Source organism: Centruroides vittatus, unplaced genomic scaffold (assembly GCF_030686945.1).
Source record: "Centruroides vittatus isolate TY-2023 unplaced genomic scaffold, ASM3068694v2 contig_391, whole genome shotgun sequence".
In the NCBI taxonomy this organism is placed as follows: domain Eukaryota; kingdom Metazoa; phylum Arthropoda; class Arachnida; order Scorpiones; family Buthidae; genus Centruroides; species Centruroides vittatus.
Genome location: NW_027122207.1, coordinates 685517 through 792851, shown reverse-complemented (window position 1 = coordinate 792851; position 107335 = coordinate 685517). Strand labels below are relative to the sequence as shown.

The following is a 107335-nucleotide window of genomic DNA, read 5'->3' as shown; positions in this document are numbered from 1 at the left end:
AATTTCAATTGCTTTCAAGATTTATTGTTCTGACATACATCAAAAACAGTTTTTTTAATTACAGGGTGACTTAATTCACATAAAACTAAACTTTAATAATCTTTCAACTCGTTATATGAGATGAGAAGAAAATTCAAAAAGCATATTATACAAAATTTATTGCCATTTAATGAATTAGGTTTTCAAAATGACAACCTTTGCTTGCAATAGTTTTTAACAGATTTTTGAAACATTCAATAATGGTAATAAAGGTCTTTCTTGGAATCACCATTATTTCTTTTTTTTTAATCATGTCTATCAACTCTCCAATAGTTCTACGAACATTATGATATACTCTATCTTCAAGATAAACCCATGGGTTTATCTTGAAGATAGAAAATTATCATTATTATTATCAATCCATCTCAATTATATTATTATTATATATATAATAATACAGGATTAATGCATGGAATTATTTACAACAATTCCTTTATATAAGCAGCCAAAGTTTTAATTAATTAACCGCGTTAATAAAGGGATACATGTAATAATAATTGTTAACAAACAGCAAAATGTTTCTTATTAGTTATTAATTCTGTATTTTTTTATTAATTTTTCACTGTATTTAACTTTTATATTTGTTCTATTGATTTATATGTATTCTTTTTTGAATGTTCCATTTTTTCAAAATGGTTATTTGATTGCACAGCTGATGAAGGCCTATAAACTTTGTCAAAAACATTTTGTTTAATTAAAATTCTTCCTAGAGACTAATTTTGAGATATGATGTTTATTTTTATTAATAATTTATTTTTTTACATGAAAATCAATTTTCAGTTAATTTTATTGCCTGGGCAAAACCCAGGCTTCTGCAGTAACTTTTGCACTTTCATGTCTGATTTTTTAAGAAAAATTCACACGATAGATTTTGACGATTTTGGTGGCAAAATGCTTGGTAGAACCCTAAATTACTTTTTGGAAAATATAATTAACCCAGAAAAAAGATGTATTCAAAAAACGAATGTGTTGCCTTTTGTCTCTTTGACACTTAATAACAAAAAAGCATTTTGACATTTTTGGGTGAATTTTTGGAATATAAAGCCACACAGATGCTTCATATTTTTGTAGAGTTTCGTGAATTTTGGTTGAACTATGGAAAAGTTATCCAAGTTCAAAGAAAAAGGAACCAGATTTACATCCCTCATCCCCACTAGATGATGTCATGTTATGTAGCTCTTCAATTGCCTCTGCTGTAACTGCATTCCTGGGCCAGTACTGATTTAAATAAATTGTCATTTCCTTTCGTCAACATGTCAGTAGTTACGCTCAATTCCTTTCTCTCATCCCATTGGAAATTTTAACTTTTATGTAACTGTTTCAAATATATGTTTTTTTAGCTGTGTCAAGCCCACAGTTCAGACTGGAAAAAAAAAATCTCAAACGCGGATGGTTTTAACAAGCAACTCCAATTTATCCAAGACTTTTTCCACTTAAATGGGAACTGATTTTATTTTATTACTGTTTTATTTTTACTTTAGTTTAATTTAATTTCTTTATTACACTTTTCTTTTTTATCTGTACTTTTCATCATATTTTTTTTTCTTTTCTCAACAATAAATCACGTATAATCTTTCATTTGTGACATATTACATCTCAAACTGCTCACCCAGGCTAACTACATCAATACACATCATTTCGAGTTTCTCAACGTGACTTACTTTACTAGTTTATTTTACATTACTTTCATTACAATCACATGGAACGTAATATTAAATACTTTAATATGAAATAATTAAATAATCAATTATAAATTTTAGAGTAAATTAATAAAACTATTTATTGTTAGTCTATTTGAAGAAATAAATCTATTTTCATAATAAAAACTCATTTGTAAAAATATTCAATAAAAATCTGGTAACAGTAATAATTTTATTTAATTGTAACTGTTATAAAACTGCATACAATTATAATTACTTAAGAATTATTGTGGAAAAACATATAATGTATGCATGTGTAAATTAGACAATTCTTCTACAGATAAGTTATTTATTTCATGTTGCTTGTCTCTGTTCCTGTAGATTCCAATTTTCATTCCATGTAACCCAAATAAGGTTTTTACCTGAAAATATTTTCAACATTTTAAAATATGTTTGTTTGTTTAACAAAATTAATATTTAAACAAATTATATTATGCATTTAAGGTAAAATACTTAATATTTTTTAATTATAATAATGTATTTAATTGTTTTTTTGAATCACTTAAACACTTGTATGCTGTTATAATGTTTCAATTTTTAACTATAATAATAATAATAATAACTCTCTTGTGGTCACCACCTAGTCGTGGTGGGAGAGCCCAGTAATTTTACTGAATCATAGAGCAATGCAGGCTGGAGCACAAGCTCCTGGTAGGGATATTCATGCCAGTAAGGTCTATAGGGAGAAATGAAGCTAAGGGTGACCACACCCACATTCTGTGGAGATATTTATCGTGGTAGTAACCAGATCAAAGTGTGATACCGACTTGGATGTCACCCGGGTTAACAAGGTCTGCATTCGTGGGTTAGGCAGAGGGTCATGTTCGAAAAATAGGCCGCAGTCTCCCTTGGTTACCAGTGGCGAAAGCAGCACCGGCCCAAGCATGGCAACTGCAATGCCCTCAACAGGTGTGGTTGTGGTCACTCTTAGCTTCATTTTTCCCCATAGACCTAACTGGCATGAGTATCTCTACCAGGAGCTTGTGTTCCAGTCTGCATTGCTCTATGGTTCAGTAAAATTACTGGGCTCTCCCACCATGACCAGGTGGTGACCACAGGAGGGCCCATTATCCAACATGTTAAACAACACACAATATGGTTACAATATCAGACATGAAAAAACAACACAGTTTACACTGTCACATCTCATGTACATGGACGACATAAAACTTTATGCATCCACACAAAAACAACTTCATCAACGCCTACAAATCACACATTCATACACCAAGGACATACAAATGGAATTTGGCCTAGATAAATGCAAAACACTTCACATAGAAAAAGGAATCCTGAAGAAAAAAGATTTTGCACTTGGAAATGGAGACATTATTGAATCCATGGAAGAGGGCGAGTTCTACAAGTATTTAGGATTCCAACAGGCCAAACTAACAGAACATACACAAATAAAGCAAAGATTAATTAAAGAATATCAAAGTAGGTTAAATGCTATTCTCAGAACACAGTTAAAGCAATAAACACATATGTCATCCCAGTACTTTCATATTCTTTTGGAGTTATACATTAGACTCACACAGATCTTGAGCAACTCCAAACAAAAACAAGAACAACTTACTAAGCATAAACATCATCATCCTAAATCCACCACAGAAAGACTAACCTTCCACGTAAAGATGGCAGACGTGGCCTGATTGACATAGTTAACCTTCACTACAAACAAATACAGTCACTGTGAGAGGTTTTCTACAAAAAACAAGAAACATCATAGTTACATAAAGCAGTAACTCTAGCAGACTCAAATAACACACCATTAAACTTACACTCACATCATACGGACACAACACAACATATAAAAAGCATAGACACCATTAAGCAATCATAGGCTCAAGAGGTATTCCATGGCAGGCATCCTTACAACCTGGCCAAGGATTTTGTTGACAAAACTGAGTCAAACAGCTGGTTAGCTCGGGGATGCCTCTTTGGGGAGACGGAAGGATTCATGATTGCCATACAGGATCAGGTCATAAATACTAAAAACTGACAGAAAACACATACTCAACGATACAACACTCACAAATGACACATGCAGAAAATGTCATATCATGCCAGAAACTATACAACATATCACTTCCAGTTGCAAGCTCTTGGCACAGACAGATTATTTACACAGATATAATCAAGTAGCAAATATAATACACCAAGAGCGTGCAAAGAAACAGAAGTTAGTAGACATCCACAACATCCATCATACTACAAATACATTCCACGTATTGGAAAACAACACACACAAAATGTACTACGACAGAGCCAAAATCACACATAAAACAATTTAACACAACAGACCAGACATCACACTCATTGACAAACAATAAAATCACATACATTATAGACATATCCATTCCAAACACTCACAATGTACAAAACGCATGCACTGAAAAAATTAGCAAGTACACAGAACTCGCCCAGGAAATAAGGCATCTGTGGAGGATGGATAGGGTGCTTATTGTACCTGTCATTCTCTCCGCTACAGGTGTGATACCACACACACTACACAAAAGCCTGGGCACATTACAATTGAATAGAAACACATACATCACACTACAGAAGGCCACTATATTGAATACATGTCATATTGTGAGAAAATTCCTGAATACAGACACACACACTGATACACTTCTTTAATTTCTGTTTTGGTTACTATGCCTTGACTTTGGTCTGGCATAGTACATAGCCACTGGTGTTAACCGAGTATATCTCACTTAACCCAACACAATAATAATAATAATAATTTGTACTTGTTTTTGTAGTTCCTTTCCATTTAACATAAAATTTCCAATTGGATTTTCTAGCAGAATGGTTCCTCGATGATTTGTAGCACCCAACTGTGGCTTTAATTCACATAATTCTACATTAACAAACCTATAATAGAATAATAAAAATATGTCTATTGAAACCATCTACTTCTGAAAATAAGAATGTAGTAGTTCTGTACTTCTATGAATAGAAAACCAAACAACACTTTAACTCAGTTTAAAGTGGACTATTGGGTCAGTATTAAAGTATCAGAAAATGAGTGCTGGCCCAAAAGCCCCAATACTAATCTTAATTTTTAGTTCACTGAAATAAAAAAAACCTGTTATGAAATAATTTTAGTCAATAATATTAAGTAAAGAATAATAATTATTTATTATTTAACATTTTTAATATTTATTTATTAGTATGTTTTGAAAATAATTATATGATTTTCAAAACGTTAATGAACTTAATTTTTTACAACAGGGAACTTAGGAGATGTACCATAACAAGAAGGGAATTAAAAGAAAAGGAAAATACAGACTATGAAGAGAAGATCGAACGTCAGATACAAAGACATCTTGTTGATATAGATTATCTTAAGATACACATTAGAGAAAAAAGAACACTTAAAACTTTGTCCTTACCAAAATCAATTGAGAAAGTGATACCCAACAGGGAAATAAAAGCAATTAACCTTAAATATTAAAAGCTGCAATTAAATATAAATATATAAAAATTACAAAAATAGAAGAGAAATTAAGAAAATTAGGTATTATTTTATTTATTTATTTATTTATTACGCATACTGGATTTTTATTCCTTGATGCGGGGAGCAAAACCATCTCCCAAAACAAAACACTTAAATACAATAAACATAATCAAACAAAATTGTACAATGATAAATAACAATTTAGTTGTAAAATAAATTATATAAAATTTACAAAATCAAAGACAGTAATTAAATAAAGTTTAAAGTTCGGGAGCATCTGTCAATATAATACAAAATACCAAAAAATAGAAACCAAAATGGCAAATTGCTTACCTATAAATAGAAAAAAATTAGTATCGAAGACACAGCACTGACAGATGCTCCCAAACAGCACCAGCAACAAGGCTAGATTTATAGTAGAGGAATCATGCCCCCTAAAACAAAATTTTAACAGATTTTCTTAGAAAACAAAATACATTAAATTTATAACAAGGTTTCGATAAAATTTTAAGAAAAAAAGACCTGGTAAGAACTTCGCAACCAAAAATTTCTTTATGTAACACTTTAAGACGCCCACATTTAACCAGAATATGCCAGGCATCCACAATTTCTTTCTCAACACAAAAGTTACACAATTCTCTCGAGTAATTATTTAAAAAGTTTAACGAATTACACCTAGCCTGTATAAATAAACACAAAATATTAAGGGAAACATCTTGATTATATAAAGAATTATCAAAAAACGTAACATTCAAATTCTTATACCAACAATTATATACGCTTTTATTTATTTTTTCATTTATATTATATAAAAAATTATCAAAAATGTTTACAAGGAGAAGAGACCAGTCCATTAGATCCAAATCATCATTAATAAAATTAATACCATGATTATTGCATGAATCAATAAGATAACATGTCCAATCTATAGACTTTTTGTTAAGTATAAATTTCAGACAAACCTTACTCAGACGATAATTATTGAGCTTAGAAATTCTATTAATCCAATTTCTTATCCTACTAAATATTATAAGTTTTATAGGGGTCAAAGCACATTCCATCATAATTAAATAACCTGGTGTACAACGAGGTAAATAAAATAAGTTTTTAATAAATTCAGTCTGTATACCATCACATTAGTCAGATTAAAACCCCAAATCTCTGAAGCATATAACAAAGAGGGCAAAACCACAGTTTTCAATAAACGTAATTAGGTATTAAACAAGATATTAATCTAGAAGAATTAGAACAAGAATCATTAGATAATTATCAAAATAATAAAAATAAAAGACTAAGTAAAAGGTTTGAATATCCAGAATTTAAAGAAGTGAAGAAGTGGAAAGATAATTTAGTACTAAACAAAACTGATATAACAATTCCAAGAAATTTGATAAGAACACTACAAAATGGATTAGACTTTAATGGTCCAAATCAATGGAATACGCTAGACATTATATCACATCTGGATTATATATGTAGTAACATAAAATTACCAGAAAAAGATAACAACAACATAAAAATAGAAATTAGTAATAAATTAAAAAATTATATGAAAGATGATAAAGGAAAGAAAAAGGTTACTGAAAAATTGTATATTAAATATAGAGATAAAATTGAAAAATTAAAACCTTCTTTAAGGAAAACAATATAGAGATTATAAAAGCAGATAAATCAAAACAATTATTATAGTACAAAAAAAGTGGATTCAAACCAAAAAATTTGAAATAGTTAATAATGGAGATTTTGAAGAACTGCCAATAGATCCAAAAGAAGCCATTTATGTAGAACTCAAAAAGAAAGAAAGAAAAAAAAAAAAGGGTAAATAAGCAATATAAATTAAATAAAATAAAGAAAGAAGAAAAATAGTATGTTTTAGTTAATGAAAATAGTAGAACTCCAATATACAATTGAAAACACATAAGCCAGGAGAACAAATAAGACCCATCACTGACTTTAAAAATTCCATCTTATATAACTTAAAAAAGTATTTAAAATAAAAATTACAAAAATATGAAAATTTGGAATATACAAATTAAAAATGCAGATAAACTTATAAAAGAAATGAAGAATATAAAAATAAATAACAATTACAAATTAGCAAGCTTAGATATAATAAATATGTATCCTTCAATAACATGGGATAATAGAAAGCACACTAAAGGAAATTAAAATGCAAGAGGAGGGAATAGACTTAATAGAATTTGCTTACAGGAGCAATTATTTTGTTGTAAATGAGAAGTTTTATACACAGTGAACAGGTATCAGCATGAGGTCCATCAAGGTCCCAAATTAGCAGAACTTGTCAAGGTATATATAGATCAAGAAATTAATAATATTACAGGTATAAAATTTTTCAAAAGATATGTAGATGATATAATTATCTTATACGACCAAACAATAATAAACATAGAAGAAATAGAAGAAAAAATAAATAAATAAACTAAATAATGATATCAAATTTAAAGTCTAAAAAGAGGTAAATACAGAAATAAATTATCTTGACATAATGGTAAAAAGAAAAGAAAAGAAGCTGGAATTTGAACCATATAAAAAGCCATGTGAAATAAGGAAAGTTATAAATTACAATTCAAACACTCTGCAATATATAAAAGAAAATATATTTAGTATGGAGTATAAAAAAATTTTAAATAGACAATACATTGCAAGAAAATAAAAAATATATCAACAAATTAAAAACTAAATTTCTATTAAATAGGTATCCAAAAAGAATAATTAAAAAATCGGAAAGCAAAATTAACAGTAGAAGACAGAAAATAAACAAGACAGTAAGAATAAAGATATAAAAAAATATATAGCTTTCCCTTATATTCATGGCCTCGTTGAACAGATAAACAAGGACCTTAATAAAATAAATATAAAACTTGTTCCAACTTATGAAAAATTGAAAAAAAGAATACAGAAAACTAAGCCTGACATAAGTAACAAAACAGACAAATACAACACAATAAACGTAGTACATGCAATACTACACACGTGAATATCCACAAAAAATTATATAGGTGAAACAAAAAGGAAAGTCGAAACAAGATTGAAAGAACACATTGCCAACTTAAAATACAATAGAATTAATGTTCAGCTTTCTATGAACATTGTACAGTACAAATGCATAATTGTAACATAGATAGAAATGGTGTTAAACTCTTACATAGAGAAAGTAATTGGTATAAGAGGAAATTTAAAGAAAGCTATGAAATAATTAAAATCCAGAAAAATAATATTAACAAAAATGTAAGTACAAAAATTCATAATAATTGGTTAAAATTATTAAAATAATAAAATAAAAATGAATAATTCAAGGAAAGCTAATATGCAAATATAGTTAAGAGGTTCTCGTCCTTATGCAAATGAAATTAAACAGCACTTTGTCATACTGACGTTAGAATGTACTCTATGAGACGTTCAATGTAAGGATGAAAACTTTTAATTAAATAATTTTAATTGTAAATATAACTGTAAAAGTATTCTTATAATGTAATATTTCAACAGTGAATAAGTAATTGTTATGGAATATATACCAGTGACCATAACCTACAAGATAACCGAAAAAAGAATGGTATGTTATATTTGTTATAATGAACTTATTTCAGATAACTAGATTAATTTTTAAGAAATGTTTGGTGTAAGGATAGGGATTCGGGAAACCTTTAAATGTGTTAATTATAAATATATCCTAAAATGTATTTTACAACGAATAGGTAGTTTGTGAGGAGAAGTACAATACCTTTGAAATGTCTGGCGTATAGATACAATATGGTTTATTTACAAAAAAGTTTAAATGTAAGGATAGGTTTAATTGTAAAAATTCTTTTATAAGATATTTTTAAATGTAAAGGTGTTTTAATAATGAAATGTATTCAACAGTGAATATTAAAAGTATAATGTATTTTCAATTGTCATACTACAAGAGATGTAATGGTATGTTATAATTGCCATAATATAAAACTATGTGATATAAAGAACTTATATTTCTATTTTTATTATGTAGCCAACTGAGGAGGGGCTAAGATCCAAAACAAGTCTCAGCAAATATGAAATTCCCGAATAAAAGTTGATGATAAAATTGCCAAATGTCTACACAGGGTGCATAGGAAAGGCCCTTTAACTGGAAAATTCTTGCGAACGGAGAGAGCTACAGCTATGCAAGTGAGGTAACGGTATAGTAAAGCGACTACGCCCGACCTAATGCAAATGACAGCAGTGCCTCTAGTGGCGAAATTTGGAAGATAGGCAGTGCAAAACGAAAACAGATAGAGCAAACTTTCCAATTAGAAAGTTTTAGAGCATCAATTAATTAGTGTGAAATGACATATGGTTCACGCGGATAAGATAAATTGTCGCCTGTATACCCAAAAGTGTCCAAAAGAGATGCATGCCAATTGTCACACAGTGATAACAGGTTAATGTTGAGTATGTTCAAAAACTTGTTATCACTGTGTGACAGTTTGCCTTTCCATTGTTTTTTGTGTGATGTTATCAAACTGTATTGACATAAGTACATATTTTATGCAATAAATTGTGCATATTTCTTCATGCCTATGGCTATTCCTTTCAAATGTCACACAAAATGGCATGCATCACTTTCGGACACTTTTGGGTATACAGGCGACAATTTATCTTATCCATGTGAACCACATGCCATTTCTTTCTAATTAATTGATGCTCTAAAACTTTCTAATTGGGAAGTTTGCTCTATCTGTTTTCGTTTTCAATTTGCACTGCCTATCTTCCAAATTTTGCCACTAGGGGCACTGCTGTCATTTGCATTAGGTCGAGCGTAGTCGCTTTACTATACTGTTACCTCACTTGCATAGCTGTAGTTCTCTCCATTTGCAAAAATTTTCTGGTTAAAGGGACTTTCCTATGCACCCAGTAGTGATAATGAATTAATCAAAGAAAACAAGACATGGTTTTGAATTATACAAAAAGAACTTAATTTTATATACATAAACATCTCAGTCTGATGCTTATATTAAAGCCAAACAATTACCGGATTAAATCAGGCTACATTACTGCTACTGATAATTATTAAACCTTGAGTAATTTGGCACTAGAGGTTGGTGTTAGGCACCATTTCTTATTAAATTTAATAATTATAATTAAATAAATATTTATTAGATTATTTAGAAAATTCTAGGAGAAAAGAATTGGCCTGGAGTGGGACTCGAACTTGTAACTGCTTATCATGTGGATGCATTGCCAGTTACACGACCCGGACATTCGCCTGATGCTCCACGTCGAGTCATATTTAATTTATGTAACCATACTGGTTACTCAAGGCGCTAACTGGAAAATTATTTAATAAATATTAATTTAATTATAATTATTAAATTTAATAAGAAATAGTGCCTAACACCAACCTCTAGTGCCAAATTACTCAAGATTGAATAATTAATAGCAGTAATATACCTCAATTTAATCCAGTAATCACTTGAACTTAAAGTTTTAGGTAATTATGTACATTACAGAAATATGCAATTTTTTTTTCTTATTTTATTTTCAGTATGGATTCTTCCACGAGAAAGATAAGTTGTCCGGAAATACGTGGTGTAGTAACATGACTGAATAATGTTGAAATCAAGTTATGTGGCACAGTTTGTGTGCATCCATCGACCAACATGCAGCTCCAGGACAATGAAAGCTTAAGCAATGGAATCTTGAAGGGCACAGTAAGTAGTCCTACGATTTTTTGTATAGTACTTTATACGCAGGTTGCCTGGAAAAATTTTGTTTTATAAATATGCCTCCTTTTCAAAATAAAATAAGAAAAATAAATACACACATTCCCATAATATATACCTTTTTTCTTTTAAATTAGCAAGATCAAAAACTTTTAAATACAAATAGATGATACAGACCTACATACAGCTGGACCTTTTTCGATGTCATTTGGAGTATCTCCTATCACATTATTATACTCAGATCGTGGCACTTTTGCAGGAACACTAGAATCTACTTCTTCTCTTTTGATTATGACCATTTCCAAACTTGCCCCTTTTATCTAAAAAGCAGATGAAAATAAATTATTTGATTTTTATTAAATAATTTACTTAATATATTTGAATATTTTGAACTGCCAGCCTGATGGTGCCTCAATTGTTTCTAGAGACACATCTGAGACAAGCGTCTAGCCCCTGAACGAACATTAGTTCTAAATTATGCTGCTATAGCAAACAGCACCAGTGGCAGGAACTGGATTTTTGTCAGTTTCACATCATAGTTACAAATTATGAATGCTTTATTCATAATTTTTATTAGTTAAAAATGAACATAAGTTAAATTTTTAGATTACTTATAAATGAGTTTTTCATATGCAACATCAGCCTTTCTGTCTAATCCAAAGAGTAAAATAGAATGTTTACCATTTGTTTATCATACTGTCAATGTCATTGAACTTGTTATATGTTAAATAAATGGAATGTAGTGAGTTTCATTTAAAATATAGTCATAGACAAAGTTTAAACAGTAAGATTTGTGATATACCAGTACAATATTTGTGTTTTCTGTTCATTATTATAAATTATAAATGCTTTGTTCAAAATTATTAGTTAAAAATGAAAATAAAATAAATTTATGAATAGACACCTTGCTTAAAAATGAATTATTCTATAAAAAATTAATATTGTAAGATTATCAGATGAAATTACAAATAAAATAAAATATAGGGAAACTTAAAATTTGATATTCTCCCACTGAGAGAAGGGCTAATTGAACATTCTGTAATAAACATCAAGTGAAACTCGCTAACATAAGCAAATACACCAACAACTGCCGTAAACAATCGGGCTAAATATATCCAAAATTTAGCCCGATTATTTACAGCAGTTGTTGGTGTATTTGAACATTCTGTAATTATAAACATCAAAAATACAATGTGAAAATTATAAATCCAATATAAATTCTGAAAAAATTTTAATAGATAATTACCATAGTGGTTTCTTCTATTATCACAGATGCTGTAGTAGGCACAGGAAAAAATTTCAAAGGAGCTTTCAATGTATTTTCAATAAATGTTTTAAAGGAAGTAACAACTGTTTGAAGTGAATGTTCTGATGGTTGAATTTTAATAAATATTTCAATTGAATCAGAAGGAACAAGATGGCCCTGGAAAAAAAAATTAGTTTCAATTGATAAAACGATGCCTATAAATAATTAATTTGTAATTAAAATTATATTGCTATTAAATATGATTTGATTTATTTTATTGAAGTCTTTTATTGACCAACAATAGTTATTTATTAAAAATATCAGATTTTAAAATCTTAACTTCATTTAAACTTTTTTCCAAATTTATCTATCATAAATGAAAAATTGCTAAATACAGTAAGACCCCGCTTAACGCGGGGATGCGTTCCTAGACAACAAAGCGCTAAGTGAAACAGCGTTAAACGAGACCATTTTAACACAGAGTAAATAGGGATAGGAGAACATGCAACCAAAAAATAAGCAAATTTTATTATAATTTTAAGTTATTTTTATATAAATTTTTGCATAATAATATATGTTAAATAACACATAAACATATGCACACAGAAATGTAAAGTTAATTTTTTGTGACAAAGGTCCTGGCTCTTCTGAAATTCTTGTTTTTTTTGCGATGAAGTCATGTAGTTTCATTGGTCGTTTTCTTTTTCTTTCCTTAAGCAAATGTCAGTAGCAGAAGATCGCATCCAAAATGCCTGGTTTGCTTTGGCATCCTATCAAAATCTGGATCATTCAGTACAGCTTGATCAATGATTTCAGTTATCGTTATCAAACTTTTACTAAGAAAAACTGTAGAGAAATTTTTTGGGTTCTTCATTTTCAGAATCACTATTTTTCAGTTCTACATAAATTTCTTGTTCTGCCAGTTCTTGAAGGTTGTTGTTGGTAAGGCTCTCGCCAGAAACCTGCAGTAACTCCCCAATATCCTGCTCATCTACATCTCCTGTACTGATTAAGTTGATAATTTTGTCAACCTAACGATGCAGTGATAGGCTCTTTTTGATGAGAATTCTTGGATACCTCCAGCCATAACTTCTTCCACACTCCGTTCATGCATTTCTCAGTTAATTCTTGCCAAGCAAAGTCGATATTTCCTATGGCATCCATAACATTAGATTTTTTCCAAAACTGCGCAAAATAAACATAGATTTAAGGGAAGCACAGTGCTATGATGAATTGCCATCTTTTGCTGATTGGTTCGTGTTTGGGAATAATTGTATTATATATGAATCAATGAAATACCGCGTTAATTTGAATCAGTGTAAATTTTGAGCGTTTTTTAGGCATCAAGCAGACCGCATTATATTGAATCAGCATTAAACGAGGCAGCGTTAAGCGGGGTCTTACTGTATACAAATTAACCCCACTGTATCTTGAAAATAAAGTCATAAATCTCTATTTTTTTGTTACATTTTTGGATTTCTCATTGCAATTATTGGAAAATGAAAAGTTTTATCAAAATTCATCAATCAAATTTTGAGAACAAACACAATTCTGTAACTTACAGAATTGCTAATGCTCCACCTCAATTAAAAATATACCTGTACTATAATAATAAAAATATCTTATTACCAACTCAGCAACTGGGAAAATTTACCAATTCTACCAATTACTGCTAAGTATGCAAACGTAGAGAATTGACTTTACCTTTTTCCTTAATTTCTGTATCCTATTTATGACTTCTCTTGCTACTCCTTCATCAACCATAGACTGATCTTGATTAACATTTAATAAGACAAGTACCTATGTAAAGAATAAACAAATTTTTGAAGTATTTTATATCTAAAATTAATAAATCAAAAATAATTTTTAAACTTACACAAACTTAAACTTAAATTTTACAATATATTTTTAAATATTGAATAAATATACTTACATTCTCATCAGCATGAGCCTCATAGCTTTCAGTTAATTTATCAGCCAAATCTCCACTAAAACTATATGATACTCTAATATCACCCTTTTCTAATTTATGACCACAAACTTCTAATTCTTCTCCATTTAAATATTCCTGAAGTTTTTCTTCACTGAGTTCCTGAATTAATTTAGTTTTAAAATTCACTTTGTAGAATTATTAAATTTAATTGATTACATGAAAAGTTTTATTTTAAATACGAATTATTATAATCTTGTTTGAAAATTTAAAATAGAAGTAACAAATACATATTTTTATAAGTATTATTTTGTTAAATTTATCAGTATTTATCTATTTATTTAAAATAGATTTTTTGAAAATCCATTACTGATTCATTAATCTTGTGTAAAGTGATTAATATTTTTATTTTATTTTTAAATAAAAATAGTTCTGAATTTATATTCCTTTTGTATTCCTTAAGCAATTTTATTTTAAAGTGATAAAAATATGTTTAATTTTGTTTATCAAAATTCAATATTTTGATAAACAAAAATCAAACATTATATTTTTTTTTCTAAAAGTAATTTAAAATTTCCAATCATCATTGTTATTTTAAAAATATTTATTAAGAAGCTTCTCAGCTTATTTTATATCTATTAAATGTATTATTATTAATGTTGAATTTATTTAATTTGAGAACTAATCCAAATTAGATTAATTCTAGCTTCAATGCTAAAGTATTTATCAGAACTAACTGTCCATTAATTTACATATTTGCTAAAACAAACAAAATGACTGAACAAATTTTAATTAAAAGTAAATATAATGATTAAAAAAATTTTTAACAAGTTCAGTTAGAAATAAATGAAAAGAGAGCTGAAGTGTTTCTCAGAAAAATTAGCATATCTCTAAAATCTAGAACCAACTGCATAAGTTCTCCCACAACTAGCAAGGGACTCAGTATATGCCTCATTATCTTTATCTCTAGCTGTTGAAATTATTTGCTTCAAATTTAAAATATAAAAAAATAAAACTACTGGGTATCTATCCACTATTAAGCACTTCCATCTGACCTTCCTTTTTCTTATAAAAACTTTTGTTTAACATCATACATTACCTTCAGCCATTTATAGATTAACATTTTAAAAACATAACCAGCTTTGAAAATATTAATCCATGTTGAGAGCAGTGCCAAAACTAGGCAAGTGCAACAGGTACATAGACATAGAACCCAAAATAAAGGGAAGTCTCAAAATAAAAGTAATAAAAAAAAAATTATCAGATATACCATAATAATATGTTCATTTATAATATATCTGAATGATCTTGTATATTTATTGTGTACACAAAAATTACTTATAAACAGTTGTTATATCATATTTGTTTTATTCCACACACAAGGAAAATGAAAAGCTAGTTTTAACACTCATTGAGATCCTTCTTAAAGATTGTAAGTTAAAATTTCTGTTTCAATAAATAAAAATAAAAATTTCTTGGAATTTGTAGAACTTAACTACAATAAAAATAGTTCCTTTTATTAATTTATTTTATGTACTATCAATATTTTCAAATAATACAATTAAAAAAACCAGTTAAAAACAGTTCTCTCAGAATTTATCAGAAACCAACTCTGGTGAAAACTTAAGAAAACATTTACAACTACAGTATTTACATAGAAAATTATCATATAATAATTTAAAAGTTTAAATCTTTTACATTTTAATTCAGTAAACTTTACTCACTCGGATAGCTTGAACTACAACTTTTGACGCTGCTCTAAGTCTTATTCCAAGAGCCTTAATATCTGGTTCTGCTTTTACACGAACACCATATTTTTGTTTATCTGTAGTAACAGTTAACGTTCTAATATTCAGTTCCTAAAAGAAAAACATTCTATTTTACACTGACTTAATCATTTTGGTTAGAAAATATTGTCACATTATGTAATAAATTTTTATCCTTATAATTTGGGATTTGATTCTGTTGTTATAATTTTTGTGTTCTACATAAAATTATAACAAAAAAACTAAATGTTTTACTCTAACATTAATTAAATGATAGGAAGAAAATTTTAAAATACAGACTGTAAAGATAAATTATTTGTACTAAGTTTATTAAGTATTTAGGGCTAGAATCCCATTATAGGGGCAAAATATTTAATACATTAGCATTTTACAATCAAAACAATGTAATATAGTTAATTATATTTAGGATAAAAAAATAATTTAATACTATTAATTCTTGTTTACTCTTTGATCACAATTTGTACTAAATTTTAAAATTTTACCTCTAATATATATTTCTGCAAAGAAAGTACATCATCAAGATATTCTTGATTTTCATTAATTACTATCAGTTCAGGAAGAGGATACTAAAAAATGAAATAAAACAGAATAAAATCATTTATCTAATATTTTTTCATATTCTTACATTTATATTCTAAATATAATATGCAACAATACAAACTTGTTTGTTATTTGTATTTTCTTGATAAAATATATTTATAAGTTTGGTAAGCCTGAAAATCTTATAAAACTTTAAACTTGTTACTCATTTGTGAGTTTTAGGTTTAGAATATAATGTTATAAACATATTAATTATTATATTATTATAATTTTTTATTTTTAGTTCCAATAAAGTGCAATTTTTCAATTAAAAACAAATTACTCATAACCTATTTTCTACAAACCAACAATTTAATGTGTGCAATATGAGATTTACAGAATCAAAATCCCTGCATATTTTTCCTGGCTTTAATATTTACATGTATATTATTTGAGTATACATTTGGTAAGCTATTTCAAACAATAAAAAATTTCCAAAATTTTTTGTTATTAGTCAATCTTTACTTCAAGAACATTTCCAAATAAAACATACAATTTTCTTATTCCATCTTTCTAATATGTCTTAGTATATCAATTAACATTCTATATAATTATAACAGCTGCAACAAGTATAATTAAGGTCATAATACATGCATTAATAATAAGAAACAAACAGAACAACTTTGAATTAGTTACCATTTAATAAATCCAAATGGTAAATATCAAGAAAAATAATGGATATTATTTTGAATCTACTATTTTGTTACAATGTAAATACTAATAAAACTATTTCCATTTCTGCTGAAAACAAAAAGTAAATTTCTAACTAAAAAAATTCAAATTAAAAATTTTAATATTATAGCCTATAAAAATGACTTAATTTTATAACTTAACCGTACACAATACATACACATACAAACATACACATATATTGAAATTTATAAAATAAATCTTATAAAAAAACTAAGACAAGTTTCTTGATAAATATAGTTTATCAATCATAATTAAGAGTAAAAGAAAATAAATAATTGTATTTGTAAAGTAAATTAAATAATTTACATTAAAAAACAAATTGCCTTGCTATGTAGTTTAAGGAATCACTTTTAATTTTATACTCTTGATTAAATTTTTTTAGATAGTCTCGTCTCATCATCAGATCAAATAAGCCAATTCAAAACCAAATCCATCTTGGTTTTTGAATCTCCCTTATTTGATCTGATAATGGGATGAGAATATCTCAAAAAAAAAAAAAAAAATTTAATCAAAAGTATTCCTTAAAAAATAAAAAATGATTCCTTAGACTACATAGTGAAGTAAGTTGTTTTTTATTAATGGAGTGGACAGTTTCAAAAGAGTTAAATGATTGACTTTACATTATCTTTATATTGCTAAATAATTGTTTTTAGAATAGTAATAGAATCATAAATTTGTAATTTTTATTTAATGGCATTAAAAATAATCATATTTAAAACATGGCATATCATATTATATTAATAATAATAATAATAATAATAATAATAGATAATAGAAATCTTACTTTAATTGGTAAAGTTCTTCGATCTCGCAGCAGCCTGCCTAATTCAATAACTGCTTGCATCCTAGACACTTTCCTTTCAACTTCTATATTTATAAGACTCTCTCTGTAATTATATTATTAAATCATATTGTAATTCCAATTAATAAAATACTTTTTTTTATCTATTACTAATAAAAAAAAAAAGATAAAATAAATGATATAAATAAGGCCAAAACAATGACAGAGAATAAAATACAAGATATGAGATGAACTGTTACTACAGTTCATCGTATATCTTTTGAATGAATAATCCATTCTCTGCAAAATTTCCCATTAACATGCATACTTAAATCAAAGACTAATTTATATATTAGCACATGACACTAAATTCTGTATGGTATGTTTAATTTCTAAAAAATAGTAATTCTGACTATATGATTAGAAAAATATTTTCCAATGTTATTGAAACAAATTAATTTTGATTACATCTTTGATTTAGGCAATATTTAATTATTTCATTTAGTCACCCATTCATGTTATCTCATATATGATACAACAGAGCACAATGCATAAGTGAGGTTGCAATAAAACATGTAAACTGATGAGCACCAAAATTACAACTTTAAGACATACTTACTGAGATTCTGGAAAGTTGAGATAGTGAACACTCTCATTTGATTCTGACGTATTTTCAGTAATTAGATGCCTGAGATTTTGATACATTAATTCAGTTAAAAAAGGAGTGAATGGTGCCTAAAAATAATTTGTAAAATCCTTATAAGTAAATTCTAAACAGACATGTAAAATTTATTATTTTAAAAATTTTAAATTTCAGATTTATGATTAATAATGAAGTTATTATTAATTGATTTGTCAATATGACAACATATTAAATCTATACTGTCAGCTGAAGTTCCCCCATTATAAGTGGACTTAAATTATATTACAGTCACAAGCATGGATGCAGAATAGGGAACAATGCTCAAGCATAAGCTACCCGCAACAAATTTAGGGTCCAAATCAGACTCAAATTCAGATTTTTCAAAGCAATAGATTGACATCTTACCATGCTGCCATCTGATCAACACTAAGGATAGATCATAATTTCTGTATATTTAACAGGTACATTAATAAAGCAATATATAAAAATTTTCATAATAATTTAAAATTTTTATAAGGAAAGGATTTTTGTCTTTTGATAAAGAGAACTATTTGATTAAAAAAATTAAATTAAATAGAATTTAAAAAAGCACTGGAATATTGCATTTAATATAAAAACAATTTTTAATTATTATATTAATTTTTGAAGATATTTTTTTAAAAATCATATCAGCAAAAAAACAGGGTTCCCACTCAAATTTTTCTTTTAAATTCTATGACTTCCTCTAACCAACTTTGTACAAATTCCCTGACCTTCATATCCCTTACAGTATCGCACATTGACAAAATAAAACAGCATTTAACTTACTATGCACATAAGCTTGCTTCTCCAACTTTTTAGTTAGTTATTTTTTCTAATTAACAGTTATATATTTTTTTTATAATTGCCAAATTATTAAAACTAAAAATAAATTGTTTTATCAAATTAAAATGGTTTATCCTGTTATTAATCCACAACCATACATCTATGTGGCTTTAAAAAATGGAAAAAAAGCTGTTATTTATTTATTATTCATTCACAAATTCTGTATAATTCATGTACAAAAGTATATATTTGTTAAATTTAGCCCGTAATAAATTTACTGAACTTTATAAAATACTAATAAACAGAAAAATAAATCAAAAACTTTTGTTACACAATCAAAATTATTAAAATTAAAATGACACATAATAACATTCAAATTAAATTTATTTATCATTTTTTGTACTTTGTAAAATTTTGGGGAAATTTTGTGTATGCTTGAGAGAAATTTTGGGTCCTGAAAATATTCTGCATCCTTCTGCATAAGTTATATTGCATCACATTACTTCTTACTGTCTGCAGATGACTACACTTGGTCAAGGATATCGTCAACAAAAAAAAATTGACAAGGCAGTCAAGGAGACTAATTTTCTGATTTTTTGTGACTTTTTGACGAATTTCTTGACTTTCCATGACTATCTGAATACTAATGAAAATCCCTGATTTTTCCTGACTTTCCAGGTGAGTAGGAACCCTGAAAATAGCAATTCTAACATAATTAACACCAATATAATTTATTATTATTTTGCATTCTTAGTTTTTTGTATTTTATTTCATACTTTAACTATCAAATAACGTTTTTTTTTATCTATTCTGCTTTCCTAAACATAATTATAATAACATTTGTTTTTTTTTCTTTTAGAAATAATCTAATTAATTAGAAAACTACTTTAAAAGTTTTGTGACTTGTCAATTAATTGGCATTAAATTTAAAAATAACTTTATAAATTTTGTTAAAATATTAAGAGCAGTTTAATTTTTTTAGTCAACATTTTTAAATACAGGATGATCATAAACATAGTATCCCTATTCAGCACTGTCTTGGAATATGTAACAGTCCAAACACAATGTTGCAAAAACAAATTTTGTATGCTGACATTTCAGAACATGCAAGAGGTTTCTGCAGAAGAAAAATTTTGTTCCAAACTGATCACTACAAAACTTCACTAAAAGCATTGCAAGTGTCTAAAAACATCTATCAAATGCATAATGTATGTTACCAGTGTTTTCCAGTATAAAACTGTCCATAGTGAATGGAATTCCATTCATATTATGGCAGATCAGCTGCAATGGTAATGATACTGCCAGGACACTTTTCTTTGTAATGGTATTTTAAATGGTAACACTAGGAATGTGCTTTGAAATTTCCAAAACAAATTATGCAAAGAGTCTTTAACATCAGTCACTGAATTACATATCCTGTAGTGGTGAGTTTTGAAACTAAATTTTCCCCTCAAAAATCTTTTCTGCGTATCTTGAAATGTTAGAACACAAAATTTGTTAGTATTTGGATTGCACATCCCTTCAGACAGTGTTGAATAAGGATTCTTTAATATGACCATCCTGTATACTATTGTAAGATATCTTATAATTAACAATCAATTTGTTAATTTTTTTATATAATTTATTTTATTTGATTACAAACAATGTTATAATAAATAGTGGTTACAATCTACTTCTATATAAGAATAAAAAGAATTAATATACATACAGTCACAACTAAAGCATTATTCAAATTAAAATCTTAGCAAATAAATAACAATTTTTGTAACAAACTGTTGTTTTATTGACAAATTAATTACTGGAAATTGAAAATAGATATGACAATTCAGTAAAAGCAGCACTCATAACATTGAATATCATCTAGTATCAAATTTGTTATTCAGTAAAGATTCTTAAATTAATTACATTACTTAACAATTTAATATCAGAATCACACTAAATAACTGTCAGAGATATGCTTACCATCATACGTATCATTGTATATAAAACAACCAGTAAAGTATCTAATGCCATTCTGCAATCTTCTTTTCCTCCTTCACCCTATTTTAAAATAATTATACTAAAAACTTTTGAAATATTTTAATTATTATTAGAAAAAAATTAAAAATACTTGTTTAAATAAACTAACCTTAAGTCTCTTCCTATTCATTCGAACATACCAATTTGTCAAATGATCCACAAATTTTACTAATCGAGGTAAAACTGTATACAGCTTATAAGCTATAAATATTCATAATAAATTTTAAAAATTGTAAACAATTTACTAAATAAATTAAAAAAATAATTTAAATTTAATGAAGTGATACAAACCAAATAATTTAATTTTAATAATGTTTTAAATTATACATGTATTTTATGAATTATTAATTATATATACCAGTACATCAATGAGTACAGTGATCATAAATTTTAATGTACTTTCTTTAATTTCAAGAAATATAATACCACTTGCATTAAAAAATAAAGTTAAACTATTCTAATTCATTAATTACTCATATTCGTTTTTTCTAAGTAAAAATTTAAAATATCTAACCTTTTTTAAATATTTCACTAAAAGCACAGATTCACTACTGAAAATATTTTTTCAAATGAATAATTTATTAATTTTTTAAACTTCTATTGGGATATACAGTACATAAAAGACCTATTTTGATAACACAAGTATACAGATTTAGCCAATTTGTATAGGGATTCAACAAATGAATAATTTATTAAATGGCTAACATCAATACATAATACAGGGTGACAATAATTAACCCGAAAATAAAATAAAATATAAAATTTTTTCATAATTAACTTATCTTTCATTTAAATTACAAGCATCTATACTATTGAAAAATTAAAACTTAAGAAAACCAAATATTTATGTCAAATGATAACACTGGATTCATTATTGTGCTATAACCTATCTAGTTAAATATATAGATATTATATAATTTGGACTAAAGACAAAAGATTAAGTTGCCATCTTGTATTAAATTTAATAATTAAAAAATTAAAATTAAATTAATTGATTTAAAATATTTTGAAAAACATGATCAATCCAGAATAAGGTTCAAAGTCACAATTTCTGCTCACAATGCAGATGCACTGCTAATTAATTACCTGGACTTCCATATAATCTTTGCTTTCGGACCAATTAATTTGGAAGATATAACCATATAGGTCACTCTCTGTGCCAGTCAAAGGCAGAGAGAGTAACAAGATGAAAATGTAATCACCTATCTTTAGTCCAAATTACATATCTATATATTTTAACCAGATTACAGCCAGATATTTGAATTTGGCATTATAATTTGATTATTAGCAGTAAATAAACACTTACATATGAAGAATTTTAAATAATCATAGAAACCCATTTTCAATTATTAATTAAATGTTTTAGAAATAAATTAATGTAAAATTTGACAAACAACAACTTATTAAATTATAACTGAGATAAATAAACTTCTAAAGGTACCATATTAATTTTAATAAATAATGTAATTAATTTACAAGTCTAGAGAATAACAATGATATAAACTTTGCAAATAAAATTTATTTTAAATGACTAATTTTATTGAAAAAACAAAATTATTAATCATATCTACCTGCCATTTCCTTCTTCACAAATAAAACTAAGCTTTGCGTAAATGACAATATCCATTGATCCATAAAATTATTTGATTTTGTAGATGAAATTTCATCATATCTAAACTGTATATCCCATTCCTAAAATCAATAATAATAATATTCTGTTAGAAATTATGATTTAAATTATTATTTAATAAAGAGTTAATTTTCCAACATTATAATTAAAAAAATATCTATTTATTTAAAATAAAGTATAATTAATGTAAAATAAACTGCTTAGGATTAAAGAATGTGATTACTATTTTCGTTGTTCTGTGAACTTTTTTACTATTTCATAACTTTTTACAAAAATTAAAACAGACTTTTAATAAAATATAATTCTGTTTATAGATAGTTTCTTAACATTAAACATTAGATTATATAAAGAAAATAGATATCAACACTGAAAGTATTAATCTTTACTAAATGTTTCTATTTCAAACACTTCCAATTTACTTTTAGCTATAAATAGTTAATCAGTTATTATTAGTAAATGTATATTTCATTTTAAAAAACATAAATTTCACAACAAACCTTTTCAAACAATTCAACATTCTGCACTAAAAACCTATATGCATTATACCATGGTAAGAAAACATCTTTTAAAATATCTCTTACACCTTCTTCTCGAAATCGCAAATTCTCAGCTCTGACAACAGGAGAATTTATTAAATATAATCTGAAAAATATAAATACTGTTACTATTCTTTGAAGTTACTAAATAATTAAATAATTTGTTAATTATCAGCAAATTCTTAACAAGTATAGTTAAAATTTTGCATTATTATTTCATAAATTTGTAGGTTTATCTTTATATATTTAAATAAATTTATTTGCTCTAAATTATTAATGTCTTAAGCCTGGACTCCACATTACCTGAAAACAGAAACTCAAAAACAGAACTGAAACATAGAGTTTTCGTTTTAACTTGACTTCACTAGCACCAAAATGAACGTTACGTGGAAATGCGCCATCTGTTGATCAGTTCTATAACTGTCATAAAGAGTTAAACACGCTATGGATTTTGCCATGCTTTCTCTGCATTTTTAGCCATGAAATTGTTAATGTTTAAATTATTTACATTTTTTGTCATATAGACATCTGTATTTTCTAACTTCTTCGATGAATAATTCCAAATCTATTTGTTTCCTCGTCCTTTTCGCTACACTTTCTGCCATTACGACAATCAAACTACACGTGACTAATGCATGTGACTATATGTCACAAATCCTTGTGTTTTTATTGGTTGCAGTACGACAGAAGCGCGGAACAAAAACAGAAAAAGTTAAATAATTTTTAACTCTGCTTTCAGTCTTGTTTCTGTCCAACTGAACGTTTCAAAACTGAAAGTTTCGTTAGTTTGGCTTTCAGTTTTACGATTATGTCATGGATTCTGGTAATGTGGAGTCTAGGCTTTAAATATATTTTAGAATACAAATTGCTATATCATTTTTGTGTAGTAAATTGAAGTAACCTTTTGGTGTTAGTATTGAATGTTCTCCCAGTTTTAAAAGAATATATTATTACAACTTTCTTACTCTAAGTGATGTAATAAAAAAGTTTATAATTAGATATTAACGTAGGCTGGCAGATTGATAAAAGCAATCACTAATGACCATTAAATAAACAAACGAAAAAAATAATTTACACGAATCTTTCTGAAACTAAGAATTCTTGCCCAAGTAAAAAAGATATATAGAAACTGTTTGTTTTTTACCTTGATTTCAACATTGATGAAAACAATAGAAACAATTAGAACAGACTCAACACAATATGTAAAACACTTAAAAAAAACTGTGGGCTAACATTGATAACATAAATAAGATTTAAATGCTTTGAATTTGATTGAAAGTACCTCCCATAGTCAAAATCTTGTTAGTTTATCAAGTTGTTATTGCTATTGTACAAGTGGGAACAGCAAACCAAATGTATCTCAGCTTAAAAAGTCTATTGTGCACCCAAGAAATTACTTCAGATGTCTAATCTCTTTAAAAGACAGCAGTCCTCTGAAAAAAAACTGAGGGACATCAATAGAGCTCTAAAATGAGAGAACCCAGATGAACAAGTTTGCCTGAGAATATGAACACTCATAAGATGCAGGAATCTCCTCCATAGAACCACAGAGCAGTGAAAGGACTGAGGTGAAAATATCAGTCCAGCACAAATGTAACCATCTCATAATACTTAATAATAAAGTATGCTGAAACCTTTGCTTAATTGTTCAAGTTTTCCAAGAGTCCAGAAAGGTTGAAACAACTCTTATGGTTTTTCCAAGTCCAATAAAATATAATAAGAACACTATTTAGCTTTCAGAATTTCAAATAATAAAATGGACTAAAGCTAAATTTGAAATATCTTTCCCAAATCATAAAAACATTAAAATATTTTTCTTTTTTTTTTACTTTTCAAAAAGAACAAAAAAATTCTGAATTCTTCAAGAACCACAACAATTTGAAACTTTTAATATTTAGTTTATTTAATTTATCTTGTATTTAATACTTTATCATATTCATTAGGTATTATTATTTTATTTAGAAGTTTCATGATTTTGAAATATTATAAATTTTCTTAAGAAGGCAGAGCTAATCCTAAATCATAAAATCATAATTTTACAAATATTGATTGAAAATGAAACTAAGAATATTTTTAAAAATTGAAATAAAAATTGTTATCTAACAGTAACCTAGATATCAACAATTTCAATATTTTCTTTAACAAAACAAATATAGCTTTTCAAATGTTACCTTTCAATATGTTATCTTTGGAAACAAAAACCTTACAAATGAAAATAACTTTATAAAACTTATTTGAGGGAAAAAATAACTAAACAATTATTATTAATATAAAGAAATTCACTTTAAAAACCTTTGAAAAAACATTAAAAATTAATTATTTTTTAACTAATCTTCTTGTAAAGAAAACTTTTTACTTATTTATCAATTTTTAAGTATTATATTAGCAACAGATATAAATTTTGTATCTGAAAAATTATACATCTAATTTATACAAGCCATCTAATTTTTAATATAATAAATAAAATTCAAACCTTAATGCATCAGCACCATATTTATTGATAATTTCTACTGGATCTGGATAATTCTTCTTTCTTTTACTCATTTTTTGCCCATCACTATCAATAATATATCAAAAATTAATCACTTAAAAGTTTTTGAAATGTATATAATTACACAAAACATAAATTATAACAGAAATTAGAGACTACCATCATAATTATTGTTAATATGTTAATTGTATATTAAATACAGATTGGAAAAATTACCTTGCTAAGACTAATCCATTACTGATTAAATTTTTGAAAGGTGGTTTTCCAAAAAGTGCAGTAGACAATACAAGAAGAGTATAAAACCTATTTAAAAATAATTATTATATTTATTATTATCTGGACTATAAATAAAGTTTTCTTTGAAATAATTTGCTAGCAAATAAATGCATTATCTTTGGATGCAAAAATCTTACAAATTATTAAAAAAATAAGAAGGGAAAAAATATTAATATACGCAATCTCATATCTAAATAAAGTTTTTTTAAATTAATAAATTAATTTTATCTCAAATAGTATATAGCATAGCTAATGACATAATTACCTTAACTTTGCATTTGTATTTATATCATAGACAAGAAATCAATAAAAATTAACAAACTTGTTCTCGGCTGTAAAATAATTCTTTGTGAATACATACAATATATTTTTATTCATAAAAGTGCATTAATGCCATAACCGAAGGTTTGGATAGCCTTTTTTGAAATATGCCAGGTGACACTATATGAACTTCATAGCAGGCACATTGAAGAGTAATGCTCATACTTGGCTATTTTTATATATGTTTTACACATGTATCTTTATATTTTAATTTATTCATAACTTCAAAGGTCTGGCTATAAACATTTGAAATATTTATTCTACTATAGAATGTTTTAAAAATTTTTGTTCTATTTAAATGCAACTGACATTCGATTTGTATTTTTTCCCAAGGAAAATTGGGAAAAAATACAAATCTCAGACTTTTAGTAGTATATAGATTATCCCGGATTTATTAATTTTTTACATTTGTTTTATTTTTAAAGATGATGATAATAATACTTGTAATAATAATAATAAAACAGAATATTAACAAATCTAATTGTACCACTATTAATACTACAGAATATACTAGAAAATGGATATAGTTTTCTGTTCTGTATTATGAAAACACTTACAATACTTTTTGTAAATTAATTCATTATAGTTAAATCTGGAATTGGCATTGTAATTATATATATGTTACAGTCAAAACCCATTTTTAGTTAGAACACGTTTTAACTAGTTGAAACTAGTTTATACTGGATGTCTTTGTTAAAACCCGTTTTGTCTAGTTAAAATTAGTTTTAACTCAAATTCATTTTTGACTAGAGGTAAATCCTAGTTTTAACTGGACAAAACGGGTTTTAACAAAGACATCCAGTATAAACTAGTTTCAACTAGTTAAAATGCATCCTAACTAAAAACTGGTTTTGACTGCAACATATAGAGTGATTTGGGGTAAGATGGTAAGCGGGGAAAGATGCCTACTTTTTGATATTTTCAAATGGTGACGTCAGATATTGTCATGTGTTTGTATGATGAATCTTTGGGCCAATATTGAGTGCGGAAAGTTGTAGTTGGCTACCATTACGTCATTTTCTACATCTGAGAAGAATAAAAGCAATATAAGAACGAAGTTTTTGTTGTGAAATGTTTCTAGAATCATTTTAAAGCTAAAAGTTAAAATAGAATTTATTAAAAATTAACAGTTAATGTGTGATGTAGTTAAGGTTCTAAAGTTTCCATTGTGAGCTACCACCGATCCCGATTGGACATGCTGGAACACGTGACTCCACTAGGCATCTTACCCTGACAGATGGGAAAGATGCCAGATTTTTCTTGGGGTAACATGCCTATTTTTTGTTAATTGAATTCCAATATGCCTATTTTTAATAAATTTTTGTTTTCTCGTTTTATTGCAGGATATGCATAGAAATTATATAAGGACTTCTCAAAAAGGTTTTTGGACTGAAAAAAGCTTTCAGCTAGCTATAGAGCACGTTAGAATGGGCGGAAACTTAACAATACTTTTATACTGTGCTGTTATACTTACTATGAAGTACTTTGTACTACATATGCAATAAATTAAATTTGGTTAAGATATTCGAAAATTAATTTTATGCAATTATATTTGTTATCTTACCCTAATGGCATTTGGCATCTCACTCGGATACTTGGGGTGAGATGCCTAAAATGCCAGACAGTAAAAAAGTCATCATTGCAAACACAATATACAATTATATTTCATATACTCCAAAGTTTTATTTGAAAAACATGTTCAAGAATATGATATTTTTGTTAGAGGTCTCCAAAACCTAAATTATTGCTATAATTTTCTTCATAAGCAAAATGTTAGGCACCTTCCCCCAAATCACTATACATAACTTTATTTATTTCCCCCAAACATATTTATGTAGCTAAAATTAGTTTTAACTAATGTTAAAAGTTAAAACTAGTTTTATCTAAAATCAAAACATGTACAGCAGTAAATTAACTAGACAAAACCCGTTTTGTCTAGTTAAAACTAGAGTTTACTGCTAGTCAAAAATGAATTTGAGTTAAAACTAGTTTTAACTAGACAAAACTGGTTTTAACAAAGACATCCAATATAAACTAGTTTCAACTAGTTTAAATGCATTCTAACTAAAAACAGGTTTTGACTGTAACATATATAATTACAAACACAATCACTTCAATTTTAATAGAATTCCGTCTCTATTTTGTCAGACCTTTTTAAAGCATAACAATAAAAATAAAAACAAAACTGTTATAATCATTCCATAAATTTACTGAATTATTTTACATAACATGTAGAAAGAATAAATATACACATATTTGTTTTAAAGAAAATATTGGAATACAAATTTACTCCTAAAGCTTTCTCAAGCTTCCCAGAAAAATTTTAAGTATTAAATAAATCTTTTGTTGTCAACTTGGAATGTTTAATCATCTAACAAACATTTCTTATTTCAAAAGTGGAGTAAAGCAGTGATGTAAATACAACCATTTTAAACATCCATTTTTACAGGTTCCATATATTTTTGAATTTATTGAATAATAAATAATTTGCTTCATTTCATTTATCCAGAAACATTCCATATATTATTCTATACAATCTGTTTCATCTACAATCTACTAAATAACAATAACAAAGAGTAATTAAAAATTCTCAGTTTATGTTAATATCTTTATTAGTTTTCAGTAATATTTTTGTTCCTCAATCAATAATTTTAAATTACTGCACTCAAATTCTATACAAAACATGCTTCCAATTGTTAAAATTAAGATATAAAAGATATTAAAATTGTTCATTTTAATATCTTTTAATTTCATAAATTTAGAACCCGTGAATTATACTGTTTTAGAATCAAATAGATGATAATGATAATATATTATTATTTTTACTGTATAAGAATCTCAGATTGTGTCCAGTATCAATCTCACAGGTAGGTCCAAGAACCAAGCCTATTAGACCAGTATGAAACCTTAAACAGTTCGGAGGAATTTTCTGACAATATGACAAGTTGCAAGAATGGCAGCTTTTTTTATAAATTTGAGTGAATTATTATTATTATAGTAACAATAAAAGCAAAAGGTTTGAATATCTCTCTAAAATTGTGTTTACTTATGTAAATGTATTTTTAAAATAATTCAAGATAATAAAATAATTTACTAAAGTTGCAATTACCATCCTCTAGTTTGATCTACTCCTTCTGCTATAAAATCAGCTGGAAAATTTTCTTCAAATTCTTTTTTATTTTCAAAAGGATAATGCACTTGGGCATAAGGCATACTTCCACTTTCAAACCAACAGTCAAATACTTCTGATATGCGACGAAGTACTCCCTTATTCATTTTTGATGGAATTGTAAGTTTATCAACTCTATAAACATTAAATTTTGTTACATTATTGAAAGTAATATTTCATTAGTAATTACTTTAATAACTAAAGAAATAAAAAGTTTAAATTAAAAATAAAGAAACTTTATATAAAATAATAAAATTTACAAAAATCAACAAGAAAATATTTGTTGTTATTAAAAAAACTAATAATTTCTCACGTTTCTCTATGAAGATCATTTACTTTTTGACCACTTAACTTCTCAAGTTCACTTATAGAACCCACACAAACAATCTAAAAATTTAATAAATGTAAATTGTTAGTTACTTTTGCTGAACTCAATAAATAATTTCTATGATAAATATAGAGAATTTTTAATGTTAAGTATATTTGAATAATTGGATATAAAGAAGTATTCTTGATTTTTCAGACATTTTTCAATTCAATTCAATTCAAATTTATTAACGTAATTTGGAAAAATTCCAGTTACAAGGGGTGCGTTAGGTTACAAATATTAATAAATATATTATAACCTCCGACAATAAATAATTGTTATGTAAGTTACTTCTATTCCTAAAATTTAGTCAGACCATAACAATAATAAACAAAAAATTAGAACAACAACCAAAACTAAATATATGTATCATTTATTTAAGCTCTCCACCGTTTTAATATATTTAATAATGAACTGATAAATTCTAATAATCATAGTTGGACCCATCTGAAATATTTTTTTATAGAATTCTTGCATAGACTTGATAGCTGACAAAGACAAAATTCCCGACTGTTCCCTAAGTTTGGAACAACCTTTACATAAACTAATTATATGGTATACCGAAATTTGGTCTTTACATAACTTACATTGTTTATTCCTAATAGCCACAAAATTTCCTTCAACTGTAATATAAAAACTATTTAATCTGATCTGCATATAAAATCTTTTCATCCCGAATGGTATTTTATAATGAATATAATTACTTGCTGGCGTAAAATTTAGATTAACTATATACCATGGGTGAAATTTTGACTCCTGTAGATTTTTCATCTCACGAACAATTGACTCGTTGTACATATTCTCCACCAATAAAAAAATTCCATAATTCCAGTCCGTTTCTGAACCGTTAAATAATAAATGGGACAAACCATAATTTGCCAATTTGATCCTGAGTTTGTTATACCAATTATTTTGATAGTTCTTTTTGTTCTCAGCCAAGGTTTTTAAAACTTTTAATATCATAACAACTTAAATATTCTCACTAGTTAACAATCTCTTCAGAAATTTCATAATCCTAATTATCAAGTACGGCTCTAATAACATCCGATTTGTATCATGACGGATCGCATACCCCGGCACTGCTTTGTCTAATCCATAAATTTTTCTTATAAATTGTAATTGAATTTTTTCAAAGTAAGATAACCAGTCCAGACCCCATAATGGTAGAGCATAACAAATAGAATTGATAACCAGTGCTGAAAACAGACGAAACTGCATTTGAATAGAATTTGTTTTCATTTTAACAAATAAACCAATTAAACTATTAATTATTCTATATGCTTTAACCTTCATCCGCTGAAAGTGTTTTCCGAAAGACAACGTTGAAGTGATAAGAACCCCCCAGATATAATACTTCCTCAGTTACTTTCAATTTTTCACTCACCAAATAAAAGTCATGGTCTTTCCTCGCCAGCTTACCTCCCTTTCGAAACACAACAATATGGGACTTATTCGGGTTGATCTTCAATCCCATTTTCGAAAAGTATCTCTCAGTTAAATTTAATTTTCTTTGAAGACCTATTTTTGTTGGTAAAATCAATACCACATCATCGGCGTATTGAATTGAATGTACTATCATATTATCCTTAATAATAATACCATCCTCCTCCTTCATAAATTGATTATCTAAGTCATATATCATAAAATTGAATAAATAGGGTGATAACGGATCACCCTGTAGTAAACCGCCACTTATTTCGAACGAAGGATAAGTAATTAGACCGCTTTTAATTGTAATAGTGTACTGACCAAACAAAGACTTTATTACCCTTGTAAATGTTGAGTCTGCTCCATTATCTTTCAATTTCACACATAATTTATCCACTGAAATAGAGTCAAATGCTTTTTCTAGATCTAAAAAGGCCATATATACCTTACGTCTTTTTTTAACAAGGTGAATTTGTATAGTCGAAAGCAATAAAAATATTGCCACTTCCGTCCCACTCTTCTTTACAAAAGCAAATTGTGAATTTGAAATTAAACCATTAACCTTAGTCCATTTTTCAAACCTATTCACAAGAACTGATGTAAAAATTTTTCTTAGCGTTGATAATATGGCTATAGGTCGATAATTCTTTGGATCAGTTTCTTCGCCCTTTTTAAATATCATACAAAAATAAGCAGAATGCCACATTTTGGGCAAAAAACTTGATTATAAATATAATTAAAATTTGACGCTAAAGCGTCTATCAATTTTGTAGGTAAACGTTTTAAAAAACTAACTGGTATTAAATCCGGACCCACCGCTGTCGATTCTCTTAGTTTTGTAATAATCTTCACTAATTCACCTGCTACTATTGGCTGGTTCAACACCCTTTCTTTATCTTTTTCCGTAGGTAAATCTTTATCGTCAGTAACCATTAAAGCACTCGGCTCTCGCTTCTTAAAAACCTATACCAGTTTTCGAAACCAATAGGGTCCTGATATTCCACCTTCTTTCTCGGATGGTATTTTTTTATCACTGACCAAAAAAACTTATTATTGTTTTTATCTGATGATAATCTTCTGTTCAAATTATTGTAATAAATTCTTTTCTTGGCCTTTATGAAATTATTGTATGTTCTTTTTGCACTTATATAATCAGTTAATCGCTCTTTCAATCTAGTTTTGCGAAATAGAGTTAAATAATATTCTTTAAGTTTCTTGACTCTGTAGCAACACAAATCAAACCATTCCTGTTTGAGCTTATTTTTCATTTTAAGTGACTGTTGGATACTTTGTGGACTTTGTTCTATAATATATTCATTACAAATATTAATCAATGTGGAATAAATTTGATCGGGCCTCACTTCATGAATTAAGGCCATTCTGTCACCTATTTTGGCCTCAAATTTATTAATATTGTATTTATATTTCTTTGTTTGAGTCAAAATTTCCTTACTTATTTTATTTTTATAAGTTAACACATTTGTTTTTATCGATAGAGTGACAGGAAAATGATCCGATAAATCATCATCAAGAACTCTTAATTCAACACACTGATCTAATACAGATTCAGTACAAATTATATAATCGATGACTGATGTACCTGCTGCCGAAATGAATGTGTATCTACCAGGATAATCGTCTTTCATGCGTCCATTCAAAATAAATAAGTCGCTCTTTTTCACCCAATTTATCAATAGCTTTCCTTTTTTGTTAATTTCATTATCCATACTGTTTCTTAAACTATAAACAGCCGGATTAAACCCTGAATAATCAGAATCGATTTCATTGCCAATTCTGGCATTAAAGTCCCCGAGGATAATCCATGATGTTGTAAGATGCGACCAATCTGAATAAATCTTCTCAATTTCTTGAAATGGTAACTGCTGGGACTCATATGGCGGAGAATAGTAGACCATAATTGTAATATAGCAATTGGGATTCCAATTTATTTTAAATCCATCAACTTTGATTATAACAAATATTAAGTTAACACTAGAATGAAAATAAATCCACTCTCCCATATTTTTCTTCACCAATAACAACAATCCGCCCTTAGGTCTTCCAACTCCCAGTTTTTTTTGTAGCTGGGACCATTAAATAATTAAATGAAGACTGCAGGAATTCCATCTCTTTGGCAGTTAAGTCAATAATCCAGGTTTCTTCCAAAGCAATAATCTCGTATTGTTTCATTAATTTTTGAAAATAAGTAGAATATAATTTGTTCCTAAAACCTTGAGTATTCCAGTTTATAATCGTAATTTTTGGTTCTTTCACTAATGTTAAATTTGTTTTCATAAAGTTACTGTTGCTATTCTTATTAACTCTACTATTTATTTTAGCCATTATGTTGGTTAGTTGATTTTCACTTCTAAAAAAGAACCAGTATCCACCAAACAGTTCTCAGTTAAATTATAGGTAAATTTCTTATTTCTGTAAATCAAACAGTCATTACGTAATAAAATCGGACTACCCTTTTTCTTTACCTCTAAATAATATGGGATCAATTTAGCTCTTCTTTCCCTAGATTCTCGGGTAAGATCAGAAGTTATGTGTAATTTACTATATAATTCATTGGAGGATTCTTTTTTATACTTATAAAACAATGATATTATTTGGTTTTTCCTCTGGATTGAATTTAGAGTGATTTTTAAAATAGTCGGATCTACTTTCTTTATTACATAATAGTCTCTTATTTCCTCTATCTTAAATTCGGTAATCCTTAACTCTTCTTCTATAAATCTACCTAGACTTTCTCTAGTATTCATATTATCAGACAAAGGGTATCCGAATAATATTAAATTAGACTGATTTGATATATTTATAATTTCGTTTGTAAAATATTTTTGGGCTTCTAGTTTCCTATTTAGTTCCGGCAATGCTAATTCTAAATTATTAACCTTCTGTTTCATTAATCCAAGTCTAGTCTTAAATTCTTTATTATCCTCATGTAGCCGACCAATCTCTGTTTTAACTTCTAATATTAGTTCAGTTATAGCTCCATGTGAAGCTTGAATTAGTTTAGTCATTTGGCGTAAACTTGAGGTGATCGGACAGTCTTCACTCTCTATCGACTCTAAACATTCCACAAATGTAGATTCAAAATCAAAATCACTCACCTCCTCAGCTGTTATCTCATTTTTCTCCTTCTCCCTCAAAGCAGGCCTTGGTTTACATAGCATATTCTCCAGACTAGTCGGCTTAGACATCTTAACAGCATTATTACTTCTTGTTAATGGAGGTCGACCTCTTTTCGATGGTGAATGTGATAAAGGGCCCGGATTTTGCTCCACTCCGGCCAAGATAAGCAAATTCTGTATTATTAAAAGTAAATATACTTTGATCCATAGCAATTCCATCTTTTAAATTCCTAATAACTCTTCGGAACAAGCTCTCACTAAAATCACACCAACACCATTGAATGCTAGCAGCGCCTCCCATTTTTCAGACATTTTATCATATAGTTTTTGACACAAATTCTTGAAAATAGTACTCACTATAAAAGTTCTATAATTTAAAATAGATAATGACAAAAACAGTTTAACAATAATTTTAATTAAAACTTTTTAATCTGTATAAATCAAAAGTGAGAAACATGCAGCCTTTTATTTCAACATCTAAAGAAGCTCGGTTAGCCGAGCTTATTTAGATGTTGAAATACAGTACTGTTTGATGACTTTTCTATGTCTGCAATCTCTCGAGTTGTGTAATGAGGGTTTTCATCCAATAATGCTTTGATCTAGTCCTCTTCAATAACAGGTCTTCCTGAGTGAGGGGCATCTTCAAGGCTGAAATTACCCGTTTAAACTTTGCAAACCACTTTCGAACAGTTGATTCTGCTAGAGCACTCCTACCATAAACATCAGATATCTTTTTTGCTGTTTGTACAGCATTTTTGCCTTTACAAAAAAAGAAAAGAAACAAGTGTCAATAATGCACATTGTTCACATCCATTTTTGCAATGAGACAAATTAAACGCTATTTGAATACTATTAATGGTTTTTTGTAATAGATGTGTCTTGAGGTCAGTTATCGCAATATTCATTGGTTTGTGCAATTCTAATCATTTTCGCATCAATCAGTGTCTCAACTATCAGCTATCAAAAATCGCTACAAAGTTTCCGAACAACCCAATACTTATAGTTATCATACAACACATAAGGCATATGGAATTGGAAAGCTACATTCTCACATTTCTAAAAAAAATATGATAGATATAATTTTAAGAATGAAGTAGGTATACTGTTTGAAGAGAGTATATTGCCTTAAATTTTACCTTCTATAAAGAAAAATCTTAAATTAAAAAGTTCAAAAATTCTTTTTCACTTAAAATATATAACTTACTTGTTAGTATATGAAATATAATAAACTGGTAAAAAGTTTATTGTAGAAAATTCTCAAATATAAAAGATTTTATTCACAATAGTCATAATTCACTAATTATGATGATAAGTAGAATCATATTTGTTGTTTTCAATGCTAGAAAATTGAGCTGTATAAAAGTTATTCTTAAATCTAGTTTATTTAGTGTTTTAAAATAGAAGCAATGTTATCTGATTTAATAACTGAGTTTGGAAACTTAATTTCTTTCAAACTTTGCTTCAGAATTTAATACAATTCATAAGTAATACCTTTTGAGCTTGTTCAATATTGTCCACTAGCATTGTTTACAAATACACAAATGAATATAGAGCTATTAAGCCAAAGTTTAGACTTCAATCGTCACACTAAATGGTTTAATGGTCCACTCAAGGAATATTTAGCAAAAATTAAATGACTTGTATTTGTTTATGTTAGTGACTTGTTTGTAAATAGAATTAAACTCTGCTGCATGTATTTTGTAAACACTCAAAATGCCATGTCTTAAGTCCTATGGCAGAATTTTCCATGATATTCCTAAAGGATATGATCTGATCAAAATTCCAAATAGCTTATGATATTCACCAACCTGAACTTGACGTCTATACCAAATTTAGTTGAGATCAATCAAGTAGTTTTGGAGTTTTTTTTTTAAATCTAATGGCATCTGAGAGAAATTAGCTTCACTCACAGTCAGCTCAATAAATTTAAATTAAAATTTATGTAACCTAAACTAATTACCTTTTCTGTTTCAATTTATAGCTAATAATTCTACAATTCAAATTTAAATATTAATGAAAACTGATTATTTTTTATCAAAATATATTGATATTTATTGTTTCAATACATTCATTATAATTTTAAGTACTTTTTTTAACACAAAATCAACAACATTTTTCCATATAAAAAATAACTAGGACACACACATGATGTGGTTACTACAATATTTTTTATTAATAACAGTTTCAAATCAGTTAAGCTTTTAATTTATTTACATTTTTACAAACTTTTATAATTTGCAAGTATTAATTATAAAAATGTCTTAAGTTATTTTCCATTCTTTCTAGTTATTTTACTGTTCTGATTCACCAAATTTATCAGTTTATAGAGGTCATTTGTTATAGGTTTTTGTTTATTATGTGTTAATCTTTAAATAATAAAATAAAAACAGTTTACAAAATTAAAAGAGTAATGTATATTAGTACACTTACTTATTGTTAATAAGCTTTTACCTATTAGTAGTTTCATTAACTTGAGGTATATATATATATATAGTCGACTCCGCATAAGTCGACACCCCAAGGGGAACCTCAAAAAGTCATCCAAATGATTAAAAAAAAAAAAAGCCATTATTTGGATCACTCAAAAAGTAGTCCAATTCCCAATTTTTCACATTATCTAGAAGCTTGTGTATGTTAGGCCATATTATTAATGATAGGGAAAGATCAGTCATGTGCATTTGTTACAGCAATTATTTATAAAATTAAAAGAGTAATGTATATTAGTACACTTACTTATTGTTAATAAGCTTTTACCTATTAGTAGTTTCATTAACTTGAGGTATATATATATATATATATATAATATATATATATATATATATAGTCGACTCCGCATAAGTCGACACCCCAAGGGGAAGTGAAAATGTGTCGAGTTATCCAATGTGACGACTAAAGCGAAGTTGGAAAAGAAACCACAAAACTACAATTAATAAAATACAGTAGTGCGTTATACAGTAGTATAGGCTTACAATACAGTGTCCTCCATTTACAATTACTCTGTAGATGAAAAACTGAAAAATTCATTTAGTGTTGTTTATTTTGAGCACTTAACTCTGTAAACTTTCTTTTTCAACAATCATGAACGCCTTTAAAACATCATCTTCGCAATTGTCAGCAAGTAATGTCTAAGGATTCTTAATGCCTCTGGCATGAGAAAATGCAAAATTGGATTCTGGTGTGACGTTGATATAGATTGTATATTTTCTTTTTGTTTATCTGTTATTATTTTATACATAAAATGTTAAGGCATTTTTATTAATATGTATATATATATATATTAATATATTATTAAATATATTAATTATATATTAATAAATATATTGACTTCCCCTCCTGAAAAAAAAATGAGTTTGCACCACACGTGCAGAGTGAATTCATTTTTTCAGGACGGGGTGACTTATTGGAGTATGGGACAGCAAAAGTATGTCGACTTATCCAGTGATGACGAGTTAAATAATGTCGAGTAAACCGAAGTTTTTTAACATTAATGCCTATGTAAGTCGGCTGGGACCACAGAAAAGTGACTACTTAACCGATGGTGTCGAGTTATTTGGGTGTCGACTTATGCGGACTTGACTGTGTATATATATATTTATTTAAGGGAAGACTATCCACTTTTTGACGTGATAACTTAATCCTTTTTTATCTTATAGAATCATTGCAGAGAAATTTGCATATATTATCAAGGTGATCAGCTATTGGATGCTTTTCATGTGATAGCTAGGTGTATTGACTTAGAAAAAATTCGTGAAAGTATTTTCGGTATCCCTATTATTCCATTTGAGAATTTTTTGGACCTTATTGTGATCCTTTGTACAGAGTGTGGTGTACACTTTGTTTGGTTTTGCATATTGCAATATTCGATTTTGCCCAAAGGTGGCATTTGCTTTCTTCCTTTAAAAGTGTGTTCGTGACAAAGAATTTTTGGGAGACTATCCACTATTTGACATGATAACAATCCTTTTTTGTCTTATAGGTGGGTGTAATTAATTTCTTTATATAATGTTGTTTTTTTTTGTTCGGATAGTTCTCCCCACAATTTTGTTTTTCTTTTTTATATATGGATATTTTGTTTAAATACATTTTTTTGATATCGCTTTGTATAATTTGTTTGTTTTATTTATGTATATTTTATTTTTTCTCTGTAATAACTTATGAATTGTATTATTATATTAGTTTAGTTTGTAATGTATATGTAATGATTTTTGTATTCCCTGCATCATGGGTTCTTCCCAGTATGTCTAAATAAATAAATAAATATTTAAACTTACTTCTTCTTGATCCTCACTTATCCATAAAGGAATAGGAGTTCCCCAGTAACGATTTCTAGATATAGCCCAATCATGTGCATCCCTCAGCCAATTGGCAAATCTTTTTTCTTTTACAAAATCTGGAACCCTGAAATTATTTTAATTTTAAATTAATATTAAAACATTTGACTTTTATACAAAATTTATTCACCATAGTAAAAACTCATTTTACCATAACTGTATTAATCTGTTTAAAAATTATCATTCTAATTCTAATTAACATAACTACAGGTACTCCTCACTTTACAATTTATCTGCTTAATGACCACTTGCACTTACAACCAATCGAGTTTTGACCTGCAATTCGGAGAATCCCCTTTCTCAGCTTGAGTGTCAATCAGTGGCAAATGGTGACATGCACACTAAGCGTCCCATAATAGGCTTGCGCATACTATAATAAGCTAATAGCATACTATAATAGTCTTTTTATGAATAAATTTGAAGTTTGTTGCATAATTTGTATAATTTTACAACGATCCTATATTCCTGGCACAAGCTCCTCGCTTATCGACCAATTCGCTTAACAACGTAGTCGTCAGAACAGAACTCGGTCATAAAGTGAGGAGTACCTGTAATTTATATTTTTGAAATACAATAACTTTTTTCTCATTATAATAAATTTTATTACTATCAATATATGGAATGTTAACATTCATTAAAACTATGAGAATATATTGAAATATTATCTCATAAGCTTATTTATATAAATAGAACAGTTGAGTTTTCTATTATTTCTCATAGATGCACTATGGTGCTCAAAAATATTAGGGAATGTATTTTAACAGAAGAAAAAGAAAGTTTATATTTATAAAACTTTTCATATAATATATTTTATAACATGGTATGTACATAATGATATAAAAGTATAAAACTGTTGTTGACATTTGCATCAAATACAGTAAGACCCTGCTTAACGCAGGGAATGTGTTCCTAGATGACAAAGTGCTAAATGAAACAGCATTAAACAAGGTCATTTTAACACAGAGTAAATAGGGATAGGGGAACACGTAACCAAACATAAACAAATTTTACTTTAAGTTTAAGTTATTTTTATGTTAATTTGTATAATAATATATGTTAAATAACACATAAACATATGCACACAGAAATGTAAAGTTCATTTTTTGTGAAGAAGGTCCTGACTTTACTAAAATTCTTATTTTTTGCAATAAAGTCATAAAGTTTCATTTTTTACTTTTTTCTTTCCAAGCAAATGTTGGTAACAGAAGATCACATCCAAAATGACTCATTTTGCTTTTGCATGCCTTTCAAAATCTGGATCATTCACTACAGTTTGATTAACGATTTCGGTTATCATTACCAAACTTTTACTATGGAAATCTGTAGAGAAATTTTTTGGGTTTTTCATTTTCAGAATCTTTGTTTTCCAGTTCTACATGAATTCCTTGTTCTGCCAGTTCTTGAAGGTCATCATTGGAAAGGCTCTCACTAGTAATTTGCAGTAACTCCTCAATATCCTGTGGGTTCACCAGGAGGTCGGACGGAGTCGGACCTCCTTTTTCTCGGTCAACAGGTCGGTAAAACCTGCCCACGGTCAAGGATGGCTGTCCAGTCTGGAACTAATTGCTTGTCAGGTCAAGTGGAGGAGGAGAGTGAGCTCGTTGGTAAGACAGAAGCGATATTCGAATAAACGACACCAGTTAAATTAACAAACAGAATTTATTGCTAGACAAAAAGGACATTTACACAGGATAACATAGATAGAACTATTATGTGCTAACTTAGGAGTTTACGAACCCGAGAGAGAGTTTACAAATTAGTGGTTGTCATACCTCAACAAGGATCGGAGTCCGAGGACGGAGTCAATTCGAAATCCAATCGGCAGCGGCATAGAGGCTTCGAGTTTGAATAGAGGCGGGAGCCATGAACGACCCCTCTGTCCTCGCTCCCCTCCTTTTTATTTTGTCCCTTCGTTAATTTTCTCGCCAATTAGCGAATTTTGTCTTTAGTTCCGTTCTGACTCAGTTTCGAGATTTGAGGGGAGGGGAAATACAGTCATTCCCCTAAGACGGGTCGGCTTTTAGTTTGGAATTTGGTTGTTAATGTCGAAATAAAGACTAATAGAAATTTAAATTTTTATTTTGCCGGTAGATTCAGATTTTCACAATTCTGTTTGTCTACATTTCTTAGTCCTGCTGTATCGATCAAGTTAAGTTCGGTCATCCTAAAGACACAGCGATAGGCTATTCTCGTAGAGAATTCTTGGATACCTCCAGCCATAACTTCTTCCACACTCCATTCATGCATTTTTCAGTTAATTCTTGCCAAGCGAAGTTGATATTTCCTATGGCATCCATGACGTTATATTTTTTCTAAAATTGCGCCAAACAAACATAGATTTCAAGAAAGTACACCTTTTTGCCATCTTTTTCTGATTGGTTCGTGTTCGTAAATAATTGTATTATATACAAATCAATGAAATGCTGCAATAATTTAAATCAGTGTAAATTTTGAGCTTCTTTTAGGCTTCAAGCAGACCGCATATCAAATCAGCGTTAAGCGAGGCAGCGTTAAGCAGGGTCTTACTGTATTTTAATAACGAACTAAGTATATTATCAATGAATTAATTTAGTATTAAAAAAAATCACTTTTAGAACTCTACTTATAATTCTAACCTCTCTCAAATATTTTATAACTAAAACAAATTTGATATAACAACAAATAAACTTACCAATAAGTAGCCTGATTACACTGAAGCAAAAGATCAGTCATATGCTCAACACGAACAAACCAAGAAGGAACAGCACGATAAATCAATGGTGTGTCTGATCTCCAACAAAAAGGATAACTGTGTTTTGTTGTACTATGATGAACCAATCTTCCAATATTTTTCAAGTGCTTGATTATATTTTTATCTGCATCCTAAATATTTAGTAATTATGTAAGTTATATTATTTTACAATAATAATTTAAAACTAGAAAAATTATTATTAACAAGTTCTTTTCTTATATACATGCACATTGTTAATAGGGGTCTACAGACAAAGTTAATACATCACAAAGATGGATAAAATTGATGTTTATACTTGTTTAACAATATAAATACGATGTTTTTAAGGTTGAATTTTGTTTTTACTATATAAAATGCTGATTATTAATGCAATGAATGATGACTCAGGCCTAAGTCACAGAGTTGCAATATATACATAAAGTCAAATTTCTATATAACAAAATCACTAAATCCCAGGAAAAAATTGGTATAGGGAAATTTTGTTATATAGAAATTACACATTTTGATAAATAAAGTAAAATTTTAACATAATTTGTTCATTATTTTATGCAATTTAAATTAATATAAACATAGTTTTAATTTTAAGTAAGTTTACATTTATGTATTAAAATACTTACAACTTGCTTTAATTACATTTTTGTAAAAAGTTATGTTTTTGTTATATGGAACAATTAAAAAATGTTCTCTATTCATAATATGTTTTACACTTATTAAGAGCATTAAAACTGCTTTATCTACATCCATATAAATGCAGGTTCTAGCACATTTTCCTGTAGATCTTGCATCATTGGATAATTTCAAAACTGATTCACAGTTTGTTATTATGGTTGATAAACAACTCACAGGAATTCCAAACTTTGATACAATGTCTTTCTTTTTTTGAGCCTTTATCAATTTTCCACATTACATAAATTTTTTTAGTAATGCTTAAACACTATATTAACAGTTCAAATTCTAACTGGATGACTTATGAAATGAAATAAAATCTCACTAACCTCAAAAATTAGTCCAACAGTTGTCAAAATTATCATCTTTCTAACATTTTTGACATTCGTTAATTGTAAATTCTTTATCTGACAATGATGGCATTTGGACCTAATCTCGCATCCCTACTTTACAACCAGTAGCCAGGTGGGGGCAGATTACATAATGGTTTTAAAAGCTAACGACCAGTATTAACAAAGTGACCTTTAACAAAGAAATGAAACAAGAAAATGGCAATTGGAACCTAATAGCCATCTAACCAGAGCATGAAAAAATTTCAATTTTGTTGCACTGATGATTAGAAAATTCTGTTCCCATAAATATCAGACAACACTCACTGTACTGAATATTTTATTTCATATATAGAGGAAAGAAATAACGTAACTCATATTGAATTCTCATACATCAAGTACTCATACATTGGGATCATAGTGTAGATAAAATCTTTATCCTACAATTTAACTTATATGTTTTTGATGTAGTAATTTCAAAAGACTTGTTTGTGTGTATGTGCACACAATATTTCCTTATTATTAAAATTTAATAATGATAAAATAATGATCTGAGACAATAATGCATATAAATGAACTCAAAAATGTTTTTAATTATTAACATCTATATTATTAAGAACTCTGAAAAACAAATAAGTACAAAAGTAAGAGTAGATTTTCACACTTATATAAAAAATAGGTTATATATATATATATAATATATATATATATAATGAAAATGATAAAATTTTCAATTAACAAATAATTTTCCATTCCTACAGTAATAGCATTCTGATTCTTATTTTTATATAGACTACACTGACTCATAACAAAGTAATTTTTTTGCATAATTTTTATTGTAACAAAAGTAATTAAAATGATTTTACCATAAAAATAAACAAATATTCTCATTTTATCTCATTTATTTCAAATATTTTAAAGTTCTGCTTACTTTGACATACTGTCCAACAAAATCATTGACAGGTTCTGTAAATCTTCCATTTGCATCTATTGGACATACCATTTCTTGATCTTTGGAAATAATACCATTATTAAGGCAAACACGAAAGTCATCCTAAAAAAATTGCAATTTAAGTACAATTAGATATATCTATTCAGTTGTAATAAACTAATGATTAAAAAATTTATATTAAAAAATAACAGAAATAATATATAAGAATCAACTGATTTTTATAATACTTCTGAGAGTAAGATCAATTGTAACCTTAGCAAAATATTTAATTTTATTAATGGTATAAAATAAAAAAATAATAATAATTTTCAAAGTACACTTATTTTATTATTGATGATACTCCTGATTTACTACTGTATTTTTGTGAAATGACTGGCATGCCAGTCTATCCAGGGCAGACCATGAAATCAGATATTTCCTTATGATAAAAAAAGCTGGTATGCCTGTTTAAGTGGTTACACATCCTTCTCTAGAGAGCAAATTAAAAAAAAAAGTGTTTTTATTCTAAAACTGTGAAACTGTCAGTATCACATCAAAAACTACAATTATATTTGATATTGACCCAGGATATCTTCAATTTGAAGGTTAAGATTATTTACAAAAAAGAATTCAAATTCAAAACCTTCAAACTGAAGATATCCTGGGTCAATATCAAGTATATTTGTATGCAAATGAAGTTGTGAATTCCCAAAACTACCACTAGAGGGCCAAAACCAGTTATTTAAAAAAGGCTAAGAACATGATAGTATGGTGAGAAAATGTAACCTGTTTTTAATGTAAAAACGTAATGCCAATGTTTGATATCATTTTTAACTTTGCATGAATTTTAATTATTTATTATTTGTCAATTTAAATGGGTGATGATAATTCTTCATTTGTTTGATGCGAGGAAACCATTTGGAGGTCCATTTCTTAATGAAGTTTTTCCCCAAGCTGTTTAACTGTTACTTCTGTGGTTATGTAAAAGGATAAGAAAAGACTAGAAAAATGTTCTAATTTTTTGTAAATAGTCTTAATCTTCAAACAACAATTATATGTTTAATTTCTTCATTTTATCTTCTTTCTAACAATGTAAAATACTCATGGAATTCCAAAAATGCTTTTTTTGCATATAGTTTATTGTTATTTGATTCAAAAATGCAAAAAAAAACATGTTCAATTTAAAAAACTCCCTGTAAATTATCTCAGCTTACACCAATTAATATCAGTTTTATGTGAAATTTGAGAAAAAGGTGATATTTTTAAGGTCAGGGTAGATGGTTGGTGTAGCCCACACTAACTACAACTACAGTAGAGTGTCGTTAATCTGAACCCCGGTAATCCGAATCGCCTGTTATCCGAACGATTTTCAGTCGGACTGTGTCGTGCTGAATCGAACGTTTTTGATACTAGATTTACTTCTAAAGTATAATTTTCATGTTTTTATATTCTTCAATATATTTATTTTGTTTGTACAAAATAAAGAAATAATTTTTAACGATACGATAGCCTCGATTATTATTATAAAAATTTTCGTTAGGCTTAAAATCGACGAAAATTCAACACAAAGTGACACGCAACGGAGAAAAATTTGAACATCGGACAGGTTAATATATTTTTTCATACATAATCGGTTATCCGAACAAATCACTAATCCGAACAACCCCAGTCCCCAATTGATTAGGATTAACGACTCTCTACTGTACTACAACAACTACTGTCAATAAGTCATTAATTGTTTTATTGTCTTGTAAATGAAAACACTCTTCCTGATTTTAAGTCAGTCAAATTATGATGTTATTTTATTATACTGCAAAGAATGTTTTCTTTAATGTTTAATTAACAATTAGTTTTGTTAGATCTGATTAATTTCCATCTGTTATGATATTTTATTAAAAAAACTTTTTATATTTTTAATTATTATAAAATGGCAAAAAGCTTAATTTTGAGGGTAGAGATGAATTTTGAGTTGTAAGTGCTAATAATTAATAAAATCGTCATTAAGTCAAACTATACTGGAGATACACATGACCCTCAATCACCAAAATTTAATAGCAATAATCCCCTAGTACCACAGTGCGCAAACTAGGGGTCACGACCCCTGTGGGGGTCGCCAGAAGTTTTTTGGGGGTTGCCAAATTTTTATGAAATGCATTATGCCTGCATGCTGTATACCATACAGTGTACATATAAAGAGTGAAGCACCGTCACTCACTGTTTAATTGCAATTTCATGCTGTCCGTTCTTTCTTTGACCGTAATGCGTAATGTATGTAAAGTGTGAAGACGCAAGTTTTTCACTTCGGTAGATGGCGCCCTCTTTGCGGTAATTCGCCAGTTTTACTAAAAAGCGTCTATTTATCTGACGTATTGATGTTATACGTACTGTGTTGAATGGTGTGCACTGAGCATGTGCGCCGTACGAGATGGAGTGGTAATCAAGGGCTGTGGTAGTCATCTTGTAGACATGTGTACCAAGCCAAGGCCAACCAAGCCATAAAAGAAGAGATAAGATAAGTGAAGCATTACGCATACCAAGCCAAACAAAGGAACAAAGCCACAATCCTCAAAGGCCAACCAAACGACCAAAAATTATCGCTGAATGTTTTACTGCACGTTTCCATGTAAAGTTGTAGCATGTAGCAGTTGGCCTGCAATTGTTTGTTTCTCCTCGAGTTTTTTCATGTGACATTGTGTAATTATGATTTTGTATATTTTTATCGGGCTTTACTACTCTTTGTTATCAGGTATGTACTATCATTAGAGAAAGATCTCTGTTAATTTTATTGAATTTCTCGAAAAAAAATGATAAAAAAAAAATATATTATTTGTTTTAGTTAAAAAAATTTAACCCCTATCTTCATAATGGATAAATGGGTAATACGTACACCAGGTACATCTTCAGCTAACAAACGAACAAATACTGATGAGGAGTCGCAAAATACTGAACTAAATGCCCTATCTAAAAAAATAAGAAAATACAATGAGGATTTTATTAAGTATGGTTTTACATTTTGTGTTGTTGGTGATGAAGAACGCCTGATATGTGTCATTTGCAACGAAAAATTAGCAAATGAGAGCATGAAACCAGCTAAATTAAAAAGGCACCTGGAAACTAAAGATAAAGAACTTCAAAATAAACATGCCAATTTTTTTCAAAGACAAGCTGAAAATCTGAAAATTCAAAGTGCACATTTAAAGAAATTTACAACAATACCTCAGAAAGCATTACGAGCTTCTTTAGAAGTTTCTTATCTAATAGGAAAAACAATGAAACCCCATACAATTGGAGAATCCCTTATCCTTCCTGCAGCAACCAAGATGACATCAATTATGCATGGCGATAAATATGGAAATGAACTAAAAACAATACCATTATCAAGAGATACCGTGTCTCGGCGGATTTCCGAAATATCACAAAATATCAAGTCAGAAGTCATAAAACGCATACAAAATTCATCTGTATTTGCTTTACAACTGGACGAGACTACCGATATTACTAAAATGTCACAACTAATTATTTACGTTAGGTTTATTTTTAATGAAGATATAACAGAAACGTTTTTATGTTGCAAAAGTTTGGAAGGAAAAACAACTGGAGAAAAAATATTCGAAGTAATAAATGAATATTTTGAAGCAAAGTCCCTTACCTGGGCAAACTGTGTTGCGGTTTGTACTGATGGTGCTGCAGCATTAACAGGTTCGAATAAAGGGCTCAGAGGCTTAATTCAGAAAGTGGCGCCTCATATGATATTTAATCACTGTATGATTCATCGGCAAGCTCTTGTTGCAAAAGATATGGATGAAGAGTTGCACAACATATTACAAGACGCTGTTAGTTCAATTAACTACATTAAATGCAACAGCCTCAACAGCCGTCTCTTTTCAATATTTTGCAATGAGATGGGCTCAACGTATGAGAGATTACTGTTACACACTGAAGTCAGATGGCTTTCACGTGAGAAAATACTACGATGGATATTTGATTTGAGAAATGAAGTGTACATGTTTTTAATCGAAAAGAAACATAGATTGGCAAGTTATTATATCAATGAAGTTTAGCTAGGGAAGCTGAGCTATTTAGTTGATATTTTCGAAAAACTTAACGACTTAAATTTGAGCTTGCAGGGTGAGAATTCAACTATCATAACTTTAGCCAGTAAAATTCAAGCTTTTAAGAATAAGCTTAGTCTCTGGCAAACTGAACTGAATAAAAACAACACCGACATGTTCCCTTGCTTTAACGATTTTATCAAGGAAAATAATATAGATATATTTACATTTAAAAACATCATTTCCAATCACATTGAAAAGTTAAAGGAAAATTTTTCGAGAAGATTCAAGGATTTTCCTGAAAACGATCTTGGTTGGATTCGTGATCCATTTTCCTACGACATATGCAGTTCAACTCTTCAAATTAGTGAGAAAGAGCAATTGATAGATTTAATTAGTGATTATACTCTTCGAAATCAATTTAAGACTCAGCCTTGCCAAAAATTTTGGCTGTCCGTGGAAAAGCAATATCCCGTTTTATGCAAGAATGCCATCTGGGTTTTAATACAATTTGCATCAACGTATTTATGTGAAACTGGATTTAGCAAACTAGTTTCAATAAAAACTAAATACCGCTCGCATTTAAACCCTGAAGATGATATGCGAATTGCAATTAGCAACATACATCCAAACATCGATGAGATAATTAGAAACTTGCAGCCACATACATCTCATTAAAGGGCAATTTACTGATTTTTATGTTATACAAAAAGTATTTTCTTAAAATTATAAATAAAATTAATATGAGTCAGATATGATGATGTTTTTATTCAATGAAATGAAAGAAATGTGCAAAATATACATCGTATTTGTGAACATTTATCTCTAGGGGTCGCCAAAAATTTTCTCTCTACAAAAGGGGTCGCAGTCGAAAAAAGTTTGTGTACCACTGCCCTAGTAAACTCACCTCCCTGCAAAATTTCAGAAATCTTTGCAAAAAGCACGGGAATTATTAAGCTTCAAAGCGGATGAACAAAATCAGGCCCCCCACATACATCCATACATGCAAATTATTTTGCATTTCTTGATGTTTTAAAATATCTTGAACCCAAAAATGTAAAAAATCTTGGGGTTATTTTTTGACTGACTGCCATACTTTCCCTCTGTTATTTATAATGGAGCCAGGAAAGTAAAAATAATGCAAATTTTACAAAGTTTTTAATCTATATCAAAAGAATAACAATAAACTCTCTGTACGTGTAAGAATAAAGCAAACTGTTTATCAGTATTAAATTTGTTTATTTACAGAGTATTTAATTAAAAATGAGTAATTTAGACATTTCAAAACATCATCTTCAGGTTGAGCATATACCATTTGAATTATAATTTTAAGAACTGGTTTAAAAAACTTGTTTTTTTAAATTGTAATTCAAATGTTATATAAATGGTATAACAGTGAAATAAATTTTTAAAATTTATTACATATTAAAATAAAAATATTTTCTACTTAAAATTTAAAAATTACTTCTCCAAAATATGGTGCTTGATGTACCACACCAGTACCACTTTCTTCTGTTACATAACTATCACAAAGAACTTGAAATGCTCCTTTCTGTTTTAACTGAAATATAAAAAATTTTCATATAAAATAGAATATTTTTAATTATTCAAAACTAACCTCATTAAATGTAAAATATTTTAACACAGAAATATTTTACTTACATGGGAAAAATACTGGAAAAGAGGTTCATATCGTTTACCCTTTAGTACTTCTCCTTTAAAGCTAAATTATTAATTAAACTTTAAAAAGTTTATAAAATAAATTTAAATTCTTAATTGTAGATATTAAATGCTTGATTAATTTCCATCTAAAAATTTATGAATTATATTTTATGTTTATATTTTTAAAAATAAATTATTAAAATCAAAAACATTAAAAATAAATGTGTTTGTTTTGTTGGAACAGTATATGTTTTTATGTCAATTTAACAATATTTTTACAATTTTAACAAGAAAATGTGAAAATAATGTTACATAATGTAAATGATTTTTACATTTTCTCATTAAAAAATGAAATATGACAATGTGACATTAAAACATATACTATGTTGACAAAATAAACAAACCTATAAGTAATGTATAATTAAGACAGACTACAAAACTATGCTTAAAAATTAACATTCATACTGAAATTCCTTGATACAGACAAATGTAAAAAAAATCTATATAACTAACCTTTCTAAAACAGTATATTCCTCTGGTTTTTTATAGAGTGCTTCTAATCTTGCTTCCATCATAATATATATCTTATTCACTGAATTATCTGAAATAAAAATACATATTTATAACACACTTTATTGACTTCCAGCAGTGGGTTTAATACAATAAAAACATTTTCAATCTAATCATAGATTTTTCATCAGCTGGATTCTACAAAAATGGAACAAACTAATAAATTGAGTATAAAACTAACATTTTAAAATTAAAAGAAAAAATACAAATTACAAATTTGAAAGTTTTAAATTTAAATGAACACAATATAAAATTTAAATTTAAAAATAATTATTTGATTACCAACATTTAAATTTCCAAAATTTAATAGAAAAAAAATTTTTCATTTGTAAGCTAAAAAAGTTGTTTTTAGTGTACATAGAAATGATAAACCAAAAGAAAACCATACCACTGCACCAGGAGTCTACTCCATCCCACTGAAAGATCAACATTATCAATGAAAGCTTACATACATGAGATCCACTGCTGGAAACCTGAATGCAAGGCCTGCTATTTATGTTCCATGTATCGTATATTAATGTTAATCGTATATTGATGCTCTTTAGAGCATCAATATACGATTACCAGGAACATAAATAGCAGTCTTAATGAACTAGCCAGGAAGCAGAGTATACAGGTTGTGTGAAAAGATGCAACAATAATCCGACCTAATAGAAATCCTGACAATCTCTGTCACTTGGAAATGACAGAAATATTTAAAGCTCATATAAGACAAGAATGTATTAATTTTACAGATGTGGACAGTCTATCCGTAACTTAGAAATGTAAGTTTTGAAACTTATACTTTAATACTTATATTAGTTATAAATTTTTTTTTATTTTACAAATTTTACAATTTCTTTTTTCATTAAATTTTTAAAATTTAAATGTTGGTAATTGAATATTTATTTTTACATTTATATTTTATATTGTGTTCATTTAAATTTAGAACTTTAAATGGTGTAATTTGTATTTTGTTCTTTTTAAATTTTAAAATGTTAGTTTTGCACTCATTTTATTAGTTTGTTTCATTTCTGTACATTCTAACTTAAGAAAACCTATGATTGTGTCAAGAATATTTTTATTGCATTAAATCCAGTGCTAGAGGTCTATGAGGTGTTTTTGTACCACATATTTATAACATTCAAAAAATTTCATTTTTGTACTCTAAAATATTACCTCTAATTTTAACATAAATCATCTCAGGATTAACACACACTGATAAATTACTAGGTAGAGTCCAAGGTGTGGTTGTCCATGCAATCAAACTTTCTTCTGTTCCATCAATAGGGAAGCTCACAAAAACTAAATATAAATAATACTGAATTTTAATTTATAACTTTATAATTTAAGCATACATAATAAATAGAGAAAGCAAAAATAACTTTTGTAAATATAATTAAGCTCAAAAATGAAGTGAGATCCATCTTTATACCAAATATCATTATGAGTCAAAAAATTTATTACATTTTACTACTTTTGGTAATATATTATACTTATTTTGTCAAATAAGAAGCATTGCATTTAGATAAATTATTATTAAAAAAATATTAATTACAATATATGACAAGACTACAGGATAAACAATTACTGAACTTTTGTAAATAATCTGAACAGAGAATAAAGAAATATTGTCATATATTGTGTTATTAATATTTTGACATTTTTAGGAAGCCTCCTAAATAACTTCAAGTCCAAAGTTGATAACTACAGAAAACAGCTTTCAGGTCATATTTTACAGTAGTTATTCTTACAGAAATAGTTACAAAACTTCCTGTACTACTGAAATAACATGACTACTTTCTATAAGAACAATAATTCTTAACAAGTATCAAAAATGCCATTAACAATATCTTTATTCATTGAGCTGCAATTTGAAAAAATTGTAGACATAAATTTCCACTGTCGTCCGTCCATCCATCCGCCTTTCCTGAATCTCGAGAACAGAGTTAGATACATAGATGAGACCAGATATGAAAACCTTAGGGGCAGGAGGCACTAATTAACTATATATGAACTTCCAATGAAAACCATAAATCATGTCAATTCAGTTCAAACATTTTCCCCTGAAAGGTGTTAGATAGATGATCAGCATGACTCTATTGTAAAAGGAAAAGTACGATGCACAGAGGCAAGTCACTACTAATTTCACCCTTTCCCAGCTGGCGATCTACAGAACATCTTTGAGTGGAATTCGTCATGCGGCACATTTTTTGGATAATTTTAAAATGTGATATTTCGCTTCAAAATCATGCTATGTTTAATCTATTTTTTGTGTTTGATTAAAAACATATTACGGTTTACGATTGTTTAATACAAATTTAAAATAATATTAAAATTTGAAGTTTACAAACAAAAGAAAGAATAATTAATTTACAGAGAATCGCTGAACTTTGTGCATCTATTAGATAGACACATCTGTCTTCTTTTAAACAAAACAAACCCCATCTCTCTAGCTAGAGTGGGGGAAAAGTTATTGCCATTATTTACACTGTGTCTCTAATTACTTAGCAGGGAGAGGAGTCCATTTTTATAGCAACATGTTCAAGTTTATCATCATATATTTCTGCTTAAAATAGTGAATATTTGACACTTTTTATATATTTTTTCAATGCTTTATACAATAATACGCTAAAATAAGCGATTAGTTAAATTTTTTCCTGCAATTACGCAATATCCAGAAGTAATGAGTTTCCCGGTAAATTTTTCAGCTAGGCGCTTTTGATAAGAAATCTTCTTGTCTAAGTAAAGTCAAATAACATGAAAAGTAGTAGAATCACGGCTCTAAAATGAAGAATATAGCTATTTTTTAATGTTTGTTTACATTCTGACTTTAATCACGTGGACTGGTTCTTTGTGGGAAAATCCTGACCAGATGGGTCTAAAAAAAACTCATTCGTTGAAATTGATTCACTCATAATATAAATTACCAATTAGAGCATAATAGGCGTAGAAACAAAAATTTTAAAGCCAATTAACAGCAAGAAGATCTTCCATAGACTTACTATAGGGAGGTCGAGTTTCCCGGCAATATTTATTGTTAGATAGTTTTAAAAATATATTTATTTGCTTAAATATTGTCAAATTAGCTAATTTAATGTCTAAGTGCATTAAATTAGTTAATTAGAGCTAAAAAACGATTTAAAAAGCAAATTTATTGCGATTGTTTACATTTTACTTGGTAGGTTGAAGGCGAGACTTTTTGTGGCAATTTTTTCCTTTCACAAGTCTGTGATTAGTTAAAAGTAATGTCAACAAAGACAGAAGATACCCAATAAAACTGTAGGAGGAGTTTCCCTTTGATTGTTTTCAGTCAACTGTGTAGTTAACTGCAAAGATTTTTTGTAGAATGGTAGGGGGTCCTTTTTACTGAAATATTTATGGCCCAAGAGTGGTAACAAAACACTTATTGGCTTAAATAAAGTCAATCGACCTACAGAAGAGCGAATCAAAGCTAAGATTGCGGAAAACTTGAATATAGTACAAATTAATCAAATTTTTTGATTAATTACGCCAAAAGGTGAATCTTGCATCACCAATTAATGGCAAGTCAGGTGACATATGCCTAAGGGCATATACCAGCATGGAAAGGGTTAAGGTGGAAAGCATATATTTTAAATTAAATAAATTAAAATATGATTAAAAATTGCAACCTGGAATTTTGACGATGTCACAATAAATAATTGTTTGTTTCAATTACAAAATTATATGCAGACTCTATAATATTAATAGAACTGAATGAATAAAAAGAAAAACTACATTAAGAATAAGAAAATGAAAAATGAAAATAGATGACATAGGCCATATATTATAACTACCATATCTTTATATGAAAAGATTCTCATATAATGTAAGATCCATTAATACAAAGATATTTTTTTTAAATGTGGCTGCAACAACCATGAAATAATTATTAATTTGTCATCATTTTCATTTGTTAAGTGGAAATAAATAATAAAACACCATCATAAAATTATATAGAAAGTTTTAAATCTCTTATTTAAAAAATCTAAAATTGTTTCAATAATTTTAAATATTTTTACTGACTAAATATTTAAAAATTGGGTTTGATCAGAGAGAATTTATATTACCTGCTGGATCAATAACTTCTTTGTAATTTTGCCCAGATTCAAAATTTGATAAAGGTGTATTACATCCAGTTGAATATGGCATAACCTATATATTGATTAATATAATTAGTAAGTTAAAAGATATACATGTATAATTACATAGACTTTTAAAATTTAATTCAAAATTTATAAATGTTTCATTAACAAATACAATTATAAAATAAGGTCATTCTTTTTTACATAAGCTTCAAAAAATATTGAATTTATATTATCTAAATAAAATATCAGTCATATATTTTGTTTTATAACTTTATCATATTTTAATATTGTAAAGATTCATAAAAGAATTTTATTCCAATCAATATCAACAAAAAATAAAGTTTATTTCAATCAACATTATAATATGTTATAGTTGATAGCCATCTAGCTGTCAAATATTTTATAATAATAACTGAATATTAGTTGTATAATTTCATAACATTGGAGAACAGCAAGTTGATGCTCAGCTCCTCAGATCTATTCTGAGAAAACATTGATTTGAGTCTAGATCAGAATCATAAAGAATTTTACAGGCATTGCATTTCAGATATATCAAAGCTACATCTGTCACCAGCCAACATCCCAATTACGGGCCTACCCAAACTTATAATGGATATAATTAAGAAATCCTTTGATATAAAAATAATATATAAAAAGTACAAATGTTTCTCATAACTGAAGTTTCTACATTCATAACAGCTAAAGATAATTTTTCAATTATAAAAACATAACTTTTCCTGTTTCAAAATATATAACAAATAATATTCTTAGAATAATAACATTTAATTTGTTTTCAATGTCAAAATTATTATTGTATGAATGAAATATTCTAAGGATCTGTATATGATAATTAGGCATTTTAATCATGAATAATAGATCATCATTATCATTAAACTCATTATTAAAACAGGTAAACATAATAAAATCTAAGACCAAATCAAAGATATAATTTGCTATAATTAATCAATTTAGAATTGTTTTGTTATACAGGATGTATCAGTACAGCAGTTGCAAACTTTCAGGACAGATAGAGTACACCTAGGTGATGGAAAATCATATAGCAATGCATGGTTGGAAATGCTTTCCTGGCACAGTAGTGATGACACAAAACACAAGAAAGGAAGGACACGAACAAGGTGAGAAAACATGTTTATTATTCTTAGTACAGCAAAAATGCTGGCACGTCTCTGGCTGGTGTATGCGATAGATGTCACTACACCAGCCAAAGACATCCCAGCATTTTTGCTGTACTAAGAATAATAAACATGTTTTCTCACCCTGTTCGTGTCCTTCCTTTCTTGTGTTTTGTGCCATCACTACTGTGCCAGGAAAGCATTTCCAACCATGCACTGCTTTGTGATTTCCCATCATCTAAGTGTATTCTATCTCTCCTGAAAGTTTGTAACTGTTCTACTGATACACCCTGTATATTTAGAATGTATAACATATTGAAAAATATGTAGAAGAGTTATAGTTTTATTTTAAAAATTTTTTAAATGAAACTATATGTATTTTTTAAGTATTGGCTTGTCACCCACAAATATTTTTAGACTGTTTTGCAAAATTTTGCAGAGGTGTAGCCTCTAATAAAACATCATCTTTGCAATGGAAGACTGTTGTTCCTGGTGATTGGACATGGCAAAAAAATAAAGACGTTTTAGTCTCTTCTATGTATTTTTCAAATGTGTAAAATTTGTCAGCCATTTTTTAATAGAAAATATAACATATTAATTTTACTTTTTAATTTACACTATAACATTTTACTATTAATACGGTTTATGTTATTATATAACAAATTATAAATTTTAAAAAACTTACTTTTACACCTCTATATACCAATCCTTTATTGTAGAGTTCTTTAAAAACCCACCAAACACTTTCCATAAAAGAAGGATAAAGAGTTTTATAATCATTGTCAAAATCTATCCATCTACCTATTCTTCCAACTATTTCCTATTCATTAAAATGTAAAAATTTAAATACAATTGTAAGATTTCTAAATTTTCATCTTGATTAATTCTTACTCTTAATCCAGATATCAAACCTCTTACATTTAATTTTATATCTTTTTAAAATATTTATAGTATTTTTATAATTGATCTTTAATTTTAATGGAAAATAAAAAAAAAAAAAACCTATCTAAGAAATTTCAGAAAATTTTCTTGCTAATAAAAACACATTTAATACAGTTAGTTTATCTGCATGAGTAAAGAACTACAAAATACTAACATACACTTTAAAGAAAATTAATAATAAATTTTTCATCAATAATATATTATTATAAATTTGACAAAAATATATAAAATTTTATATATGTTTACTTTATATAAGCATAAAAGAACAAGTACAAATTTTACATCACACAGCTTCAAACTACATTTGCTAAAAGGAATAACAACAAACCTAAGTAATATGCCTTAGCCTAAATGATATATTTTATTTAGAAATTTATTAAAAATAATGACATATTTTCTCTAAGCTGTGCATATTTACATATGTAAAATGGATTATAAATTCTGTAATCATAGAATTTATAAGCCATTTTACTATATATACTAAAACAGACAGAATTACTATAAAAAGACGTATATAAATTTTTGGCATGCTCTACAAATTTGTTCTTTACAAGAAATAAAATTTGTACTTTGGAAAAAATAATTAAATTACTTTTTGAATTTTATATTTTCTTTTAATCATTTGATACATAAAAGTTTTGTTTTCAAAATCATTAACAAATTCACAAAATAATTTACATCAGAATTTATCAAATAAACAATCAAAAATGTATCATTTTTTATGCCAGATTTGACCTAATTTTTAATGTATTAAAGTTAAAAAAAGCAATTTAGTTAATAAATAAAAACAATAACTATATGTATAATCCAATCATTTTTTGAACTAATATTTTTCAAGTTATAAATGAATAATTTAAAAAAATTACCTTCCATAATTCAGAATATCTCATCACGATTTTTCTGCATTCATTATTATAGTTTTCAATCCCTAATTTTTCCACATCATCAGGACCTTTGATATTCAAAGTCTTATCTATTTCATATTCCTAATATAATATAAATTCAAATTGTAGTTTATTCTTTTATTTCGTTTTTCTAGATTTAAATTAAAAATCAAAATATTATTAGTATATTTTCATTTTTTCTAAAATTTTTCTAAAATATTTTTATTTTAATGCTTTTTTTTGTAGTATTCACATATATAAGGGTGATAACATTTTTTAATTTTTGGGTACCAGTCAAAATAACTAAGACTCAGCTCATAGAGTTATTCTATTTAAAATTTTTTTTTACTTTTAAATTTCATATTTAGATATTTTAAATAAAGCACATTCTACATTATACAGTTAAAACAAAATCTTTCAAGAAAGTGTTTGTTGTCCTGTTCATTAACCAATCATCCACTTTAATTACTTTTAAATTAAAAACTTTTTTACTTTCATATTTCTTTCTTGATGAATTAGATAACAAAAATTATAGCCAAGTCTAAGTAAGCATAAAGTCACATTAACTCAAAGCTGTAGACAGCTTTGAGTTCAAGTGACTTCAAGCTTACAGTTTAATTTAGAGAAGTTTTACTATATAAAATAATTGTTAAAACCCTTTCATTATTATGTTCAATATTTCATTGAAAAACATGCTAAACTGTAAATACTAGCATGAGAAGTAACATGTCCTAACCAAAGAGAATGGTTGGAGGTGACCTTGAAATCTTCAACTTTCATTGGAAGCACTATAAAACAACTGTCATATCCAAGGTTACTCGTGACTTCTGATCACTGCAGTGGCCCTGTAGTATAATGCAAATTTCCACTGAGCCTCGTGTATTGCAATCAAAGTACTTTTAAGATGCAAAAGGCTGCCAAAAGGACTCTTGTAGAGTATAATTTCAGTTACCAACACCAAAATTTTAGTCACCTTGGTACCAAAACCCAGAATTTCATCACCCTTGTACTATATATGCATATAATCCTGTTAACATATATTGATAATTAAATACAATCCAATAGTATTTGTTTTTTTCCCTAATTAATAAAAATAAATATGATAATTAAAATATAAATAAGATATAATGATATACAATGGAACCTGGTTAAAACTCAAACCAAGATAACTTAAAGTTGTGTTTACTCAAAATCATTTTCTTTCCCCAATTGTCTAGTGTGAGATTCAGGATTTTATTAAATCCCGAATCTTACACTAGACAATTGGGGAAATTGGGGACTTAGTTAGTTAGTGTGGAAAATATATTTAGTTTCTTGAGTTGTTTACAAAAAAGGAAGACAGTCACTTTTTTACGGAAAGAAGGAAAATCAACTTTCCTTTCACACGGTCTTATTTTCTACTTTGACAACCATCTGCAAAATCTGCCCCCCATACATCCCGTTTACTAACAAAACTCTTTTAATGTGATTGGCTACAAATTAGGATAAAAGGCAGTTTTTGCACCATTCAAGGCAGTTATATAAAGAATAGGTTGCCATATGAGGGCAGTCAACGATATTATGACATTGCCATAAGGGAGACAGTCCTCCATTACTTCAACGGTGCCATTTTAGCAAGAGTTCCCTCGCTCACATCCTCCAAGGTCCTCGTCCTGCTCGACACTTCACTGTACAATTCACTGCCTTCAACATAGAATAAGAAGACTGAAGTCACAGCTCCAATCAAAACTAAAATCCCGGTAGTATGTTTAACTTGTTGTGAACTCTCTCTTGGTTTACCAATATATTTTAAATTTAAAGGTGTAATTCTAGTTAGCTTCAGTTTGTGTCAAAATATATATATGTAAGTTACATTTGATGACTCTCTCATTTAATTAACTCTGGACATTCACCCTGCTAAGACTCAAACTTACCCATGACTCCTCTTCCACTCAATAGAAATAGCTCTCCGTATTATCTAGATTGTAACATTTTGCTAGTTAGGGTGCAATATCTCTACCACTTAATCGGCTACAAGTCAGCGAGACTTGTAGCCGATTAGGTGGTAGAGATAATATATCCTTCTACCCCCCTGGTTCCTCACACTAGCATAGGAATTTACATGTTAAATCAAACTGGTTAAATTAAATTTGTCAAACTGATTAACTCAAATGGGGTTTTGATAAAGTATTTTCATAAGCCCTCTGAAATTTTAATTTACATAAAATAATTAACATTCATCTACTGAATAAATTAATCAGAAACTTTCTATAAAGCATGAGGGAAACCATGTATGATTAAAAATAAACAGTGTGTAAGGTGACAGCAGACAGGAGTGGTGGCTTTTAGATAGCACATCTGATCTAGATAGTGTAACTACAATTTGAACCTGCTTTTTCTTTAATTTTTTTTTTTTGTTTTATTTGATTGATGATGAATTTCTCCAACTAACTGACATAATAAATAAATGTATTTTTAATAAATTAATTTAAAAAAAATATAGTCCAATTCTATATAAAAATTTTAATCATTGCAGTGAAATTTTAAAATGAAAGAATCATAAAGAATGGTATATTTGTGATAAAAAATAAAAAACAATTGATTCTAGGTGCAAAATATTGCAATTTGATAAAAATTCCCCCATATCTTAATCTTAAAAAAAAAAAAATCCTTACTAAACACTTAGGAGTGATTGAATTAGCCATTTGGAAAAGCATTTCTCAGTAGCTTAAATTTACCCATTTTGTTAAGCATTTTCAAGTTTCTGGACAACACTGATTTACAGTGACACAATGATTCTATGTAATAATATCCACAAAAATATATGGATAGCTTATTATGGATCACTGATAAATCAATGCACAAAATCTTGATTTTTAGCCAAACTCCTATAACTTTTTAACTCAAAGTTTGAATTTTCCCCCAACCAATTCAAGGTAACCAGGTCCCATTACATATGAAATAACCAAACATTGCCAGCCTTTTACTTTCCTGGCTGCTATACATAACAGAGGGAAAGTATGGTAATAAGTCAAAAAAAGACCACCAAGATTTTTACATTTTTGGATTTGGGACCTTGCAGGATGAGGAAATGAAAAAATTCAAAGGCTTTTTCTATATGTATGAATGTTTGTATGTGTGTGTATGGCACAATTTTGTTCAGCCTTTTTGAAGCTTAATAACTCCTCTGCTTTTCATCAAAAATTTCTGAAATTTTGCAGGGAGGATTGTATTAGGGGATTGATTCCATAAAATTTTGGTAGTTAAAGGTCAATAGAGTGTGAAGATAAAGGGAGTTGTGTCATATCTCAAGTAAGGTCTGAATGACGATTTTACTTGTTATTAGCATTTACAATATTTTTTTTATAAAACTTGGTCCCTATCCTCAAAATTAAGGTTTTTTTTGTCATTTTATAATAATTAAAAATATAAAAAGTTCTTTTTAATAAAATATCATAACAGATGGCACCACCAAATGTTACCAGAAAAGTTAAGCAACTTGTTGCTGGATTTTTTCTATACTGTTAAATTACAGATTATAAGTAAATTTATTTTGAAATTTAGTCTAGAGATAGACAATATCAAATGTTATAAGCATTTTATTAATCGAAATTAATTTTTAATTACTTTTAGAATTGCAGCAGAATTTAAATCCACATTTCCTGCAAACTGGATAAATATATTAACAAGTTCAAACTGAACATTAGCAAGTTTGCACAGTTGCTATTTTTTATTATAAAATGCTTTATTATAGCCTTATGAACAATCATAATGTTATAATTATAAGCATAGTTTCCTGACATTAAGCTTACATTACAGAATAAGATTGTAATGATAGCCAATCAGAGAAGTCATTTGTAAATAATGCAGCCAATAATATAAAGCAAAATTTTATCATCACTTTATCAAATATAATAACCAAGGAAAAGAAAGACATAATTTTCTAATTTCAAAAGAGTTACCAATTCACAAATTCTTTAATACTTGAAAAATACTTAAAATGATGAGAATGAAATAAAATTATGGAGGAATGTACTGTATTATTTCACAAAGTAAAAATTAAAGTAAAAAATACAAACCACATTAAATATAATAATTAAATTTTATATAATTGTGTTTTTAAATTCAAATACTGATCCATTTTATACTGTAAGATTATCACAGAAACATCAACTAAGCAAAGTTATGAACTAAGAATATCATAAAGCAATGAACAGTGGTCAAAAACAATAGAACATCTCAGCAATTTTGTTTTCAGAATATAAGCATAAAGAATTTTTGTGCAAACATTATCTATAATTCAGCTGGCTTACAAGTACCTATTGCTGACATTTTGCAAACTCTCTTGGATTTGCCCAGGAGACGCAGGTAAACATGGGCAGATTGAACTTGTTCAAGCAAAGTGGGAATTATAAAGATGGTGTCAGTAATATAAAGGACTGATGCCTCCGGAAATTTCCCAATGGCTCCATCTGTCACTGGCATTTGGAAGTCAGAGTTTGCTACTTGTAATTTCAAATTTTTTTTTTTGTAAAAAGATTTAATTTTTTGTTAATTTATTTATTTAAGTTAATTAATTAATTATTTTTTCTCAAGATTTCATGCAGACAATCTCTAGATGACAATTCTGCTTGCACCAGAAGAGTTGTCATCTGCTAGAGATTGTCTGCATAGTTTTTTTTTTCTTTATTTTTGTTGTTCTCTTTTCTTTCATTTGGGAAACTCTGACTGAATATTGTTAATGCACAATATTGTTTGTAATCATTTTTATATTTGTATAAACTGTATACACGTAGTATTAGAGAAAGCTTATTGGGAAAAAGATGTTGTAATTGAAGAAGTGTGTGACTCACTAATTTTTGCCTTGAACAACAGTGAAAGTGAATGCAACTCATCTGCTGATTCTGAAGCCAATGACAATGAAAATGTTTTGAAAGGTAAAGCAGTTTTACTAAGAAAAATAATTTATTTGCTACACTTCTAAAGCTCCAATTCCTTATAAACAAATATTTTATTACATAAATTTATGCTGCTCAGAATGAGACAGAAATCCATTAAAATAATATTGTGGTAATTTGTGCCACTTAAAATGATTTTTTTCTTCCAAAAACAGTCTTTCTACATGTAAATATTCCCTTCCATATCAGAAAAAGTACAACCCCTATTTTACAAATAGAGTGGTTTAGTTTGCACATATCTACCTGCATCAATGGTTTCAGCTAAATTGGCTGTACAATATGTGATCAGTGACTATTGATTAATTAAACTATTGTAGACTATTTATAAACTAATAAGTACAATGTAAAAACTCACTATTCTTTCCAGACATACAGTATATAATTTATAACTATATAACCATACAGATTATGTTTGTACCAAGCACAAAAATAATCTAGAAAAATAATGTAGCAATGTTAATGTTATGTTTGGTTATTTCATATATATTATCTTCATAAATTTATTTAAAGAAATGAATAGTACAATTATACAATAAGCTATGACCAATATAAAAATTATTTATTTTATACAGATGCTTATTTCTATTACAAAACATTAAATATGTAAACATGATGTGTTAATATTCAAAAATATTATTTAGGTTCAAATAATAGATATTGACAAACTTTGTTTTACTTAACACATATTCAGTCTGAAAAAATTAAAATAAACTTACAACTGGTAAGCCATGACAATCCCAGCCAAATCGCCTTTCTACATGATATCCAGACTGATGAGCATATCGTGTAACAATATCTTTAATGGTTCCTGCTAATAAATGACCATAATGAGGTAACCCAGTAGCAAATGGTGGACCATCATAAAAAGTAAACCTAAAAGTAAAGAACAAGTTAGATTCTCTAAAAATAAAAAACATATATACAATAACTACATATATACAAAGAATATATTTAACTTAGTTATATTTGCTTTGTTCCTATGCAATGCACTCTTTCACTAATCCAAACTAATTATTGCATGGGGTTGTTCATATAAGTCCTAATTTGGTTTTGAACTAAATCTGAATAACCCCATTTAATCTAGATTGGTAAAACTGTTTAGAACCATATAGGAAACAGACAGTGAACATATTCTACTTTATACAGTATATATTAAAAGTGGAAAATCCAGTTCCAGTTCCAGTGAAACTGGATCTCCCACTTCTAATATATACTATGCTGGAACTGGAACTGGAATATTGGAACTGATCTGAGTGCAAAACTCTTCTGATGGCATAGTTCCATTGGAACTGTTAAGCTAGATGGTTCCATTGGAACAATTAGGATAGATGGTCCCTGATCGGTTTTATATAAGATATAAAATGTTTGTTTCTCTATTCTTTGTTTTTTGGTCTATCTACTCTGAATTATTCTTGTTTAACTGAATCTGAGGAAAATACAGAATATCACAAAATCTGGACTCGTTACCCCTCTTGATTTCATCCCCCTTATTAACTCCTAAACCCTTTGTCCAATTTGCATTTAATTTTTCATACTTATTCTCTGGGACTCTGGGGAAAATATAGACTTTCATGAAATCCAGACAACCCACTTTTCCCGATTTGATCTTCTCAACACTTCACTACAAGCATAACAATTGTAAGCTAACATAACCAAATTTGTAATATAGTTTTCATTTTAATGTTTAGCCATTTTCCTGTTTGGATGGGCAATGCCAGACATATCTGTTGGTTACTAATAAAACAAATAATTACGAACACTAATCAAATATAAATTTTTAAAATATCTTTGTAAATTTAAAATACTCTAATTTGATTATTCCTAAAAACATGTGAAACATTTTCATTAGTTCAAGTTCAAATCCAGATAAAGAATTCACCATTCCACGGAAAACCATTTCCATAAAAGTACAGAATGAAGAACACACTAGCAGTTCTGACTGGAACTGTCTCGACATTCAGTGTGAAACTGTCCCTCATAGTTCCAAGTCTGGAACAGTTCCAACCAGAGCTATCAACCTCTAGTATATACTGTATAGACAAATGATCATTTTTATTATATGATATTGTAAGGTTATTGTAAAGTTATATTGTAAAGTTATTCACAAAAATCCATTAATAATAGCAAAGTTTCATGAATGACTTTATAGTCTTATAATTTATAAATAAAGGATTTTTCAATGAAATTATTACAGACAAAAATATTTTACAATTACAATTTTAATGCATACATGCATAAAAGAAAGACTTCGGCTGTACATGAAGTGTTTAGCCGGCAGAAAAGAGGTTAAGGGAAAGAGAAGGGGAAGAAGGAGGAAAAAGGAGATAAACAATAGAGAGAGGTAGGATCTCTCTGAACAGCATACATATGGCTACAGTACCCTCCATGATTGATGTTGGTGTGCAGTTTTTAGGCTGCATGGTCATAGTCTCCCGAAGGGTCTAAAAGAAAACCTGAGTGTAGTGAACACCAATAATTGAGTGCTGCCACGAATAGCTAAGTGTAGAAGTTAGTGCCAAGTGACTGTTAGTAGGAAGACTTATATCTACTTAATACTAATAAAACTGAATGTAATTGCAAATCTTAATACTACTTAACAGTTAGACAGACAATGCGAAAAGCAAACGAACACAATGACAAACTAGATGAGACAAACAGACCTACAGAGACAAACAAGCAAGACCCCCAAAAAATTTTTATTTATTTTTTAATTTTTTTTTTAATTTTAATGCAAACAAACTTTTGAAATTCTTCTTATAGCAAAAAATGTTTTTAAATTATATTAAATTCTCTTTATGATATGTTGCTATAGTTAATGATAGATATAAAACTCTAAAAAAATTTATATATTAGAATAAGTGAATATATGAAATGTTATGCAAATTTCTAATTTAGTTATTTAGAATCAGTTATTTTAAACTAAAAAACAACAAAGAAAAATTTCCCAAATTTTTGACTATAAATATGATTATAAAAATCATATATATATTTAATCAGGTTTCAAGTACTTTCACTTGTGACATTATAAATTTCAGGAATTTTGAACAAAGATTTTTAAAATTTTAAAAAACGTTCTTTTTACAGAAGTAATGAATGGCAATTGCAAAAAATTAAATAGCAGATAAAGTGACAAATTATTACATAAAAATACATAAATAAAAATAAAAAATGAATTATAATACAAATGATAAAAACGAGTTATGAAACGTTACACATATAAGTGTAACATTTATTCTTTACACGTATAAGTGTCAAGAACAATTAATGAAATGCATAGGCAAAAATGCATAAGGTAGTGAGTAGCTCAGCCATACCCATACCCAGTGTAAACAAACACTTGCAAACCTGCAGCCAATGCTCTGGAATGGATAAAGTGGGAGTATTGACTGGTTGCAGTCTGTAAAGACAGAGTGACTCCAAGAAAAAAGTTCTATCACTATCTGTAGTGCATATCAAGATAGTAAACATTGCAAGTCATCTCAGGTAGGTGTGTAGTGCTCAAGAACTGTAAGTGGCAAGCTTGATTGAAAAATGCTTTATGTTCCTTTAAACTCTAGATTCCAGATTTTTCATGTGTAAGGAGGAAATTCTAATTGTTAAAAAAAAATACAACATAGTGAGAGGGCAGAGATGAATGATATAGACCAGTGATTTTCAACCAGTGTGCCATGAGAGGATCATAGATGTGCCTAAATTTTTGAAGGCTGTGTTTGAAAGTTTTTGAAAATTATTAAATAAATTATTTTTTAAAAAAGCCCAAAGAACAGTAAGTGTAAATGTCAAAATTAAAATCTCTTTAAATTGATTATATGAGTTTTTCATTGTTATAATAAATAAATGTATACATAATATAACAAAAAAATATATATTCATAAGCAAAATTTTATGTGCCTAACACTGAATTATTTCATTTAAAATGAAATTTTCTAAACTACAACATACCACACTGTGAAATATATAATAATGAACACAGAACCAATTACCAGTGTGAATAAAACAAAAAAACAATCTCTGTTATTCAAATTATGTTTCTTTTAAAAACTTTTACGTTCTGAACAACAATCCATCAGGTAACCATTATCACACCTAAAGAAGAACTCAAAAGGAGTTAAAAAATGTTTGTGTAGAGATTGTTTTTTGTTTTCTTCACACCAGTAATTGGTTCTGTGTTCATTATCATAAAATTTTCTTTAAATCAAAAATACAGTAAGACCCCACTTAATGCTGATTCAATATAATGCAGTCTGCTCAAAGCCTAAAAGAAGCTCAAAATTTACGCCGATTTAAATTCTCGCAGCATTTCATTGATTCATATATAATACAATTATTTACGAACATGATCCAATCAGAAAAAAGGGTACTTTCTTTAAATCTACAGGTTTTTGGTGCAAGTTTGGAAAAAATATAACATCATGGATGTCATAGGGAATATCTGCTTCGCTTGGCAAGAATTAACTGAAAAATGCATGAATGGAGTGTGGAAGAAGTTATGGCTGGAGGTATCCAAGAATTCTCAACGAGAATAGCCTATCGTTAGGATGACCAAACTTAACTTAATCGATACAGCAGGACTAGGAAATGTAGATGAGCAGGATATTGAGGAGTTACTGCAAATTACTAGTGAGAGCCTTACCAACGATGACCTTCAAGAACTGGCAGAACAAGGAATTCATGTAGAACTGGAAAACAAAGATTTTGAAAATGAAGAATCCAAAAAATTTCTCTACAGATTTCCATAGTAAAAGTTTGGTAATGATAACCGAAATTGTTAATCAAACTGTAGTGAATGATCCAGATTTTGAAAGGAGTGCAAAAGCAAAACGAGGCATTTTGGATGCGATCTTCTGCTACTGACATTTGCTTAAGGAAAGAAAAAAGCGACAAATGAAACTTCACAACTTTATTGCAAAAAACAAGAATTTTAGAAAAGTCAGGACCTTCGTCACAAAAAATGAACTTTACATTTCTGTGTGCATATGTTTATGGTTATTTAACATATATTATTATACAAATTAATCTATTGGGTTGTTCGGAAAGTTCGTAGCGATTTTTGATAGCCGACAGTTGAGACACCGATTGACGCAAAAATGATTAGAATTGTACAAACCAATGAATATTACGATAAATGACCTTGAGACGCGTCTGTTACAAAAAAACCGTTAAGATTATTCAAATAGCGTTTAATTTGGCTCATTGCAAAAATGGATGCGAACAACGTGCATTATCGACACTTGTTTCTTTTCTTTTTTCGTAAACGCAAAAATGCTGTACAAACAGCAAAAAAGATATGTGATGTTTATGGTAGGAGTGCTGTATCAGAATCAACTGTTCGAAAGTGGTTTGCAAAATTTAAAACGGGTAATTTCAGCCTTGAAGATGCTCCTCGCTCAGGAAGACCTCCTGTTATTGAAGAGGACCAAATCAAAGCATTATTGGATGAAAACCCTCATTACACAACTCGAGAGATTGCAGACATAGTGAAGTCATCAAACAGTACTGTATTTCAACATCTAAAGAAGCTCGGATACGTGAATCGTTATGACATTTGGATACCTCACGACTTAACGGAAAAAAACTTACTGGATCGCATCTCCATTTGTGATTCTCTTGAAAGACGAAATGAAAATGACCCTTTTCTGAAGCGTTTAGTGACAGGTGATGAAAAGTGGATCATTTATAACAACATCAGCCGAAAACGATCGTGGGGTAAGAAAAATGAATCACCATTAAAAACTCCAAAGGCCGGTCTTCATCCAAAGAAGGTCATGCTCACTGTCTGGTGGGATTGGAAAGGAATCCTGTACTATGAGCTGCTTCCACAGAATCAAACAATTGATTCTGATAAGTATTGTTCCCAATTGGATAAGCTGAACATGGCAATTAAAGAAAAACGTCCGGAACTGGCCAATAGAAAAGGCATTGTGTTTCACCAAGATAATGCCAGACCTCACACGTCTTTACGAACACGCCAAAAATTATTGGAACTAGGCTGGGATGTTTTACCCCACCCCCCTTACTCACCCGACCTTGCCCCGTCGGACTACCATTTGTTCCGTTCTCTACAAAATTCCCTTCATGATAAAAACTTTGATACTTTGGAAGCTTGCAAAAACCACGTGGATCAGTTTTTCGCGGAAAAAACTGGAAAGTTCTACGAAGAGGGTATCATGAAGCTGCCCCATAGATGGCAACACGTCATTAAAAACAATGGCGCATACATAATGGAATAAAAGTATATTTTTAGTATTAAAACAATTTCTTTTATTTCTCTTAAAAATCGCTACGAACTTTCCGAACAACCCAATAAAAATAACTTAAAAGTAAAGCAAAATTTGTTTATTTTTGGTCGCGTGTTCTCCTATCCCTATTTACTCTATGTTAAAATCACTTCATTTAACACTATTTCGTTTAGCGTTTTGTCATCTAGGAACATATCCCCTGCGTTAAGCGGGATCTTACTGTATATCTATAATTGTCCATATTTAGTTCAAATTATTTTATCCTAGAAATAGCAGGACATTGGACAGATTTCTAAAGGCAATTATCATGAAATTTTTAAATGCAAATTAGGACTTAATATTAATTGCTTTTCTTATGTAAATGAAAATTATTAATTTAAATAACTTTTATTGTAACCTGCTGCTATTTTAAGGAACAACAATACTGTTTTATTTAATTGACAAAAAATATACACAAAAAGAATTAGGTCAAGTGACAAGCAATATGGCGATAGAATGTTTACAAACATAACTTTAAATCATGTGATTTTTTTCTGCTGAAATTTAATTACAGGTTCAAGTGTGCTGTGAGATAAAAAAGGTTGAAAGACACTGATATAAGCAAACAATAATTGAAGGAGAAAAATAACACCTGATTCAATTATTGCATTTTGTATTTAACAGTTGTGTATACATCCACTAATTCTCATAAATCATACATAAATATAAATTTGTATTTGAATATATTAAAAAATAATTTACCTTGGTCTTCCTTTTGATAATTTTAAACTTGTTTTAAAGGCATCAACATCTTTCCAAAACTGAAGTATTTTTTCTTCTTCTTTGGGAAATTCAATATACTCAGGCACGGGTTGTACCATCTCTAATTTAGAACATTAAAAATATATATATAATTTTAATAATAATTTTATATATATAATTTAAAATTAATGAAATAATTAATACTACTGAAGGAAATTTATAAACTTAAATTTTTCACTGCATAAAACAAATTTAATGATCTTTATTTTACTTATGCATGACTAGAATCTAATCTAAACAAGTCTAAATCTAGACTTTATTGTCTTACAAGTATACTTTGTTTTGGTTGAAGGTATTATGGTACACTATATCGGTTAATGTGTTTTTAATTTCTTGTCTATAGATCAATTTAAAATAATTATTACTATATTCTTCATAGATTTGCCTGTAAGTACTAGGGCTGTGAAGTAAGAGTCAAAAACAAATTTGTTTCTAGAACAGAGTCAGAGTACCCAAAAATGGACTAACAGTGATTCATGTTTTCTCAATATGTACTTTATATTAAACTCCTAACAGGAGCATTAATCTCCTATCTTGCATTATAGAAGCCTACTGTAATGCAAAATCTTATTTATGACAATTCCTCTACTTTATATTTATTTGAATATCACTGATTTTCTTTTCAGAAATTTACATTCTCATGTATTCTGTTAGTTAATTTTAAATTTTTGTCGTCAAAAAACCCACAAAAACTGACTAAGATGACTTGGGTTAAATCTAATGTTTCTGACAACATCTACTTTACTATAACCACAGATAGAAAAAACATTTTGTATGTCAATGAATGATTGATGATGATAGTAGCAATAATGAAAAACTCTGTGGGAAAAAAATACATACTTTTAGTTTTGATAGGAATGCTGAACAATTCACTTGGTAGTGATGAAATGCCATTCTGGGTTAATATAATCAAAGTATATTTTTTAAAAATTATTATTTAGAGCAGAGATTTCCAAAATGGTCAATATTGACTGACCAAAATAAAGCATTTTCGAGGGTCTAAAATTAATGAATTGAAAACAGTTCATTAAAAATTTATGTACATCACAGTTCAAGCTATTATAAATCTGCATACTGTAAGTAGATCTTTTCTGGAAAACAGTGTGTCAGAATATCGCGTGATAAATAAATCTGATAAGCTATCTAGCTTATCAGATTTATTTATCATCATTATTAACTGTGTTACAAAAAAAACAGAAAAGAGAATCAACAAAAGATTGAAGAAGTTAACGTTCAAAAAAAAAAATTTAGCAATTTCTGATTTAAAACCTGCTTCTAAATGACTGACTGGCTCAGAATTTTGAAAAGTTCAACTCCATTTCCTGCAGATGGAGTTGAACTTTCTAAAGTCAGTCAGTCAGAATCAGTATACCAACACCACAGCCTGATAAATACTCTAATATACAGGAAATCCTTGTTAATTCAAACTCAGATAGCTTGAAATCCCATTAGTTTGTAACTGTACTTTTGTCCTGGCCAGGGATATAGAAATTTACATTTTAAGGAATTCAGTTAGTTCAAAATAGTTACTTCAAAATTTGAAATGAAAAATCTGTCCAAACTGTGATATGCATATGTTAACTCGTTCATTTAGATCAGTGATTACCAAACTTTTTAAGCCACCACCCACTTGATTTCCTAAACTTATACCCAACTTCTCCCACCCACACCCCAATGCCCCATAACCCATTCTCCTTGTGCGAAAGGCTTGGATATATTCTTAAAAGAACTTTTCTATGAACCTCACACTTTGTGTCCTTAAGCCGTGGTCACACTATGCGACTTCCAGCCGCGCAGGCAACCGCAACCGCAACAAGCGCGAGTCGCGCACGTCTTCTCGTGGTCACACATTGTTCGTTGACGTTGCAACTCGGAACACGTGACCCTATAATAAACCAATAAAATTACAGTAGCTTGTTTTTGTCTATTTTTGTGAATTTACCGACATTTTACTTTCTACTTCAGAGTATTTATGGAATTTTAACCACTTTTATTATTAAAATGGCAAGCAGTTCCTTTTCTGAAATGAATAAGAGAAAAAAGGCAATAATTTTGTTACAGCTGGCGAGAATACACGAAGAAAAAAATAAGGAAAAACGCTCATGCTGGGTTAAAACTTGGCGAAATGAAAATAAACGGGCTGAACAATCGTGCTTCCACCAGCTGATGAACGAATTAAGGCTTTCGGATGCCGAAGGTTATAGGGGATATATCCGTATGGATACAAATACTTTCCAAAGTATTTTAAGGAGGATAACCCCCGTAATAGCTAAAGAAGATACACATCTTCGAGGTTCTATTTCACCCGGAGAACGTCTTTCGTTGACACTTCGTTATTTAGCTACCGGTAAGAATATAATATATTTTGTATTTAATTTATATTTTATGCAATCTTACGATTAAAATGGTTCATATATAATTTAGGAGAAACGTTTCGTAGTTTGGCATACCAATTTAGAGTGGCCCATAATACAATATCAGTCATTATCCCAGAAGTTTTGGATGCCATTTATCAATCTTATAAAAGTGAATATTTGAGGGTAAGTGTTGTTCAGAAGAAAACTTGAATGATTTAATTCATTTTTAATCGATATATTTTTTTCTTTTATGTAAGCATTTATTTTATTCAATTGTATATTATTAAATGTAATCAAATAAATCTAACAATAACTTTCATAAATTCAGATTTGATTTATATCAAATATAGCATTTAACTTTTGTATTAATTCAATTTTAATACATTTAATGTTACTATCAAGATATGTTTGACAAATATACAACACTAGGTATATCTCAATAATGTTAATTTGAAAAAAAATTGTGCAGAAAAAATTTATTTCAAATGCTCTTAAAGAAATTCATATTATTTTGATTTTTAACTTTATTATTATATTGGCTACATCAATTTAAAATTGTTTATTTTTCTAAGGTACCATCTACAGTATGTGAATGGGAAGATATTGCTAGGAATTTGATGAAATGTGGCAATTTCCTCATTGCCTTGGTGCAATAGATGGAAAACATGTACAAATCATATGTCCTAAGCAATCTGGATCTGCTTATTATAATTACAAAGGTAGTATTTTTGTTATTAGTCAATTATTTAAGGTTGTACTCAGTTATTCTGTTTGCTAAAACTCTATTTTTTCCAAATTAGGATTTTATAGTGTGGTTATGATGGCAATAGTGCGAGCAGATCTTTCATTTACATATGTGGATGCAGGCACTAATGGGAGACAAAGTGATTCTTCGATTTGGAATGCATCAAATCTGAAGAAAGCCATTGATGATGGAAAGTTAAACTTTCCACCAGATAGTCCTCTTCAAAGTGGAGGACAGCCAATTCCATATGTATTTGTTACAGATGAAGGAATTGGTATGTCTTCACGAGTAATGAGGCCTTACCCAATGAAACAGTTGACAGCTGAGAAATCCATCTTTAATTATAGGTAAAAGAGCTATTTAATATTAATTATTTAAGACAGTTTATTATTATTATTAGTGTATAACTAATGAAAACTGTTTAATTTAATTCAAATTGAAATTATTGTTAGATTATCAAGAGCAAGGAGAGTTGTCGAAAATGCATTTGGCATCCTCACTTCTGTTTGGCGAGTCTTCTCTACAGTGATTTTATTATCCCCGGATAAGACTGCAAAAATCATCCTAACATGTTGTGTTCTTCACAACATGTTACGGGAAATAAAAATAAAATCTTATCTCACAGTTGCTACCAGTGACAACTTTGGAGAGCAACATCAACAGTTTACACCCTTGGAAAGCAGTCGTAATTTAAATCCATCAACAACAGTGGCAAAAGCAATCCGTGATGAATTCAAAACATATTTTAATACTGTAGGCCAAGTAGAATGGCAATGAGATGAAATTTGTTTATAAAATTATTTATAATAAATGTGAAATGTAAAAATATTTAAAAAGTTTGGAATTATTATGATTATGTCATTATAAATGATACACTATTTTGAGTTAAGAAATACAACTTTGATACAATAAGTGAAAGATATTTATTAATTAATTATTATTCATAATATTTTTTTCTTCTTCTACAATAAGTGAAAATATTTTCATCTGCAAATCTAAGGCATTTTCCTGGGGAAGTGTTCTTAGTTTGGCAGCTACAAGATTGCCAAATTCATCGAACACATCCTTCTTTGGTTCATTACAGAGAGCCTGAAAAAATATTTAATAGACAATCTTAAATGAAAAGGCAGATCAGGTTTTCAGTCATATTATTTAATAATAATCTTTGTATTTGTATAATATTTATAGTATCAGTTACTAAAGTGAACACTTACTCAATAATTTTGAGTTGTTTAGTTGTTCACTCTGAGCTGTAAACTATAAATAAATAAATTATACATTTTTAAATAACTTACATTCATTGCACATTTGTAAAAATTTTCTTTCTCCTTTTCTGCCATCTTTTTTTTCTTCTTAGGTGGCTGTGCATCAAATGTACATGGTGACAATGAAATACTTTCATTTAACATTTCATTATCATCATGCACATCTATATTTGCTTCTTCTGCCTCATCAGATATGCAGCCAGAAGTGGATTGTGTTTGATTTAACTATAAATAGAAATAGGCTATATTTAATTAATTTTTACCTACTTTAATATATAAAATATATATAACTTATATAATTACATCGTATGACGACAGCGGTGACATCGTTTTCTTGTATGAATTTAAAAGAAAACTCATAGACGACCAATGTTCCCACGTTGGTTTATATACCTCGTGTTCACCACATCCACTTCGCCTGCTGTCATCTACTTTTTTTTTAATTCTTAGAAACAACGTTCGAAGATGGTGGAATTTTTTACTTAGTCCTTTAGCTATATTTAAATCAATATTGTCGTTACCAAACTAAAAACAATCAACATTCTATATCCAGAAATCTAAAAATGGTACTTACGATCAACGCCGAGACTTTCACTAATCTCACGCCATGCCTGCGCTTTTTTATCTTTTCTTCGATAAAATGAAGAATTAAAGTCCCACAGGCATTCGTGAGACTGGATGAGTTCGATCAACCTGGATTCTATATTCCCCGGTATATACCGGTAATCACGGGTGAAGATTGTCTTTCTGGATTCTATACACGTGTCATCCATATTCTTGTTATCCGCCATGATGAACTATTTTCAATGTTGCCACCGCATGACGTGGCTCAAAGGCGTTTGCTGATTGGATGCGCGTTTGCAACCGTCGCCAGTAGAACAAACTTTTTTGTTTCTAGTTGTGGTTGCAGCCGCGCCGGTTTTCGAGGGGGGATTACTAGTTAACGGGAACAGCCGTCGCGGTTGCAGTTGCCGCGCGGCTAGAAGTCGCATAGTGTGACCACGGCTTTATAGTACATTGTTCTACACATCTGGAAACCATTAAACACAATGTTTCTTCTTATCCATTTTAATGAAGGAAAGGAAAAGGTGGTCAGTGACTCCAATCCTTGCCTACAGTTACTGTTCAGTACCCTGCCTCCAGTGCCCCCTGCCACCTACTTGCTTATTCACCCCCCTAGATTTACTCACTACCCACAGAGGGGGCAGTAGCACTCACTTTGGAAACCACTGGTCTAGATCAAAGTGCCTCCATACTATAAGAGAACAATAGACCAAGAACAACTCTAATCTGTTCAATATGGCTTTGTTTCTCTTCTCCAGTAACACATTTTCAGGGGTCACCTTATGCACGGACAGCCCTTTTTTTTCTCTTATCTCATAAAATATAGCTAGGTTTTTGGAACTGCAAGATTAGATTACAAGTAGCAGATTGAGATATTTGTAGGCTCCAGACTACTATATTTGGGTGACTTATTACATTTTGGGCCACGTTAAAAATAATTTGGGCTATAATTTGAGGAATTCTGCTTTACTTTTTATAAAACCTATCTGGCAACCTTTCAGGTTCTTAATGGACACATGCTGTTTATCTGCAGTTTATTCATATTATTAATTATTATTAATTAAAATAGTTTTCTGTATATGTAGCCGTATACTGTTTCCTTAATAAATTTCATCAATTATGTAGCATTTGTGTATTGTACAGAAATATGTAAATCTCGGATAATTCAAAACTCAATAATTCAAAGTCGCGATTATTTCATCCCTTGAATTTCAAACTAACAAGGATTTCCTGTATTTGAAGTGAAAAACTATAAACATTTTCCTATATATGAAAATTTAGATATTCCAGTAATGAAACCAAAAATTCTCTCTCTGCTTGGCACCACTGACATCTTGCTAGGTTCCAGCATCCCTAAAAGGGAAAATCTTCATAAGATATTCTGCTCTAAAACTTTTCATCCTTTGTTTTAGCAAGATACTAAAAAATGAATCTTATTTTCTATGAGTATCTTTTAACTGTTGACTAGAAATAACCTTAAGATTTACATATCATATATAAAACAGTTTAATTTTGTTAAAGTGTATGCAGCATCAATCTCATGCACAAATATGTCAACAAATAACTTCATGTTGATAATACACTTCATATAAGCACACTTTCTTGTAAATGGAAAATAATAATTTTAAATGCTAAGTTAGGATACTGCTCCAATATTTTTCTTAATTTTGCAAATCATTCAACACTGCAGAAAGCAAGTTTTAGACCAAAAATCTACAAAGTGTCACTCCTGGACTCGTAATTTTTTTCTTCTTTTCTTTGTGAAGGAATGGCTACAATCCTAACAAGATTGTGGCTGTAGTATAGATTACCACCTATGGAATTTCGGGACTGAGTATATATTTGAACTCAGGAGACCGAGATGAGTTCAACGATACCCTACTTTTGAACTGGAGACCAAAAATAAGAAAGTTATAATATTTACGATTTCTTGCCTTTCACAGTGCATTCCATGCCATTTCAGATTTTTCTGCTGCCTAGCGATCGAGAGGTGGCACCCTCATGTTTAGGGGGTTTTTAGAAGTCCCTAGTAAGTTGTAACAGAGTGTTCAAAATGCAATTTTTAGTTGTACTTGTGAAAATTTTCACTTTTAAATTTTACCCCATTTTTGAGGGTCTCGAAAAGTTCACATATAGTCATTTTGGGGGGCCTGTATCTCGCAAAGGCTCGCCCATACACCCATGGTTTATTAGACTTTTTTTGTTCCTATTAATATGCTCTACAGCCCTGTTAAGGTCCCAACCCCCTCACACACATCTAGAATTGTGCCAAATTTTGGGTATTATTAATGTAAAACTAGTATTGATTGTATATAAATATTTTTAAATTTCGAAACCAAAAGTTAACGACAAGTTTATCAAAACTGAAATAATATTTATTTTCAAGTAATTGAAAATTACGTTGTTTTTTTGTAAAATTTCGTTGTTTACCTATTGCTCAAATTACATAACATGTTCATATGTAAAATAATTAAAATAAGTGATTAAATTTTCACACAAACTGTAAACAAGTGGCTTATGCAATGTATGGAAAATACTTCATTTGTCATCAAACTGAAAGTTATGACAACTCGATCAATATAATAATGGTATATTTTCCTATTACATTTGATTTTATGTATTAGTTGAATTTAAAACACTATCTTCCGCTTTCATTCTAAATTTACCTCTTTTAGTCAGCTCAAACCGCGTGTCCACGCTGGTCCCGGCTTTCCTGTGTCGCTTCTTTACACTTTTTGCCAAATTGCTATGAAAAAAAAAGAAAATATCGCCAAAATATCTCATCAGAAAATATATGTTTGAATGCATATATAAGAAAATTTTTCAATTAAATTTCTAAAATAAAATTTTTATAAATGTAAATATATTCTGTTTTTTATATTTAGTAGAACGAATAAAGTAATAAAGTAGCATCGTCGAATTGAAAAGAAATTTCGGCCGGAGATAGATATATATCATGCATAGGCCCATTTATAATATATATTATCGGCCGTATGGACGAAGCAGTTACACGTCGGCTTACCGCTTTGGAGACCCGGGTTCGAATCTGAGCAGTAGCGAGCATTAATCCAATATGGGCCATGCCGAGTCGAGTTGTCATCAATTATTTTTAAATTAGAAGTTACAAAATGCACATAGTGGCGGGCCGAATATCAGCTTGCCTGAGCCATTCCATGGCGGCGCTCATCCGAATTATTTAAAAATTTTAAGTAATAATCTGCGTTTGCCGCGAGCCAGACGTCTATTCGTATTGATTTATTTTTTCGAGTGAAATATAACGTATATTAAAATAAAGAACGGTTCGCAAGAAAACTCTCGGATTTCCAATGGATCAGTTCATCACTGGATAATAGCGCCCTCAATCTTGGGTATATTGCATGCAATATTCATGCAATTCTGCCGATGATAGGATAGCCAATGCGGTTAAGAAATCGAAAAACCTAAGAAATTTTTCGGAGAGGGATCTGTCCTAGATATCTTGGGTACCATCCACCACAACCTGGATCTTGACTGCTAATCTTGACCGCTCGGCCATCCGACCGCACTGGGGCGGTCGGATGGCCGAGCGGTCAAGATTAGCAGCCTGCCGCCCTGGGGAACCCGGGATTGAATCCGGACGGGTCGAAAACTCCCCAGGAATTTTTCGGAGAGTGGTCCGTCCGGATATATCGGTACCCATCCTTCACCACCCGGCTGCCCCATTGTGGGCCTGGCCGAACCCATAATGGGATTGCTATAAGAGCCCTCTTATTGCCCACAGGGCAAAAAGAGTTACAAAAAAAAAAAAAAAAAAAAAAAAAAAAACCTGGCTGCCCCATTATAGTATGATTAAAAGCTTTCTTAAGATGACAACCATTTTTTTTCTTTTTGGTCGGACCACTGTTTTCTCCTTCTTATGACCCTGAATTATTTGTATTGACTGTAGCCATCCATAAGTTTTTAATTTCATGAACTTTCAATAAAATTTAATTTTATAACACATATTTATAGCAACTCTCATATTATGAGCATCTTTAAACGAAAGCAGAGAAAGTAAGAAAGCTGTGAAAGATGTTCTACAGCAGCTCTTTTCACAGTGCATGCCCAACCGGATGTTCACCGGAAACTGTTTATAAAACACTAAAGCCAGGCAGGATAAGTTTTTTCATCTTTTTCGGCTTGTATTCTTCTTTATATTTAATTGCATTTAGCATAAATCGATTCCCTCTGTTCTAAATATTTAAATCTGTGTGTTATTGTGAAAGTGAAAAATTTAATGCTTAATAAATATGAAATACTTGTATGTTTGGTATATATTTGTAAGATTTTAACCTATCAATAAAGATTTATGCTCATATTCCATATAAATAAAATTAATTATATAGTAGAATTTTAAATTTTGACAATAATATTTTATTTTACCCAATAAATTTCATAAATATTTTGTTTCCGGTATTTATTTGATCGAATAGACGTGTTTTGCGGTTCGAGTCTAAATCGAAACTACGAAACTATTTTGGTCTGTTCCAGAGACATAGGACCCGTCTTTCACCAGTTTGAATAACTGCAGGCCTGACCAAACGCGTGATGCTTTTTTTTTTTTTTTTTTTTTTTTTTTTTTAACTGCTCGATGTCTGTCCGTTAAACGGTGATGAGTACAAAAGGGATTCTCTTAGTTTCTGCAGAGGAAAAACAATCGAAAAAAGTTATTTTTATACAAAAGTGGAAACTTTTACAGCATTTGATATTCCTTTGGACTTTTAGAAGTTTTTAAATAAATATTATAGGCTATTATTTTAACTTGACTTCCTATTTCAGACCAATTACAATATCCCTTTATTTCGGAATACATAGTATGTTCGTAAAAAACGAACATATTCTGACATAATGAAATTTATACACAATTTTCCATACGACACCATTGAGGCACCAAAAAGAATCACAAGGACTATAATTTTTAAGTAATATTTTAAGAAACTAAGTTAATTTTCACTTTTTCAATTATTAAATTTTTAAAAAGTTGAAGTAAACAAAATACAACTTTATTTTCAATATAAAAATTTAAATGAAATTTTCATTTTATAAATTTAGGAGGAATTAATTTATTCAGTCGCTGAATCTTCGGGCTTTAATGTCAAATATTTATATAAAATATTCATTTTGGCCATGAAAAGTTTATTATCATACAATATCGTCGGTGGTAAATTTGAGCTTTCTCCTTTGGATCATTTTTTGTAAAAATATCGATTGTTTCAACAAAAATTTGAAAAATGATTTTTGATTAAGATTTGTTGCATAGGAATTTCTTCGAAATAATATTGTTTGCCAGGTATTGAATATAAAATCTTAAATAGAATTCGACAGGAAATTAACGAAAAAAGAATCTTTAAGCTTACCATAGCTATGCAAATACGAAATTTTATAACTCATAACTCAAAGCAAAGTTTATTTTAGCTGTTTAGCGACGTCACTTTGAAAACGATGTAAAGTACAGTATGGATGTATAAGACTATTATCTTTGTAAATGGACATATCTTTACATAAATTCTGCACACCAGTAACTTGAAAGAATAATCTGATATCCGTTGTTAACAGCCATAACACTTGGTATTTGTCTGTCTCCAGAGCGACAGACAAATACCAAGTTGGATCTCGGAAATTTCAAAGTAGTCTGTTCAGATATATCAGGCTTGTTCCTCATAATCTAGTTATCTCATTGAGAACCGCGACGGATCTGTTGTAAAAATTCCTTTGACGCTTAAGAGAGAAGTTTAAAGAAAAAATGCCCAATTATTAGTGTTGGTACATTTTTCCATAGTCTTTCATATTACTCCTGCCAATAACAGATCCAGAAATCTTTAGAGGAGGTACAGAAAGGAAACAATGTTTTACAAAATTTTTTACTACCTGAGATACCCGGCTTTAATCGGAAAAATCCTCAGAAAGGCAGCTACGCCCCGCACACCCCTTTGAATCGACCCCTGAGTCTTGCATATTTGTGTGCGTTATGTGTTAGAATTATTTGTGATACGCTTGAGAGCACTGAAAGCCTCTGTCTGATCTTCGTGCTTGTAGTTAAATTGTATATTTATTAATTCTCAAACTAAATGTATAGGGTACAAAAACTTCAAAGTTTCAACACAGGATTGTATCAATTCAAAGATAAGCTGCATATCAATTCAAAGATAAACTGTATAACTCATCAATATGTTGGGTTCCGTTCTCACCAATCGACCGCACCCCAATTGTAGACATGATCGAAACCGTGAATGACATGATAAGACCTTAGTGCTCACAGGACAAAAAAAAGTAAAAAAAAAAAAAAAAAAAAAATGTCAATTAAAAGTGATGTCGCTTTTAGCAATTTAGATTTAAGAGACATTTCGGATAAGAGGTTGTCTATAAATTACGTAACGCAGATATGGGTAGACGGGTAAGCAGGAAATCGTTACGATGTATTACAAAGAGTGGGGGTTTAAAAAATGTTACGTAATGAGTTTTTAAATCGACTGGTGGTTTTTGTTAAACATGTAGAGATTAAGATTTTATCCAAATGGCGAAAACTTCTCAGATTTAGCTATAACTTTTGTTGTCACCAAAACACGAGCATGAAAGAAGAAGAAAAAAAAAATGTTGCAAAGCGAACTGTACTGTTTTTGTCACTGCTTTGTACAGTATACATGTAATTAATAAAATAATGTAACGTTTATTACTCCGTGTTGTGTATTATTCCTTAACTGTTATTACAATTAAGGGGCATGGCAATTTTAGAGGTTATTGAGGAAATGCGGAAATATAATTTTGGGGATGGTATGTGGTTATTGTTACAAAGCGTTACATGGGATGGGATGGTAGTTAAAAAGTACAAAAATGGCGTTACGCAATTTATAAACGATCCCTAAATGAAATTAAAGTAATTGAACCGTACACTCTACATCATTAGAGACAAACGACATATTCGATATAATTGATCATTTACATAAAATTTTGTATGTATATGTATGTATGTATATATATGTATATATATATATATATATATATATATAATATCTAAAAGATAATGTAACATTATAAAAAAAAAGTTATACATGATCAAAGACATATCTACCATCTAGAAACAAAGTAAGATTTGTTCCTGGATCTGGGAACAATGTTTAACTCATATAACGAAATAAACAATATATAGGCTTAGTTTTATCGCTTTAATAATTGCTTAAATAAATTATAGTATATAAAAACGTAACAACATTGGAAAGTAATGATAAAATTATAAAATATAAGTATTATTTTAAAGAAATAATGAAACTACTGTTAACAATAAAAAACATTTCGTTGACGAACGATTGTCCCTATCGCCCTCCTCTAGATCCGTTCTTGCTCATTATCTATAGATTAGAAAACTTGATTATTTTATAACTTTAGCTTTTTTTAATGCTTTGTTTTAAGTCTCTTCAAACTAAATAAACTAAAATATAAAAGCTAAAAGATGCGCGTAATTTTTAAAAAAACTGTATATATTTAATATATATATTTAAAAATATTTAACGTCAGGTTTCTTTTATATAGATAAACATCTATTCATACATTATATATATTTCATTTTCTATAAATATAGTTTCTTTTTTCCATAATTCTGACAAAAAATAAAATAAGTTGGTTTGCTTAATTGTACTGATTATAAAATATTTTTGAAATCTCTGTATTAATTTTGTGCAGTTAAAATTATATAATAAAATTTGTATTTATATCAATATTTTATTAATTTTTATATTGTTTAAATAAAATCTATTCGTGCAAATAGTATTGTCTACTGCAGTGATTATAACATTTTAATATATTAATTAATACTGATAATTTTATTAATAATTTTATACTTTTCATCTGATTGTTTTATAACAACATATAGTAATTTTATATGTTTGTTAAAGAAAATTATAAGTTAATTATGCTTTCAAATTTACTTAATCAATAGAATGTATCAGATAAAAAGTTCAAGTTTAATGATCTACAGTAATCATTGCATCTTGAACTTTCTCAGGATAAGAGATTTAAGATCATTAAACTTAACTTTGTTATAATTGATGAAATTAATGATGTGATAATTTTCTTTCTTTAGTGTACAGCAGTTATGTCTTTTTAACCAAAAATGGTTCAAAAGTATTAAAAATTTCTTATTTTTATATAAGTAGCATTTTAAAAACTTTCATACGTCCAAAAATCCTCATGTAATATTCATAAATTGTATATGATATATCTTATGATATATCTTACATCTTCATAAATTACAAATTATATAAACTTTAAAATTCATAGTTTAAAAAAAAATGTATAAATCTTGTTATAATTTGCATTTTTCAATCATAAATAACAGACTAATACATTCTTTATTAAATTATAATCGAAGAAAGCACATTACTAGTTGTATAAAATTACACTTTAATCAATTTGAAATAATCGTTAATTTTAATTTAGAGAGAAAAAATAGCGAAAAAACATGATTCAAAACAATTAAAATATTTATAAAAAAGCACCATTCTTCAAAGACCTTGTTCTAATGATTTTCAAACTTCCAAGTTAGGAAACAAAGTGTGACGGGGCAACAACGTCGAGGTTCAACTGTTTGAGAAAGTACATAATTTTCTTCAGATAAATTGCAAAATTATTTTCGATTTATAAGGTATATATATATATATATATAGAAAAATAAATTACAACCTCGAATTTTTCTGCTAAAAATTGATTTATATATAAATGTATTTGGTGTAGCCGAACTTAAAAAAATATAGGCCTGTATATTCAAATATTTCAATCTTTGTTAACAAGAATAAAAAATAAAATTTATATTTTAAAATTTTCTTTTTAAATAAATATTTTTATTCTTAGAATCGCTAAACTTATTTTATTAAAAAGTTTTTTCTTCCATTCTTCAAAACAATAAATAACCTCATTCACTTCACAATTACTTTTTTATGAAATAATAATAAATCTCTTCTTCCATTAAAAATGAATGCCATTTTATTATATTTTCAACAATTTTTATAACATTCATTGAATAAAGACTACCGTGTCGAGTTGTAGACTATCTTAAGAATAAATAACATTTAATTATCTGTAATTAACTTACATACTAGGATCTAAAACATGACCTAGTCCTACATTCAGAAATATTTACAATTTTTTCTTGTTTTTTTTTCGAGAATTGTATAATGATGAATTTATCTGTATGATGAAATAATAACTGTTGTAAATCTGGATAATACATCCACAGTCCAATAACCTAACATAGGAGGGTTAGTTTTCTACCTATTGTCACTTGGTATTTCCGCCTTGGAAAAAGCGTGTTTAACATTTATATATCGTTTCCCGGAAATATAAACAATGCTTTTTTTCGGAATAATTATTAAAATTTCATACAATATCCACTTTTTAATTATTTTATATTCTTAACGGATGTATCAACTTTCATTGGCAACATTCATATTTAGATTCGATGTTATCGCTTAATGATATTTTAAAGCCACTGCGGATTGAACAATGGGAAAGATCTTCTCTTTAATTAACTTTCTGCATATTAATGATATTGCTATACGAAGCATGCACATTATTCTCTTCTATACAAGCTTGTTCTCTTCGCCTCGGGCAAACCCGCCTTTTGGTAGGCTATCAACATCTGTAACGACATAGCTTGTGTTTAACTAATAAATTTTTTTTTAGGTTAAACGACGAATAATCGTAACCAGTTTAAACTAGTTTGAAAAATACATATAATAACCCAACCCATTTTCGTATTGCACGATATGAAAATGAGATCTGACTTACAAAAATATTAACGTTTTAACGCATCAAATTTTCGATTGATTGAAATTATGTGTATTTAAATTCGTTAGATGGCTTATTCATTTAAGGAATTTAGATTGATTTTACGCTTGAATGAAATACATGTTAAAAATTTTTCAAAAGTTGTAAGAAGAATTGCTCCAAGGCAACATACAAATTATTCGTTTCTTTTTTTTCTTCTTGTTTCAAGAAACTTAAAATACTTTCTTTCCGCTATTAGAATGTTAAATAGCACATGATTACTCATAAAAAAATTTAAATTGACTGATATTTCTATATATTCCCAATAGAAGCTTACAACACTATCACATTTATTGTTAAATACGTGCACCAAAAATGCAACAGATATCAACACAAAGAGACTAGAATAGAGATGTCATTTATATCGGATCTAGTTTACTTTCCGTTGAAATCTCAATCAAAACAAGTCTTAACAGCTCAGGTTTGCATGGCAAAAGCATTAAATTAAACCATTTTAAGTGTTTTGTACCACGTGATACCTAGATTTAAGTATCGGTAAGAGTTTGATCGTTGACCCTGCATACTTGCTCAGCTGCAGGGTTCCGGTGAAAGTTTGATACCCCGAGGCATCGCGGAGTTACCACCTCTTTACAGTAGCCTCCTGGCCTGGTAGTGCGCTTGCGGGAAACGTCGCGTGACGTCATAAACAAGGTCTCGTTTTATCAAGCAGTCGGACGGATGTTTACAACATTTAGCAATGTAACAGTCGTTATAGGAGTGAGTAGGGTGCTTTAGACTTTCCCCAGAGAAGGGGAGTTATCGGTCACGCTTGAAAGTATCGAAGTTGTTTCCGTTTCTCAGACAGATGTCGATCTTCCTCGGTACGCACATGTAGCATGACGATTGCACGTTGGCTGCTATTTTTGTACGGTCTACAATGTTATAGTGTTCTGGGAAGTGTTAACAATTCGTTATTTTCCGCTGACGATAAGAGAAATGCCAAAATGGATGTGGACGGTTCGAGACAACAAAGGCAATTGCTACCGGATCAACGATCGGGTAAGGTACGAATCATAACCAATACCGAATTTCCTACTGATATAGAAACGGTGGCTTCCTGGGATGTATCCGAAGATGATGATATCGAAGACAATGGCGAATTTAAATTAACTACCGAAAAATTAGCTTACATTTTGATCGGATCGTGTTGTGTATTTAGTATTATCTGTTTGTGTGTAGTGGTGATTGTTTTAAAGTATAAGAAACGTCAAGAAAAAAAGAAAGGTTTAGAATCCGAATGTTACTTCTATCCTACAGCAAAGTGTTATCGAATCAGATCGTATTCGGATGCTCATTTTTATCAAGTGCCTATTTATTATAAAGACTCGCCATATTTGTCATCACCTCCTTATGTGTATTATAGGAAACATCCTTATTCTCATTACCAGCCTTGGAACGATAGAAAACATTTAATAAAACCGACTAAGGAAAAGACGTCTCGAATTTACGGTACGAAACGATCTAGTAAGTTTCATATTAAACCTTCTAATAATTCAACACTACACGAACAAACCCTGGATATCCGTGGAAAGAAAACTGTTAAGAGAATAACTGTGCTTCCACCAGCCAAATCCGAGCGTCCGAAAGATCAGTGGAAAGATAAATCGCAGAACGATGACGTAGGTCGTCAGCATTCACCTATGGAAAACACAGATATCTTTTGGAATTATTCGCGAAAAAGCTCAAGAAGTAAAAAAAGCTTTCGTCTAAATACATTAACCGATTCGGAGAGGCACGCATGGTTAAATTGTATATATTTATTAGACGAGCTACATAAATGTCACGCCAACACTCCTAATTCTGAAAGTGCAAATATTTCGACATTACATTAGAATTAACGTTCCAGTTCAAGAGCAAAATACTGTACAGCTTTCTATATGTTAAGACAACGAAAAAATATTTTATTCTCCGTGCTGCGAGAGTTATCGTGATATTTAAGTTGTCAAAGGCGAATAATTTTTTAAAAATGTCTACTAGTTATATTGTAAAAAGTATGTGTATTGCAATAACTTGTAAATATACTTATCTTTTAATCACTTCGATTTATCGTGTGAAAAGATATCCCACTTTCATTCTTCAGTTGGAATTTGTAAACAATAATTGAATAGAATATATTCTATTCAATACAATATGTGCCACTGTAGTCATTCCACATCTTAACCGTGTAAATGCAGATTATTTAGTTATTTAAATATTACTTTACGTGAGTATAATTATTATTATTATTATTATTTATAGCATAATAAATGTTAAAATTAGAAGAGAGTTGACTGTAAAAATATGAATTATTATACAATTATGGAGTGTAGCGATTAAATGAACATTTTATTGTTTGTCGTATTAAAATAAATAATTTTTGCCACTGGCACATTAAATCTTGCTTATTAAGTTTGCATAGGACAAAGTAGTAGTGAAAATTAATTTTTATGCAAATTTAAACGGCTGTTTCGAATTATACACGTTTAAAAAGACATCTGTACATTTTTAAGGTCGTTAACTCGATGTCATAACAACGTAATAATCTCGTATATTGTTTAACGGGCTAATAGGAATATTTAAATTATTACTGTCTTCACGACAATAATGATTTAAAATCACGAAAACGAGTACTATTATTAACTTAATGTTCTTCGTGAAAACCTTACACCAAAATATTTTAACTATTTTTAACTATTGAAATATTTTAAAAGCTATCATTTACATGAAGTTATATTGAAATGGTTTAAAAACAGTAACCACAGATATAAATAGTTACACGTGAAATTTAATAAGATTATAATTATGATATATATTCAAAAAATATACGGTTGATATTAATATTTTATAATAAAAACTATAACTTTCAATTATGCTTTCGTTATACCGTATTTAATCATTTGAATAATTTTATGTATAATAGAAAAAGGAATTAACTTTTAGTGGCTCTTCCTTATTTTTTATTTTGAACATGTACAAATTTTAAAAATAAAAATTCAGGGAAAAAACGAGATGAAGATTAACTTGGATACAAACTAGATGTAAAAGATGTTACATAATGATTTGCGAATATGCGAAGAAAATGTTCGATGAACTGAATAACAGGATAATCAACACCACTGCAAGTCTTCAACCTTTTTTCGACGGATTGCGGCTGTGCAACTTCCTATAACGCATTAATTATTTCATAAATGTAATTGATTTTAATAGTTTTTTTTTACATATAAACTAAAATATTTTAATGCTATCTGCATAATTACAATTTTTTTTAAATTTAAATCATTCATTAATTTATACAGCAACTTATGAAATACATATACTATTCGCTACTTTGATCCAAAAATAAAATAAAGAGAGCAATGAAAACTTTTAAAGAAATTATTCCCCTTATAAAAAGCTTATGATAAATTTAAGCTTGTATCATGTTTTCTTCTTACACTTTTTATTTTTATATGAATTCTTCAAACTCTTGGCAGTTCTTTAAATTATAAATAATGATCGATTATATATAGAATCTACTCGATTATTTCTGCGCAAAGTAGACTTCCTACTGTCATTTTTGGAGACGTGCGTACAATACTGATTAGTTCGTCACAATGTTTTTTAAAGTTTGATCGTATCTTTAATGGAAATACGCGTTATTTTACCAAATAATGCTTTCGGCAAATATTTTATGACGACTATTTTCATTCTAACTACAATTACGCAAGACCTACTTTTAAAACTATAAATGTGTTGAGGATAAAATGTCATAAGACACGCGATAACCGTCTGGAGTTTACAGGATACCTTTCAATCTTTAACACCGCGGCACAAATTTTAATAACTTGCTGTATATATTTACAATTGACCTTATTTTCTTCCATCTTAAAAACTTTATTTTTAGATAAATATACGAGTTTTATTATTATAAAGCAGTTCATTAACAGATTTTTATAGCCTTTGAACTTTTCATGTATCGATTTCATAAAGTTAATATTATATAAAATGACCAAGGAAAAAATGCTGTATTAATATTTATATCACGTAACCTTGAAAACAATGCATCCTATACTTAAACGTAGCCAGAATGGTATTAGTTGTGTACACGGACAATGCCATTCGTTAACGAAAATTAGTAGTTACTATGTGAAGCTGTCATTGTATAATGAATTTTATTTAGTGATCCATGTGCTGGAACAGATGACTGATGTGCTTACTCACCTGTGAGTTACTAGAAATTCTGACGCATTATTATGCTGAAAGTCATTTATTTTTTATGCTCGGAGGAGTAACGATTTTGAATGATCTAACAGGCCCTTTGTTTATCAATAATTACTTATAGTAAGAAAGAGCATTCTCACTAAATGAATCAATATTACTAAATACGGAATAACTGAAAATAGCTATTTATACGGTTTTTATATACTTTTTAAAATAAAACTTCTTGAATAAATGATTACACGAAGCAATTTGTTTTTAGGAAAATATTTATACTTCTGAACATTCCTGCTACGTAAAATGTGTCATTTAAAAAAAAAAAAAAATGTCATTTGTATAATGTCGATATTCTGTTACGTCATACTTTTTCACTAATGAAATATAATAATTTACAACTTCTTTTAGTCAAAAGACGTTGAACTGAAATAATGTTAACATTTTATATGCAGGAAAATTATTTAAAAAGCAAAAACGTCCCTGGAGATTTTCGAAAGTCCTTGAACCAAATTTATTTATTGTTTTCCTTTATTGTTATAATCTTATCTAAATATGGAAAAAAATAAAATAAAATTATACGGAACTGACATTTTATAAATTCGCTATAATTTCAACGGGAACTATTGAAATTATAAAGATTTCATAAAAGAAAAAAAATTGTAAAATTAGAAAAGTTTCATATTTCGAGTTTTAAAAGATCAGTAATTTCAGTTTTTTTTAAAAAATATATTTTTAAAGACACCTTTTAAATTGATATTAATTTAGGTCTGTGTTTAAATATAGTATTTATTTATAAACTACGATAAACTATTAGCCTATTTCAATCTGTAGCATAGTCTTTCCATGAGATTAGTTCCAAGTAGATTATAACAGATTATATAGAATACTGATTAATAAATACAGTATTCTATATGATTACATCATTTAAAGAACATAAATAAAACATTTACAGAAATGCAAATAAATAATTACAAATATTATGAATACAATTTCATGTTCATAAAAAGAATACAAATATCATTGTTAAGCATAAATTTTACATAAGTTTGCTTTATGAAAGAAACAATGAAAACAATATCGTATTGCAAGCATATAGACCTATTTACAATTATCAGATTTGTGAGAAAAATATTTAGGCGAGCAACTTTTATTCTATCTCGTTTTTCTCGTTTGATACGAAAAAATAACATACCAAATGCATTTCCAGAAGAATAAAGTTTCAGAAAATATTTTCTCTAATTAATTTTAAAAGATTAAAATCGTTTTTGAGTTTTAATAATTACATATTTCCAAAAAAGATATTTTACACTTTAATTACATTTAACTGAATCTCTTTGAAGTCCAAACTAAACGAGTTTTTTTTTTAGTATTTTCACGAATCCTGTATAATATAGCATGTTAACCTTGACATCAAAAAGTCAATCTTATGCCAAATCATAGATTTAAAAAATACAATATACTATATTAATCGAAATATAGAACTAGATGTTTGTTAAATTAAACACCAATAGAAAGTAAAATCTTTCTCCTGATAATTAATTTTCTTTTATATATACTGTACATATTTTTGGAGATGGTGAAGTCTAATTATTAAAATATGAAGTGGTAATTATGCGAAGAGGAAATCGGTAAATCGCATCGTTGCTTCGTACTTGATAGAAAAATTTCTGCTGCATTGAATATAAATAACTTAATTGCTCATTATAAATAAAGACGTTTTGAAGACGGAGTTGGAATTCGAAATTCGGAACAGTAGATCATCATCATTATTTTTTAATAAATCGTGTCGAAAAATTGTATTACATTAATCACTTTGTAATTAGATTTCTTTAATCTATTAAAAATTTCTGTAGTGTGACCGGCTGTACTTAATTAAATACTCTATTTCTAGAAATGAATTCAATCAGAATAAATAAATTTTGAACTCCATTTTTCCTTAGCTTTTACTATTGATACAAAATCAAAATCAGTAATTTAAAATATTTTCATTACTTTGTATTTTTTCTTGATAAAGTATTTTTTTAAAATAGGATTTAATATCTGAAATTAAATATACATATATGTATATGTACACACGCACGCACAAATATTGAAAAACAGTAATAATAAAAATAATTTATAATTTAAAAAAATCCAGCAGAGTTGCTTAACTTACCCGGCATTTAAAATTGCGCGTGGCGCTATCTGTTATGATATTTTATTTAAAAACATTATTATTATTATAAAACGGCAAAAAACTTAAATTTGAAGTTAGGGATGAATTTTATTTTAAAAAATTGCAAATTCTAACAAGTAAAATCTTCATTGTCCGATCCTATTCTAGATATGACACGATTCCCTCTATCACCCCATCCTCTCAACCTTTAACTACCAAAATTTAATAGCACCAATCCCCCTAATAAACAACCTCCCTGCAAAATTTCAGAAAATTTTGACAAAAAGCACGGGAGTTATTAAGCTTCAAACAGGGTGAACAAAATCGTGCCCTCCCCATACACACATACAACAGAAATTACCGCCGATTTTTTTTTTTTTTTTTTTTTTTTTTTTTTGCATTTCTCGACGTTTCAGGGTTCCGAGTCCAAACGCAAAAATCTTTGGAGGTTACTTTTTGACCAATTGCGATACTTTCCGTCTGTTATATATGTAAAATCTTTCAATTAATTCTAATAGTCTAGCATACATAATTGTATGGTATATGTTAATGTTTTAGGATGGTTTTATCTTTTTAATTTAGAAATTATATTGGTAAATATATTTAAATTTTAAAAAATATGTACAGTACAGTATATTAAAACTATACGAAAAGCATAATTATGCTGTATGTATATTTTTTTAAATATTAAATCATTTCATTGCATTGGAATTATTTTAAAGATTTTTGTAAATTATAGCTACAATACTTTTAAAGTTTATATTGTTTTGTTACATACAGATCACCATCAAAAATGATTTAATCACTGATTTGAATGTATTTACAGAAATTTAGTAATATCTTTATTAGTGATTGGACAAGTAATCGGAATCCCGCAAATCTCGTCACAATTTCCGGTTCTTCCACATTTAATTAAAAAAAAATTTTGTTTCAATTGAGGATTAAAAATTTTTTAAATGATGATATTAATAATTAAGTATTAGTTTACTGGGAGCTTTCATGTTGACAAAGCAGTGTGTATGGGACGAGATAATAGCGAGATTGGGGCCGAAGTTTTAAACGCGAAAACGTGTACTTCGGACGTTCAGCGCTGCTTTCCTGTAAGCCTAGAAGTTTGACAATGGCGTTTGGAATGTCGAGCATGATTCCACTGACTTCCCAAACGCCATTGTCAAACTTCTAGGCTTACAGGAAAGCGGTGCTGAACGTCCGAGGTACAGGTTTACGCGTTTAAAACTTCGGCTTCAACCTCGCTATTGTCAGACATGGCGGACGTTTCTTTCGTATAGTCAGAGCGATGAGATTACACTTGGTCAGAACTGTCCCCATTTTAAGGGAAATAAGGTGACATTAGGGTTGCCATTGATCGGCAATCTGTATTCTGTATTTTTTCTGTATATATACAGTATTAATTAAAAGCAAAATGTTCCGTTACCACCGCACAGAGATAACGTAAATTTGAATTTCAAAACTACATTTAAACGGTTTTTAAAAGCATTGTTTTAATTTTCAATTGATTTAATTTTATTTTTAATTTCGGTTTTGATATAAAGGCCAGTATTAATGAAACTATAATTAAAACTAAACAATTTATTTATTTAGTATTAATTTAGTTTTATATTTTTAATTATAACTTATTTAATGTTGCATTAAATAAGTAATAATTAATTAGTTGCCTGCATTTTTTGAACCCTTAATTACAATGTTTTTAATTGAAACTTTTTTTCTTTTGAGACATAACTATAGAAATTGTTTTAGTGTTGTTTCACACAAAGGATAATCATATTTAATTTTTTAGTAATTTCATTAATTTTCGTTTTTTATAAATTTGCCTGCTTTTTAAAAATTTTAATTATAAGCGAGTTAGGTCGGCAAAACAGTTTAAAATTATATAAAAATTATTTTTAATATTTAGTATATGTTTACACATAATGATACGACTTCATTATAATTATGAAACTTTGTTATGATTCATAGATGATGCTGTAATACATTACATTTTCAAATGCGAATCTCTCAATTCTAAGTAAAAGTACTTGTTCCCGCTAAGTTTACTTAGCGGGAACAAGTACTTTTACTTAGAATAGATTATAGATAAACTTACTTACTTTTAATTTTTTCTACATAGTAAGTAAAAATGCCAAAATTGGTCCAATCTGATTTTTGCATTTGACAGTGATATTTTTAGGAAAACCAGTGAAATGAAAAATTCAGAGACTTTTTGCAACTTTGGATATCAGAGCACTTTTTGTGTACCTGCAATGAAGTTTCTAAGAAAAGTGATTACAAGCTTGCTGCAGAGATCGCGTTTGTGTATTGGTAAATAAATATATTGGTTTTCTTTATTGTTTATGTATTCAGTATATTGAACAAAATGGTTATGCGGCCTGCACTTGTCATTCTTTCAGTTATCTGGCCCACTGTGAAAAAAGTTTGGTGACCCCTGGTTTAGAGCATGTTTTGTGGATGGAGAGAGAATTCTCTTCATTAGAGACTTTCATATCCGAAGTGAGATTTGAATCTGCAATCTGATAAACAATGATTCAGTATATTTCAATGAGTTAAAAATTTATTTGAAAGTTTTATTAATCATAAATCAATAGTAGTATGTAATTGATTAACTCTATTAATATATCAAATATGTAATATTTATAAGCTTAAAAGAACACAGTAGTCTAATTACAAATAATAGTAATTTATTGAGATTTTATAAAGTCAATTGGTAAGGTTCAATATTCTTTGCAGGTGGTGATGAACCAATAATTTTAAGAGGTTTGGGTGGATGTATTTTTCTTCCACAATATCCATCTTTACGATGCCACTGACCAGACCTTTGTCTTTTGCCTAACCATCGCAATTGCTGAGGACTGCCAATATGTTGCTTTCCATGGTCTGGATTAGAGACTTGACCTACAACAGCCATACATTCTTGTTTAAGTGATAATTGTTGTTTTGAAGGTAACTGAATTATCACCTGGTCATCTATTTTCCTAATTATCTGTGCAGATGATCCAGCTGATCTACAATAACCTCCACCCATTCCAGGATACTGCTCAATATTATGGACACGAGTTCCAACTGGCAAAGCCCCCAATGGATGTGAGTCTCCATCATTTGCATGTACTTTAAAAGTAATAAAAAAATTGTATTATTTGAACACCTTAAATAATAAGACTTAGAAAACAATATACAAAAATTATTATTATTATTATTTTTCATATTTTAATTTTTTAAATCTTACATTATCTTTAATTAAATTCAATAAATTTTTCAACTAAATTATTTATCACAATGTTTATAAAAAAAATTTAAAACAACTTTGAAAACAAATTATTTGTATAATATTTAATTATTGTGAAAATATAATCATAATTAAAACTAAGTATTTTTCAATAACTTCTATAAAATAAATAAGATAATAAATAGTGTAATAATTTACATATGAAATATTAGACATCCCTAACATCTCACATTAAAAAAAATATATTAATTGTTTTGTTGAAATGGAGACAAATAATCTGGTCAAATAATTACAAAAGCAAAGTTAGAATTTGGTACTTAGAGATTTTAATTTAATTCAAATATAAGAAGTTAGAATTATCAATTTACTATGTTTAGCCTACTTAATATTTATTTTTATTTTTAATAAATTTATTAAACATGAAAGTTATTCAAAGTATTTAAATAATCTATTTGTATGAACTCATAATTTACAGTGTGTATACTGTACAATGCACTCTCACTAATCAGAAGTAATTATTTTATGGAGTTGTTCAGAGTAGTGAACAGTTTAAATTAGTTACATATATAAACCAGCGACAAGTTGCTCAACTTTCCGGGTGCCATCTGTTATCATATTTTATTAAAAAACTTTTTATATTTTTGACTATTATAAAATGGCAAAAAGCTTAATTTTGAGGGTATGGATGAGTTTTATAAAAAAATTGTAAATGCTAATAACGAGTAAAATCATCATTAAGTCTGACTCTACCTGAGATACACATAAACTGTATTCTCTCTCCACCCCTTGATCTTTAACTACCAAAATTTAATAGCATCAATCCTTCTAATAAACAAACCTACCTGAAGTCTGTAAGCTAAACTCATTTAAAAGTAGGTAAAGTTTATCAAGTTCTCTCAATATTTCTAGCAAGTAAAGAGGTGGCACCCATGGACCAAATAGGAAGGCAATAGTCCATGAGGGATTGAAAATTGGCAAAAAATATAGACCTTAGAAGAGAATTTAAATTTAAAAAAAAATGAGTTAAAACTAGTTTCAGTTACAGAGTGCTGTCTTCATTTTGCTATTTAAACATTAATGTCAACTCATTCGAAAGTCTCCATTAATTAGTTAATAGTGTGACGGGCGAAAGGACGAAGGTGTTCAATCAAAACTTCAAATTTTTTTACCAAGCCTTTCTTGTTAGCCACAGATGCTTCTAATGGGGCCATAGGGGCAGTATTATCACAAGAGGATGAAAGAAGAGAAATGCCGATTGCTTACGCCAGTTGGATATTGCGGAAAGCCAAGAAAAATTATAGTACAACCGAGAAAGAATGCCTTGCGGTTGTCTGGGCTACCAAATATTTCAAGCCCTATTTATACGGAAGAAAGTTCGTTATTCTTACAGATCACCGCCCATTAAGATGGCTCATGAGTAACAAAGACTCTAGTACGAATTCTCGAATAGCCCGCTGGATTATATTCTTGCAAGAATTTGATTTCGAAGTAAAACATAAAGCTGGCGAGTGCCATAGAAATGCCGATGCGTTAAGCCGAATTCCTATCAGGCAAATTCTAGAGACCGAAGAACTCGACCCTATCTATTCGAAGGCCCAGATCCGAGATTTACAAAGACACAACAAAAAATGGGGTCCTATAATTCAACAACTCGAAGACGAACCCACTCCAGATCCATCTCTCACTGAGCAATTTTTCTTAGACGAGGAAGGAGCACTTTATCATTTACAACCTATCAATCGAGGAGACTTTTTTGAACAATTGGTTATTCCATCCGTCCTAATTCCATATATCTTACATACTTACCATGACACTCCTGTCGGAGGACATTTGGGAGCCCACAAAATGCAACAAAAGCTTCGAACCTTATTTTATTGGCCAACCATGAACAAAGATATCCGGACTCATTGCCAAGAATGTCAACAATGCGCTATACACAAAAGAAAAGACAAACGAGCGGAAGCGGAATTACAGCTGTTCGCTCCCTTAACTCACCTATTTGAACGGACGGCCATGGACATTATAGGCCCATTGCCTATTACAACTAACGGAAACAAATATATCTTGGTCTTTGTCGACCATTTTAGCCGATATGCAGAGGCAATACCTTTACCCGACATTCATAGCAAAACTATCGCCAAAGCCTTCGTTATTAACATCGTCTTACGTCATTCAACGCCCGTCCAACTTCTTACCGATTGAGCTCCCAATTTAATTTCAAAGATGTTTAAAGAAGGGTGCGAATTGCTTCATATCAAAAGACTGCTAACCACAGCTTATCACTCCGCTTGTAATGGAATAGTCGAAAGATTTAATAAAACACTTGTGGACATTATTTCCCACTACGTAGCCAAGGACCAACGAGATTGGGATGAGTGGATTCCTTACGCCTTATTTGCATATAACACTACCGTCCACGCCTCTACAAACGATAGTCCATTTTTCCTGCTGTACGGACGAGACCCACTATACCCCTTTGACCTTGTCACTCGTCCGACTCGGACTAAATATGATGTCAAAGATAACTTTGCATCAGAGCTCCATCTTCGAATGGCTAACGCCCATCAATTAGCACAAGAACATGCCGAAGCCGCAGCCAGAGAACGTCAAAAGATACATCGCCGGACCCATAAAATCCCGACCTATCAGCTAGGTGACCAAGTATTCCTCAACGAAGTAATCTTCGCTCAAGGGTTAAAAAGAAAGTTAGCACCCAGATGGTCAGGCCCATTTCGCATCATATCCAAATTAAGTCCCGTCACCTTTCTCATTGAAAACATACAAACAAAAAAACAAATCCAAGTACATGCCAATCGACTAAAACACTGCACGGCTAGGCAAGAGTTCGAAAGATCCCAGGAGTTAACCCAGTCTCCTAGCCCAACGGTAACACAACCTACAACCATACAACCCTCCATGATCCATGTAGATCCTTGGGACGAGTTCATCTTCGCCGAAATTCAACCCCAATCAGAAACGAGAACAGAATTAGAGGACGAATCCGAAAGTGAAGAGAGAATTATAGAACCTACCACCAAAGAAGAGCCAGAAGAAACGACTCCAGCCCATTCCTATGCATTACACAGTCAAGGACTGGTGGAAGACCGTCCCTGGATGCTCCCAACTCCTAGAAGAAGTCGCATCCCCAAGCGAAAGGCTAGCCCGCCAAAGGGAGGAAATAACACTCAACCGAAGATAACAAAAAGAGAAAGCTAAAAAGAAAAGAAAACACACGCCACACCCAACATCCTCAATCAATGTGAGCTGAACCTAATTCAAATGCGCCTAACCCAGAAAAAGGCACCTCTCAATATGAACGCATTAAAATAATTCCTTTCTTCCTCCGTAGCTACGTAAAGTGCCATTTCTTCGATCATCGACGATCGTCCATTAAAATAACTTTTAATGAATAACGCTTTATTCCAAAATTTTTGTTAACCTGATACAGAAGCGTTGAATACTCTCATCCAGGTTGCAAAAGGACAACCAACCCACCCACAACCTCCAATAACACTGATATTATCCATTAACTACCGTTGCTTAGCTACTGTTGCGCAACTTGAACAATCCTTCCAAAAAGGAAAAGTAAATTTTACGATTACATCGGGATAATCGTAATATAAATAATCTTATATACGCAGAACAGTTGCGTCATTGTGCTTTAATTTTATGAGAGAGAGAGTACACTATTCTTGTTTAAACCCTCGCTGTAGAGGAATTTTAACATACTGCGGGTAACAGGATATTGTCGGAACTAATTAATTGTAACGATAACTGTAGTAATGACGGAAATAATTAATATAATTAATACAATAAATAAAAATTCCCGAGAGAGAGAAAAAAACTTTTTGTAAGTAATTAAAATCGATCTTGCTCACTCAGAACAAGTACGATTTTGGAAAGGCCGGGCGATGTGACGGGCGAAAGGACGAAGGTGTTCAATCAAAACTTCGAATTTTTTTTTCTCCACCATTTTTATCACAAGATCAGTTGGAAACCCATAAAAACTTATTTCCCACGAACTTGCTTCCTCGTTGAGGATGACCCATCCTTGGGACGTATGCCACCAGGAACTTTTAGAAGAAATTTCGTATTGGACGCCCGACCCTCATGGAAAAAACCCAAGTGAAAAAATAAAACGAACGAACGATGACGAACCCGTCAGTCATCGTTTAGTTATTGGGACAATAATCCGGACTCTTCCCGCCATCTTCCAAACCAAGACCCTTGTGGATTTATACCAAGACCATAGTGCGGATTACCTTGTGAACTGTTCCTTCGAATCGTGATTCTCTGTGGATCGTATCATTGGAAGGATACCCGACGCCGGCTCCAAGACTCTCTAAGGTATTTATCAACTCGCGAATCGTTTGTAACCTCTCTCTCCGCGTATCTAGAAATACATCCGTATTAGCGATGTGTCTTATTGCACTTTTGTTATACTCCCTTATTAAAATTAGCCTTGTTACTTAGCCGGTGTCTTGAGTGACTCACTTCCTCGGTTCTCCTACCTCCACCTCTACCGCGAACGAACCTGCTCGCGCGACGAAAAACCCTCTGCGTCGCGATTTCCGAGTCTCGACCGACTTGGTGGTGTCACATCCTGACGAGGGGTCAAAGAGACCCGGCCCTCCGGTCATAATAGTAAATTCAAGCCAAACAATCTGCCAAATTATTGGGCTATTGTATGACAAAGTTAATGAATAAAAACTAATTAATTTGTATAGAGGTAGTTGGTTATGCTGCCAACTCATGTTAATTTTAATAATTATAATAAATTAATTTTTACTTTCCCAGCTATTATATATAACAGATGGAAAGTATGATTAAAAAAAATGACCGCACAAGTTTTTTTTATTTTTGTATTCAAGAAACCTGTTAAGCTGAATTATGTAGATTCTTTTCTTTGAAAGTCATATGATCCACTTTCAACAATTTATTTTAGATATACAATGATATTCAGTTGAATTAAAGTTTCACTGATAATGCTCGGCAAAAAAAAAAAAAAAAAAAGGAAAATACTGAAGAAATTATAGGCTGACTAAAGTTATATTGAATCAGATTTAAGAGATGCACCATGTAAAATGTTTTATAATATATCAATGAAAACAATGCAGAACTTAGAATTCTAGATTTTTCTCCAAAATGAGAAAGGTAAAGAAATTTTGATAGAATAATATTATTGCCATTATATAAAAATTGTGTGCATATTACATCAGTTAAACATAACAGCTTTAAGAGTTTATTGCCTTATGTATCCCATGTTTACTATGAATATTTCAAAAAATGTTATCAGAAACAAAACAAAAAGAATAAAATATGAGTATAAGTTATTAAAATTATCTATCCTAAAATGATATTTTATTATTATATTAGTTCTTTTCTGAAACTTTCCATAATAAAATTCTCAAAAATAATTATTGTATTTTTATTACTATTTTATATTTTAAAAATGCATCTTAGAATAGTTACTTTTTAATTGAAATCCAAACACAAAATTTTTGTTTTTATGTTATGTTTTTGATAATTCATTTTAGAAAATGGGATAACTCCATTTGTAGTCAACAAAACCATTATTTTAATTGTGTCATAAAAAAAATACTTACATAATAAAATTGCATATGTCTAATATCTTAAAAATATACAGTAAAATAAGCATATTAACATTTAACAATGTTTTAAGTTGGGTGAAATAAAAAAAATCTAAAATATTTCAAAACAAGAAAAATTAGATTTGCAGACTTTCAAAAACAAAAACACCTCCTGTAAAGGAAAGGAAGTAGAAAGGACTACAGATAAATACATATATTTAAAAATTTTTAATTCTATTTAGTATACATATTTATGTTAAAATGTACAGCATACATTAAATTTTTAAATCAATCATGTTTTAAAAAAATAACCTACGATTTCTTTTTTAAGTTGAAACATTTAGCACAAAAACAAATAAAATTGGCTCAAATTAAGTAGAGTTCAAATTAATGCAGATTTGAATTAGCAAGGGTGCATTGTATTGAATATGGAAACTATTTTACAGTATATACAGTATATATAAAATCTTAATATAATTTCATCATCACATTTGAGTTGGTATTGGTATATGCTTAAGAAATAAAATCAGATTTAAATATATACAGGGTGTTTCAAAACTCATGGGCAAAAATTTAAGGGGTGATAGAAAACATCTAAATAAGCAACTTTCACCATACAATGCATGGGCAGAGAGCAAGCAGTGAACCGCTAGGAGGTATCCGTTACTGTCACATGAAAGAACGAAACACAAAACAGATATGCATATCTGCCTTTTCTTGATTACTGTATGTCGCCATGCTTTCTGAAATCCACAGTAGAAATGACAATGTGTAAGAAAACTCACACTTTATGCTTTCCATTACAGTGCCGTCTAGCGGTTCACCGCTTGCTCTGCGCCCATGCACTGTATGGAAAAAATTGCTTGTTTAGATGTTTCCTATTACCCCTTAAATTTTTGCCCATGAGTTTCGAAACACCCTGTATTTTTCTATATATCTTATTACAAAAGACTTCAAGATTTAATGTTCACAAATAAATTTTTAATTAAAGAGAATAAATAAATAAATGCATTCTTAATGCATTTCCCAATACAACTGTAATATGTTTATAAATCTACAAAGATATTACCATAAAAATTAATATTTTATCATGTTTAATACATACCAGGAATACGTGGTATATAGCTAGAAGACCTTATTATATCACCCACTTTCATAGTTGCATGAGCAAGTATCCATCTCATTTTATCACCTGAACCCACTAATGCAATATTTGATGTCCTGCAGTAATCTTCTCTTATTAAAAGTACTTTTTCTTCTAATGGAGGACCTTCTTTAGGTCCTGATCGATCATAAATTACCCATCGGAATTCTAATTTGCGACCACCACCTATTGTTTTTACAACAACACGCCCTAAAATAAAAAATTATAATAAAATTAATTATATAACCAATTTACAATATTTATATCTTAAAGAGATTATTTCAATATTAAGGTAAATTTTTATCAATATTTTCATAAACTCTTCATTTCCTCTTTGGCTTTAGTCCTGCTTAACAGCAGGATCAGCACATTGGGATTTTATTTTGAATCTCCATTTGTCTCGATCATGGACCTAGTCTGGGTGTAGGCCCACGGCCAGCTGGTCATGGTGTAGTGTGTCCAGCCAACGCTGCCTCAGGCGAGACCCAGGTACCTCCAAATGTAGGCCCATGTGGATGATGGAATCGGCGTCAGCACGGAGCACACGGCCATAGAGGCACAGGCAACACTCGCACACTTTCTCACTGATCTCAGCAACTGGGCTGTGATGTCAACATTGGGTACTCGATTGAGTTTGGTAAGGCCACTCATCCAATGCAACAACCTAGTCTCCATAGCAGCAAGTAGTGGTTGATGACCTTCGTAGTTGGCCTGCACCCAGCACAACAGGCTGGATGACAGTTCAATAAATCTTTGACTTGATTTGGTCCTTGATGCGTCGGTTGCACAGCACACTTGTTTTTGAGCACCACTTCAGTGGGCGTGCGACCGCCTCATGGTATAAGTCACTGTAGGTGGGGATCACAGACCCAAAATCAGCTCGGGGAAGGCCGACATCATCAACAATGATTGTACCTTGCTCAGTTGTGTCTGTTGTTAAGTACTCTGTCTTTCTAAGGTTCAGTCAGAGGCCATGTTGTGCAAGGTGATTACACCACATCTGGATGAGCTGCTGCAGTGGAGGCAAGGAGCACACCGTCAGCATACAGTAACGTATACGGTACATGTTGCTGAATGTCGCATGTGATGGAATCCATGACAACAACGAAGAGAAACGGGGAGCGAGTGGAGCCCTGGTGAACACCGACAGAGACACGAAATGGTTTTGAGGTCCCAGCAATGCCATGGACATGGCTCGTTGAATTGCAGTAGAGCAATTGCACCCAACTGATAAGTTCCTCAGGAACATGATGTTGGTGAAGAACAGCCCAGATAAGCTCATGTGGCACACACGAGCTTATCTGGGCTGCTCAAAAGTGCACCTCTTAAAAATAGACAGTTTACTCTTTTTAGCTATTGTTTTATTTGGTCATCTTGTTGCAGATAGAGAACACTGTAACTAGATATCACCTAACTTAATGACAAGCAATTGTGATTATGCTATCTGAACATATCTTTTTATTTATAGTGTTCTTAGTCTATTTGTTAAATTAATTTACTAGATTAGGAATTAAACCTGAAAATCCCATGAGCAGTGTTTTACATTTTTTCAACCATTCCAACTATCTCAAATCATTGACATTTGTTGATGATTAGATTAAGTAATTAAAAGATAAATACCTTCTAAAACCGATAACCGGCGTGAAATATTTTCCAAAATGGCGAACGTTTTCGCTGCCCCTCCTGGGCTCTTCCTCAGGCCAATTCTTTTTTCTGGAACTGGATTCGATAATCGAACAGCGTAAATAAATGGAATGTGTTCGTATTTAAACGATCGAGTATATGCGGGGTCCTTTCTGTGTTTTACCCCGGTGACATACACCCCGGTGACATACAACCCACACTTTAAAACAATATACAACACAATTGCGAAGAAAAAGGGAATTAAAATCGCTTATCGGAGAAACCCTTCCATATACAGCCTATTGAGAAATGGAAAAGACGCACATAACCCGTATAAACTTCCGGGAGTATATAGTATCCCGTTACAGAACGACAGATGGCAGAAACAATTACTGTACATAGGGTCCACTAAACGCCCACTATGCACTAGAATAAAGGAGCATAAATCCAACATTACCCGCTATAAATACACAACAGCATTGTCCACGTATGCAGCAAACCCAGATATAACACCGATTTTTAATGAGGCAAAAGTGATTCGCACCACCCAACATCAAGAACATCTGAGAACTTTGGAAGAGATAGAAAATTATAAGGCCGATCGCACAACAACATGCATCAATTTCAAAGAAGAAATGAATCTCTCCACTGCTTGGCAATTTTTATTGGAAGAAAGGTCGTAAATCAGTAAACGTCACACGTAATTATCATAAGATGTGCGCATCGTTTTCCCAACGGAATAAAAGAAATTTAAATATTTAGAACGGCATGCGGTTGCCGCACGTACTCGATCGTTTAAATACGGAACACGTTCCATTTATTTACGCTGTTCGATTATCGAATCCAGTTCCAGAAAAAAGAATTGGCCTGAGGAAGAGCCCAGGAGGGGCAGCGAAAACGTTCGCCATTTTGGAAAATATTTCACGCCGGTTATCGGTTTTAGAAGGTATTTATCTTTTGTTTATACAACCCGGTGTGGGAGAAGCATTAGTTTATTAAGTAATTATATTGTAAGTTCAAGTGGTTAGGTTATTATAGCTCTGAAAGTTAGGTTAGCTTGTAATATAACTATAAATTGGCAACTTTTTGAATTATTAATTAGTTACAATCAAATTACATTAAAAGACATAAACAACACTTTTCTAACAATCCAGCAAATGTTTAATTCGTTAAAAACATTTTTAACGAATTAAACATTTGCTGGATTGTTAAAAAACGTGTTGTTTATGTTTTTTAATGTTTGTTTAACTCCAGTAGGCATATATTATTTAATCAAACTACAATGTGCAAGTTTTCTTGTCAAGTAGCTAAGTAAGCAAACCAATAGCTGCGTTCAGCAGACTCAACAGTCGTAATTGAACAAATCAGTAGCTGTTACATAGCAACCTGGATCTGCCAAATGACGAGTGATGTCGCATCAGAACAAAAAACCTCATTGGTCAGTTTCTGGTAGAATGAAAGACGCTGCAAATTGACATCAAAACACCAAACATGTTCTGAAAGAGTGCTCTACTATAGAGGGCATTCAGCAGAAAAATACTCAACAGCTCCAGAACTGTTGAGTCTGCTTTAAACAGCCAATGACATAGATTGTTTCATATGAAACAAATTACATCATATGCTTGCTTACTTAGTTGCTTGACAAGAAAATGTGCTCAATATTAGAGATGAAAACATTATAAACATAATAAAATTTTTAATGTAATATTTTTTAAAAATAACTTAATAATACCTGTCTCTGGATCTCTTCCACCAAGTTTTTGAACTGGTAATGGTTTAATTGTATATTTTCCATCCTCTGGAAGTATAGGGCGCCATCCATACTTACTTGGCATGGGTGGTATTTTACCCGGTGGAGTCGGTCTACCGCCTCCTCTAATTCTGCCTCCAATGTATATTTGTTTATGACGAACAGTAGTTATCCTGACATCGTTCAAACAAGGTTGAAGATTCAACTGAAAATCGTAGAGGACTCCCAATGATTTTTTCACCAATCCAAAATATGACGGACAAAGTAACTTTGTAGTCAATAGTGCCATTATACTCGGCTATCTGAAATAATAAAATTTTATGGATGGACTTTTACCATTTTATATTTCAAACAGATAAGGATTACTTAAAATAATTATTATTTAAAATTTCTTACCGAATTTATTTAGTACATATTTCTTCTAGAATTAAAATATTTGTCTTTGCTTCTTTTTATTACACTTTAATGTAAAGGTTGTTCTTGTATGAAATATTAAATCTGTTTTCAAAAATTTTAACTAAACGTTAAAGTGCTGGATTGTATATTTAGCCTCGTAGTTGCACGTTGTCAAAACTCCCTCTACAGAAAAATTAACACCATTATCTCCGTAATAACAAAAATTAATAGCCAAAATATAGCCAATTGTCTTCTGAATAAAAAAGTTATTTAATATATCAATTTAATTTATAGTTTAGTTAATTAATTAAACATTTTAGGCTTCTGTTTTTTCTTTTTTTTTTTTTTTTTTGGTTTTTCCGCCCTGTAGGCACTAAGAGGACCTCTTTTAGCATGGCTACAATAGCGCGGCAAACTATTGAGAAACGGGGTCGACATATCCGGTCGGACCACCCCCGAACATAAAAATTTTTTTGACCCGTACGAATTCGATCAAGGGTCCCCAGAACGGTAGGCTGCTACCTTAACCACTCGTCAATCCGGCCATTAATATATATCAAATATTTTAATGAATTTTTTAATCCCTATCAACTACATGAAACTATCGATAGTACGCTCTCATGAGTTGGCTTGGTTTTGAATTTACTCGCGATCAGCATTGATAGGGGCGGTCAAATATGTGTAGCACGCAGGCGGGTAAAAGTCCAAAACATGTCCTGGTGGCGTCGATAAGAAGAGGTCAACATCTGCCTCCCACATATTGTAGTATTTTCCATTATCAGAAATTGCTTCAACAACAGCTACCGTGAGAAACTAAATTCATTTCACATTAGATAAATGTTCTAAGAACTGAAACATTAAAAATAATTATCTCGGGCTACAAAGTATTGATTAATCATACCATTTATCTTGGTTCCAAGGGTGATCACCTTAAGCAGGTCCTACCGTATTTCTATTTTCATATAAAATTTCAAATTATATGCCTGCAAAGACTTCAACTAAGCAGGGCCGGATTTACATAGGGACATTTGGGGCCGGTGCCCAAAGCCCCCACAAAATAGGGGCTCCAAAAAACTATGTTTAAACATAATTTTTTTTTTTGTTTTCCTATTACTGCGACAGCCTAGTTTGGCCTAATCACGAGAGCCACAGGAAAAGAAAACCAAACCCGGGAAAACACCTATGAAACATCGGAAAATTTCGGGAAAAAATTTTACATAGGTATTTTTCAATTAAATTAAAATAATTAGTTTTACACAATAAAATATATGTATGTTTACCATAACCTTATTTTTAAATAAAATTTACAACTTCATAGTTGAAATCTAGTTGAAAGTACAGTATTTTGTGTAAATTTTCTAAATCATCAAATTTGCCTACTCTTAAAGAAGGGCCCCAACCGAATTTGTGCCCAGGGCCGCTGGATTGGTAAATCCGGCCCTGCAACTAAGTATGAGTTTATTAAACATTAACTAAATATCTGGTGAAAAATATGCTTTTTCCGAAATTCGTTAAAAATTTTATTAAAAAAATAGTTTATTTTTACTAAAAATTTATTACTTTAAATAAATAAATTATTAATTTATAACCATTAAGACAATTAAACGGGCAGGATTAACTATATACTGGGTTCCTACTCAAACTTTTGTTTTAAATTCCATGACATTCCTTTGTACAAAGTAGTGCAAATTCTCGGACAGTACAGCACATTGACAAAATAAAACAGCATACGACTAACTATGGGCGCGTTTTTTATGCAGCGAAAGTGTAGCGAAATGACGTCACGAGCAGCGTTGGACATTTAGAAACGGGTTTTAGAGGATTAGCTGTAAAGCGCTTCTCGAGCGCTGCATAAAAAAAGCGCCCTATGCAAATATGCTATTGCTTCTTTGATCGTTTAGTCAGTTATTTTTTCTAATTAACAGTTACAGAATTTAAATAACTGCTGAATAATTAAAATTAAAAATAAAATGTTTTATTAAATTAATCCACAACTATAAATATATGTAGCTTTGAAAAAATAATAAATAAAAAGCCATTATTTATTGATCCCAATACAAAAGTATATATTTATTGAATTTATCTCTTAAGAAATTTCCTGAACTTTATAAAATATTAATAAACGGGGTAGAAAGATCAGAAATTGTTTTTATAACAAAATCACATAACAGACGGCGCCACACACGATTCTATTTATTATATCGTAGTTAAAAACACAAAAGTTGTTTTCTAAATAAAATCTCACAACAGCCGAGGAAGCTGCGCAACTCATCGCCGGGTTTTTTGACTATAAATAAAAAATTTAAATCGTTCGTTTCGAGCAGTAGGCTCCATGTAGGCACCGTTCTCCATTTCCGTACAAGAACAACTATAATAATTTGATTCCTTGGTGTAGAATACGTACAAGATATTTTCTTTAGGGCAAGTAAATTCATAAAATTCGCTTAATTAATATATAAGCCACTTTAATTAACGTTTACGTAACTAAACTATAACACGCATATTTCATATAATCAACGTCCGATGACGTCAGGTAACCGCTTTTAAAATGGCGTCGGATAAACGAAATATTACGAAATTTAGCAAAAATTGCGCCGTCGGTCAATCGGAGAATACTGGACGAACGAGAGGAATGATTTGTTCTAGTTTTGGGGGTGGCGAGGTAAAGATGACGTTCGATTATAGGAAATCTTGCTTCTAACCCCTTGTGGAGAATGGAAACGGAAGGCGGAGGGCGGTAGGGAGTCTCTCGATCCCAATCCGTCGTCATTCGGGGGATAGAAACGTAAAAAATGCAGATATTTAGCCTTAAAATTCAAAAAGAATCCATTACGTCAATGGCATTCGAATTCGTTAAGCGCTTTCTAATATCCATAGAAACGGCAACAATTGCCGTTTCTATGTTTCTATGGAAACGCGTATTGTTGCAACACGATTTTGCGTCACTTTGCACGTTTTTCGCTTGCCGGACGGACGTGTGCGCTCTTTGCTCCTGTTTTCGGTGTGTTTTTTGCCTTTTCTCAGTGTTTTTTGCTACCCGAAGTGGTTTTAAGAAGACTTTTGGACGCCGACAGTACACCAGGTAAGATTTTAATTAGAATTTAGTTAGCTGTAAGATTTTATCTTCGTTTCGTTTAATCCAACTTACGGAGACGGCATCGGCCGGCGTATTTGCGATTAAATCTGTCGTCGCTTGTGAATTAGGACTTTTAAACCAGCCGCCACATTGGAAAGCGACCGAAGCGCCGAAAACGGATTAAGTATTTGCTTATTGGTTTATTTTTGTAATTAATTCATTTATATTTTATAAACACTGTCAAAGAATAAGGATTATTTATAGAAATTCAATTAAAAATTATTTAATACTAACTTTAAATACGAATTCCATCGTAATTTTAAAAGAAATATACTCTGGTAACATTGATGGACGGAGACGGCATTCTGAAGCATGGGATGT

General features: G+C 29.5%; 4 protein-coding genes across 5 annotated transcripts; 1 reads left to right on the top strand and 3 right to left on the bottom strand.

The window, feature by feature from the left end:
* Positions 1-1892: 1892 nt before the first annotated feature.
* On the bottom strand, positions 1893-76739 carry IleRS (Isoleucyl-tRNA synthetase). The gene is made up of 31 exons (XM_067271018.1): positions 76635-76739; positions 68978-69098; positions 62714-62870; positions 57043-57162; positions 55920-56054; positions 54084-54168; positions 51172-51297; positions 49957-50044; positions 49444-49504; positions 49247-49342; positions 43730-43852; positions 41744-41934; positions 39013-39139; positions 30123-30196; positions 29750-29944; positions 26260-26346; positions 26026-26109; positions 23514-23658; positions 22958-23078; positions 21496-21587; positions 21330-21407; positions 18540-18655; positions 17924-18026; positions 16350-16433; positions 15805-15939; positions 14084-14242; positions 13855-13950; positions 12151-12327; positions 11082-11224; positions 4496-4619; positions 1893-2101 (listed from the first exon to the last, which is right to left on the bottom strand). Exons 2-31 carry the CDS (start codon positions 69094-69096, stop codon positions 1964-1966), a joined length of 3579 nt encoding a protein of 1192 aa, XP_067127119.1. The 5' UTR covers positions 69097-69098; positions 76635-76739; the 3' UTR covers positions 1893-1963.
* Positions 71141-72393, top strand: LOC136975932 (uncharacterized). Its single transcript, XM_067271101.1, has 4 exons — positions 71141-71384; positions 71462-71577; positions 71967-72113; positions 72195-72393. Exons 1-3 carry the CDS (start codon positions 71204-71206, stop codon positions 72048-72050), a joined length of 381 nt encoding a protein of 126 aa, XP_067127202.1. The 5' UTR covers positions 71141-71203; the 3' UTR covers positions 72051-72113; positions 72195-72393.
* Positions 73039-74195, bottom strand: LOC136975919 (uncharacterized). Its single transcript, XM_067271084.1, has 4 exons — positions 73979-74195; positions 73708-73898; positions 73435-73629; positions 73039-73228 (listed from the first exon to the last, which is right to left on the bottom strand). The coding sequence occupies exons 1-4, from the start codon at positions 74193-74195 to the stop codon at positions 73070-73072; spliced, it is 762 nt and encodes a 253-aa protein (XP_067127185.1). The 3' UTR covers positions 73039-73069.
* A 16078-nt stretch (positions 76740-92817) lies between the features above and the next one.
* On the bottom strand, positions 92818-104026 carry mRpL2 (mitochondrial ribosomal protein L2). 2 transcript variants are annotated; one of them, XM_067271016.1, is made up of 4 exons: positions 103879-104026; positions 103465-103784; positions 100071-100319; positions 92818-93256 (listed from the first exon to the last, which is right to left on the bottom strand). In XM_067271016.1, the coding sequence occupies exons 2-4, from the start codon at positions 103769-103771 to the stop codon at positions 92841-92843; spliced, it is 972 nt and encodes a 323-aa protein (XP_067127117.1). In that variant the 5' UTR covers positions 103772-103784; positions 103879-104026; the 3' UTR covers positions 92818-92840. The 2 variants fall into 2 exon arrangements, with proteins under 2 accessions (XP_067127117.1, XP_067127116.1); XM_067271015.1 differs by having other exon boundaries at positions 103465-103780.
* Positions 104027-107335: the final 3309 nt, after the last annotated feature.

Bases quoted from the DNA above. Each gene is read 5' to 3' on its own strand.
- LOC136975919 (XM_067271084.1), bottom strand. From the start codon at position 74,195: ATGGCGGATAACAAGAATATGGATGACACGTGTATAGAATCCAGAAAG. The intron at 73,899-73,978 runs GTAAGTACCATT...ATTTAAATATAG, and splicing joins TGAAAGTCTCGGCGTTGATC to CTAAAGGACTAAGTAAAAAA. The intron at 73,630-73,707 runs GTAATTATATAA...TTCTATTTATAG, and splicing joins CACCGCTGTCGTCATACGAT to TTAAATCAAACACAATCCAC.
- IleRS (XM_067271018.1), bottom strand. From the start codon at position 69,096: ATGGTACAACCCGTGCCTGAGTATATTGAATTTCCCAAAGAAGAAGAA. The intron at 51,298-54,083 runs GTAATATAAATT...ATTTATATTTAG, and splicing joins AGAAGTTATTGATCCAGCAG to TTTTTGTGAGCTTCCCTATT. The intron at 39,140-41,743 runs GTAAGTTTATTT...AAATAATTTCAG, and splicing joins TGTAATCAGGCTACTTATTG to GGTTCCAGATTTTGTAAAAG.
- mRpL2 (XM_067271016.1), bottom strand. From the start codon at position 103,771: ATGGCACTATTGACTACAAAGTTACTTTGTCCGTCATATTTTGGATTG. The intron at 100,320-103,464 runs GTATTATTAAGT...TTTTTATTTTAG, and splicing joins TGGAAGAGATCCAGAGACAG to GGCGTGTTGTTGTAAAAACA. The intron at 93,257-100,070 runs GTATGTATTAAA...TTACTTTTAAAG, and splicing joins CTATATACCACGTATTCCTG to TACATGCAAATGATGGAGAC.
- LOC136975932 (XM_067271101.1), top strand. From the start codon at position 71,204: ATGAACGAATTAAGGCTTTCGGATGCCGAAGGTTATAGGGGATATATC. The intron at 71,385-71,461 runs GTAAGAATATAA...TATATAATTTAG, and splicing joins ACTTCGTTATTTAGCTACCG to GAGAAACGTTTCGTAGTTTG. The intron at 71,578-71,966 runs GTAAGTGTTGTT...TATTTTTCTAAG, and splicing joins ATAAAAGTGAATATTTGAGG to GTACCATCTACAGTATGTGA.